Raw genomic sequence first — 113,087 nt, 5'->3', positions numbered from 1 at the left:
TCCCCAGACTGTATTGATAGTGGGCACAGGTGCAACCCAAGCACTGCACAGATTGGTGGTATTGGCAAACTTACTGAGTGTGCATCTGATCCCACCCCATGTCTCCAGCAAAGATGTTAACGCCGGTCCCAATACTGACCCTGCAGGAATGCCACTTGTTAATGGTCTCCACTTGGACATTGAGCTGTTGCCTACAACTGTTTGAATGTAACCACCCAGCCAATTTCTTATTCATTAAGTCCATGTCTCTGAAATTTAAAGACAAGGATGTTGTGTGGAACAACGTTGAATGCTTTGCACAAGTTCAGGCAGATGACATCTGTTGCTTATGAAGGAGTGGACTTTATGGCTCAGAAAGTAGCAAAGTGGTTTGTGACATAAAACTTCCAGTGTCTTTCAAAACACTTTATCTGAAGTTACACATAAAGAAGCTCTCAAAGCAGAGAGAAGGGGGAAATCCTGGCTTTCATCCGGGTGCATGGGGCATGATTCTGCACCTTAAATCCTGTTAGATAACTCATTTAAGCAGGAATTGTGTGTGAAACTTCAAATACCCATTTTAATGTCCAGAACTCCCTGCAGACTACGCAACCGGTCTCGGAAAAGCTGGCTCGAACCCATTCTTCATGATTGTAGGGTGGTATCCTGATTTCTTCAAACTTTTTAGATGGTACAGCTCAGAAAGAAAAAGGCATAGACTGTAAGAGTGCAGTATTTATTTATTTTATTAAAACCTACTTCAACTATGGTAAGTGCTGGCTTACACACTTTGCTCAAATACCTTTTCAAAGTTTTCTTTAAAGCTTTGCTGATAAGTGGTTGGCAATTCTTTGCACCAGCACCTGATAGCCTGCAGTATTTACGCTGGTGTGATACCATTTTGCCTATTCTCTTACAAATAGAAAAGCTTAAGGCTGTCAAGAGTTACAGCACTTTTAGACTGTCTTGATACATTCCCTAGTTTAGGCTTGTTTTATACTTCAGTCTGTTACTGTGTTACCTTTCATGCCTTGCTGTGCAGTGAATTTATAACAAAAGGTCTATGGTCCCTTTCTAAGGAGCCCACAAGATTGAAATGTTCGTCAAGGATTAATCATAGGTACTCTGCCTTAATGGCTTGTCATATACTTGGAGATAAGAGGAGGGGGAACCAAACCCCCACACACTATTCTGTCTTCCATTGGCCTTAATCCATATTGTTTTAATTAAAATACTCCCACTTTATATGTGGCCTTTTGACCCTATTTTGCTTGGCTTAACGATATGTGAAAATGGCACGTGATAATTGGCATTGTTCATTTGGAAGCTGGAATGAAGAAGTATGAGGAAGCTGTATATTTTTTTGAGCGATGCAAGTACCTTTTTTTTTTTCAGCAAGCAAGAAACAAAATGTGTAATTTTGTAATTCTCAGTAATGTAGAACTGCCAGGAAGGGTCCAGTGCTTCCACAGGCCTGCAGTTACCGTTGAATCCTTTCGATGCTATGGTATCCTTGTAGTTACAAAGATGTTCTGTTTAAGAAACCAACGGGGTAGTTTCTTTCTGTCATTTGCACAACTTCATTAGTTCATCACCAGGGACAATGAAATTTAACCAAGGATATTAAATGAATCTCTGTAGTAGCCTTTTAAATTTGTGGTCTCTCCTGAGGACTTCTGTTCTACAAGAAATAAATTTCAGGCAGTAGTGGTGAACAACTGGAATGAAAGGAAAACTCCAGTCAATCAAGCAAAGTGCTAACTGCTTAAGGAACTAAATACCTTAGATTATTTTATGCTCAGAATGGCTATTTTCTGAATAGTGATCTGATTATTTGGCCTTTAGTTTTGAGACCTGGAAACAAAGTCTAGGTATTTAACAGTACTGCACTAAACTACTACTACTACTACTACTGTTCTTTTCATTTCCTGGCTATTGCAAGGATAGCAACATGAACAAAATATTCTACATTTATTCAGAAGAAAATTAAATGGAATTATTCATTGTTTTGGTACAGTCAGTGAAGACATACGTGATGATAATCTGTTTCATTATTAGTCATTTTAGTGCTCATCAAGGCAGTGATCAACTTCTGTGGTTGCAGGCTGTTTATTTTTCACGGAAATTAAAGTTTAACCTAGCTTTCTGATACATACGGATTCCGCAAATGCAAGGTGAAGGTATGCTGGAAAGTAAGTACAGAGGGAAGCAATAGGGAGATGTAAGCAGAGAGGCAGTTCTGGAATAAGAAGTATTCTTCTGCAAGATGCATCCATTTTTCATTAGGTTTAAGGATGAATCTAATAATTCATCTAGATCCATTGTTTAATTGCATTTTGCAGCATTATTTATTGGGGATTAGCAACTTTTAAAAGCAAATGTGGATTCTGTTTCACATTCCATAAGCCCTGTTTAAGGTAAAAGATATGAAAACTTATACTGTGTGTTTTGTGTTTATACATAAAAGCAGTCTGGGAATTGCAGTGTCAAAGCAACATTACCTAAAATAAATGAGTGAGCAGATTCACCTGATCTAGGTAGCAGCAGGGGTATGAACCTTTTAAGAGAGGTATGAAGAGCTTGGAACTGAAGAGATGCAGTGCAGGTATACAGGAAGCTGAGAACACAAACCTGCAAAACGGAAGAGGAATAGGGAAGAATTCCAAACTTGTCTGTTAAGGTAAGCTTTTGGAAGGGACAACAGAAAGCCTGTCTGTAGTACTGAGAGAAAAGCTGGAGCTACTGTCCGTTAAGGTTGGAAGAGAGTTCAGTTAGGTAAATCTGAACTGTACTGTAATAACAGTTTGCAGTCAGCATGCTATGGATGTCAACTGGGCACCTCTTGTTCTCCAACCTCTTTGGAAGCTCTTCAGAAGAGCAATGTAGTCTTCCAAGAAGCTTGATGCACTGTCCAACTTGCTGTTGGCTTTAGCGTTAGCCAGCTGCCCTCCTACCTCTTGTGATCCTTCATCCTCTCCTGAACAAGGTGAACGGTGCTCTTAGGCTCTTACAGTTAGAGGTCTCTGCCTGGGGGTCTGTTTGGCCATCAGTAAATGAGGCAAAATGGAGTTCCAACACTGTGACTTAAAACTGTTCTTTCAGTGTTTCTAGAAATAACTTGTTTTCATTGAATTATATGAATTTCACTTTCATCATGCTTCTTGTGTTTGAGGGCCTTTGTGCCTACTGTTTTTCAAAGTGTAAAAGTGAGAAAAACCTTGAACTGTTCTTCCTGCCTGGGATTGCAAGGCAAAGCCCTTCTATGTCCATTTACCTTTACTTACATAATTCTCCAATTCATCTGCAAGTTTCTTATATTTTTGTGAGGGAAAAGGAGGAAGGGAGCAGTGAGTAAGTAAAATTAAAAAAAAAAAACAAAACCAAAGGAAGAAAGAGCCCGCTAGGAGTTACCTTCTTGTAAAGAATATAGAGAGCATCTACTCCTTAGCTATATCTAACATGTAAGATACGCAACTTCTATCTCTGTTCTGTAATGACAGTGTGATTGTAGATGTGGGGATGCTCCTAACTAGCTTGGATAAGGTACAGACAAAGATCTAGCAGCACTGACTTTCATCTTTCTAATCCTTTAGAAATTCCAAGTAGGTTACTGAGGTTGTTACAGTCAGGAATAGATGGAGCTGTCTGTTACCCCAGTATCTAGATTAAAACAGGCAGACGTCCTTACATGTCCTGCCATTTCACCTGAGACTGAGGGTCATCCTACCACTGGTTTTAGGGAGTGGTCAGGAGTGAGATGAGGACGGAAAAGGGCTGTTTCCCAGTGTCTGCCAGTATTTCGTGCCAGAGGGTATCTGTTGTTCTGAAGAACAGAGCAGGGGTGTTAGCTTATCCTTATCTATAAGGTGACTTAATGTTTGCAAGGAACCCAAGATCAAAATTCGGCTTAAAAGAGGATATAGACGTTAACTGCTACTTTTATTTTTTATAGCGTACTACTATTTGTTGTTTTCCTATCTGAGTAGCAGATCATAAAGCAGAGTATGGCTTGTAACTGAAACTTAGCCTTGTAAAATTGTTGGCAATGAATTATCTATATGTCTGTTTGCTCTCTGTTAATGGGAGCATAAAATCCAGCCATAAAGTTTGCGGTGCTGCACCTGTGGTACTGGCAGAATTGACCGTATCGTGGCTCAGTAAAACGTTGATAAAGAGTAGATGAGAGAAAACCTTTTATTGTGGAGAGCAGGGCCTGATCTAGCAGAAAATAGCATAGAAAATACAGTGATGGTCTCAGATATGTGACTTGCTTCAAAGAGTCTGAGCTTAGGAACACTCTGTGTCTTTGAAAAGGGAATTATTTTCAATTAATTTCTCACTGCTATCACAGCACGTGATGGCCACAGGTGGTCTGTAAGGAATGTTTTCTCTTCGAGATTATAATCCTCATTGATTTCTATACCTGCTTTTTATTTTTGTGACAACTGTCAGTCTGGCTCTCGTTTGTGACCCTTCTTGTTAGGTCAGTCCCCTTCCTGCTCAGTTTAAGAAAACTGTGGGTCTGAGGAAGTGTGGTTGGGAACTTCTCAGTATGGATCTTTCTATTGTATTGACCAGAGCTAATAGAGCTCAAGCAGGGAGGCAGAACTGCTCCTACAAGCTTGCATGAGGAAATTTTAGTTGCGATGATGTGATGCAGGAATAGCCCATATTTTTCAGCCCCTGTCGCCATCATCTGCCTTTCCCATTATCTTTCACCTTTACCTCCTGAAAGAGGGAAAACAACTCTGAGTAAAGCAGGTTTGACTCAGTAAGCAGGAAGTCCTGCTTCTATGTGTTTTCTGGTTGCAAAGCCCCAGTATCTTCTGATGGATTGTCTGGAGAATAGTGTGGAAAGCAAAAGATATCGCACTATATATAATGTAAGTGGATTTATAATTGCATGATGAGAGGGAGAAAAATGACCAGTGGGATTCGTCTGTGAGGCAAAAAGTCAACGTTTTTTTGCCTGAAATTAGCACGTAAGTGGGTCAGTGTCTCTGAAGTGCCAATGAACACAAAGCCTGTGCTTTTGTCACTTGTTCAGTGTAATCCTTCCAGAGTGCTATGTTAAATTGTTTTTGAAGGCCCTGTGCCAGGGCTTTATCAGATCAACCTAGATCAAAGGTTGTGCTTGATTATTGTATTTGTATATCTTTCTGCCTTTCTTTTTTTCTGTCCAGCTCTACTAGGCAGTCCAGAGGCTTTAAGTTATGAAAAGCCTTTGTTCCAATGGAGCTGTGAAAACAGTTTCAGCCTTCTCTCACCCACCATGTGGATGGGTGGATGGAGGTACAATGCTGGGACCTGAATTCACTCCCTGTACTGCACACGTTCTGATTTCTGATGTAGTGGAAGTCCTTAATTGGGACAAATGGCTTCATAGAGAATCATCCATAGAAACTTGGTGTCAAGAAGCCTTGATCCAGTCAGAAAGCACTCGCTGATGGACTACTGGACCTTATCCAAAGCTGGATTTTGTGTTTGCTACATCGCAGGCAATTGGACAATAGAGTGGACTGGAAAGTCTCTAAGTAAAGTCAGAAATTGACTCCATTGCCTGTGATATAGTGCTTCCAGGTGTACTGAACACACTGATAGAATACTAAGCCCTAATTTTGGACCCTATCCCTCTGAACCATCTGATTTATGCCAGAAACTCCAGAAACATCGGTTGCGTTAGTGTGATTGGGCAAGATATGGACTCAAGCACAGTCTAGCAGTTCAGTATGCTATTAGCAGGCACGGTTTTAGCCTGTGCAGCATCTGTCACAGGTATAGTTTGGTGAATTAAAGTGGACCTGACACTGTTCATAATATGGTTTATGGATAAGATCATTCTATTTTGAGGAAAAAAGAGATTGGAAGGAGTGTGTGTAGACCTGGGTTATGCTCTGAGGGCAGAGAATAGCCCTGGACTGTTTAATTCACAGTACAGACACAGCCACTGCATCTAGAGGCACGAGTCAGGTTGTGTGGTGGTGCTCTAGAGTCATTGGAGCTCACAGAGCCAATCACACCAACTGGAGCCTCCTGACTTTTTTCCTGACTTTATCCTAGAAGTCCTGAGTGCCTAAACTTCCAAAACCAGGATTTTAATGCCTTTTCCTGGAGGCAGCAAGAGGTAGCCTGAGTGCTCTTCCAGCTGAGGCCCTCCAGTATAGCTCACATCTCTTTTCCTTCAGCATCCCTGAGCCAGCAGGAAATGTCAAACTTCTCAGGGCTGCAGTGATTAAAGAAATATGTAAATGGTTATGCAGGGTGAAAGAGAGGATGCTTTCCTAATAAAGTGATTATTTTTCTGTATGGCTTATGGAAACTGTGGTGGTGATGGCAATGAAGATCCTAGTCTGAGCAGTGAAACATGTGTGGACTGTTCACTTTTGAGGATTGTAAGTCTCTTGTCATACATCCCTGCTGTAATTTGCCCATCTGTAGACTTGCTGGATGTAGTATTTAGGTTGTGCATATAGGCTGGGAGACTCCTGTCAAAGTGGGCTGCAGTGCTGGCCATTTTCTTGACTTCTCCAGCACACTTTCCAATGTCCCACCTGCCTTAACATTTTGGAATTGGGATCTGTAACGCTTCAACAGGTTCAGGACATCCCTGCCCCATCTCCAGCATTCCAAATACTTTATGTTGAAAGCTTATCCTTTCAGATAGCTGAAGCAAACAGGAACATGTTCCTTTTATAGAATAAGAAATGCATATATATGAAGACAATTAAGTCCCATACACTTAGTTTCCTTGATTTCCTGACCACTCTTCTGTACAGACGTGAGAGTCCTCTGTGCATGATTTCCTAGTCCCTGTTTTCCCACATCTGCTTTGTTAGGGTCTGTTTTCTCTGCCTTTGGCTTTCCTGCCATCGCTTTCCTCAGCATGACTGATTTTCTTTTATAGTGTTGGAGCACTTTGTTCAGTTTTATCAGTTAATCTCTTCATCGATTATTTACTTGCTGCAGTTCAGAGTGTTTTGTCATGACTGGCAACCATCTTCCTGATCGAGGATGCCGTGTTTCAGATTGAATCATAAGGGCTTTCATTGCCAGCTTCGTGCCCATTTCACCACCATCAAAGTCGGGGAGCCTGGGAGAACCCCTTCTGCCAGAATTCCCAAAATTTGCTCAAGGAGTTTTCTTAAATTGTCCTTATGAGCTTTCCAGAAGAGGGATGGCTCACTGAACCAGAAACAGAAAAGGGAAATAAATATATGTTTCACGATACCAGCCAGGCACACGTGGGCACGTGGTGGCACTAGGAAAGAAGACTGACTTTCTCCAACTGGCCTTAACTGCCTGTGACCTAAGATCTACATCTCTGATGGAAGAGGCAAAAGCCTGAGTGTTGAATGGCAAGATAAAGTAAGACATTTAGGTTTCCGATAGGATGTCTGGGAATACTCTCTTAAGAAGTGTCTTCCTCCATCTGTCATCTGTTGTACAAATTCTGCTTTTAGTCATATTACACCCACAAATCCCTTGGGGTAAGCTTTTCCTGTAACACTTTCTCGTGGCTTCCTTGCAAATAAATCCAGGGCACATTACTGCAACCTCATTACAAGATCTATGATATAGTTATCTAAAATCTCGCTCGCATTAAATAAGAAAATATTAGTTTTTGAAAAGGTAAAGGCTTAATTTCCAGTCTGGGTCCTACTTCAGAATCTTTTAATGGCTGGTTAACATCAGACTGGCAGCCTAAACTTCTGAGCCATAGATGTGAAACTTAAATTTTTTCCTTATGACAGAGGTATTTGGGGTAAAAAATCTGAATGACACAAAAAGAGAAATTCGTCAGGGAGCTCTAAGGGGGGAAGTGGAGCTGAACAATCTTTTTCTAATTATCCTAATAGAGTGCCATTATCAGGAATGCTCTGTTCTCCATTGCAAAAGAAAGTTATGTTAATAGGAAACAAAGATATTTGATCCTTCGTAGATCAAAGCAGTTTTATGATGCTGCTGTCATTATGAAAGGTGCTTGGTGTAAGAATGGTACTTAGTGGACAATGGCTGTATTGTTTGGAATTTATTTACCTTCTAAAAAAAAAAAAATCAGTCCTAGTGTATCATTTATGAGGTCCCAGATTTGATGAGAAATACTTCGTTCTACCATAAAGCAACAGTTTTTAGGACTATGCAATAGTTCACTGCCTACAAATGTGAGACGTTCCACTGTCCAAAAAGGAATATTTGGTATAGCAATAAAAACTTGCTGAAATCTTACCGAAGTGCAGAAGATCCTTGTAAAGCCTCTGAATTCCATCCTGGAAAAGCCTGTGAGCTTCACCCTACTTTCCCCTTCCTCTTTGTACTTACTCACGTTCAAAGTTTAGCTCTGAGAGCTTCCAAGCAGCCTTTTTCCTTTTGTATTTAGGCAGCATTTAGAGTGCTAGGATGCTGGTCCATAACCAAAGCTCCAAAGTGCTCTCTTAACACAGATAATATTGAGTGTAGAGAGAGATTGATACTGAGAACAGTTCACCTATGGCTCACAAAATGGTTTACTTACTACTGTAAAAACCTCTGAGGAGAGAAAAAGGGCTTAAAGATCTGGAAAGACTTATGCACACCAGCAGTGTTGCGTAAAGAATAGAAAATGAAGTGTGTGGGAAAAGGCGAGAGAATGTTTTTCAGGAGAAAGCCTATCAATTCTTGTAGGCATGAAAGTAGTGTCCAGGGGTAGAGCTAAATAATTAATGCTGGTAATTTACTTTGACCTGTATTTATGTTCCATACAAGCTAATATCACTGGTTCCTATTGAAGTGGAGTGAATAGAAGAAAAAAATTATTTGAATTTTGAATACTTGTCATGCTTGATCAACCAAATAAAACTCAATGATTTATTGGTTTATTTGTCTTCTGCTAGCCTTGGCATAAAGGTGTTTTCTAAATTATTTTTTTTCCTACAGAAATGCTTTTTACCTGTGTGAGTAGCTTCACCATCTTTCTGCGACTGATGCTCCACGAATATTCTCATACTGTGGGTGCACATACATCACTTTTTAAAGATGTTACTACTTATCTTCTTTATAGTTTATTCTTCAAGAACAGGGTGGCAGAGAGATGTAGTTAAATAGACGTCACACTGCGGATAGGCAAAATTAAAAATTCTTAAAATGAATACTTATTGAGAAAGGTCTTCATTTTCTTGGAGTACAAAGATCCCAGAAATGGCTTTAGACTGGCTTTGCAGTCTAAGTATTTCTTGAGAGAAAGCCTATCAATTCTTGTAAGTATAAAAGCATCAAAACAATGCAAACTTGCCCACAAAAGCAGGTGAAAAAATTTCAATTGACTGGCCTGTGACTGCAGTTGTTGTGTACAAGTGCAATGTGTGATTGGGTAATTCCTGTCACTGCATCTGGCGGCTGTCTATTCTGATTTGATGGTACCGCTTCCATGTGTGCAGGTCATCAAGACTCATAGCCTGTACTATCAACAGCTCTAGTAATTAATCTCATTATTCCGTAGCTGAGGAAGAAAGTTACTTGAAACTAGGAGGTGATACAGAGTCCTTTCACTGGGATAAATGCAAGCAAAAGTGCATGTCCCCAAAACTGCAAAGTTTTCTAAACTGATCAGCTGGAGGCACACCTTGGGTATTACTCAGCCAGAAACATGAAAGGACAGAGAAGCAGTTAGAGGTGGCAGTGAGGATGCACCAGATCACCCAGAGAAGCAGGTTTTGTACAAACAAGAAGATAACAGAGCGTTTCGGTGAGTTGGGTCAGAATAAAAATTTCTACATTAAAGACTGTTCCTGAAGTTGTGAACAGAGATGCTTTCTTGCAGGGTAGGTCTTGCAAACTTTGACTTGCTATATTGTCTTGTATTTTGGGATAGGACATAGTATGGTGGACTTCAGATCTTCAAGTGTGAATACAAGTGATGACAATTCTGGCAGCTGGAGGATCTCAAGCCTCTCTATATTCCACAGACTGGAGATAGATGTGGGCTGGTGTTAAATTTGTTTGCAAAATGGAGAGAAGTCCAGTGAACAATTTGATGGTTTTATTGTTTTCTTCAAGCTTCCTACAATTTTCAAGCAGCTATAAGTGAAACTTGAGGTAAGTATATAAACTCCATTTTTAAGTAAATATCTTTCTGTCTCATTCAGTTTTACACATTGGCCTTCCACCTCATCTATCACAGTGAATTTAACAAGTATCAAATATACCATGTCATCACCAAACAAAAGAGCAAATGTGTAGAACTATGGCTACCCTAGTAGCAAGCAATGGCCAATTTCATTGAGGAACAGTCAGATCAGAGATATCTGTGTATAAAAGTTGTACGCAGTTACACCTCAGTATTGAGGAATATGCTGAAATCTCACGAATTTCAGAATGCCACCAGTTGCACAAACCTGTGAAAAAAACCCCCACAAACTCATGGGAAAATCCATCAAAATAAGATTGTCTGTACACCAGGACAAGTACGCATCAAATAAAGCAAAATTCTTCATACTTTTCATTCACAGTAGGGCATTCAGTTAAGCCAGGGAACTATTCTTCTACTTAATGAATTAGCATGCTTATGGCTGTCTCTTCCACTTGGCTAGTTCACCATGGTTTACACATTCTCAACAACCAACTCTTCTATGAACTTCCCTGGAATCTTGGATCCTCTTTTGTTTGTTGACTGACAACGATGTTCAGGGAGAGAAGTGCCGAGGTGTTTGCTTACATTGCAGACTTATGACTGATTTCATATCCTCAAAGGCATTCCCTGGCCACATAAACCACTCTGGAGTTCATTTTCATAGTTAACCAGGAAAGAGGCATAGCAGCATTTCACAGAAGGCTGTGGTACTTCCTACAGGACATGAAACCTCTGTTTCTAGTAGAACAATCTCCCCAAGTACTTTTTTTCTTAGAAGGCCAGAAGAGGTCCTTCCTCCAGGAAAAGGTCAGTTCATAAACTGGAAATGCTGATAATATCTGCAGTGACATCTATAGTCCTGAGAAGCTGTTATTATGCATAGAACCAAATTAATAACTGCAGACACCTGTTAAAACAGTGATTACATATAAAGAATGACACCAGATGAAAAAGGAGATGTTTGAAACTTTCTTCAAGCATCAGTTTTGGAGTCCTGAGACTTTCAAGGCCAGTTGGAGAAGACTCTTGGTATGTGCATGCATAATACTTAGTGGAAGTCCTTAGATTCACAGATGGACAGTTTTTTTCCCTTGTTAACGAAGCATATTTTTTGCTTGACAAATGGAAACTGTTGCCACCTGTGAAAAGATTAAATAGGGATTTTGAGCTGACTCTTTGTCTGTGACTGAGCTTTTCAGAAATCTTGGCTGTGGGCCAGCTCTCAAGAGGAATATTCTTAATGTTTGTTTTTTCCTATGACTGAGATTGGATCCTTAGAAAATTTTGACAATGCCACAACAAATTGTTTTATGGAGGGAACATACTCGTATTTCCTATGTCTCCAGAGTCACTGGAGCACAAGCCTGTGGTTCTCTTTATGTGAACAAGATGTTCTTAATGTTGAAACTACCCTTTTTTTTTTCCAGTACACTTGCAATTGTTAGGTGTACACATAAAATTCCTTCTTCTTAATTTATGAGCATGAGTAAATTCACATTTTTCTTAAAAATTTCTAATGTCATGTAGCTGGGACCCTGTTCAAGCAAAGACTGATAAAGAATTCAATCAATTTCCTAGGCTTATTTTAGATAATATGTAATACCCATGTTGTTTTTTACAATAATACTATTGGAGAATGATGGATTTTTCCCTTGACTGGCACAAGTTCTTGAAAGAGAACATGAGGTGCTTATTGTAGTTGATGGAGAAGCTGGCTCATCCTTTGCGGGTGGAAGGACTGCAGCTCTGCTGGAGTTTGAGAACTCTTCTGCTGTTTGAGTTTGAGTTCCTCTTCTGCAGCACCTGAGCATCTGCACAATCACTGTGCCTCATGGATCTGGAAAGGATTTTCTAACACTGTTGTAATTGCTGCTGGGATCCTAGTTCTGGTCTTTTACCATTAGCTTTCCCATATTCATGTTTTTACTCTTCCATATTCACTTCCTTGTCTTCCAGTGCTTTCCTGAAGGAAGAACATTAATGTTGCTAAAAATTTTTTTAGTTTTCTTAAGCGGTTGAATAAGGAAGTTTCCAGCAAGACCTTAACTTTCATACAGCAATCTAAACTGATGACAGAGAAATGTCTGATTATGAGATTATTGTTCCAGTGTTTCATAAAACAGAGGAAATAAGTGGTGTAAAGGTGAAATTCCTATTATAAATTATATGGATAGGAGATAGTTGATGCACTTTCTCTGGCATCAGCTTTCTTGCTGTCTAGTATATGTAGACCACTAAAGCAGAAAGCAAACATCGAGCAGCAGCAACAGCAAGGACTTTGCGAAGTGGTTGGTCTCAATTTGAGATAAGTATGACTATTAGTTTACCTGGGGATGTTCTCCCCCATTTTGCAATGAGGTCTGAAGCTCCATGCCCAACTGATGCAGTGTTTCTCCTGCAGCATCATTCTCTGTGTTTCTTTGGTAGTATCTGGTAAGGCTTGGCCTTTATCCCCATACATTTTTCTTACAGGTGATCCCATCTTCTTTATGGCTCTAACTTTTGTTTCTGGCTAGCTCTTTCTCCTTGGCCATTCGCATATGTGCAACTTCCTTGAGGACCAAGTCTTCAGATACAACTCAGTAATGTTTCTACTATGCCAGAGTAGTGAGCCGGTGGTGTTCTTTGTCTGCTCTACCTAATTAACCTACTGCATGAGCCTGCAGGAAACTCTCCTTCGGCTATTATTGCAGATAACACTCCACATCTGTGGCCTGAGTGCTTCAAGAGAGACGTCAACTGTATTTACACGTAGTAGTATATTGTGCAGAACATTGAAGTTGTAACCAGAGGCATTACTGCTCGCTATGTGGTACATAAATGAATAAAAACTTTTCTTCTACATACCAAGATGTATAACCTTGGCTTCCATTTACCAGGCTATTATTCCTTTGTAGCTATTATCTTTCCTTTTTATGTACAAGCTGTAGTTTTTCACTCCTTAAATAACACTATTTCATTCTTCTCCCTTATGGACCCCCCACTCTAACATTGCTTGTGCTGTCTGGTGCAAGTGCATATGAAAGCATCTTCACTGCCTGTTTTCTTACCATTTCAATCTCCTCTGCCATCACACTGCTTCCATCCTTTTGAGCTATTCAAATTTCACAAAATTCCACATCCTTCCTAATATCCCCTAAAACTCTGCCTGTTTGCATCCTGTCTCTCGAAGCCCTCTCTCCTCTCTGGCTCATGCTCTCCCCTATGCTTTCACATGCTTCTTGTTTATTTCCTCCTACAGATAATTAATGCCTTTCTCATCTCCACTAACTGCTGGTTCTGTCCCATCTCAGTAAGACCATTCTTAAACTCACCTACAAAATTACTTCCTCTCTACTGGCCTTTCTGGCTGAAATGACCCCATCCACTCTAGCTTCCTTATCTACACTGAAAACTGCACACACTCTGCAGGAATCAGTTTGCATCTAGGATAATTTTACTGTTTCCCCCTCCGTAGTTTTTGTAATTTGTTATTTACCATATAGAATGAATTCTTGACTAAACAATTCCTTTCTCAGAGTTTTTACTTCATTGGTATCCTACCTCTTTCTTTCAGGTACTTCACAGAAATGACCTACACATCTCAGTCTCTGAAAAACCAGTTGTACCAAACCAAATCATATGCTGCAGTCCATCCTAGCAGGAATGCATCCACTGTTGCCTTTCCCCGATTCAACTGAGCTGCAGCTTCTAGCACAACCAGAGCAACCTGACTCTTGTAGACTCCCATGTTTCGGGCCCCACCTTTCATTCGCCCTTCGCATCTGCATCCTATGCATTTCATATGTGATGGCGCTACTGCCTCTCTGCTGTGTATCAGATGTATTTTGTCAGCTGTCTGGTAATCCCCTGACCTGCTTCATCTGCCACTTAAGGGATTGGAAAGAAAATAAGGAAGTATGTGAGAGAATTTGCTGTCTCACCAGATGCAGAAGCTAAGTGCAGCAAAACTTCATCTCTTATGTGGTCCAATAGGGTCTGAAGCCCGCTGCTAACTCATGCACGTTCATCACCTGACTTGATGCATGCCCTTGTCACAAGGTCGGAGGTGCCAGTCTGGCATGTGGCAATCACGAGAGGTTGTCACTGAGATATGGACAGTGTGCACAGGGAGCAGGATCTGTTCATAAGTGTCTGTGAGTGAAGTTTTGGTAAACCTCTTTGTCTACGTTGAAATGAAATACTATTATTCATTTTTTTTTCTCCCTGGGCACCTAATGAGAGCATGCAACCTGTAATTCATACTTTGCCAGGAACTTTAGACATCTGGGGGGGTTAATGTAAGTCTTACATTAACTTTGGAAGGATTAATTGAGGATGCACGTGATTTTGTGAGGTGTTATGTCCTGATTAAATGCTCTTTACTGTTCAGTCACATTTTATTACAACTTACATAGGTTTGGAACACTGATAGAAAAGAAAGCATGTCAGCTATTTACAATCACTACACATTTACATTATATTATTTACAGATAATGAATTTAGTAATATATATGAGCAGAAAATATAGCAAATATCAATATGAAACTGTACAGCGCTTAATCTCACATACTTTACTGCGGTTGCATTTCACTGTAATAATAAATACAGTTCTATATTTACACATTTTACTTTAAAAATCTATTAGATGAATTTTAACAATTTCAAGTTTAAAATATCTGATCAAAATATTTCAAACATGCTTATAAAAATAAGACAAAGCCTTTAGGACTTTCTGCAAGCTAAAAAAGTTGTGATAAAAGAAGCTTTTTTAACTAGTCTTTAGAATTATAACATTATTTTGCTTCTCAAATCACTTTACAAACCTCTTAAATATAGTGAGCTGAAAGGAATTTCACTGACATTAAGCAGTGCAGCACAGATGGACTCCAGTTAAATTAAAGCTAAGTAAACATGGTAATAGGTATTGTGCAATGGTTGACTGATCCTCTGTTTAATCCAAAGTGGATCCAGGCATCATTCTCCAGCTGTATGCTGCACTGCTTCAAAAGCCACAAGAGATAAAGGATTAAGATAAGTACTCAGCTGACTTTATCGTACATAATTTCGGCATTGGTTCATTTTCTTTTCTGAAGGATGAACATGTCAGCCCAAGTCAACTGATGCCATCTGTAACTACCAAACTAAAAATACGCCAGTGTGAATGGACAAGAAAATTGAGGCATATCCATTGTTGGCAACAAATTTTTCATTGTGAAAACGTGTCCTTTGAGTCCCAGTAAGTTTTATATACAGTAATAGATGAACAAAAGAGTAACTGATTACCTTAATTACTGGGCTAACCTAACCTTGGTAACATTAAAAAATCAGGAGATTGAGTGGCCATTAACTGAGCAGTGAGTACTGGGCTATTAAATGTTACTCCTCAGGGAGCTATTTTTAACAAACCACAAAAAGTAAATTTGTGCACTTCCGTGCCTTAAATAATCAGCTCACTTGAGCAAAAGGTGTCAGCTCTGAGAGAAAAACCCTGGAATATCCCCTGATGGCTTGGCAAGGTCAAAGACAGATATTCCAGGGAAGTGAATGTGGCTGTGTTTGGGGTTTTTTTTTCCGAGATATTTTGACAGTAAACTTAGCAAAGACTTGAAATCTTTTCTCTCTAACTGGGTTGCTTCTGATATGTAAACAGGCATGCCTTGATTCATCAAACTATTAACAGATTTTAAAACCAGAGAGGAACTCTGTGTTAATCAAAGTAACCTTTTCCTAACCTAAAGCTGCTAGAATTCCAGCCTCTGGATTCCAGTAGTTGCTCCAATACCTTTTCTGGTAATGTAGCCAATTTGAATTTAGACATTTTTAGTAACAGGCAGTTCCACCAGCTAATGACCATCACTGACAATAATTTGCACCTTTATTTCTATGCTGCATATCCCTAATGTCAATATTACCAGATTCTACTCTTGACTGAGTGGTCTTCCGCGCTCAAACTTCTGCTTCCCTGAAGTTGCTACTCATGAACTGGGATCAAATCACTCCTTTCCTAAGCTGCTTTAAGTTTATCATATTTATATACTCTTCAATTTCATAATGTTCTTTATGCATTATGAATGCAAGAACTGTTCGAAATATCTCAGTAGTGCTTAAGCACCAGTGCTAAGAACACAGATAATACAACCTCTTCGCTCCTACTTGGTATTGCCTTGGCTGGATAGGGACATTGGCTCTCCTTATTTAAAAGGACACAGTGTCCTCTAAATCTACAGCTGACTAGTGACCATTAAGCAGAGGATTTCTAGAATCACTGTTTCACAGGACAGAGACTATGCCACGAGCAGGACCACAGTTTTTGTTCCTAGGCAACTGACCTTAAATGAATGTCTCTTTGTGAGTGTCTTTGGTGTCCTTTAATTGGCCTCAGCACACCACTCTTTTTGTATTGATGACTTTGTAGTATTTTCCACTCTGAAATTCTATGAATTATCTGCCATTTTCATCAGCAGTAATTCTGGGTGTAATTCTACTGGCATGGTAGCAATTCAGGACCAAACCATGCAGAACCTCACTAGAAAAATATCCATGTGACAATAGCTGCCATTTACAATTACATTTTAAGTGCTTAACAGGTTCCTGATTAACTTCTTTCACACCTTGTTAATTTTGTTTGTTTAGCTGGCAATTATTCTTTGTCAAGTCAAATGACTTCTAAAACTCACACTCAATGCCAGCTAAAATAGTAAATCAGTTTTCTCAAACGTGGAACTTCATCAAAGTCTATTCTGCAGAACCTTTAAAAATTCAAGAGGACTACAATTCCACTTAGATACCTTGCTGAATGAGGGCCATACAAAGATGCTTATATATAAAAAAAAAATCATGGCACTGAAAAACTATTATTGAAACCAAATAACAATAAACAGGAAAAAAGGAAACCCAATCCCTGAAAACAAACTGTAACAGGTGATGCTTCAGAAAAAAAAGCCTACCAATTTAACATGATATTTTTGCTCTTGACTACCCAATGCCTTTTCAGAGTAGTGCTACTTTAAAAGAGAGCAGCTGATACAGCTGCATAAACTGCAGCAGCTTTCAGTTTCTCTCTTCATCCAAGCTTTTGGAAGCAAGCTGAGAAATTGGTTTTTTTCAGCCTGCTGCATGTTTCGTCATTGTCTGTTTTCTGATGTGTGTAATGACAATTCAGAGGCGCTCTACCTTGTGTACACACACCCTTACTTACTTTCCGGATTAAGAAATCTGTAAACATTGATCTTTTTTCTTTACTGCCACTGAAACTAGCGACATGGAACAAATGCAACTGATGAAAGATTGCAACTTTCTGTCATTTGATAAGATGATGGCACTAGTGAATTGCTGGTAGGCATGTCGTACGATATGCTGGCACTTGTGAAGGTCACCAACGCTTGTGTTGAGTCACAAGATTGTTTTTCTATGTCTTCTGAATTCACAGAGATCAGACTAGCATGTTTTGACCTTCTCCACAACAAAGTTTGCTTTCGTAGACTGCCCAAATCCTCCTTAAAGTGTGGATTGAAAAGTATATAAAGGAGTGGGTTTAGACATGCAGGCAGTGGGACAATCACTAGCAGTATTGACTTAATAACTTCTGGACTGATAAAAGTGAGGTTTAGTAAGGAGGAAAATGATAAGAAGGCCACAGGGCAATAAAGAATGCAATTAGTAAAAAGCAGCAAGGCTATATGTTTGACCATAGAGCAATCCCAAATGTTGTCTAGTTCTCCCTTTTCTAAAGTACAGTAGAGCTTTGTATAAGCAATTGTCATTACCAGAAAACAAAGGGAGTTCAGCAATACCAGTGCTACCATGTAGCCCATAGCAGTAGGTTCTCCAAATGGTAGTGGTAAACAAAGTGGAGAAATTCCGTACTCACTCCCAGTGAGGAGTGGTGTCACTGCAATGAGGAGTGCCAACATAAAGCAAAAGAAAATGGCAATTTTTACACTAGCAATGGAGGATTTTGTTTCAAACTTTGTAGTGTGCTTTACAGAGAATGCACGTTCAAGTGCAGCTAAGGTAAGGAGGAAAATGGAAGCCTCTGAAGCAAAAATGGAGAGAAGGCCAGTTATTTGGCAACCAATTCCACTTTCCCACTGTGCTCCATACTGAGCGAAGCTGCCAAAAGTCGATGCATCCACACTAGCCAGTACTCCACTGGCCAGACCCATCAAGGCATTTACAATAGCTATTAAACCAATCAAAAGTTTTATGGAGGACATGTACAATGGAGATCTGAAAACCGTAGCAGACACCAGTGCATTGCAAATAAACGTTAAACCCACTATGGTCCACACTCCAATTCTTATCAGCCAGCTACCAAACAGATGGTCACATGGTTTGAAGGGACCTGAAATGACAAAACAAAAAGTGTAAGGGAAGCTCATATAAATTAAAAAATAATTTTGTGCTCTTCAAGACATGAAATGTTATGCTTCTTCTGGGTTCTCAGCACAGCCAAATAATGAATTTCAGTCCAAAAGGGGAGCTGGAAATACACTCTGCTTTTGTAGCATTCTGAGACCTTGGTAACATGTTGCTGATATGCATGTGGTGTTACTGGTGCACATGGGTTTTTGTTCCTCAAGCCAGAAGGGTCTGCAAGTGTCTTTTTCCAAGTACAAGTGGAATGTTCACGTCCAGCCTGTAGTTTCAAGAAGTGTGTGAAAAAGGCTGAAAAAGATACTTCTTTCTAAACCAGGGCAGGTTGCTAATGAATCCTGGTGATGTGTGACATAAAGGATATGGACAGATTCACTTTGTCTATCTGTAATGTGTCATTACAGAGTCCAAAAAAACTGAAGCTGTCTTTGCATTTGGAACTGCTGCCTTTTTGGAGGGGCTTCTGATGACCTGTGGCTGCAATCAGGCCTGCTGTATATTTTCATAGAACTGAGGTACATACACCGTGTGGTTGAAGCTGAATGCTCTGCCACCTGAGAAACGTTATTTATCTTGGTCTGAGCCAGTGATGGTCTCTCGAGGCAAGTCTTTCACAGTGGTCTGTGCTTCTCCAAGAAGACACAAACCCTGCAGCTGGGATGTGTTCCATGTGACCACAACTATTGCCATCAAGTAGGCAATAAGCATCTATGTGTCAGCTTGCAAGTTATTCTAAGGTACCATTTGAAAGATCAGCATGGAAGCTAAATTTTCTCTTGCGTCTGGTCTTAACTTACCTTGAACACAGCAACACTTCTGTGAACTCCGTAGTTATATTTAGGTCATAGGAGAGTATGTGATGGTCAAATGGTTCTAAATGCCCTAAATATAACTACGGAGTTCACAAAAACCATAAATGGTTCACTGCCTTTTCCTTTCCTCATTACATAACTCTAAAAAATGTATTGTTATTTGCTGTTATTAACAAGAATCTTGGCTTGGAATGAATGCTGAAGTACTAGTCGTCACTTGGGTTTTTTGTTCACGTTTCACAATGAAAGAATGGGTAGGGAAAATGTTTGCTGAATCAAGCAAAGTGAAACTTATGACCATGGCTGCTGAAGTTAGAAGTGAGCTTCCAAGGACATCTTCCTTTCCTTGCCTTACAGGACACTTTTGGCAGAACTGGTGGCCTGTAGCTTTGCAGTACAATCAATGCATTTCTTTTTCCTTTCTGCCACAATGCAAAGCCAGGGATATACTACTGAATACAGAAAATGAAAGCACAGTGCTGAGTGTCCTTTGTAATGGACTGTGTACATCAGCACTGCAGTGTTTGGTATTTCCTAGATATTGAACTAGACCATGTGTTGCTCAAGAATCTCAAGTGTACAACAACTCTGTGAAGCTCAGAAGAATGACTTTAACTTTGCAAAAGACTGAGCGATCAAAGATTCAGCTCCCTTTTATCATTTGTGCCTTGGTAGAACAGAGTCTTTGCTCTCTCATTGCCTTGATAAGGGGAACAATTCCTATGAAAAAGGGCCTGGAGGGAGGATGTGCCTGAGAACCAGGGAAAACTCATCATACTCATAGATGAATTTAGCAGCTGAATAGTCTTCTGGACTTCCATGCAAAATTTTATATTATTGTGCAATATATTTGTGTTAATCTCATCAAACTATTGCAAAACATCAATATGCCCTAGTTTCTGCCCTAGTATGAGATTCAGAGTTTGTTCTGCATCTAGAGAATCCACTGCTACTGTGGTTAGATTCCTATCTGTCTGCCAGTTTCATACCTGGGGAAGGTGAACATTGCACTGAATGATGAGCTTTCAAATCTTCTTCAAAGTCAAGGAAAAAATCTTCAAAGTCACGCTCATCTGTGGGGGAGAAAACACCCAGCTTTGATACTGCAGTTTTCACGAAAACTTCTTCTGGTAAAAATCACAAAAAAGTCTGTTGTTTTAGGCCTACTTTTGTCCCTTTGCCTGCCAAACCATGAGTAGAAGCAGACGTATGCCTGCTTGGTTTTGAATTACTCTATTCAGGATTATTTAAGAAGTTGGCACCGTCACTTATCCAAAGATAATAGCTTACAGGTACATTTTCCATTACCTAATTTGCAGTATGACAACTGCCCAGAGGGGTTTAAAATATGAATTCTACTGTTGTACCAGGGTAGTAAGAATTAATCCAAGTCTTCCTGTATTTCTTAAGTTGTCACTTTACCATGTAGTCTTGGTTCTGTTCTTGCTAGAGGTAGCCCTGAACTCTGACACCTACTGGTCTACAGGAGTGGAGATAGAACAGAGAGCAACAGGTTGGTTGCATGTACACAACAGGTAGCAGGTAAAGTAACAGACCTTGTGCTGAAGAGGAAGAAATTGCAGCGGTCTGCTGCCCCGAAGAGCAGATGAACTCTCTGGTATCAAGGAAGTGCCAGAAAAAATATCAGCAGCTAAGCCCCATGGCTCATCCTGAAGCACGAGAGCAGGAGTGGACAGCAGGAGAGCCAAGGATGCGTTGCTACTTCCAAGGCTGGCAAGACACTGGATCTTTGCTGGCCTGCTCTTCTTCTATACCTCTTAAATAAAAGGAAGATTTCACCTCCCACATTATTTTAGTTATTTTTTGGACAGAAAAATGAGCGAGTGAGATTTTTGAAAAGCAGACCTGAAAAAAAAGAGTTTGCTAAGAATTGCAATGCTTGGATAACATATTATTGGGCAAGACAGAGGGAGAGATTGCCTCTGTGACTCTAAAAGACTACTGAATCTGTTTAACATCATAGGCTGCTCACAGCCTTCAGGTAGGCTCAAAAGCCAAACACAAAGATTACCTGGAATTTGTAACAACCCAGCATCCTTCCTGTGAAAATCATCTATGCTGTTATTCTCATCTCTGTTCCACTGGCTGGAGATTTTGTAGTGGCTCTCGGAAGCTCCAAAGGCACAGCACTGATAAGCATAAGGCATTTCTATGACTCTGTAGAAAAATATGGAAGTATGCAATGGTACTTGTTTAGCACCAGAGTTACTGGACTGGACTGCTCCTCTGATAGCACAAAGGAACTTGTTTAAATAACCATGACTGAAAGTAAAAGTACCTATGAGTAAAAATCAGTTATGATAATAGGAAACAGGGAGTCACAAATAAAATTCTACACCAGAAACGCAGATGATTTCTAGGCTAATTTTAGAAAAGACACAACAAGGGAGATATTAAAGTGGAAGGTAAGTGCCTTGCAGCTGAGTGAATGTTACTCTTAGAGTTGTATTTCTATTTTATGATTTGGAATGATGTTAGTGTAACTCAGCAGCTACTTCATGTTTTTCTTAGTGGTTTCCTTTTAAAAAGCAGATCCAAAGATCAAAATTGCATCTACCCATCTAACAGGCAAACCCAAAACATCACTTTCCAAAAGGAATTTTCCTAGTTTTGGGAGAATGAGACTTTTTGGAATTCAGACTTTATCCACCTCTTTCCATTTCAAACTCTTTTCACAGCAAGATGGCAAAAAGGGGATTGTCTTTTGTACACAGATCAAGAAAGCAGTGCTCTACACAAAAAAGGTGAATGAATCAGAAAGTGAGTGTGTGAAAACAGATGTCACTGAGGAAAAGGTTTTACAGTTGTCTTAGAAATGAGCATGGTCATTGCAGGACACTGGATGCTCATTCTTAACTCAAAATGTTAAGATCATTGATATTCCCAACACATAACTTTCAAATAATTCAGTTTCAATTATTCTGAGGGTTTCTTTTGTCAGAAAATTGTTCATTTCTGGTGTGTTTTCAATTTAATTCCTTTCAGGATGTGCAGATTCTGGGGTAGCATGGAAGAACTACATCTATTCAAGTTCTGTAGACTATTTCTTCCACTCCTTAGATATATTTTATGCTTTAGAAGCAGAGCTATTTAATTTGCACAGTTCAACAGTAGTACATACTAAACCCTAAAAACTCATCTTAATTCCAAAAGTTCGATAAAACAAAAGTTTCAAAGATAAAGAGGTGATCAAAAGTTATTCTGTCTTAATTTAAAAGGAATAAAGTAGAAATATATCCTCCTATCAAATTACTTTCAACATGTAAATTAACTTAATGAGTGTTCCAAGTAACCTCTAACCTCCCGGGAAATCTGCAAAGAAATCAGTCTGAATCAGGCCCAGTGCCAACAGAACTTAAACTTGTGCACCAGCCAAAAGCTTGGTACAAAGGGGAACAAATGGAACCCTGAGCTCTAAAGTGATTTTTTAAATTAGTGCATTTTGGGGCATTTAGATTCTATTTGCTTAGATTTTTGTTGGGAATTAGCAATAATAACCTGTACCCTCATTCTTGATGCAAATAGCTGCATAAGATATTTTTAAGGTACTCCAATAAAAATTCAAGGCAACCAATATCTAGCTATCAAGCAATCTCATACCAGCAGGTTTAAATATTTAATTTCTGACTCATTTATATGCGTCCCATCTTTTAAAATAAGGAGATCATCTCGATAAACATTTTTGAACACATTTCCCAGAAGCCCTTCTTAAATAAACTCCTATTACATCTACAGATTACTGGACTAACTCATAGTTAGTCACCTGGACTACAACCAATCCCAATACCCAACTAGAAATGCCCCTTTCTCACAGGAATCCCCACAAATGACAGAAAAAAAACTTATCAAAAGAAACATTGACAGTTCTGCTGGAAGACATTGATACAGCTAAGGAAAGGAACAGCTAACAGATATTTTAGACTCAAGGAACTAATGGAAATGTATTCTCTGGTTATTCAAATGGCATTTTGTGCTTCATAATGACAGATATCCAGATGCTGTTATGCCTCTCCCAGCCTGCTGGCCTGTCATATACTGGAAATGTGAACCTCTCACATTGTACTGGTCTGCTGCTTTGATGAAGTAGCAAAAAACCCTCACCACTTTAAAATTATCTTTAAAGAGCAAGAGTCTCATTTCATCCTCTCTGTATGTCTTTCTAACATCCTTTCTTAGACCTGAACAGATTTTTTTTGTCCCCTGGGTTACCAAGATATACATATAGGCCTCCTATGGGTGGATGCTTCCAAATCTGTATACAAAGCATAACTGCACAGAATGCCTGGGACCCAGAACACAGAGGACAAAACATACTTTGTAAAGAAGAAAAGTCACTATCAACTCTTCTTGGTGACAGAAGAATTTATTTCTTGTCAAAGGTACATTTGAAAAAACCAAAAAGTAGCAACTCTCAGTTGTACAGTTCTGCCATCTGTCCTTTGTATGGCTAGTGCTTATTTGATGTGGGCGATTAGATCTGGAATTTGTCAAATTAATCTGTTTTAGAAAAGCTGGCTGAATTTATTTTTATACTGCTTATCTTACTGATGATATCTGTACCTTTGATATTTTTTTCTCCTGCAGCAAGGAATGACTCTTTTTTCTGCTTTTAGACTAAGCAGCAGAGAACACAAGGTCATTTTTCACCTCACAAAAGTGTGGAGTTGATGGTGAATGGGAAAGCAGAGTGATGACGGATTGAGAAAATCACTGAGTTCTTTACAGAGCTGAATCAAAGCATCAGATAAAGAAGGAAGGAGTGGCTGTCTGTCTGACTTGACTTCCTCATAGCTTGCCATAGCAGATTGGGCTTGGCTCTGTAGAATGTTCTCGTGCCATTGCTGAAAGTGGGGCAGAGAGGATGCTCAGCTATTTGATGTGTCTGTGTGTTGAACAGCAATGACCCATTTAGATGAGTGGGAAGCTTTTACACAGGAATTTGTCTTTAATGTTGTAACCAATGTCTAGTTCCAACAATTACAAAGGGTGAAATTTCATTTTGTTTCAGATCTCTGTTCAAGTTTGGTGCTTCATGCATTGTCTGTGCACTGATCCTGTGTGAAGTTCTGGCCTCATCGTGATTTGTAGTAAAAGACCTGCAGACTCTAGGTCAGGTTTTTACATTCTCTCCTGAGTGGATATTACTTGTTCTTACAGACGTTTATCAATTTTAGATGTATTAATCACACTTTTCATACCTTGTTTTAAGACTAAATCTACTACCTGACACATCCTTGTTAACTACTTACCCTGACGAAATACACTGTAGTTGCTTGATTGTACTGGTGTAATAAACATATAAAGTATAATTTTGATAAAAGAATTAAAAAATCTTAGTTGTACATAATTGAGTTGATTAGTGGATTATTCCATTGCAGCAGTAATCCATTTTCTTGAGTTTACATTCTTTTAAAGAACCTTCAGGTATTTTAGAATTGTCATCTACCTCAACATGTGGACAGTCAAAGAGAAGAAAAATTACAGTAGAAGCTCAGCCTCAATCATTCACTATTTCTTATGCTACTTGCTTCTTGACCTCCATGACCCTTGAAGGTCTCTAGTGCAAGAGAGGAGTAAGGCCTCTAGTGCTTTGAATATTTATGTTGAGTATTTTCATACACTGAAGTCACTGCCCAGTCTCCCCTGTGACAAACTACAACTACTGAGTCTATTAAGCAATTTTTTTCCTAACCTTGGAATGAATTTCTGCAGCTTTTCTCTGTTTATACTAACATGCCATCATACATGTGTTCTAGTGTGGATCCCTCCAGTGCTGGATGCAGAGGTTTAATCATATCTGCACTTCTACTCATGGCTCCCTTATTGATAACTCCAAATACTCCAGTCCTTTTCATCAGTAGTAACATCTTGAACTGTTTGTCTCCTATGACCCATGAGACTTTTCCCAGTGCAAAAGGCAAATATAGTGAGGACAGTAAGGATGTAATCTCCATCCCTGGAGATATTTAAAAGCCATCTGGACATGGTCCAGAGCAACTGGCTCCAGGTGACCCTGCTTGAACAGACAAGATGACCTCTAGAGGTTCCTTTCAATCTCAACCATTCAGTGATTCTGTAACCAGGTGCACACTGTTTAATTGTTTCAAATTTTATGATATCAAATTTTTACAGTAAAACATGAAAAAAATGCATGTTGCACTTGGCATTCTCTAATTAAAATATTAAAAAAACAAGGGAGAGTTAGGGACACTCAGATACTCAGAAGTCAGAAGCAAAACTCATTACTGTGATTTCTCTATGGTCATTCAGTGACTGTCAAAGCTACAAGTGAGCTCTAGAGAACATTTCCTTCCTGTATCGCAAGGCATACAGCATAAAATTACTAGAATCACAATTTTTTAGTAATAATGGCAAAGCATTATCTGAATCTTAATCAAAAGATTACAGAAAAACCACATCCCAAAAAAATGAGGCCAAATATTTTTGAACTTCAGGAATATATTCTTCCCTTGGTACTTGCTATGTTCTCATTAAATATAATGGAAGTTCTGTAAGCATAGTCTGGTAGAAGAAGCACATATCACTGAGCTGCTAGCAATATTGTTTTAACAGCTTTTGAAGCATATCGCCAGGAAGCAGATGTGGCTTGTATTAAGCAAGTACTGGAGTTAATATTTCAAAACCCTTCATGGTTTCTTCAGTTAAAAGTGAGCATGATAAAATAAGTCTATCATTTTTATCATATTTGATTTAGTTTTAATAGCACAGATCAAAGACTGACAATACGAAGTAACATGCATTACACACTGACACACCTTCCATTGCACATGAACACAAATGTGGCTTATTAGTTTTAACAATATACTCACTTGAGTTCTGGAAAATTTTCAGATGATATCAAACTTTGTAGAGCATGATTTCCTGTTAATTTTAAATGAGTTAAACCATGTAGCCCCGTCACAGGAAAAGAGGACAAAAGGTTGGATGACACATCCCTGCATAACAGCAAATAAAAATCAGCTTACAGGTTTTAATTTTTTTTTTCTTCAGCGCTAGAAGATTTACATTGGAAAAACTGGTTTGATTTTTCTAACTTAATCAAAAATGACTGCATTAAACACAGGCCCCAGTCAGCAGAGCAAAGCTGCAGCACCACACAGGACTAGGCACCTACATGTCTAGCAGAAAGCTAACAGTAATATCTAGCAGCAGGATAAGCCTCTGTTGCCCAATTTAGACTCCAAACATTCACAGTGCCAGTTCTGAGACTAGCATATGAATTTAAAATCTGATCATTAGATTGTTTGAATTAAAGTCAGTGAGTACCAGAAGAATTTCCCACAGTTTAAACGATTTAGTGGGATGCTAGAGGGCATAGCTGCCCTGCAAGCTCCACAGGGAGCATGTTACGTGTATGGGGAAGATGTGTGTTTCGGCGGTGGGACAGGTCCTGGCTGAAACAGATGAAAGTGATAGTTTTAAGCTGAAGTTTGTCTGAGGGGCTGAGGGAGGGCAGTGCAGATGATCATGGATACATAAATTGGAGAAAGTAAAACAGGTGACTGAAAAGCAGAAGTCATCAAGGAGATAAAGTAACCAAAGACTGGGAAGTTCAGAGGTATTCTGTTCTCTATTTCTACTTATCTCTTCCATTTATCCAATGAACCTTTCCAGTTCTCTTCACAATTATGTGCACTGCAATACTTCAGATGGTCAACAGTTAAGAAGGTGGAAGAATGGGAGTCTAATGCAGCTGGAATGCTTTTATGCCAAAGGCTGAAGAGCAAAGTTCCTGTTTCTCGGACTATCTACCCAAATCTACGGGTTAGACATAAAATAAGGTATGTTGATGGACTGGTCTTCTACCTGTCTGGTTTAGTGCATGTTCTCTTTCCCACAACATGGATAAATAACCAAAGGTGAAATTCCGGTCTTACTGCAAATGACCACTCACCTCAGTTAGAGCAGGGTTAGAGATTCGCATTTCAGGAAACACCGGTACACTACGTCAGTGTATGCATGTTAGAGAGGTTTTTTTCTTTAACCTGCTTTGACTTCTACACTATTGACAAAAGCTACAATTTATTGCTTGCCTCACAAAGTAGGAAAGCTCTGCAGAGGGGCCCAAAAGGGATGTGATGGACAATATTGTCTTTACAGGCTTTTTTTCCAGTGCGCATTCAGAAGGGAGGCTGTGCACGTTGACAGAAACAGCCCTTTCCAAATAAAGGTTTTGCAGCAGCTACTGGATTATTGGAGAGTAAATGCCCAGCAGTGTATCTTTGTGACAACCACACAGCAGGATGACTCCAGAGGAGTTTTTTTAACGTCTTCCCCATACACCCAGTACCTCAGGGATTCACCTTCAAGAGGCATCATAGTGACAGTGGGAACTAGGAAAATGTTAGTAAGGACTGAGAAGTGCTTAGGAACAAAGCTTGCAAAATTGGCTGCTGATGTTTTGACCTCTAACTACTCTGGCTGAATTTACTAGAGAAGAAAAATTATTCCATCAAATGAGGAACAATGAAATAAAGATGCGTACTGGAAAATGTTTCTTATTTCATTTTTAATCCAGTTCCTTAATCCTGAAACAGAACGAACAGGAAATATTTTCCGCTGCTACAAGATACTAAACTGTTAAGAAATTGAATGATGAAAGGTAGATACATTGATATTCTTCATGGACCCCAAATTACTCTGTTTGCACAAGTGCTTTATGCACCTTTGTCATAATACCCATGGGAATCAGTGAAGCAGAAGAAAACAGGCTTTCAGATATGGATTCAGCAGACCAGAAGATAAGAATAGAGACAGCCTCAAACCCTGCTGCACCAAGTTATTGAATTTTTGTATGCTTTTGCAAGAAAAATATGAAAATTTGAATGTAAAAGATATACAAATACTTACAGTTTGATCAGAGATGGTAAAGAGGAGAAGGCACTTGGATGAATAATTTTAATTTTATTCCAAGCTAAATCCCTACAAGAAAAGTGAGTAGAAGATTACATACCCACTGAGTGAATATGGAAGTTTTCATATACTTGATTAGGAGGCCTAAATATAAAAAAGGTATTAATTGCATGCAATTTTCAGTAGGCTTCTGCATATCTCCTAGTGCAAAATCTTTTTTACATTTTTAAATTATATTAGTTAATGGTGTTAAGCTGACAACTTAATAGCTCTTAAAGCCTTCTACACTCTAGGGCAGTTATTTTCAGCCTGGTTCCTCAGGCAGCAGGGAAAAGGGTGGGGTATACGGACTACTCCTACAGATCCTCATGATGTGACTAAGAACAGCAAATTCATTGTCAATAGGCTTAATTTCCTAATCTCAATCTCCACTGAGCCTGAAAAATCAAAAAGATTGAAATTAACTCTTAAAAAATGTACAGGTTTGATACTGCAAAAACTTAATGAGTAATTTCTGGACAAAATTACTCTGCTAGCACGTGCATCTCTGTGAAAACTAGAATCTTGCACATGGATGGATTCTATTGTTTTAGACACTGATGTCTGTAGAAAGATTTCATGATGTCTAAGGGTGATTATTACATGAAACTACTAACAGATACCATCTCTGGCTCAGTATCTCTCTCTACCTCCACCAGAAACATTCAGAAGTAACAGCTTTTATAGTTGTAAGTCTACATGTTCGAATTCATTTCTGCAGATGCTAAACTTCACAATGTTTGTTCTCCTTTCATAGTTATGACCTAATGCGTAAAAGATCAAAGTGAGGAAAAAGAGAAACAAGGGTGTTTGGGCGCATATAGTGAGCAGACGGTATATACCCCATGTTTTTTGAGAACTTGGGTGAATGGCTGTTAGGGCTGTACTCACAGGGATCGAAGAGCAACCAGCTGTCGAAATGTGTCTGCTTTGATTTCACCAATTTCATTGTGATGCAAGTCACTGAAATAGCAATAAGAATCTCCTCAATTTCAAAGGCACTTGGAGGACATTTTGTGGTGTTTCAGATTGTGTTTATGATCCACTTCAACATATTGCAAGAGTACGTATTTGGGATATGTCAAACTGGTGAGTAATAACCAAACACATTTGTATACAGATGCTTCTTTTTAGGCTTTTTATGGTAGTTTGATGCTTACATTTTTTGGAGTTTTTTACATGCAGTAAAACAGGGTAAACCTTCCAGCAGGTTATAAGACAGATCTCTGTAATACACAAGAAAAGAAAAGATTAACATCAAAGTAAGGTTAAAAGAAAAAGATCTTTCATTGTCTACCTTCACGCTCAATTTAAAATAACCTGCTTTTATCCACACCCACAGAACAGAAATGTGCAAACTCACTTATCATCTCTCATCTGTTAGATTTTGATTTCTAACTCAAGAGGAGAGAGGAAGGGAAAGGTAAGAGGTATTAACTCCACATCCTACGTTTGCAAATTCCTTGCATTGTCTGAAGATTTCCTCCCTGAAGAGCAGGCTTCTGCTGAGTGTTCTACAGCAGCAATACTGTCCATCTGCTCATAGGGACTATTGGATTTACACCACAGGCTTCATATTTGTCACATTTCAATTCTGACAAATATTTAAACTTTTAATAGAATCTACTAAATATAAATACCCATATTTTTTCAGAGAAGATCCTGTATTTGTCTGCTAAACCCACAATGCACCGTAGTCAGCTTTTCATTCTACACTTCTGCTAAAGCACTATTGCCTCTGATCCTTAGATTGTTATAACTGAGGGAAATGGTTAAAAAAGTACCGGAACTAACTTTGAAATCAATCACTACATGGGGGGAAAAAAACTTAAAAAAGACTTGAGCCAAAACTCAACAAATTACAGAATAACTGCAACATCTGGACTGATTTATAGTATAATATAGCTAATCAAAACCAAGCCCAGGCAATTTGCAGAAATTGGAGGGGAACAAAATGGAACCAAATACCCACCTTCACCACCCAGCAGACTCATCCTATATATATATATACATGTTGCTTAGGGAAAACTGAATGGGAAATCTGCTAGTGAAAAGTATATAGTAAAAACTCTTTAGTAAAGATGTCCTTTTCCACAGTTATCAGATATTATCGCAGAAAAGAGTAATCTATCTTCACTCCTGCTTCCAATTCTTTAAAACAGGTCCATCTCTAGCTATTTACCTCCTTGGTAAAATTTAATTTCTACTGTTACTGTTCCAATAGGGGCATTTAGACTTTTCTATATTTGATTTGTGGAAGTGGTGCAAGTAATGACTGTGTGTGTTTTTAAGGTGTTCTGCTCTGTTTTTCTATGCACAAAGGCTACCATCAATATATGTGCATTTTTAGACGCAGCAGGGGACATTATGGCCTCCATTTTTTGTATTTTTCAGAGGTACTCTGTGGTCCAAATCAGACACGGCAGAGGAAAATTCAAGTGAGCTGGAGGCTTTTAGGCAAAGGTAAAAGATGTTTGGTATGTCTGACGGATGGTGGCTATTCTGTCATGCACAGATTTGTGATCTAGGTCTTCTTAACATATGTTACCAGCTTGAATTTAATACATATTGACACTCCTTCTTTGCACACAGAAAAAAATAAACCAAACACAGAAATATTCTCCCCTCAATTTTTGTTACAGCTTCAGGAAATATTTTACTTGTTTATTTTTAAGGATTTTTTCCCACTTTGTTAATACTTCGTTATACTTCATGGCACAGGAAAAACTAATGCTGAAACCTAAAGGTGCACTTGCAGGATCATCCTGATTTGATGTGAATGGGGAAAGAATAACTCTGAGTACATGAAATTGCTGTCAAATTGGTCCCCCACCCTTCTAAATATCATCTCTAATAATACAGCTTGATGCTCAAAAGTAAAACCCATGAATTTCCAATGGGAAGTCCTATTCTACAATGAGTTGTACGAGTTACTAATTGCCATAGTATTTATTTGCCTTCCGTTATGAGATTATTTATTGTTTTAAATAATACAGGACATATTTAAACTTAAGATTGTGTGCGGACTTTCTTCTGGCAACAGACTCTGTTTCTGTCTGTTATCATTCTGGAAACTATTATATTAAGTCCATCAACTAAAACTTTTTTTTTTTTTTTTCTGGATATGTTCATGACATCCATGCTGGAATTCAAATAATGTGTTATAATTAGTGCTATTTCAATGTTGGCCAGAGAACTAATACCAAATACATTCCCAGTGATGTAATACACAGAAGAAAGTGCTGTTGGCTCATTCTCAAAGAAGTGTACACAATGATTACTTTCGTTAGTGATTAAGCAAACTCCAAGAAAATTTTCAAGCTAAAATAATATTGGATATTAAGTATAAAAAACCTGTGCACCAACTATGCCAAAGAATAGTCTGTTACAATTTCAGTCAACTATTTATGTCTGGTTGGAGAAGAAACTAAAGCAGAGGCAAAACAATGACTCAAAACTACACTTTTTACTCAGTTATATTTTCCATGCACTTCACTGACTTATCTGTCTCGGTGAGAAAAAAACCCTCATACTACTGTAGGAAAGACAGAAACAATGAAAATAAGGTAGTTCTGCTGGTTTTTAACAAAATTAAGAACTGTCTTTACCCTTTCCTAAAAATATGCAAAGTAATTACTTTGCATCATTTAGCAACATATGGGAAATCCTGACTGATAACTGGGTTGTGAACTTTGGGAGTAACACGGATGCCTGCTCCATGAGCTGAATTCTTAAGAAGCAACGTGATACACGCAGATACCAGTAATTGGGTAATTTTGAAATCATAATGTTTTCATTTGACCATTAATCTGTTGCGTTAATGTAATATTAACAATCTTACTGAAACGTACAGCACTTGGAGATTAGGTAACTGGTCACAAGCTGATTTGGGAAGAGAGGTAATCTGTGCTCCTGTGAGTGTCCTGTTCAAAGTATTTATAAAAGAAAAAGGAAAAAAAAATTGCTTTTTAAAGATTGCATAACAAACGTATATTTTAACACATTCTTTAGAATATATCAGTATCCAGAAAAATAAAACAAAGCCAAAAATACTTCTTTAGCACTTACAAACTCTCCAGACTTGTAGTCCCCGTCAGATCAGGAAACTCTGTTATCTGCGAAGCACCATTTAAAGTCCTAGAATTTAAAAACATCATTACAATAACGTTGTGATGAGGGAATTGTGGGGAACCTCTAATATAGACAATTAAAATAAAGAAAATAAACACATACAGAGTTCTGAGTTCTGGTAAGTGTTGAAAAGCAGATTTTCCCACAAGCTGGATGGGGTTATCAAAAAAATGTCTGAAAAAAAGAGGATAAAAGAGACATTTTAATGAATAATATCTTAGAAGATTTAAATGTATTACATGACTATACTATAAGCAAATGAGTAAACTCTATAATGAATCACAGACTGTGCATCTCTGGTTGTAACAGATGTGCACCTCTGGGCTTTTCTTGCCCACTAATCTATATCCATCAACCACATTTCACCTTTTGAATATTCGAGGAATCATTGTTTTCTTGGTTTTAAAGTAAGAACCCGGTCAACAAACTACTCCCTCTTCCTACCATGTTTTCAAAGACAGAAATCCAAACATGAACAACTTCGTTATGACCTGAGACAAATTTAAAGTTAGCTGGGGAAGAAGCCAGAACTTCACATACTCAGAAGAGGTTCCCTGGCACTTTTGTAGCCATGCTGCTTTTGCTTACAGAATAACATTGCTAAAGATAAGTCACTGTTTCTCTTACTTTCTTATTTTGAGGTGTGTCCATTAAATGCATTCTCATGGAAGATAATGGGAACTCAGACTGGAATCTGTCAAGAGTTATTTTTGCTAGCTTCTACACTGCCAGTAATGCTAAGAGACTTAGAAGAAATAGTTCAAATAAAAGGTCAAAGGCCAGGGATCACTACTTGCTTCCCTTAAACAGGGCATGCAAACTGCCAATTCTTCCCACAAAATTGGAAAGACGCGAGCTTGTTTGCTTGTATAATGATGTGCTACACAGTATGCTCATAAGAAGACCTATTTGACAATTAGCTGCAAATACAACACTCAGTTCCACATTCTGTAACAAGAAGAGTAATTGATAAAACCATTATCACTTACATTGTAATAAGCGATGGGTTACCCACAAATGCACGTTCAGGTATTGACTTGATATTATTGCTATGAAATCCCCTACAAGACAAAAAATGGTTTACACAGTAAGAAAAGAAACCTATGAAGGCACAATCTGTATTGACAATGCACGACAATCTTTTTTTGTTAGTAATAAGAAAAGTGTCTGTATATAAAAGTATGACCTTGTTTTTTCGACTAAGACAGAACTAAAAAAAGCAACAAAATAGATGCAATTCTGCACTTTCCTAATGATTAAAACCATTCAGTTGAAGTAAACTGCAAAATAGCATTTTAAAATTCAGCAGTCCTCAGTAGGAAACTGCTATGACTGTATGTCATGTATCTACAACTTTATGCGTGTATCTATATATATCTAATGTAAATATGCACATACACACAAACCTATAACATTAATAGTTAAATAATAATAATAATAAAATAAATAACAATAAATATATATATATTTCTCCCTGCACTTGTTAAACGTCCACTATTTCTTTTCTTTTGATGATAATGGATTGCAGAAATTTATCGAGTAAATTATTTCATACATTATACTGTAATACATTGAGCTTCCCATCATCACTTTTTAAAATATTTTAAATGTGGACATAAACCAACTGACCAGTGTAGCCGTGCCCACTGGACAGAGGGCCAAATCTTTGTCTCATCATTAATTACTGGGTTTTATTCATATGAGTAATTCTCCATTGTGAAAAACAAAAGAAACAACTAAGATTTCAAAAGAACAATAATGATTTGTGTGGGAAACTCCCATTAGTTCAGTCGGGTATGAAAAAGGCTTCTCAGCTTAAATTTATGCATTTAGAAAGCCTCAGATTGTTCACTGATGCAAGCACACTTGGCCTTTACTTGAGTGGGTCCCACGTTATTGGTTTTAGTTGTTTAGGCATTGTGCTACTGCTGATGAGCAAGGCTCTGAATCCCTAGTTCTTTCGCATGAAATAAAAACTGCATCCATGCAGATGTAGACTAAGCAATGTGAGGATCCCATTTAATCTAGAACCAGTAAACAGACTGGTTTTGTGGCTGCATTGAGTGGGTTTTCTTGCATGGAAAAAAAATGGCATGACCGCTTCCTAGGGCAGGATCTGGCCCCTCATCACCACTCCGACTTGAGTTAGAGGGAGGGAGCGGTGCCATCATCAGCCAAGAGCAGATTTCAGTGTATTTCTGTACAGAAGAGCCTGAAGCTGGCTGGAAGACAGCGTGCTCATGTCTTCAGCCTGTGTCCTGGGGCATGTACCCATGTGATTCACCGTCTGAAATGAAAGCACTTTACAGCCTGCCAGTTCACATACTGAAAAAAAGAACACTGAAATCTATCTGCACCATGGGTGAAAAAACAATATGAAGGTCACACAGGGAAAAATGCTTCTACGAGTATCTTCAAAACCCAGTCTGGAAAACATTACCTATGCGTTAACTTTGGGTAACAGCTATACCCACTGATTTTTGAGAGGTAATTACTCCTGCAACTGACTTTGAAGTGCAGGGCATCTGGGACAGTAGTCCCTGTAGCATCAAACAGATAAGATCCTGACATGCTGGCCACCTGGCAGCAGATCTCCAGCTCTGACTGGCTGCCTTGGATGCCTCCAACCTGCAGACAAAAAATTCATAGTCTGTATTTTCAGCCCATGCGCAAATTCTGAGAGAAATGAGGTCCTACCCATAAACACCCTTTCTAAGATGGCCCTGCAATGAGCTCAACGTCTGTGGGCCTGGAGTCCCCCTTGGGTGAGAACGGCAGGGCATGCATAGGCTCAATCCTCATGCTCATAGTATTGGCTTCCAGGGCCCAAATAATGCACTGGAGTACCTCGTGCCATGGTCTGTACTGGGTTCAGGATGTCAGGTTGCAATTTCACACGCCAAAGACTTCCTACGCTCTAGGAGCTTATCTGAAACTACAAGTTTGATACTTACAGGTGAAGTTCTACAGGGCCACTAAGTAATCTCAAGCACATGAGGCAGTTTGCTGGACTGTGCAAGGTGCATTTACTGCAAAAGTTATCCATGTTTGGCTACTGACTCCAGAGGTCACCAAAACAAGGTGATACTTCTACGCTGCTGGATTTCATACGAATTATTTTAGCTGACAGATGATACAACAGCAGCTGAGAATAGTTGTACTGAGAAACTCACTGCCCCGCTCCCTCCTCCAGAGCAGCATTCTTTGCCAGCACTGGAGGTGCTGAGCTATAATCAACTTCCCTGTCTTGGAAAAAATCCTAGGTAGCTACCTAAAGTGGTTTTAATCGCAGTTTGTGATGTGGAAGGGGTACAACCATGTCCGACTACTATGTGATTACCTAGTTTTTTCAAAATTCTGTGCTGATGGTACCAGTAACATATCAAGTAATTAAAACAGAATGAATTCTGAACATATACATCGATGTGCACATTGTGTGAATAATGCATGAATACAATTTAATTCTTGTTTTTATAATTTAGGGGTTCCTACACTAAATTTGGCTGGATTCTTTTAATTGTTAATTTTTCAAAATGCAAACTATGCCTGTGCATCCAGAAGTGTTTTATTTGCAGCATTAAACAGGATTCCTTATTTTGAAAAGAAACTGCTTTAATTTAATAGGGGGAAGGGAGGGAAGAAAGTAAAGACATTTAGACCTGACGGACTTATAAGGGTGTCACATTCTTCTTTTAGACTAGAACACCGTGATACATAGGGATTGCTGGTGATATCCAACTGTTGCGTTTAGGACTCAAACTGTGTTTATCATTTACAGCATTCCAAGGATGAAGTTGCTGGAAAAACCTACTGCATAATGCAGTATAAAAATAAAAGTTATCAGCACTTGACTGGTCTAAACTGAGTACTGAAAATAATATTTTATGCATGTTGACATGTTCATTAGTTTTTCCTAGGATATCAGTTTTTAAGGATTACTGATAAAATTACCAGCATTAAAAAAAATAAACACACACTAGACAAAACATCCTCCTTCCTAATATGGGCTTCGTACTTACAATTCTTTTAGGTTTGTTAGTGTCCTGATAGCAGTAGGGAACTCGTCCAGACTGTTGTAATTTAAATCTCTGTGTGAAAATAGATATTATTATTTACGTTATGCACTGCAAAATGGATAACATAGAATTGTTGGCATTTGAAATGAAATATCATCTCTCATGCACTGAATAAATACATACAGCCAAAAGCCAAGAAATCCTCAAAAGGATGTTTTCCAACAAACTCTACCTAGGGCACATTATCGTTCCTATTTTTTATCGGCATCCTAGTTTTAGTTATATCTTAGCTATTCTGCAATAAAGAAAACATAAGTGGATTCAGATACTACTAAGGGATTTGCTGTTTTGTAAATTGCTCATCGTTTGTTTTGGCTTGAAAGTATTACTAGGACAAAAATTACTTTCAAGCAGAATATTCAACAATTTAGTATGGTAAGTTGCATCTTACATAGCTATTACGTCTAACTAGAAAGGTTTCATTTGCCTCTGACTCACTGACTTGTTGTATTAGGGTTTTTTTTTTCTGATGAAAATATCTCATAAGAACTATTTCAAATGGTTCAAAGTGGTAAAAATAAGAGCTACTGGATTCGGGAGGGTAAAAATGATTTGGGCAAATCTTCCTCTGGCTAAAACAAGTGGGAAAACACACAGTAAGTTCAGTGTTACTATTATTTGTGTTGTTAAGTTTAAGATTCGTCAGTATTCATACGGCAAATGTTAGGTTAGCTAGAGTAGTGACCTCTGCTTAAAGAACTGCTGCGGCAAATAGACTTTATTCTGATACGCTGAACAGACTGTAAGCCTACTTCTGCCCTCAGCAAGACATGTGCATCCTTTGACATTCAGAAGACACCTGAAACTAAAATGCTAGTTTACTGTGATGCTCTCTGGCACTGTTTTGTGAAGAATACAGTCTGAAAAAACTTGAGCCTTACTGAAGAGGCAAACCACAGATTACAGTTCACAATAGATTGAAATAGAAATAGTATCAGGCTGAAGTAATGCAGGCAGGAAGCTGCTGTCTGAACTCAACAAGGCTTTCCTTCCTGCTTGTAAATCTCTCTCTCCTGCTTATTGACAAAAAGAGATTACAGGCATGTGTGGTTTGGTTTTGCCCTCCAGTGATATGTGATTTCCAGATCTATGTGTTGATGCAAACGAATGACATTAAAGCTGGTGTCCACTCTTTAGATTATCTTGAAATGTTCTGGAAACCAGTCTACACAGTATGCAGTTACTGTGCTTGAGGCAAGTGCTACATTCTCCTATTGCGGTGAAGTGGCTCCCGGGTTCATGACTGTCCTCTCTGTTTTCACCTCTCTCATGCCATGTGGCTGGGCCTGGGTATGCAATTACTTATTCCATTGTTCTGTTTTTCCTCATTTTTGACCAAGTGCCATGTGAATCTCACTTAAAAAAACAAAACACATGATTACATTTTCCTTCTCCCTTTCCCGTCCCCCTTTCCGGTGCTACACTAAGGGACTTCCTTGCAACTCACAGCCGGCTAAATGTCAAAATTACAAAACTGCATTTCAGTGCCAAGGGATAAATGTAATCAAAACTAGTGATAGAAAAAAAAAAAGCCCCAAACTTCTTGCTTTCTGAGCTTAATGAAACATGAAAGTGGGTAGTACATAGTTCTGTGGATGAGAAAGCAAATAGTCACCTTTACACTAACATTATTCACATTTGAAACTCTGTCCATTTGTTTCTCATAACAGGCCTTTTAGCCTCTGTCCTGGTTGAGTGAAATATCTAAAATCTCTGAAAATGATGAAGCTGATTCTGGCAGGTGCCAGGGGGAAGGATATGCAAGAGTCTACTGTCCCTGTAGCACTTTGGGGGTCTGCGGTCTACTCTTGCAGACAACATCTTTATTTGATTAACTCTGTAGTGAAATACTTTGTGTTAACCATCAGCGCTGTGTTCCTGTTTTCCTTTCTTCAGAGAACTATTTTTTTGTTAGAAAACTCAAGAAAATTTGATTTGGTCTTAACAGAACTACTGTGAAAGCTTGAGGAAATTCCAATCTTTACTAGTGCTATTCTTTATCAGAGTGCTTTAGAGATAAAAACTTGGATATAAATGAAACATTCCTCTTCTCCCTTGTAAAACACATGCACAATTTGGCTACCTTACACTTTTGCTTTTCCCAGGGATGAAAATATAAAACCATCTAATTTTATGATCTTCTATGGCAAGACAGTTTCTTAATATTAAAGGTTTTCATTGCGACAATTTCCCAATCTAGCTGTTAGCTTTATTGTTTAAACAAGACAAACAAATAGTACTAAGCTAGGCAAACACAACTGCTCATGAATAGCCACTTCTTTTTCAAAGCTTAGTACAGTTTCCAACTGTCCATCAAACTATTTATCAATTGACAATACTTATTAAAAAGGCAAACTAATTTTATAGTAAAAAATAGGATTTGCTACATGGAGTCATTGTAAACTGTCACTTAGATCCTGTAGTGATTAGGCAAGCCAAACCCCACATTTAGCTTTTAGTCTATTTTTATTCTTACAGAATATTAATGAAAACACTGAAAAAAAGGAAACAAATAAGAGGTCAACTCACAAAGTCTCTAGGCTGTGGAGCCCATCAAAGCATTTCTTTCCCAGGGAGTAGATTCTATTGTTATGGAGATGTCTGCAGGGGGACATTAAGCACAGAGTCAGGAAAGCACACTGCACACAGTGGACTTAAGCAAAACATTTTGATGGTTAAATCAAAAGAAACTTATTTTCAGGCATGCACTAATTATATGCAAGTCATGCTTTTGCCAGAGCATCTATAAGAGGCACCTCCACCACCCTCCTCCCTTTTCCCCCTATACCTCCCCACTCACACAGTCTTCCATTTGGTTTCAGAGAAGAGATATGCTTTAAAATCACCTAGATTGCTAACAAAGGGTATACCCTGGAGTTCCAGGTTGGGATTTGCATTATTGAATACTGGGAAATCGTATTGTCAGTGACATATTCTCAGTGATGGTTAATTATAAGAGTGCCTTAAAAAAACTGTGTGTGGCGTCTGAGGTACATATTGAGAAGACGTAAATTCAGAAGGTGTTAAAGCGTATGGCACAGAACAGGAGCAGGTGAGGAGATGGATAGTATGTCAGACAGGAAAGGGACACTAGCCTTGTAGAATGAAAGAACACACAAAGTCATAGGACTAAAAAGTCATAGCTTCACTGAGATGAACAAACTCACCAATCTTAAAAGTGCTGTAATTTACCCTTCCTTGAAACTACAAAAATAAACAACTACTTTCTGAAATGTTTATTAATTGAAAGTAACCTTTTAATGTATTTCAATCAACTGTTCTGCATGAAGGCTGAGTCCGGCTCATTTCTGAGTCTTTTAGACTGACATGGAAGACCCCCTCTCTCTGTGTGAAGCTCATTAACGTGAGTAGATAACCACTTCAGGTTGTTTTCTTAAAAAGGATGCCTTTTTTCCTTTTATTTTATTTTCCTTTTATTTTATCCTCAAAACTCTACCCTTACAGTGGAGGGAAACTACAGAAGATTTTAAAAGATAAGGAGGGCTGTGCATGAGGGGCTGCCAGGCACTTCCCCTTCAATGCTTTGTTCTGCTCTGAAAATAGTGTTTACGATCAGAGGTGCTCCAAATTTTCTGCAGAACCTACAGAAATCGAGTCTACCTGTCCATAAAAGGCAGGGATTCTGATGGCAAAATGCAAACGTTCTGAAGGCTTTTCCTTTCCTAGGAAGAAACATAATCAACTTTTTATTAAAGACTACACTGACCTTTAATGCTTTAGTTGGCATGGAGAGTCCATCCAAATTTTAATTATGTTTAATCTTTAAAGATAGAACTTCAAGCCTGCTCCAGCTGACCATCTATTTTTGCAATAAGTTGAAAATTTGACAGGCTGAATAGAGTAGCAAAGAGAAGAAAACCAAAACAGACACAAAGATTTTGATGAACCAAAAATATCAGATGTTGTGGATCATGAGGAATGATTCAATTATTAATCAATAAGAAGCCTAGATTAGAGATAAGCAAGGTGGATATAAAACAAGGAAACCTAAGAGAGGAGGAGCAATAAGGCCATGAAAAGAAATAATTTTCTCTTGCATTTCTTAACTGCCCTGTTATAACTATATTTCTGGTGGGGATCTAGTGAATGACATTCAAGATAGTCTTTTGTCTTTAGCATTACTGAGATAAGCCTAGAAGCTCAGTCAAATGACAAGTTCATCCACTCTTTAACTTGCATGGGACTGATACTTAATGTAAACAGAAGGCAAAGATTCTGAGCCATAAGGTAGCTGTTACCTTCCATTTTTGGTGCCCTATATGCTTATATGAATATATTAAGTGCTAGACAGAGATGGTGATTATAGCTGTCCACAGAGAACCCTGACCTGTGCTAGGTTCAGTGCTTACACTGGGCCTAGAAAATGCTAAAATATCCCAAGTGTTGTTTCAGACTGCTTATAAAGCTTGAGTATATTACTTTTTCTTTAATAATGCTAACATTTTGCAAAGTATCCTGAAATAACTTCTCCATCTCAGTTCTCCTTCTTAGTTACTTCATCCAGTCTAGAATTTTTTCCACTTGGTACATTACCAGAAGATAAAGAGATGAAACCATTCTCCACTGTATTCCTTTCAGATTTTGGTGTGAGCTATGCATGATTTGTTTAGTTGAACTGGTATGAAAAAATAACAAAATGCAAAACTACATACACTTTCTATGAAAGGAAATGCATACTTTTTCTATCGGACAGCATTCTTTCCAAGTCGCCTAGAAAGCTTTCAGTTCATTTCCTTTTTTTAAAGCTTTCAGTTCATTTCCTTTTTTTAATCTTCCCTCATTCAGTACACACTGCCTTAGAGGCTTAGAGGGTATACAATTCACCTCTTCCTGTTTGTTTTGCTAAACAGGGTGATTTTAAAAATTTCCTTACACAGTTCTTTAATGGAGATGGAAACTTTTAAGGTTAGCTCAAAACAAGTGATTTAGCAAATGTAGTTTAACTGTAGGAAGATGTAAAAAAATCTGTTTATCCAAGATAATTTTTAATTTTTTTTTTTTGTATATGCAATCCAGAACATATATTTTTCAATAAGAACTTTTTCTACAACAAATCGAACTGGCCTCTTGGTAAAGGAATATTGCTAAACCTAGTGCAAATGTAGAAGGGAAGCCACAGATCTGTAGTCCAAGATACCAATTTAATACTAAGAATGTAAGACAAACCAGACATTTAATTAACCAATGTATATGTCTACATATCATTTACCAACTGAGGAGGCGACAGGGGAATACTTAATTATTAAAGTTTATCTCAGACAATGTCTAAATTCAAAGTTGTATTTTCAAGTAATTTATCACAAAATGGTCAAAGTCCTGCAAAGAAACAGAGATTATGGCTAAACAATAATCAGTAAAACTTACAGAACTACCAAACTAGAGAGGTTTCCAAAAGCATAGTCTGGTATGTAATGAATTTTATTCAGTGCCAATGTCATTGCCTGAAGTGCCGGTAAACTTCTAAAAGCTTGGACAGGAATTTCTGTCAAAGAATTATCGTCTAGCCACAGGTGTCTAAGGGAGACCAAGCCATTGAAACAGTTGGGGGGCACATAGTTGATGTGGTTGGCATCCAGACGCCTAGGAGAAAAAGAAAAGAAAATTGACTCTGAGAAAAGAACAGCGGACTTATGCAATGCATATCAGAAGTTATCATCAAAAAGACAACCCCAGAGGATGGACATAGGGTGCCATATCCATTTTTTCATTTCCAGGAGAGTCTACGTTTCCAGTTTGTTTGCAGCCACACCTCTGAGACCTCACATTGTGCTTACAAGTCTCCTTGTCAGCTAGCTCTCTGTACACAGCTCTCCTTTTGGAGCCATCAACTCACTGAGAGCACGCGCGGATCAGTTTTGAGCAGTGCCTCTCTACAGACTGGGTATGAACGTGTTTTCTTTCCCTATTATTTGAAAGTACGGAATAAAAAATTGTAAGAAACTCAGCCAGAGATTCTCTTTCAGAGCCTATAAATCACCAAGCTGCCAGCTGTTTGGGGTTTCCAAACACTAGACACCCACTCTAAGAGCCAAAAATAAAACTCACTTCTGAGTCTCTGTTCCTGTTTCATCTTTTCTTACATATTGTTTATTCCAATGATTCCAGTGAGCACTGAAGTTCACATTTTTTAGTAGTGGCGCAAAATGTTTTTTAAATAGAGATTACCGTTGCTAATGCATTGTATTTATTTTGAAAAAGAAGTTATTAAATACACTTCAGTTGCTGCAGAGCCAACAGAGGGAGCTCAGCTGCACATGGTACCTCTTCAGAGCCTGCAGGTGATATCTCGCGTTCACACTTGTGTAAATAAGGATTAAATCTACTAAACCTTTTGCAGATGTGGTGCTAGAAATATTATGTCATATATTCATTGGCTTTTGCTTTTGCTCTGTTTTTCTTTCTCATTGTGACGCTTTCAGGGAAATATTTAAAAAGGTGCTGCAGATTTCTGAAATGCTGTGAAACATCCAGACAGTGATCTGTACTCTGATATACTTTTTCTGCTTTTAATGTGTTTTAGTGACTTGTGTGTTGTTTGGAACATGAAAGCTCTAAAACTTTTCCTGAAGACGGCACTACAGGGGAGTACTTAAGTCAATGGTGAAACAGAAATAAACTTAAGTAGATGTTTGAAAACATTACAACAAACAGACGCACCCAGGGTACAAATAAGTAATCCAGTACAACCTAAATTTGGTCTACTTGAGACAAATGCAATATTCCTTGTGACAGGCATATTAATCTTTTTATTTAAAGCTGCTTCTTCATTTACAGTCATGTAAAGTGTCAAGTCTGTTCTATCTCCTGCTCCATGCTGCTCCTACCTACTGCATGAGAACACATAATGATTGCTAAGGCTCCGTGCCAGGCTGGCAAATAACTGAGACAAGGTCAGTTGGAACAAATTTATAAAGTTCAGTGTCAAAGCCCTTGTACAATTAAATTTTCAATATAATAACTGACATGGCAGGCAGCAGAGACAGAGCTTCCAAAATAACTCAAGGGTCTGTCAACAAATGGTTGAGGCTGGAAATGTTTAGAAATACCCATGCTGTACCTCTCCCGTTCCCCAGGCAACAACCATGCTATGCCTTTGTTTTCAAATAAGGTACAATTTGAATGAGTAGATGAGATTTCTTTGCATTCAGTCAGAAGTAAATTTCTTCCCTGGGTGATGCTGGTATGTAAACTCAGAAATTACAGTTGCCTTAGCTTGACAGTTATACACTGATTAAAGAATGGAGGCTTTATTCAAACTAAAGGGGTTACTGTATTACCGTTAACATCTTGTTCAATAGGAAGCCTGCCTGTGCACCTCTGACATCCCTGTTGACTCCGCAGGAGTTACTCACGGGATACCTGGATGTGTGGCTAAGCCAACAGTCAGTTGTTTGTATGTGATCCTGTGGCTCAAATGGCAGTACTGCTTCAGTCGTCATTGAGACCAGGATTTTTATCTTAGCACTATTTGGTAGCAAATTAAGGAATTGATTCTTTTTATAGCTGAAGTTTCCAAATATAAACCCACCACTGGCTATGTAAACAAAACACAAAATGTAGAAAGAAAAATACGACTGCTACCATATATATGAAATTCTAGGTGGTTGAATTGTTGTTTAAATAAAGCATAACCTGCAAGTGCTCGTAAGAAGTCTGCCTCAAGTGCTCTTTTGTTATCTAATCTTTTTTAAATTTCCAAGCACCATTTTTCCTCTTGTAGATACTAAAAGATTTCAGCAGTGACTATGTTTCCTGTCGTATCGTAGGTAATACACACTGATGTGTAAAGCATTGATCAAAATTGCTGTTCCCAGCCAATTGTTTTACATGTGTTGATCAAAGTTTTGGCACTTCCAGAACTAAACCCATTAACTCACAAAAGTGACCCTATAACTGAAAATATATAGATAACATGTGGTGAGTTTGAAAGCTGCTATTATATTCCAGAGAGAGCCAATTTAGCAAAACAGAAGTGCTTGATCTCTTCTGATAGGCAACATGTAAATAAAGCAGCCAGTATAAAATTCACCATAAGCTCACCTGAAATGTCCAAACCTTTCCAAGCAAATGCTTGAGCTATGTGGATTGCACCCCACTGGTGTTTCCTGTGACATACCGTGAATGCTACGACCATGTGTATAAATTATGAAAAGATATTATTCATATAGAATTGCAAATGACACTCATTTATCGGTTCTCTAAAATGAGTCAAGGTAGGTATTTGAAAAAGATTTTATTTGAATTTTTTGATCAATTCAATATGGCTGGATACTTAGCTTTACACTACTGGTATGTTTCTATGTATTTTTTTTCCTTTTCCTTGGTCTTCTCCCAAGAGCAAGCCCAGCTAGAACCTGGATGTACCTCGTGATCAAGAAATTCCTTGATGTCTTGTTGGAGTATCTTGATCATTTATTCAGGATTAAATCAAATGCTAGATGGGGAATTATAAGGAGATTTGTCCCAGGCCATTCTCTCCTCTGAGTTAAACAGCTATTACATGGATTGCCTCTTCTTGCAATGGGTGAGGGTGGGCCTGAACACAATGAGTGGACTGGAGGAGAGCCACAAAGACAGATAAAGTAGTCAAGGACAAACAACTTTCTCTGATATTTAAGTTTAAAATAGGAGATGAAAAAAATAAATGAAAAGGGACTATATGTAACAGACAGGGGAGGTAGAGAAGTGAGAACACACGAGGACTGATTTTGGGTCTGGTGGATTAAAGAAAGGGTGTGCTCCTCCCTCTCCTACCACCTTCCTTTGCTCCTGACTTGGCTCTTTTATGCAAAGAGCTGCAGCCAAGTCTTGCCACTAGACGTTTTTAAACATGGCCCTTTAGGCAGGATATCCCTTTCAATCCATAGGGGAAAATGCTAGGACTACTGCAAAAGCTTAATTACAACACACCAGCACAACAGTACACACAACTCACTTTCAGCTTTGACCTTGTATGCGCTTCTACAGGCCTGACACAGAGAACCCTGTGTGGTGACAGCAAGACCGAAAAACAGAAGTCACAAGCTACAGTTTAGGAGCATTTGTTTCTGTCTCTCTGCTCAGTTTACAAGGGAGGTCTCTGCAGCTCTGGGAGCTTCAATACTTAGTGTTCCTCAACAGCCAAACATGCTGCTCAGGTGTTTTGGTAAACCTCCATTCAAGTTGGTGGCCCTTTGCATACAGCACAAACAGCCAGCTGCAATGCTGCTTTTATGTGAAGATACCAGTTACCCTCAATTATCACAGGTGGGAAAAAGTGAGGGCCAGCAGGAGCTGTTGCGTTATCCTAGGAATCTGGCTGCAGACTCAGATCTGGCGTATTTGATGTGGCTGGGAATGGTCCCAGGTCCTGCAGCCAACTGGCTTGGAGTGGCTTGTGCTACGCTAGTGACCTCTCCCAGCCTTCCAAACAAGGTGGCTGTATGCAGAGTGCCTACCGGGGATGATCCCAGTGCTGCGCAAACTGCCTGATGACCCTGGCGACCAGTTCAGGCATATGTTAATTGGCATGGGTCAAAAGTGTGCCAAGGACCCTGTCAAAGGTGCAGCAGGACAGTCCATGGGAGCGTCTGGGAGCACTCTGAAGCACTGTTTGCTTTGCTAGGCTGGCTGTAGCAACAGTGTGGCTGTATGGTGCCCCGGAGGATCTCCTCAGACATCTAGTGTGTGCCTCCACACCGCTAACCATTCCAACAGTGGCTTCTTGTCTTCCTCTTGCACATGGTGAATGTCCTGATGGTCTTCAGTCATGCAAGATAATTTCTGGCTTGCAGTTCTGAGGCCGAGAAATTTGTCTGTCCCTTACAAATGTGATTAAAACCTCTCTTCTGAGATTACTCAGAAGACAGAAAAGAGTCAGATCCTTGGTAGCTCCTACCAGATGAAATGAAACATCACTCAGTGGCCTGGAAATGCTGAACCAGTTCAGCCTATTTGTACTCCACTTTGAAAGCAACAAGCCCTACAGCTGGTTGAGTCAGGGACTGCAGACAAATAAAGTAGCATATGTATTTTAGAGAACCTTGGACCTCTATCTTCCTTACGCTGCGAAAGTGTCTATGACTGAGAAGCGTGGTCTGATATTGTACTAATTCTCCGTATTTCAGTCACTCTTTTGTTACCTAGTGCGCCCCAGGGCTCTAGTGGCTCGGATGGTTAAGATGTGCGATAAAATAAGGGGATTGCAATGGTGAGTTTTGAGACACCTTTGCCTATGTGTACAGACACCTGCATGAGTACATACAACTTTGATTTAAACTGTGGGAAATTTGTCCTTAGGGAGTTGGTGCGTACCTGTTAAGGTATGGGTTTCCTGAGAAGCATAATGCCTTCTGTGGGCTTCATTATCATGGAGGGTGACGTGGGAAACCACAAGTAAAAACCCCTGTCTTTTCGTAAAAACAATGTGACTTCATCAAAGTTGTTTTTTTCTTTTAACTAAAAATCAGGATTATTAACACAAGCATCAAACAAGAAAAAAATTGATTAAAGCTGACATTTCTGGAAAAAAAAAAAAGAGCTTTTTAATTTCAAGCCTGAACTGGAAGCATCTAAGAACTCTGTGCTTTCAAAGTATGCAAGTCTTTGTTTGGATTAAGAAGAGAAATTTCCCTTGAAATGTCAAATACTTGGAGGTATACAGGGAACATAAAAAAATCCATTTGCTGACCTGTTCCAGACAGGCAATTAAGAACATCCAAGATGTTTTCTAGATAATCTTTTATGCAAAACTCGGTGTCACCATCAGGCACTCCACAAATACTGAAAAACCTTAAAATAAAATTTAAGTGATTTACAAATTCTGTTGGGAAATTTAAAACAAATTGCATCGATTTTATTTTCTTATCTTGTTACTTGTAAATTCAAACTAATTTGCCTCACTAAATTCCAACTTTGTAGCTTGTCAAGGGAAAAAAAGATGTTTTCTTTCCTCTCTATCAACTCTTTCTAGTGCTTTGGAAGATGGGATATGTTGGATTCTACCCTATTTTCTACTATTCAAGTAAAAGTTCTCTTAAATTTTACAGGAGTGAAAACAGGTGATACAGTCAAAAATGCTCGCTTTCAAACATCCTTCATGACTAGTTTGGCATGGGTGGTGGGGTACCACCTGAGCTGTTCTTGTGTATGACAACATAGTAGAAAAGAACTGCTCATAATAATGATATCTAAACAAGAAAATAAATAAGGAATGAAGTTTCATCTGTAGTGTTCACTGCAAAGGGTTGTATTACAATAGTCCCAATAAAAGAACAAGCAGGAGCTTTGCTTTCCTGTCAGCGATGCTAATTCCACTTTCCTCCTTTATTTAGCAACATTTGCAAATGGAGATCTGCAACTTATAGGTTGCTACTAATATAAAATTTGTGTTAATGTGTTCAGGGGAAAAAAAAAGCCTGCTTTACTAATCCCTTCTTGTTCAAAAATATTTAAATCATATGCCCATTCTGGTACATAAGGGATGTCAAGAGAAATGACAATACGATTACACTAGAGGAAAAAATATATCTATTTAAACAAATATATACATTAATGGGAAAAAAGCTCGACATAAACCAAGCTGCTAATTAATAATGATATTTGAAAAACAAATCAATATGCATGTGTAAAAGGTTTTTGGACTACACAAGTATATTCAAAATCACTACAAGGCTCGTTGATTTAAAAGCAGAATGAAAATATTGATGCTGTGGGAAACAAAATCCAGAGGCTATCTGCGTATAGTCAGTTTGAAAGAAATACGTTTGCTCAAGGTGAGTAACAGGGAAGACAGCACTGCACATCCTGCTGCCAAGTTGTAACATAACAGTGACTTTATTTTCCCCTTTCAAATATGGTACCTGTGAACACATTTTGCTCTTTTTGTCTTAACAGAAATAAATGCCATTTGAATTGATAGGACTAGTGATTCAGATAATTTGTACTCAAACTAGATTTCAGAGGAAAATTATAGCCTGTATAATAAGTTGAAGTTATCCTTCTGCTAAACTTGGAGGTCAAAATCACACCTCAAAATCAGTGTGTTCTGGTTACTTCCATAAATCCTCCTTCCACAAAGGGAAAAGGTGTCTTACACAATGATTGTCCACACTCTGGTAGCTGAACTCATTTATTAATCAAAGTAGCACATTGCTGTTGTTGACTATTGAACTACAAGGACTATTATAAAATTTGAGAAATTTTAATATCGTTTATATTATTTTTTGATTCAGTGACAGAGAAAAACAGGCTGTTTGCTTTGAGGCAACACTATAAATGTTTTCTCACAAATTTTTCCCGTTGAAGATGAAATTCATAAATGTTAGGGGTTTTGGTGAATTTTTGTTCCCATTTTACAGTATTTATTGAATAATCTCTGCTGTCTGAAGAAGACTGATCTGTTCTAGAGGTAGTTCAAGCCCTAAGAAATTTATGAATATTTATCCTGGCATTCCATGTGCCAGCAATATTACAAATTGAGCAAGAAACTAAAAGAAATTGTTGCTCATTCCTACATCAGTTCCTGTTCTGTGTCCTACAGGCCACTTAACATCAATTAATTTATCTATCAAAATTGATACCTACACTGTCATTTTTGAATATGAAACTAGATAGCAAGACCATATCATCCAGAAATACCTTTTTGTGACGAATTTGCATTATGAGTAACACGGAAAACTTGCGTGTGCACATATAACCCATGTATTGTGCATGTGCACACATGATTATACATGTAAACTTATATAAAAATGATTCTAACATAATCCACTTCACACTGATTGAGGTAGCAAAGCCGTTAGTGTGGTTTGCCCCTGTGCATGACTGCTTTTCTTGAGCAAAACTACCAAAGGCAGAGATGCGAGTCTTGTCACCAGTTTTCAGGTTTCTGCATCTGTACTAACCTAAAGCAAAGGGTTAATGAGGGTTCAAGAAATCTCACCACCTGCATAGTAAAACAATAAATACAAGAAGTTGCTATCTTATAAGAACTGCCTCCGTGAAAGCTTTTAACCTCTTAATTACACCCTTGAAAAGGCTCCTGCTATTTCAAAGGTTAAATAATTCTTATTGTAAATTGGAAAGCAATACAAGAATCACCTTGCGAACAGAAAACTCCTAGATTGTATGAAACAAGAAACTGAATCTGTGCACACCTTTATCTGGCAGGCACAACCTCGTTTAAGCAAACAAAAGAATAATAGTTTTCTTTTCCTCAAAGAGTCTCTTTTGCTGGTGATCGTCTTTCAGGCGTTAGTAGCTTTTCAGTACAAACTCGTATAATTCCATCTTGGGTCTGCTACACAGCTGTCTAAAGGTTTCCACTGACCTCTCCTATTCTCCTTCTGTTTTAATTCTGCCACAAAATATTGGTCTTTTACATAGACTATACAAACTATGTTTGGTTTACTTCTTCAACTTCTTCACCCAAGGAAAAAAAATATTTGCAACAAAGCCTGAGTGAGACTGTCATTTTGTTTAGAAACTGTGCTGAAAATTCAGCAGTCTCTTTCAGAGAAACAAAGGAACTCTTGTTTGCTTGGCTTATCGTATTTTGGTCCAGAATGCGTATAGAGTGATGTGATCTCAGCAAGACTTTTTTTGTTTGTTTAGCAGAAAGAAAATCTAATATAGTCACCAGACCAGCATTTTCTCATGACTTTTTCAAAGATCAAAGGAAAGAACTGTAACCTCAAAAATATATGGCTGAGATATTTCAGTCTGTCTGGTCAATAAAGAAAAAAGGCAAATTGACCAAATAGCAATTATAAGATAATTAATTCTTTGGGCTGTTTCACCTTTAGAAAGCTTAACGAATTCTTTGTATATTAAGGAGGTAAATGTTTAAGATGGACGTAAGAAACTGGGAGCTAATACAGTATAATGCGTGTCTGTGTAGTGGTAAGTTACACACAGTTGACATAATTTTGCTGAAAATCTATTAATTTCATGAATTCTGTTCTTCAGATTTTGGCTGAATTGAATATATGCAAAAGATGTTAACCTTCTGGTGGAACTTTATACAGGAAAAAAAGAATAGCATGTTCAACACAGTACATTTCTCAAGCAATACATTTTAACTCTGTCCAGAGTGGATGGCTTGGTAGAGATGCTCACTCTATCCTTGTCATTGTTAGGCTTTTACGAGTGATGCTGGTCATCAGTGCACACTGTAGCAACATTTTTTGTGATAGTCACTTGAACTTACAGATTGACTTCCACATTTGGATCTTGGAACTTTTTAGGAAAATAAATAATTTTATTTCAAAGTAATTTTAAGGAAATATAAGGTGGTCAAGTAAAGCACAGTGAAGACTCAGTTGACATTTTCCTCTGTCCAAAGAACCTGCCTGCCTATCTTTAATCATCTACCTATTTTATGCTGCACATTCAAAATCAGTGGATACTTTTGAAAATGTAGTCATCTTTTTGTATGAAGTGACAGTGGAATTTGGAAACATACTGTCTTTACTGTGTCCTGCACTGAGTCAGCAAGAGTGGCCTTGTCATTGCAAAATGTGAACTGCAAGTGCAGCAGAAGGAACTCATGATACTCAATTGAGTGAACAAGAGCACAGCAGACGAATTTTGGTACAGACAGGTGTCAAGTGAGGCACTTAAAGAAAAAGGTAATCCAAATGTTACACAACAAACTCTTGAGTAGTTACTGACATGCTCAAAAGAAATCCTGCAGTTGTAATAGTCATGAAAATAACAGCTCAATGTTCAGTAAAACTCAAAAAAATTAAGCAAAACAAAGTTTGGGGAGTTAGTAGGAAAGTGAACAAAGAAGCATCCATAATTCCTCTCTAGAAATCTGTGGTGTGCAAACACTTTAAACAGGCTGTTCAGACCTGATCCCTCCTTCACTTGTCTCAAATCAAATACATGAGAACTGAAAAATGTTCCGTAAAAGTGACAAGGATGGCCAAAAGAAGGGAATAGCTCCCACATGAGAAAAAATCCTAACAGCCTACATCTGAAAAACATGACTAATGGAAATACAACAGAGGTCTATAAAATCTGGCATACATCAATGGCGAACTGCTGTTTCCATTTTCTCCTGATTCTGCACTTGGGGGTCATCAAATGTGGTAGGAAGTTCCAAGAAAATAACAGGAGGTACTTTGCCATGCTACGCAGAGCTAGTTGTTCAGCAGATACGTTGCCACAAAAAATCAGGAATTTTACATCAGCTCCAAAAGCAATCGTACAAACTCAAAGAAGAAAATTCTTTAACAGCTATTAGATTCAAAGAAGCCACAACAGGCTCAACGAGTGCCTGAGTGCAAACCTCCAGCAGCTGAGACAGTTTACCAAAGGAGTGTCATTATGTTCTTTCCCCGACCTTCTAGTTTTCCTTTGGCATCTGCTGTTGAAGACTGGATACCGGGATAGGTCAGCTTTTAGCCTGGCCTGGTACAACCATCCTTATGTTATAAGGTACATCAAAATAATTTCATTCATACCACGAAGCAGCCAATCCTCCATCCTGGTCTAGCAGTCTGGCAGGAGTTCTGTTAAAACTGAAGTTTGTGGACTGAGTCAACATGGCACAGTCAAGAACTATAAATATGGAGATCTGCCTGAAGCACAAAACATAATTAAGCGTCCCCTCACACGCTTAGTTTCATGAGTTAATAGTGTTTTCCATACTACTTAAAAAGAAAAAACATTACAGCAAATGAAAAAAATCAAGGGCATCATTTGGAATTCTTTCTTTTCACCTGTAAAGCACCTTAACAAGAAACCATGGGAAAGACCAGTGTTCAAGAGACCATATTCTTCTTGAGAAAAAGCATTACAGGGCAATGAGTGTCTTCTCAGACGGCAATCCAGCTTATAATGCTGCAAAGAAGGTGCAGGTGACATGAAATTACTGGAATGAAATCATCCACTTTTGATGTTCAATTGAGAGTATAATACTCTTGAACAGTACCTCAAAGAGAGTCAAAAGAAAAAGCTGATTCAGCACATTATTAAGTGATATTAACAGGTAAACATACATTAATAGGTATTCATACATTACTCTTCATGCAAGGTTACAAGCTGATTTATCAAGTATACTCACAGAGACTGCAGGCTGCGCAAGTTCTGGAGTGCTTCAGTAGGAACCTGGCGTAGTTGGTTATTCTGCAGCATCCTACATTTTGAGTAGCACAAAACCCAGAATCAATACAGTAAAGACAATTTCTTTCTATTATTAATTTTCTTCCAAGTTTACCTTCTTTATACTGGTTCTACTTCAAGATTGCAAACAAAGGAGAAGTACATAAATATTCTGTTCCCTCGTCCCTGTAAAAATGCCGGTTCTCTTCAAAGCAAATACCTGTAGCGTATTAGCTTTGTTAACAGCTACATATCAGCTTTAAGCAGGATTTTCAAAGCAGCTGAGGAAGCTAAAAGAATAAATCCAATTTGCTTTCAATAGGGCTTGAAATCCTAATTGCCTTCAATGATTCTGAAATGGTCATCCTCATGTACTGATTTTGTTTGTCTTCTGAAGTGCTTCAATCTCTTAATCTGTTGAAGCTGTGAAGGACTGACTCTTGAAATTCTTGCTCAGAAAAATGCTACTAGTGGGAAACAATTTTTAACTGTACAAGTAGTTCATGATCTGGTTTGAACAAAATTTTATTTCTGTAAAAACTGCAGATTTTTTCCCCGTGAAATCAATCTTCTTAAATGGAAGCTATCTAGCAATGACCCGCTAAATCTCTTTTCTGAAATAACACATTATTTAGCTTGAAAAGATTGAAAAATCACTTTTCATTCCAAAAGAACAGTTTCTTCCCTTTGAATACAGCCTAATATCCTTGTTTGGACCAACTCCTACATATATAAATGGATTCTATGTGGGCACAACTGAAGCAGTACATGCTGCCTTCAAAATGAAGCATACTCAGTGGGACATTGAAAATGAAATCATTTTTGGCAGGCCTAAATCTCCTTAGGCCAACATGAGCTACAGCTGGCCAACAAGAGTAGATGGAGTGGGAAATTCTTTATATTTTTTTCGTGCTTATGTATCCTTTCAGTAGAGCTTTGTATGCTTTTACAGTAGCATATGGCTTGGCTTGAAGCTGCCTAGGAGGATGGCATTCTTGCTAATAATACAGTTTCTGTGAACTTTACATAGGCATGTGAGTTGTGGCCTGCTACAAATTTTAGTAACTATATGTACTGTCTTATTACTCCAAATAATACAGGGGCTTGTCCTATTTTTTATAATTTTTCTTATGGTAATCACATTGCAAAGAACAAGATATGAAATACAAACTGCATTTTAAATTACATAGCGTTCTACAATAATGGATTTCCCTCCCGGCTCTCAAGAAAAGGAAAAGGCAATTTACCCTCAGTTTTGTGTGATCATGAGAAGTCCACTAGAAGTTTTAGACTTGAAATCAGAACTTTTCAGGCAATTAAAGAAATTATTAACTGAACCAATTCTGACCTTTGATATTCTACAGAGACATCTACTTGATGAGCAAATTATTTTTAGAATGGCATTCCTGCTTTTCATCCTTTGTGTTTAGGATATTTTCTTTACGAAAAAAATATTTAATGATGTTCATATGTATCTTCACTTCAGCTGAATTGTTCAAAATGGGCTGATCAAAATATATAATTTACTTCACTGGTTAATTAGTTCCCTGGAGCATTTAGGAAATCAGAAATATATCAAACAACACACAGTTTACTTACAGCACTTTAAGACTGAAAAGGCCAGCAAATGCTCCCTTAGGAATGTATGTCAAGCCATTTCCTGCAAGACGTCTGCAAAGTTTGAAAAAGGAAAAGAAAGAGAGTGAATACTTTTCTCTTCATGTGGAATTAATTTGATTGTTAAAAAGTGCAATACAGCTCTGTTTGAGCGACTGATGCCAGAGGCAGTAGTTTAAGAGCCTTATTTTGTCCTTAATAGACTTTTAAAAGAAAAACAGAAAAAAGAGAAGCCCTTAACTGTACAGTTGATTTACTGACAGCTGGACTGCAGAGACAAAAATGTGATTTCAGTGCAAACTGAGCTTTTGGTTTCAAATACATATGTAATTCTTCACATTGCACTTTCAAAGGATTAGAGCAATTTCAACAACTAAAATACAGATACATTGACAAAATTTAGAATAATTGGATTTACAGGCATGCACTTTTGGAATTATGCATACATGATGTCTGTGCACATTAGCTCATTTGCATTAATATCAAAATATATCTACATAGTAATGACCATGATTACTTTTAAAATAAATAGACATGAAACTGCTATCCTGGCTAAATCAGAGTTTTCCCTGTGAGCAGATGTGCAATAGGTTGAGATAAAGCATATTTCCTAAAAATTGTAGGGCTTTTTTCTCTAATTCTATAGCATCTTGCTTCTCAGGATGCCTGAAATTATTTTACAGACCTAGGTAAGTACAGCAAAAAAGAATGCATTCTGTAAGGTTTGTGCCCAGGAAAGAGATCATGTATTTGATGTGAAATAATGGAATTTTTATGTTCCCCATCGGTGAAACTCCAGAGCATCTTGCTTTAAGCCTCCTGACATCTCAGTTCAACATGAAAGTGCTATGATACCTATCTGGAAAACTGACTGGTAGGGGTCAGATTCCCAGCCAAGTTACTCTGTGCCAGTAGAGCCATAATGTCTGCTCTTAACCGGCAACAAATGAGGACTGATATGATGTAACCCCCTTCTATTTGCAGATCAAGTTAAGCAAATTGGAATTGATATTTCCCATCAGCTACGATATTGCACATCAAAATTGCAGACAGTTACCACAGACCAGCTGATTTGACAACAGATTTGACATTTGATTTGGCCTCTGGCCCTTTAGTAAAGATCACAGGACTGGATCCAGAAAATGCCTTAGGTACCAAGCTGCCAGAGAGAGGAAGCTATAGCACTGAAGTAGGCACCAGAGTAAGCATACTATTCATGGAAAAGGCCAGGTGCTTATGACCGTAGCACCAAAGATCCAGCACTGACTGGCCCTTAAACATCATCTTCCTTTGGAGTTGGCTGCCTCAAGCTAACTACAGGATCCTCAGCACACCCTCTCTTTAGACAACTCTTTCACACAGAAAATAAAAATAAAAATTGGGCCATGAAAAAAGAAAACACGATTCTAGATCCCAGCTTCAAATACTTCTCAGGCATTTTCCATTTGTGGAAAAGGCTCTTCCCTGTACATACACACCTGCTGAGCAATGTGACCTGTGTATGACTCCAAGCACGTCTCTCTCTCTCTCTCCGATGAATTTAATTGTGCTCTGCTGCCACTCTTAACTTCAGACAGAGATGCTGAGCTTGTTTCTCACTTTGGAGCACGCTAGAGTCTAAGGTTCGGACATCTGGAAATTGGGTGCATGCACCTGAGTTCCTGCAGGTAGACGAGCGAACCAAACCTGGCTCACTCATGCTCCAAGGTGAGGCACTCATAGGTTGACCTTATTTTTTTTTTCAGAGGTGTGAGGGGCTTCTCCAGCTTCAGCTTTTATTCTGAATGAAAATGGCAATGATTTTGGGGTTGTTGCTGGATCAAGCAGGTTACACACACCAGACTGGGTCCCAGAAAATAAATGCCATTTGTGGATCCTTGTGGCTCAGGACATATCTAATGCTAATCTCAGTTTACATAATTTTTTGGAGAGACTAAAGACAGCTTCACCCCCACAGTACTCTTTTGGGCTGCTACTTCAATGACAAGACTGGATGTGACCCTGGACACGAAACTTTAACTGAAAAAAAAGTAGGCATGGGTACTTAGGTTTTCACTTACACCTATAAGTTACTGCTTTGAGTAGCATATGGAAAGCCTGATAAAGAGAAGAGAACTAAACCCACATGTCTAAAGATTCCAGCCGGTGCTCTTTCAGGCCACCATCCCTTCTTAAGAATGTCTGTGTTGTGGAAATTTTCGTAACTGTCGCAATGCAAACTGCCAAACATACTACATGTTCACATTGCTTGTTTGAACTGGAATACTCTTCATAAAATGGGTGAGCTGAGAAAATCATACCTATTTAAGAGCTCCTGAGAAGGGCTCTGGCAATTACCAAGCATGCTCCTCCCTGCTACAAATGCAGTACTGCGGCAGTTTAATTGGGACACCATGCAGCTTTAAAGTTTTGTGTCAATGTGTAATAATCCCTTTTCCCAGCTTCAGAGCGTCATCATGGCTTTCTGTGGTAAGCTTTAATGCTTCGCATTTTTTGGAATACAGACTGTCATAATTTTAAGACATTTTATAGTACTTGTAATGTATATCTAATATATTTAGAAAGAAATACCTGAGCACAGAAACGCACCTACACATGCACATGCTGCATGGCTCACTGACAGTTCAGAATGATTTTAGTGAGATCGTACTGCATTGTGCCGTCTTTGAGCCAGTCTCTAATAGCTAAAACTTTTCCATGTAACTTTTTCCTCTGTTTCCTTCTGCGGCCAGGTTTTCCGTCAAACTGTCTTCAGGAGAAGATCTGCCAAATTAAACTGTTGTCATTCTGTCTCCAATGTCCATTTGGATCATCTGACCATCCACAGTATACCTCCCTAAGAGCCTGCTCCCTCCACGTGGGCCCAACTCCAACAGCTTTTAGAAGAATATCTGAAACCACAAGTTAGTTGTAAGCAAAAAATGCTGAGCCATGTTCCTGAGCTCTTCTGAGTGACAGCTAGCTGCAGTGTTAAACTATGATGTAATTTTTTCCACGGGTTTTTTTTTTTCAGATGCCAATCCTTGATTTATATTCTCCTTCTTTTGCTTTGATATCACAACTTCTCAATTATTAAATATGTCTTGTAACAAACCCTTTAGACAGATGAAACCACACGTTAATCTTCATTTTGGTAGAAACAGCTTCTGCATTTACTCCTCATGAGTTTTTCAAACCTCAAGTCATTCTTAAGTTCTGCTTTGAATGTGTATTCAGTTTGGAAAGAGTTCTCACTAATTTTGCAGACAATGATTAATTCTATCTTATATGATACTCCTCTGCTAATGCAGCAGAATGGTCATGCTTATCACTTATAGCCCTACACATTTCAGTAGAGGGCTACATCAAATGTATCATGAATGCCAACTTACATGTAGTCCATGTAGTCCTGCCACCAAGCAAACTGACAATGTCAGAAAAGGTAGAAATCTGGCAACAATGATTTTCTATGTAAACGTGTTGTCTGACCTTCAGCTCCCATATTTAATTCTTTTTCATTATGCCCTTTTCATTGTTTTCTGTGGAACTGACATCAGGGAAACCACCTATCTATTCCCAACATGCTCCATGAGACCACTTCTGAACATTGGCACAACAGTAGAATCTTCTCAGCCCTGTGGAATTCCCCAGCATTGTGGTATTCGGTAAAAATCAGCAAAAACGATGCTTTGAGATTGTTGTCTAATTCTTTCAATGTTCTTGGATGAAACACATCAGTTCTTTAAGGCATGCTGCAAAGCTCATTAAGTAAGGCTTATTTGTTCCTGATCATTTTTAATGCCTTCCTTGTGGGTTTTTCTTGCTATTACCATGTTTCTATCCTCAGTCTAGGCATCAGGGAAAAATTAATCCCTTGTTGACGTTACAGTGACTATCAAGTATCTATCAGGGTTCAGGGATTTTGTTTTCCATTACCGTAAATTATTTGAGAGAAGCTGCCCTGTATTTTGCTGAACTTTAGAGGGACTTTGGCTAGTGAATTTAGTCTGTCTGGCTGGGTAAATACTGCTTTTCCTGAACAGATGAAGATAGATATCCTATCTATAGTTCAGCATTTAGTTAACGATTTCTGAGAGCAGGAATGAACTAGCTTGTTTATAGCACTTACATAACCAAATGACTGGCTTCATTTGTTTGAACAACTTCAAGTTTAATTTTATGAATGATATTTTTTCTATTTCCAGCGTTTTTGACATTGTTTTAGAAATATCTCATTAAGTACATTCAGGCTCAAATGTATCACATCTCTTTTATGAAAAGTAACCAAATATACACAGCCTTACTGCTTTTGCATCATATTTTTGAAGATTTATTATTTTAGAACTAGATTTTACCTATGCTGCTTCATATAATCTTGCAAATAAATGGAGGCTGGAAAAGTTTACGAGAAAGTGTTACCACATTGCTTTCCTCAGTACATGCTACTTGCCACTGCTGGAATTAAGATACCAGGACATTTTTGGCTTCCGAATAGGCCAAGTTTTTACACATGCATGTTTCTTTCTAAAAGATGTAAAATAAAGGAGTGGAGAGAAAAGCATGTTGCCTCCATCATTTCAAATGGCAGCATTTTATGAAAGAAATACCTTTCAAGGCAGTTCAGCCCAGCTGGCAACCTCTGCTCATTGCTGGAACAGCTCAGTGCTGCAAGTCAGGTTCATGGCCTATGGTCAGATCTAAGTAAAGGCGTCTGGGCTCTCCTTTGAGTGTTCCCCATCTGTTTACCCCTTTGGTGTATTCTGACCTCTCCTGCAGTGTCACAGTTCCAACAAATGGCAGTCACCAAGTCAGGAGAACATTCCCAAAGACAACACTGCTAATGGGACACCACAGAAAGTTCTGAAAACCGTCAGAAACGGGTTTTTTTTTCCACTTTCCTTCGATTGTTGCTCCTGCCTGAAAAGAAAAACTTCATTCCTCAGAAAGAAGCAAATAAACATGAAGTTGTGACTGAGCACAGTTAATTATTTCGCAACATCATTCTCTCTAAATTCGAGAGATATGGATTTGTTGGGTGGACTGCTCAGTGGACAAGAAACTGCTTGTATGGTCATATTCAAAGAGTAGTGGCCAATGGCTCAAAGTCCAGATGGAGATCTGTAATGAGTGGTGTCCCTCAGGGGTCCATATTGGCACCGGTGCTGCTTAATATCTTTTACCAATGATATTTACAGCGAGATTGAGTGCACCCTCAGTAAGTTTGCAGACGACACCAAGCCGAGTGGTGTAGGTGCCACACTGGAAGGATGGGATGTCATCCAGAGAGACCTGGACAGACTGGAGAAGTGGGCCTGTGAGAACCTCATGAGGTTCAACAAGGCCAAGTGTAAGGTCCTACACCTGCGTCGGGGCAACCCCCATTTTCAATACATGATGGGAGATGACATGATTGAGAGCAGCCCTGCAGAGAAGGACTTGGGGGTGCTGATCAACGAGAAGCTTGACATTAGCCGGCAGCGTGCACTCGCAGGCCAGAAGGCCAACTGTATCCTGGGCTGCATCAAAAGAAGTGTGTCCAGCAGGTTGAGGGAGGCGATTCCACCTCTCTACTTCTCTCTTGTGAGACCTCATCTGGAATACTGTGTCCAGTTCTGGAATCCTCAACGTAAGAAGGATATGGAGCTTTTGGAACGGGTACAGAGGAGGGCTACAAAGACGATTAGAGGGCTGGAGCACCTTCCCTACGAGGACAGGCTGAGAGAGTTGGGGTTGTTCAGCCTGGAGAAGAGAAGGCTCAGAGGAGATCTTATAGTGACGTTCCAGTACCTGAAGGGGGCCTACAGGAAAGCTGGAGAGGGACTGTTCATAAAGGCTTGTGGTGATAGGATGATGGGAACGGGTATAAAATGGAGAGGGGCAGACTCAGAGTAGACATTAGAAAGAATTTCTTCACCATGAGAGTGGTGAGGCAATGGCACAGGTTTCCCAGGGAGGCTGTGGATGCCCCATCCCTGGAGGTGTTCAAGGCCAGGTTGGATGGGACCTTGGGCAGCCTGATCTAGTAGGAGGCGTCCCTGCCCATGGCAGGGGGATTGTAACTTGATGATCTTTAAGGTCCCTTCTAACCCAAACTATTCTATGATTCTGCGATTTCCTTTACTTTTCTAGAACAATATTTTTTCTTTACTGACTCAAAACTGCTTTCTGCATGGGTGTTTTCTGCATCAGGACAAGTCTTGCCTGGCACCAAGTGTCTCATTACCTGCTGGGAAGGAAGGTAAACTGGAAACACTAAAAAGTCTACTCTCTACAGCTAACAAATTATGGCATTTAATAAGGAAAGCACCTCTCCACTAACTGTGGAAAGAAGCTGCAGCAAATATAGCCCAGCTACTCCTCCTGATTGCAGCAGACACTGGCAGTACAATACAGGTAGTGGCTGCTTTTCTTCTTTGCTTGAGTAAGATCTAGACCAGCAAATGTGGTAAGATTTAGTCCAGCAAATGCTGAACAAGCACCTGTAAAGTTTATCTCAAAATGTAGTAGTATCAAACCTACAGCAAGGATACGAAAGGAAGACAATAGTATCCTTACGTTTACATTTATTACTATTCATGCCATGTTCTAACAGGATTAGCACAATGGGATTTTCTGTAACAAGTTACTGATCAAATCTTGCAAGGTACTGAAATACAGGAGAACAGATGGCATGCTGGATCTTGGTATGGCTCAAGATACGACAGGAATAAGCAGTGTGAAAGGAGTAAAGCACCACTATTAAGTAAAAATCCAGTTAAATCTGTTGTAATTCTATTTCAGAACAGATACAGTCAAGTAGAACTTCACTACGCTCTAATTTATGATAAATATATTGGATTCTTTCTATTAGGCCAGTAAACTATAATAGCAATACCAACTGAGTCATTGTCTCTAGATGAATGCCAATGCGTATCTTTTAATACGGATCAGGTTATATATCACTGCACCACATGTGTTGCATTATATCTAATCAGACTCCTTGTACTGCAATATCCTATACAGTATGTAACTGTGAGAGCAATACGAAATCATCTTTCAACTATGCAAAGATACTGAGCTAGTTCTACAAAAGTCATTCTGTGAACTGCTGTCTTGCCTTGATGCCCTTTGAGTCTGCATTTTACTTCTGTTCACTAATTGATTTGCTGATTTCATTTAAGTAATGAGAGACTACTATCATGAATTTGGTTATACATATGTGCGTGTGCATATGTTTAAAGATGAGTAGGTTAACATTAATAATGTCACAATTTAGTCAGTTTTATATTTGCTTGTTTTCTTGGAACAATTAACAAATTCTCCAGACAGAAAAGTGAAGAGGAATTTCATAGAAAAACCTAGAGAATGGTGAAAAAAGTCTTCACTTTTGTGAATAGAAATTGAAAGCACAGAAGGCTGGAGACAGTGAAAACGTCCAACAGTGGGGACAATTTTGCTATGCGATACTAACCTTCCTGGATTTGGTGCTTTATCACTAGTATGCCATGTACAAAATCCCATTAAAATACATATAATCATGGATTGTGTCTTTTATACCTTGGGTACAGATAAGAAATTCTCTTTTGTAATATGAAACATCTTTCTTAAATGCCTGATCTGCCTCTCCAACTGCCATAATTGTTCTGAATAACTGATAAAGATCCATGGTGAAATCTCATTGATGTCTGTGGATAAATTTGTGCTGACACAAGTAGAAATAGCACTCTCATTTGCATCCTACCTCAGCATCATATTTGCCAGTAATTTAATCCTCTCTGAGTTGTACCAACAGCAATAGGAATACTCATCATAAAACTACCATCAATTTCTAATAAAGTAAATGGTGTTTGTGGAGGAACAACATGGAACAACAACAGGAAAACATAAATTTTCAATTTTTTTTTCTAAGACAACTTGTTCTGGATTTAAAAAATTGCCTCTTCAAGGAAGAATTACCTTTCTTCAACCTTTTGCTTCATTTTGTTTTTCCTATCAAACTTAATCAAAGACTACACGTATATTTAGTCCAATTATGTAAATATACAGCCAATATAGAATTTTATATATTTCTATGGACATAAATTTCTTGCTACTTGCATCAAAAAGGTTTTGACAATATTGTATGCTGATCAAGCAATCACCCAAAGTCAATTAAAATTTCTACATAAGATTTTAATTTTATATTTATTAGTGACTATTTTTGGGCCAATGCAGTAGAAATGTATGAATTAATGGGTGATTAATTACTGTGTTAATGATTAGTTAAGTAATAGATGACATCGACATAAATATTTCACAATGTTTTGAGAAATTACTTTGTTAGACTAGGAATTTAAATGCTACTCTGTATTTTAATTATCTTTTTATATTTCAATCTGTCATGTTAATTAAAAATTGTAATCATTATAGTATTATAAAAAAAGTGCGTCAACGGATATATTAAGAAAACTTGATGCTTAGAGAGATCAAAGCATAAAATGTGAAGATATTCTCCTTTCTTTACAAAGAGAAAGGGAGTCTGTAAGTCGTAATCATGCTGTATATTATATTTATTGCCACTTACAGTTTAGTTGGAAAGTCAAATATAACACAGACTACTCTTGCTTTAGGGCCTAATTGCCTTTTAAAATGCATGTGCCAAATTCTCATAGGGTGTAAACTGGAATAACTCCATCTGACCTCAAGCAGTTGGAATGAAATCAGTGTGTATTTGATCTTGAGCTGGCTTTGATAAAACAGATCACAGATTTTTGTCAGTTAAGGATATGGTCTAAAACGTACTATTTATTTCTCCACTTATAAAAGGCAGAGACTCTTTCTGCACCTGGCATGAGTATCACGCAATAATTACTAGAGACAATTGATCTCTCCTTTTGTGAAGCTGTCCACAGCCAGTGCTGAGAACAAGCCGTTTTGCTCTCAGCTCTGCAGAAGGCAGTGCCCTTCATAAGGCTCCAACAGGGCCCTTCTGCTAAACAAGCAGCCACGTAACCCGCCTTCTTCCTGCAGCAAGGCCAGTTGTTGGAGAGTACTCATACTTCAGTCAGGAAATCCCACATCGATTCCCAGCAGTGGATACCAAGAATACAAGCAAGATGGTGGATGTACATCACATTTTTCCTCATCTGGGTCTCCCAAGTGCCCTTTACGCTTCTGATACTGGTTTTGATTTTATCCTAGTACTGCCAGTATCACCAGAAAAGGTACGAACTAATAATAATGACCATTAATAACAGGAATTGGATGAAGTGTACTGCAGTACAACACACCATGATCAATCTATCAGTAACGAAAAACATGTTAGTTGTTTTGTCATTCCTGTGTAATAGGCAAAGGACATAAATTGTGTAGATCCAAGTTTCAAGGTTACTACCATTCTCCAAGTGGTACAATGAAACAACAGCAAAGAATTACTGGAGACATTACTGCTACTCCTGCTTGGAAACGAAGAAAAGCAACTTAGAGAGAAGAAGTTGTCTTTATTGTGCTTGTGAATCTATTGGACATAAATGTGATATTTGCTGATTTCATTACCCATAATCCTCAGCAAGTGGAAAAATCGACCAATGTAGGTAACAGAAGCATTCACTGTGTTGAAATCAAGTAGCCTAAAAATGGGCGGAACTTCCACTGACTAAAAAGAAAATTATTTCTGCCTACTTGCTGCTGCAGTACAGACAGTATATGTAAGACTTAAATTAAAATCCTGCCTCGGGATCTATAGATATATAGCACATTTAATAAATCATCATTTCAGCGTAGTCTAATTAAGTATAATTTCACTATCTGTATTGATCACAAAGAAAAAAAGCTCTCCCTATGATTCTAAAGTAGTTCCTAATCAATATTGCTGGATAATAAACTACAAGTTCCAGAAAGCATTTACAAGATATAAGCCAAAAATAAACTTGAGCATGCACTCAGTAAAAGCAGCACAGCAGCACTGACAAGGTTCCTTGGCTATCAGTCTAAAACAGTCTTTGTTTCTGCATGCACGCGTATCTCAGTATTTTCGCTTCCCTTTTACCTTCTTCCTTCCCCTGTCTTCTCCCCTTCTGTCCTTTTACACCACAGATGCACAGCAGTTCCAGCGTCAAGGTTGCTCCACGCAATTTGCATTAACATTTCCCGAATAACTGTCTGACAGCACAAGCTATTCAACAAGCAATGCAAGCAGTTCTAATTTAGGAAGGCATTTGCACTGTTGTTTCTCTTTTCTTTTTGTTCCTCATCTTGTCATTCTTGATAAGAAAGTGAAAAGGGCAGTTTGGAGGGTGCCAGGCTAACACAGTTACATAGGAGACTTCTTTGTTATTCGCTTTGGTGGCCTCAAAGGAACAGCAACATAACATCAGGGCCCTTGTCATGTGAATGTAAAGGTTACAAGTTGGTATCTTGTATAGTAGAAATCTTTTGTGTTTGTTCTTTTCTTGCAAATCAAACTAACTGTGTATGCAAAAACTAGGGGAGAAAACTACCAAATTGCTTCCAAATGATTAACTAGACAAACATCTTCTCACTGTTTTCACAGACGTATGATTAATTTCAAGATCACCAGTGCACCTCCCTCTGTCAGGACTCTCAGCGCCTTCCTGGCTGTATTAAAGAAAAGCTGGAGAGTCACAGCCTTGAGTTATCAACAAAGTCCGTCTTAGAGCAACAGAATCTATGATATGCCATAGGCCACTTGTCTTGTTGGTGACAGGCACCTCTCACTGACAAACACTACATATTGAACACAGTGGCACAGTCTGAACACATCGCCTCTACACGCATGCATGAAGTGAAGAAAGCAAATTCAGAATTTATGTAACGAAATCAAATTCACAACATATGTGTTACGTTGTGCACAGCTCTTGAAATTACCTATGGGACCATAAGTCATGTAGCGGTGGAAGTTCCTGAAACTTTAGCCGACAGAGGTGTACAAGGCAATTTCCACCAGGAACAGCTCCACTAAAAGCTGCTGTGTAAGAACTGTAAAGCTGGTATTTAAGTGACATCGGAAGGAAGTATGTGTGGACAGTTTGAGACCACTAGATGATAGCCTATTTTCACTTTTCTTGTGCATACAGATATTTTTACTTTTTTGCCTTGGGGTTTTTTAAATCAATGCAGAATAACCTTCGGGAAATATTATAGCATTTAAGCGTCCTGTCTGAAGATTGTTGAAGTAAATTGCAAGATTCCTTCACTTTCTCCAAAAAGTGCTGGACTATGGCTGCAGAAGTTTCATGTTTTCTACTGGCTTACACAATTGTAAAAAGTACAGAATCAGTTTTCAGTGCTTGCCACAATGTGCCTGCACCAGCACAAAAGTTGACTCTACAAGACCCCAGGAACTAATGCTCTCAGTTTTCAAAGACATAAATAACCAGAGAGCTCAGTCCCACTGCTCTAAGACAGTGGGGAAAAGAACACCTAATACCAATTAACAGCTTTGAAAACCTTTTTGCAGGAAAAAAGAGCAAACACAGAGAGAAATAAGGGGAAAACAATAAATAGGAACAGATGCTAATGGATCGTTCGTGGTAATTAAGAACTTCGTTTTCACACATACAGTGGCCTCTTTACCACTTCTGCAGTGTAAAGGGATTTGCACACAAATCACGAGATTCAGATAAGTCATCTCTTCTGTATTGTATGTGTAATTCTGTACTTCAGTATTGTAGCAAAATGTGGTTTTAAAGGCACTTCTACCCAAGTAGCGAGTGTACTAACTCTGTGATCAATCTGAAAAACTTTGTACATATATTTAATTCCCTTCAAGGGTCTTCAAGAAAGAACATTAATGTCAGTTAACCTTCTTGCATCTGTATTTAGATTGCAATTAACTTAAGGTGGCTTTGTTACATGGTTCTGTGAAACAGAAACTATTTGGAATTGTCTTAGGCTGTAGATAAAATAATTGTAATAAAATAGTCCTTTGTTGGTGTTCTACTAAGTGACCTGTTTTAAGTCGCTGAAAAAGAGCAATATGCTAACAATCACTTGAAATTTTGCTTTTCTGTGGAATGTTCCTGTGATTAAAAACACAATAAAAGCTTTATATATGTGCACGTGTGGGGGGGTGTGCATATATTTATACATATGCATATGTATGTATGCATATATATATGGAGAGATATCTAGTTGGAGATATTTGTAGATAGATCTGATTCAAATAGTTTTAAATTATTATTGGCTTTCTTCCTCACTCTTCAGGAGACATTAATTTATAAAATAAAACAGTTCCAGGCAGTGCTTTGAAGTAATCACAAAATGATATGTCTACACTCAGATGTAGTTGCCTCTTAAACTTTTAAAGAGTCACACCCTAGATGATACTTTACACTTTTCAAAGAAAACTTGTTTTCATGCATTACTCTAACTCACTGCTTTATTAATATGGACATTTAATACATATTGTAGAATGACATGTCTAGAAACACTCCACATGAGATCAAGCCTTGGACTCAGCCATACTGATAAATATCTGCAGTTATTTTGATTTTATAATGAAGAATTTGACTTAATGGTGTTATACAAGTTCATGCAGAGCAACTTGCTGATAATCAAGCAGCTGAAGAATATTTCTTTCTAGGTGGGAGTTTCATCATGTGCACTTTAAGAGAAAGTTAGGCCTGAAAGGCCCATCATTTTAAAAAATAAAAGATCTTGCTTGAAACAAAACTTTGTAGATGCTAGAAGAGTTAAATTTTCAAAGTAACACAACATTTTCCAAAATTTTTACAGGACCATGCACCTCAAAAATACAGCACAGTTTCGGTATGTTGTTTTTCAGTGATCAAAGTATTTGGTTAAGGATAAATACCAGGCATGATCATCAGGATTGGAAGAATGCTGCTTGTAGAGGTCTCTAACCTTGGCTGGAAGAGTGCATCAGATTCAGCCTAGAAGGTCAGAACTGGCTGAACAGACTTGGCTTATACATCCTTCCTTTGGAGTCAGAACAATTGATTTAACTGCCTTAATACAGTCTCTGTTCTTCTGGGGTAATGACTTATCAATATTGCCAAACCACACACCTAGGACATAACATCTAAGCTTAAACTCAGTGGATCGATTGTTAGCTTTTATCAGATTTTGAAGCAGCCATCTAATAAAGGGATTAGTAACACTTTATTCAACACTACAAAACCTGAAAAAATGCATTTTAACTCCTGCTGTTGTTGTATTTCAGTAAGCAGACAGACATTTCTAAGATGCATTTTAATTTCATGGAAACATTACTTTGGTCTAAAGAGCTCATAAAAGTTTATTTTTACAGCGTCTGCATTATGGACCAACTCATATTTTGCAGCAGTCACCACATAACCAAAACACAGAATTTCCAGGTAAGCTGGGAATATAAATCATGTGGCAATGCCTGGATGGGCAAAATACTTTTCACATGTACAATCAGTGCTTAAAAATGAGCATGAGGGGAGCATGGGAACTATAATGGCTGCTACCTCTACTTCCAAATTGAATAGTCAGTTCCTTTTCTGTTGTCTAGACCTTTTTCTACATAGTACTAGACTGAATTGTATCACATGCCTCTGAACATCGAAAAGTCTCTCAGCACAATGGGTTTGAATTTGCATGAAGAAGAGGCAATCAGTTGCCTCAACTCTTCACAGGCTTCTGTTTTCTGTTTATTTGAACAGCGAATACAAACTGGAAGGGTTTCACAAAACCATTAATTCATCAGAATTCAAGAGAAATGGAAATGATTGGCTTGAAACAAATGGAAGACTTGACTGTGTATATGTAAGCAAAACACAATAAAGAAATAAATATTTTTCTACCAGCAATGAAGGATTTGAATAACTTAACTTGGAACAGAGCATTATAAGGATAATGCTTTAATATTTCTGGTGGGGAAAAAAAGTAGGCCAAACCAAGAATAATGCAAGAACACTTTCAAGGTTCTTGATCAGGAAGATGAAGCAGATTGCTGAAGAGTTGCTCAAGCAGCGACATAAGTTTCACTATTTGGGTCATCTAAATTTGGACCGTAACATATATTACCACAATAGCAAGTAACAGTAACTTGGCTTAATTTATTAGAACTTCCTTCCACATAAAGCCTAAACTTCTGTTTTTCTTCTTTTCTTCAGTGGCTGAAAAGAAATTGTGTTGGAAGCTTTAATTAAGGTTATTACAGCTGACAGGAGATCGGACAGGCAAACATGAACATGATGCAAAAATACACAAATGGGGTCTTCGTGGCATCATTAACTTCATACACACTTCATATTGTTAACACGTGGTGTGTTACATGTCTCCTTGTTTGGCTCACGGTTTAGTAGGCATGGTGGTGTCGGGCTGATGGTTGGACTTGATCTTACAGGTCTTTTCCAGCCTTAATGATTCTATGATTGTTATGTCCATGCATGTATGCTATTTGAAAGTTGCATCAACAGCAACACAGATAATGATAACCAAAGAAAAGAAGTAAGTAAAGGAAAAGAGAGAACTAAAAGAAGCAGTGCGTTCTAAAGGCAAATGCTGCCAGTAATAAGACAGGAAAGAAAAATGTGCTTGCAAATAGCGTATTGTTCAAAGTTAGCATTACCAAAATTGTTTTAAATTCTTTTTTTTTGTAGATGCCAGCTGGAAATACCATGCGACAAAACTGAAATGAGCATTAGCAAGGACACCAAAAGTTGTCGATGCAATACCCACCTCAACTGCAAGAAACTATACAATTTCATAGCTTAAAGTAGACTGTGCCTTTGCAAGAAGGGCAGCACCGTGACTTTGCATATCTTACATGGGTTTTATGGTGTGTTAGCAGCTAAACTTGCAATAAAAAAAGGAAGCTTTCACTTTTAAAAGCTTATAAACTGTGTTTCATAAGAGGCTGGATGCCTAGACAATTCTTTTAATCAACTTTTAGAGGTACTCATGCAAATGCAGATGCCAGCTTTTTCCCACAAGACCTACAGTGCATCAGTTACAGAGCCTCCATCACTCCTTAGGAACCTAAATTTTCTTTTAAGCCTAGGCCATTATAACTAGGGTGACTGCCAAATCCAGGTCTCACGAATGCACAATACTTTTCACTTTTGGTTAGTCACCATCACTTCAAACCGACATTCCTCTTTTGATGTTGTGCGTGATTAGCTAGTTTTTGCATTATACTTTTTTCCCTTCAGTGAACACACTAGATAGCTTAACTAAGGTTTTCACAGGATTCTACATTTTACAGTCAGCCTTCAGGGATGCCAAATTTAAGAGTAGGGAAACAGCAATTAAAAGTTATTTGGACAAGAAGTCTTAATGCTACGAAATGTGGACTCAATTGTCCTGGACACAGGCAGAACGAGGCAGCAGGTTTTGGTTTTGATTATAGCTTTACTTGCAATTTTAATAAACATGAGCCAGTATTCAAACTTCTAATATCCTGCTGCTTAACTATTTCCAAAGAGCAATCCAGCTCTTTTAAACAGCACTTGTTTAAAAATTTTAATTTGTTTGGCTCTGTCTCTGTTTAGAGAAGTTGTAGCCTCATGATAACTCTTTTATAAGTTCATTTCCAGAATCACAAGCAATTGGGTTTTTTTCAACTAAGTGTTTCCGCATGTGCCAAAAGTGTCAGGCTGACAGCTTTCCTGCACCGTTTTATCTGGTTCCCACAGTAAGTATGAGAGACAAACACAGGAATGTGTCCAGTGCTGACTATGCTCGTCAAGGATACAATGATACTTACAGCTCTTCCAGGAAGCGGAGATTGTGCACGGGGTTTGAGGGCAGCTTAGTAATGTTGTTCATACTGAGATCACTGTAGGGGAAAACAGACAGAGACTTAGTATACCATGCCACAACTGTGGTATCCAGCTGTTCATTCCACACATTTTTAAGTAGTACATTAATAAAAATTAGTTCCTCTGCCAGAATTGATGAATCATTATCTAGTTAACACATTAAACATTCTTCTTTCATATGAACACAGCTTTGTCAAACCAAATGCAGGCTGTAGCATGTTCCTGGTTTCCAAAAATTTTGGAATGTTTTATCATGCTCTATAAATCAACTGGAACACTACACAACTCTTTCAGCCTGCATAATTTTAATAAACCACTGTACTGTATTAAAATTTACTTGGAGTAGTAAAGGAAAACTACTACGATTTTCGTTGTTGCACTGCTGCAGCACACTTGGTTTACTAAAGTAAACAGGCAAAATTGTACAGATATAAACTGTCTGCATCATTCATGACAATTCATGAATACGAAAACATCTTGGTTTTGCTGTACAACCGGTTGCATGGTCGTAGCGATTTGGCTTGCCTTACATTAGGCACATCAGGTGTCCCCCAAACCCGACTTATTTGAGTCAAAGAAATTATATATTTTCAAATAATGAACATCCCCTTTTTGGAGTGGTCTCTTTTTGCAGGTTCTTAAATTGCATTAAATAAGTGAAATGAACCATAAAACAAGGGTGTAATGTGATCCTGCTCTGTAGCACACTTCCTGGTGGGGTTCCACAGTAGTTCCTGGCACAGGAAACAACCAGCCATATCAGCTCTGCCTGAGCTCATTCAAGCTATGTTTTAGACTAAATTTCATATAATACCTTTATATTCTTAACAAGCTTTCTCATTGTTTTCCATCGTCTTCACCATGCCCCCTATTATCACTATAATTACTTTGCATTGCATATAAAAACTGCAGACTGCATAGTAAAATTCCATGTGGAAGAAATGACTTGAACAACCACAGCAAAATTTCTGTAAACTATTAAAATAAAAATATCAGATACCTGCATATTTTATTCAAAAGTTATGTGATAATTTAAAACTTCTACCTATCTAAATACATATATATTTGTAGCAGAGCTCAAAGTTTCCACCTACTTTGTCTAGTATTGCGATAACTTTATTTCTTCCAGCTGTTGAGACCTTACAAGGTAAATAAGTTATCTGTACTTTGGTTAGTAGACACACTGTTCCTATTCCATCTAGTTCTTATTACTCATAGTCTGTTTCACATTACAGAATATATGTTCTTAGTCAGCAGAGTTAATTTTGATGTTTGATCTTTTGCTGAATTTAAAAATGTATAATTTAAAAACATACTTCACGTAGAGATTTTGAAATAAAGGAAATGTGTTAATACTTTACAACAATTATCAAATCACTGTTGGGTAAGGTTTCTCTGCATTCACTTCAAATTCAAGGTATAATTTGAGAACTGTGTTCTTATTAAATTCATTCTTTACTGTAATGCTTTATCACCTAATTCTTTCGTACAATTTTGCAGGTTATTACCCTTTCACTTTGATAAAGGCTCAAAGGATTTACTCTGGCAAAGGAGCAAAAACGTGGATTTATTTGGCAAAAGAAAAACTCATCCAGGTAGTGATTCATATATTACTGAATATTAAGATAAACCCAATATTTTAACAATGTAATTTTGATCATGAGATTTTCAACACATGTCTTAATAGGTTTTCTCAGATGTACAAGATCACATTTTAGACTTTAAAAGCCAGCTTTGGTGGAAGATGAGAGTGATTCATCTTCAGACAGAAACATATTTAGGGCATTCTACAAAACTAGCATTAACCAGTGCTGTGGCTGACCAGGGAAACCTGAAGCCTGTTTTTCTAGCATATTAATTTCTGTGAGTAGTAGACAGTACTTGTCTGCTTTTATCACCCACAGAGCCCCCTGATGAAACCAGTCATAATCAATCTCCTGACCAGACCATAATATCTTAAGATGATCAAAATAAGAGAAGGTGGCTTTCATTAAGTGTTTTGGCGCATAATGAAAAAAATCAACAATGCATGCACTTTTCTTAAAAACATCTTTAGACCCCAGGAGTGGATTTACCAACAGTGAACTCCAATGTCCTAGTCTCCTTTTTGGACTCCACTCATGTGGTAAACTGTGTGCTCCAGATCATATGAGAAAAGAACCTCTTCTTTTTCCCAGTCTACACTGCAGCAATTGGTAGCTCTTTTTAAGCCTTCCAGTTAAATGATATCATTATTTAGATAAGTTCCTTGTTCCCAAGATTATTCTTCTCTTGGAACACAAAGTACAAAGATGGTTTTGTGCAATAGAACTACTAAACTTTACCTATACATGTTTCATGGAAAAGACCCTTAAGACAATTAAGTCCAACCATTAACCTAACAGTACAAAGTCCACCACTAAACCATGTCCATAAAAGCCTTGTCTACACATCTTTTAAACATGTCCAGGTATGGTGAAGGTAACAGAAATTATTTCCAAATTTGCTCAGTAACACCTTTCCAAACTAATTTTTAACATACTAGTAACATACACAGGTCATTCCAGCCTGTGTTGGCAATTTGCTTTTGCTGTAGGTATAAGCGCTTAAGAACATAAGGGAAACTACTGTAGAGAGAGGTAGTATCTTTGATTATGATAACTGATACAGTTGGAAAAAATAAGAAACTGTCAGGCACAAAGATAAAGAAAAACTCTACTTCTTCCAGCTGTAACTGTTGGCTAATAGGTAACATTTCTCCCTACAACCCTCACATCCCTTACACTGGCTAAGCAGTTAGTTTGTGCTTACAGTTTTTAGGTTCAGAACACTCTTTTGGGTCAGAATCGCCATGGATGCATTTCAGCCAATTTTAGTTCACTGAAGTAACTCAGCGACTTATGAGAGTAGTCACAAGACCCACAGCTACTTCTGGGGGGATGTTCAGAGAAGTGAGACAAACATAAAGAGTTAATGCAATGCAATCAGTCACTGGGTCTCATGTGAGCAACACTGCAAAGTTTGAGCTGCTGAGTAGAAATTCCTCACAGTGCTCAAGAGACAAATACGGAGATTCTCAGCAAACCTGCCAGCCTCTAGATCATATTGCCAAGAAGACACAGGTAAGATGAGATTTATGGCCATTAATCAAGCACAGCTAATAGCCCCAAAGAGCCAGTTGGTAAATTGTAGACTTAGATATTATTACTATGTAAACCAGTAACAATCATAAAGGGCATGTCTTATGTCCCACACCTGCAATTATTTTTTTCCACACAGTGCATCAAATGGGTTTTCTGATTTCTCCTTTCAGTGCTAGCCTGTCAAAATCAGCAATTTGCTTTCTCTAGAAAAGAGAAGGTGATGAAAGATGGCTTACACATGAGGATTTGTTTTGATTTTATAACCCAAATTTCCTTTGTGTGCCTGTGCAGGTATGCTCAGAACCAAATGAGCTGAAACTGCAAACATTTCTTGTCAGACTTGGTAAACTCTTACAAGCTACAGTGATGAAAACCTTACTATTATTACAATACTGAAAATCTTTAAAGTACTCCTGTATCCCACCACCAAAACACATACAAACCTCACTGACGTCAGTAGGACCTGCATTGTAACAGTATACTTTGAGTTTTAAAAGACTTCTAATGCAAACAGGTCTACCTTTATGAAAACTACCTGCACCATGAGATGACACACTGTACCGGAAAGGAATAGGTTATTTTGAACAGTAAGATGAACACTTCGTCTGTTCTCCCATCAACATTCCTGCAGCCTGTTTCCAACTCCTGACTACAAAAGCAACATACCAGCAAACTAAACTTTTATGTTTTCAAAAGATAAAAAGATTTGCTTCAATGACTGCACTGGCAACATGTCTCACTCTAATGTCATCTTAATTATACATTGTGCCAATCAATCACCATGCTGTGTCTCTGGTGACTTGCAAAAGGAATCCTATGTGTGATGAAATCTTAGAAGAATGGAAAATACTGCACACGGCACCATGCAGCTATCTGTTTTTTCTTGGTGACTCTATGGGCAAATCCTGAGCATTTGCAAAACAGAGCCCAGGAAGGTAAGCATAAGCGGTCTTTTTTTCCCTCTAGTTTTGTTGTCCACGCACATATATGCTGAAAAAATATCCATTTACAGTCTTAAAAGTGAGTAGTTCACAATGAACTCCCAAAAGCCAGTAAAACAAGTTAAGCAAACTAGTTTTTAACTTACAATAGATGAGTCTGGAGGCCAAGTTACTAACGTGTAATTAGCTGTTATTACAAGAGCCGTTTCAGTGTCTGTTCAACTTGGAAGATCAGTCTTCCACATTACATTTATGTCTTTTAAAGGAGAACAAAAATTTGTCTTGGGATATATATACAGGGCTTCTATTGGCTTTCACCAACCTATTCATCTACTACTAGGCTAAACTTGTATTATACTGAATGGTACAAACTTGTCTACCTGGTACAGGACTAATACAATAATCCAATATTAAAGACAATGAATTTTGTAGCCTTTCTTTTAACAGTTGCAACGTGGTTGTTTTTTAGAAAATTATCAGGACTTACTATTATGATTATTAATAATGTTTCCTCTAGGCGTGCCTTAGCCAAATAACATGTATATATGAACATTTTTGGGGAAGCCTTTGAATGATAAAGCATTCATATAAAAATACTGACAACAGACTTAATGCACTCCCTGAGTTCTTACCACTTCTGAAATAAGACAACCTCCTTAATCCATTTACAGCAAAATTAGACACTATCTTATATGTAGTAACATAAAATAATGAAACGGGGTAAGAATTACCACTTTCCTTGTTACGCCTACGCTTTTTAACACAGCTCTCTTGTTTCTACTCTTGGCAGAATACTTTACTAGCTCCACTGTATGATGGAACAATATGTTAGCTTTTAGGTGCACTTCATCTATTAATGCAAATGCTTCACTATGGATATTAAAAATAACTTCATCTGCTACAGCTACTTAAAGTAGATACACCAATTTGTCAACACTGTAGTGGTACTAGTTCCTATTTCTTACAAATAAATTCCTATAGCGTATTTTAATTCAAGGGTCTCAATAAACAAATAGAATAGTACTTGCCATCATTTTACAGAAGGGAAGCTAAGACACTTAAAAGTGTCTTAAGTGACACTCTCACAGTCACACAGCAGGTTATATGCCACAGAGGAAGCAAACAGTTATGATGACTTGTCCAGAGTTCTTTTCATTGGATCACTCTGTTCATGCCATGACATTCACAGGCTTTTTCAAAATAGTGATGAAAAAGCTGTGAATAGCCTCAGAAAACAATGACCATATTTTAATGGTCCTTGATTCTATTACCTTCCAAAATAAACATGAAAATTGGTAGTCATGTACTGCATGTTTAATACATCCATGCAGAGCAGCACAGGGCAGAGTATGAACATGCATAAATAAGCATTGTAAGCAGTTCCTGACAATTAAATGAGCATTTCTTCTCACAACTAGCTTCAAACTTCTGTGGTTCTTTGAAAGACTGTGTAGTAAACTATGATTAAGATGTGCATTTCCAATAAGTGATTCACATTTGAAGCATTACATCTTTGTTTTAGAAAAAATCTTCAAGAGCAAAAAAAGTGGTGGATTTGCATGAAGAAGAGGTAAAGAGAGAGAGTTACAACAGACAATACACAGAGCAGGCAATCTCTGTATCAGGGTATTCACAGTAAATAACAAGTGGCAACAGCACGGATATTTCTGCCCTTCTGCACATTGATACTAACAAATGATAAAATTAAATATATAAAAATTAATTATCCTGCATATACTATTTGTAATAGCAAATTATCAGCAACTGATCCCATTCTACACTTCCAAAAATTAACGTAGAAGTGATGCAAGGCTAAACCAGGATTTTTTGTTACTCATTTTTTACAGAAAATTTCTGTTACTTGACATTGAAGTTCATTGTTCCCAGAGACACAATACCTTTATAATAAAACATACCCTGCAAAAAGCAAATGACGTTGTGTGGTCATATGAGAACAGACCCTGCAGTGAGAGTATGTGTGCCTATGCACCACACAGAGCGCTTTATGTCAGTAAATGGAAAATACTCCCATGGTTTCTCTTGCACTGTCCTTCCCTTCCTTGGCGCACCAGGGGTGCTTGTTCCAGCAGTGCATTTTGCTTACAGAAGACACGCCCCACTCCAGTACAAGAAGGATGTTGAGGTGCTGGAGAGTGTCCAGAGAAGGGTAACAAAGCCGTTGAAGGGTCTAGAGCACAAGTCATGAGAAGCGTCTGAGAGAACTGAGGTTGTTTAGTTTGGAGAAAACGAGGCTGAGGGGAGACCTTATTGCCCCCTACAACCACTTTAAAAGGATGTTATAGTGAGTTGAGAGCTGGTGTCTTCTCCCAAGTAACAAGTGATAGGACGAGAGGAAATGGCCTCAAGTTTCAACAGGGGAGGTTTAGATTGTATATAATGAAAAAATTCTTTACTGAAAGAGTGGTGAAGTACTGGAACAGACTGTCCAGAGAAGTGGTGAATTCTCCATCTCTGGAAGTGTTAAAAAAACGTGTGGATGTGGCACTTAAGGACATGGTTTAGCAGGCATGGTTGTGTTAGGCTAACAGTTGGATTTGATCTTGGAGATCTTTTCCAACCTTAATGATCCAACTATTCTATATAACCACTGCAATTGTACATAGGTATCTATAGCAAAGATCAGGCACCTCGAAATCAGACAAGCCTCAAAGGTGATCCATCACGTTCAGGAGGGCTCTGTCTACACCTCTTCTCTGCTGTTGTGTAACGGCCCATAACCCATTGGGTGAATATTAGACATTAGATCCCAGCAAACCAGGCTGATAGGCCACATCTGGATACAACACAAAATGTTTTGGTTGAAATCTTTTGCTCCCAGCATCTATCAGTGTGTTCTTCTAATGTCACAGACAGCTAAATTTGGCTTATTACTGCAGAAGCTCTGCAACACAGTTGTTCTAAACAGCATGTATTATTCCTGAACATAGTAGGCAATTCTGTCACATAAACTGCCATCAAAGACTTACTTAAATCTCAACTGCAAAACATTTGTAAAGCAAACAGTACGTGCATGATTAATCTTTTCAGGAAACAATTTTGCCATTCAGTTTATCCAAAACTCCAGCAGAGGGAGCAGAGCAGAGCAAACAACTAGGGTCAAAAAGAAAGTAAAGATCAAAGATCAGATCAAACACACACTGCTGAATTAATCTGACAAGTATCTGACATTTCATTTTACGTACAAAGCTTCTGGCTCTCTGCTTTTTTTGTATATCAAATCCATGATGCTCCTTAGATGGAATTATCCGTTTACTTTCGAAGCTGACTCATTGCTGTTCATTTGGCACTGAAGACTCAGTTTACCAAGTAATAATTAGCAGGGTAAGTTACAAAAACGTTCCAACATGTCAATCATTTACCGTACTTAACTCATATATTTTAAGGCTTAAATAACTAAAGGAATATTTTATAACAGCAAAGCCAGCAAGAACAATTAAAAGATGACTGAATGGAATTCCTCTTTCTCCAATGCCCACATATTGTGTTAGTATTATTTTACTTTGTGAGTTATTACTTGTTTCTGCGGCACTAATTCAAGTGGATTATACTAGTACTGCACACATGACTCATCTTGTTTAAATACTGAAACAATATACAGCAGGAAAATATATCAGTTTTTACTGTAATTTATGAAGACAACTACTGGAATGTTTGTTCTGTTTTTCATACAAGCTATTGTTTATTTTATTTATGATAAAGAACAGTGAAGTTAAATTGAGAAAAGATATTTATTAGAAAGGACAATGTCTGGGGAAAAAAAACCCTTGGTTTTTCTTGGTTTCAGAATATTTTCTGTAACTCTAGAAGTTGCTTATTTTTACAACTATTCATTACAAAAAAATGACAAAAATATAGGAAAACAGCCTTTTTTTTTTTTTTTTTTCCCTGAATGAAAACTGGGGGGCCAATTTCCTTCTAATTCCAGGTATATAATTTCATGCCTCTGAATTCACTGAAGCTGTTTCTACATTATGGTCATTTATAAGAGAGGAGAGCATCTACAAAAAGCACAGAATAATTTGCTCATTAGTGTACTACTACACCTTGACTACAGCAGAAACTAAGTTGAAATATATCTGAGTGTAAACAAAGACTCAAAAGCCTAAAGTACAAATTTGCTAGATCAGTATTATGGGCCACACAGCCAAAGGGGCTGAACATCCAACTGGAAATCATGCACAAGATAAACTCTTCAGTGAGGCTGCTGAGGGTGGAGATGAATCGGGATTAGCCTGATTTCATTCATAACACATTTTAAGTTATTTATTTTGCTGGTCCTACTTTGCTCAACTCAATTCCATAGCATCTGCTACAAACACACAGTAGCAGTGATGGTGTAAGCCTGAGTACATGGAATCCTGTGCACAACACACCTGCATTTAGAGCAGGAAATTTATATCCTACATTACATAGTACAAAGTTCCCCCAGATGAGTGAGCTGGGTCCAGAACTGGAAGTTACATTCCCATGCTAGGTACCTTCAGAAAGGCTATTTATCCCAGGTACAGCAGGATGCTGCTATGACTGTACTAATTTCACAATGCAACATCTCTGCACAATGCTACTTTGTGTGATATAATGCAGCAGTTGTCATATATATAAACTCGGTATTCCCAGACTGTTTCACTAGAAAACACACACACTCTAGATTAGATGAAATTCTGGCTTGGTAAAGGAAATGACAAAAAAGTCCACCTCCTTGATCCCAATTTATCTTTTCATATCAGAAGAGTTTCCAGTAAAATTCTGGTTAGCTTCTTCACTATTCATATACTGTACATTCTCATTTTCTGATGCATTGGTGCTGAACGATTGGACCTGTTTTAACACAGCACTGTCACTTCTGCTTTTATTATAGTTTAGTTGCACCTTGCATTGTTGAAGAGTAATTGAAGAGTTTCAGAAGTAAAAAGAGTTGTGATGCTACGCTGCATCACAACTACTAGAGTTCTACTCTACATTATTCATTTAATCATTTTTGTATTGCTGCTTAGCTGAAGTAATTCTTTACAGAATCTTCTCTTTATTGCGTGGACAACCCAACTGATGTCATATTACCAGCAGACCCAGTTTAATCCAATGTTGCTACCAAAAACTTACTCCTGATGTCCCTCTCTTTTCCCCTCCTCCCATCCAGCACTGCCCATTCCTTCTGAGGATGCTGTTCAACCAGAGCTGGCAATTGACCTGAATTAAAACAAGTCCAGCAGGAAAACAAAAAAAAAAGTTTTTAATCCACGTCAGTTCCCTGAGCTGGTTCATCCATTACTGTTTGTGCCACCACAAGCTAAAGCATAAAAGAGAAACAAATAAGGAAGGTGAAGCAGAAGTGGTTTTTTCAGGTGGCAGTGCTGGCAGGGTGATCCTACACCTAGGACATAAATATTTTAAATCTTCCCCAGAGATACAAAGTTGTGGAATTTTTGGACATCTTTCCTATGTGTCTAATGGAGCTTGTTCTCAGAAACACAATGGGCCTCCAGATCTGCCAGCCTCTGGCTGGCTGACAGCCTCTTCCAACATCTTCTATGGAGCACAGAGGAAGGACAGAGCTGTCAGATTTTTCACTAACAGTGAACACACGAACTTCTGTAATAGTAAGTGCCAGGAAATATGTATAGATTGATTTTTTCAAAGATAATGCCCTTAAAACCACTGTATTTCTCCACGAGGTAAAAATTGTTTTGCTTAAGTGTTCAAAATTCACTTTCACCATGAGATCTCTTCACATGGGCTGGTATAAAATAGTTTGAATATACATAAACACCAGGTCCTTAATCTTATACTGACATCACATATATCTGGTCTCCACATAATTTGTTTGCTTTTAACTGCCTTTCAGCTAGGCAGAGTACTGAAACACCTGAGCTAGCTTTAAACAATTCAAGTCAAGGAGTAGGGCTGAGATGCACTAACACCCTACCAAGGAGAAATCCCTGGTAGAGACCTCACGTGTTGGATGAGTCTGCTGTGCATTTTTCATGTGGTTACACTAGCACAGTCTTCAAGAAAATAGGCTGCGTTCTTCCAAGTCTAAAAGTGTCTTCTCTTTGGATAAAATATTTCCCTTTCCAATGACTTAATTTACTGGGATCAGAGCTGTGCAATTAATATGTGGAGACAAAATACTTCAGGAATATTTCTACTGATATCTGCCAGGTTATTCAGAGGATAGCAAGTATTTAGTCTCAGTAGAGCCTGTAGACTCTGATCCAGAATAAATGGTCCCTGTTTCCTTCCTTTTATTCACACTGTTTACATAGTCCACTGTTTGGTAACCTCATTTTGAGACCAGTGACCCACCACTTCTTGTGATTGTTACAATGATCAACAGCCAATCTCTTCAGGGAAAGCAATTAACCAGTTCTATTCAGTCAAACCCACTGCTGTGTCTCAGTTTCAGGTCTCAAATATCAGTTTTAGGTCTTCCTGGATACAATATTGAAAATTATTAGAAAACATCAGTAGCCAAAACAAACCTTTAACAAATGTGAACTGTTGCTGCCAACTCTATTGCACCTGTGTGCATAAGTGAAATAAATGTGTCCCCTATACTGCACCTGCCTGCTCTGTTTTTTGCGCACAGAATGAACTTTCCAAGATCTCCTTACTTTAGCTATTCCAAATGCTATAAAAATGCTGGAAAGAGTCAGTCACCCTATTATTTACATGTCTTAAAACTTGTAACACAGCAAGTCAATGTCAGCACTAGAAAAGTGCCTGAGGGCAAACACCTGGCTCCTCCAATGCTGGTAGCAAAACTTCCATTGACTTTCACGGGAGGAGGATGTCATCCCAGGCCTCTAAGTGCTTAACGCCAGATTGTACCCAATAGGCAGTATTTCACAGTTGTGGAAATCACGTAGCAGCACATCACTTTGCCTGCAGTAGTGAATGTAGTACCACTGCATTCACTGGGAAGATTTCTACCTATTTTTCCAGTCCTTTTATCATTTCTAAAGTCTGCTGAGTTAAAGGCAGGATGCCATTGGTTTGTGTCACTAAGGAGCAGAAAGTGTGACATTTTCTGCTGACGAAATCATCCTTATGTCTTTTTGCAAGTGGGTAGGTGCAACAATCTAAGGAAATGGTTTATTTCAATTTCTCTTACTTCTGTATTGTTCACTGTTAAAGACCTATTTTTTCTTCTGTTTGGCTGCTCCACTTATTTCTGTACTTTACTTTCCATTCCTGGTGTTCTGCTTCCAAAGTGATGTGCTGATTCTGCTCATTCTTCTTTCCTCACCCTCTCTTTTCCATAGCCTTTGCTCAATTCTTCTTTCACGTGAAGTTCAGCTTTCCAGTCAGCTCCATCAGGAAACAAGAAGAATTACTCAGAATAATTTGCATTGTGATGGTTCTTTCTGGGCAGAGATGAATCTACATTTTAGGACAGGAAGGATTGGAAACTCTGAGAGAGCTCTCATAGCCTTAACTTGACTTGTGATGAACAAGTAACACAAATGAATACAGCAACACCCACCTCCCACATGACAGCAACTGCTGATGACCACTGATCTCACCTTGCACAAGAGTGCATGAGATATTACCACCTGCCACATGCTGCTATAGCTGCTCTCCTCCCTCAAATGGTGACAGAACAGATGACGGCTTGAAAATTGTACAGGTAGAAATGAAATACAGAACAGAAATAAAGTCAAGGCAGAAGCAGGTCCTCTGATGTGAGGTGTTATGCTATTTTCCACACTCTGCAGAATCCCATCAGCCTAATAAAGCCTTCATGAGGGCATTGGGTTTGGCGGGATGCAGACTCTTCACACCACACACAGGTTATAAAAGGACTACCTCAGCCCACAGGTTAGCTTCATTCTCCCAGCCCATGTGGAGAGTGGTGTGAAGAGTAGAGAGGTGAAGGATGCCTTTCTCAGTCATGGTCATGGCACATGGATCTGAACTTTCACATACTTGTGGCAGACTGAAGACGATGGCACTGCATGGCTCTGCATGAATATCCTTGCTATGAAAAGAACCACAAAGAGGGTTTTGTGGGCATCAGTTCTGACTGAAAAACACAAACTCATTGGGAATTCCCTAAATAAAGCCCGAATACAGCCTTACATGATCCACCAGAGATTCCAGAGAGATCTTTGCTCCAGAACTGTCCAGCAAGTTCTGCCACTTTTTTGGTTGTACAGTTTTATTAAGCTCTACAGAATTTTCATCTTGAATCCTGCAGATTCAGCACAGCACAGGAAAAAACAAGGACTTCAAGCCATCCTGCTCCCAAATTAAAACCCCTTTAACAAAAACATGATCACCTAAGGTGTCTTTTTTCCTAACCTAATCCCATAACAGACATTTTTTAATAAAGGCATGTGGTTTGAAAATGAGCTTTTAAATAACCAGAGAAAAGAAAGAACATAGAAACAGGTTTTAAAATGTCTGAGGAAAAAAGACAGGCCATTACTTTAAATAATTAAAGTCAAAGCTCAGGTGATTTGTCTTGTCACATGTATAATGTATGAGGTTACTTTTCTTTAAAAGCCTGTGTTAAAGAAGGAAATAGTAGCATCATTAACAAATGCCATAGGGCAGAGAGCCTTTCTGGGCAATTTTTCAATTCAATAAAATTTTCAAACTTGGATTTCACCATTTCCAGCTCCCATATTAAAAATCTATTAGCAGAAAGCCTATTGAAAAGCTGACCATGAGCACAAGAGACTTTTTCTGGAAACACTTCTTTTCAGTTCTCATGCCTGAACAAAAGCAGATTGGCACATTCAGTTATATACAAATGCCTTTGAAAAGGACTCCCCCCCCTTTCCCATAGCCACGCGTTTCAGGGCTCTATATGCTGAAGGAAGCCAGTGAAAGGTTTGAAGGGGTGGGGAGACCAAGGGCTTCCACTGAGGTCCTTCAAAGTCCTCATCTTCTATAGTGGGAGGATTTCCCTCTCAATCCCTTTCAATAGCATATTGATGGCTTTGAAAGCTTAAATGGCATTTGTCAACCATCAGTAAATCTTGAAAACTGTTTCTGCAAATAGCCCAACTCGGAGTCTCAGCTTTTCCCATTAATCTGTACGTAAGGCCACTGAAGACTTTTTCAGAGCCTAGATAATGCCTGGATTAAAAGGTCCATTCAGAAGGGAAAACTTTAGCATTCACCTTGTGTACATAGCCATTTCACCAGTGGTATTCATGGCTTGTTATTTCAACTCTGCATTTGTCCTGCAAACAAGACATTTTGCCACAAAGACTTGGTAGAGACATTCTTCAGTGAATTACTGAAACCTAGCCCCACCATTTGTCATGGCTTGTTATTTTTATCAAGTGTAATCAGTTCAAATAGGAATCCTAGACTGACAACTTTACATTTACATTACTATTTTAAGAGTGGAAGGTATGTTTCTTCTAATTCAACAATGAAACTGATTAAAGCACAACCTGATTGTTTTATCTAATGAAACAGTCTAAAATTTTCCTTAATCAGATGACAGAAGACTTTTTGTTGCATATTTCAAGTAAAGACAAGAACTTTATAAAAATTATTCAACATTTTTTCTTCATCGTATTTATAAGAACTTTATATATTTACAAAGTGTAATAATTTAGAATACACTACATATTGCCTTCTGTTTACATTTTCTAGCAAAGATATATTAATTTACCTTTTGCCAAATAAAAAAATGGATAGACTCCAAACCTTCAGAACCTCTGCCCCTTACTCAAACATACTCTTATTTTAGGGTGTTTTTACATCCTAATGATATCCGTGTTCTCTCCTTTCTGACTTTTTTTTTCCTTGCAGTTTGTGTCCAGTAAGTTATATCAAAGTAAATGTTTGAGGTACATTGGAGGAGACAGGGCATTTCACTACTACTACTACTATTATTATTATTATTATTATTATTATTATTGAAAAAATCAGGTCACAATGTTTATGAAGGAAAGGAAAGGAAAGGAAAGGAAAGGAAAGGAAAGGAAAGGAAAGGAAAGGAAAGGAAAGGAAAGGAAAGGAAAGGAAAGGAAAGGAAAGGAAAGGAAAAAGGAAAGGAAAGGAAAAAGGAAAAGGGAAAAAAAAATCACACACTGGAGACTCCAGGCAAAATTTGAGGTGGCAGTGACACAATGCTAGGACAAATTTTTTAATATACAAAAAAGAATCAGATCCTTGTCAAATTTCCCTCAATCCAGACAGATCTAATTGTTTACTTTTTGAACAAACCGACCTTAACCATACTGGACAAGTTACTGTGAATGTCAAAATCACCCAGCCTGGGGATCAGTGAGTTCATCCTCACAAGGATACACAAAGATTATCTTTCCCTATAGTACTGCTGAAAGGGAGAAGCTTAGTCAATGTTTTATATATGTGAAATTACATGAACTATGACTGAAGGCTACATTGTGCACTTGCTTCCTTAATTTGCCTTGTTGTCCACCTATGTGGACATGTCCCACGCATTTTTTTGCTATGACTGGAAGAGATCTCATAATTTAAATGTGAAAACTCTCTGCAGCTTGGATATGGCATAACAGATCATCCATGTTCAGCCCAACTCACTGTAGAACTAATATGAAGCCTACCATGCAAGTTTAAACAGAAGGGTTTTTCTGCTACAAACCTGCCCTGTCCCTCATCCCAAGTTACTGTGCTAATAATACTGAAATTCTCCATGTGTCTTGAAGAAACGTAGGGGCACGATGCCATAGGTCTCTTGGCTGATTAAAAATAAACTAGGCCAGTGGGTCACTTCTTGAGATGACTGAGGGTGTCCTGCCTGGCATCCAACCAACACTCTCCATACAGCAGGGGATGCACTTCCCATAGAGGCCATATCTTATGTACCCCATGGAGACACCTCTGATAACCTGAAGTATCTTAAATAATGTAAGACAGGTATGTGTGAGCGTCTAAATGATGCTCCAACTGCATTAAAGCATGGAGACTCAATTTAGCTTGCTAAATATAGACATCTAGAGTTATTCAAACATCCTTGTTACCTGAGACATCCACATAGCCCTTGCAAATATAACATTATGAGCCACAACATGACCCATTGCCTTCAGAAGTGACAACTGAAGGCCAGCTGAGATACCCTAAGGCAAATCAAATGCACTAGATAGATACCTATGTTTAGCAAACCGCATTGACCTCTGAGACTGGGATTTAGCTCCTAATACCACTCAGTTAGCTTCTGGGTTCCTAGATTTATCTCATCTTCAGATAAATGACTTTTTGGGTCAATGCTCTCCAGTCACAAAGACTACACTGAGAGTGAGACACTGGTTACTTCAGACAGCTGCATTTTAGATCAGCACCTGAATCTGGAGATGAATAACAGTTCCGTTGACTTCAGGAGCAAATAAATCACAAGATAAAATGTATGCACAAAATTTATATTAGTGGTGATGCAAGGAAATTAGATAAATAAATCTTCCTTGATTCTACAAGTAGGTGGAAAGCTTACAGATACGGATCAGAGTCCGAGACAACAAAGGGAACCTTGTGGCTAGTGTCTACTACACGCCATCTGATCAACAGAAGTTTGTTGATGAAGCCTCCTCACTCCAGTTACAGAGGGCATTGTTCTCGCAGGCTCTTGTCCTGCTGGGGAACTTCAACATCTGCTGGAAAAGTAGCACAGTGAGCTGTATACAGTCCAGGAGACTCTGGGAGTGCATTGAGCATAACTTCTAAATACAAGTAATAGACAGCCCCAACAGGAGAACGTGATACTGGACCTGATGGTCATCAATGCAAGTGAGATAATCGGTGCCATCAAAACTGGAGGCAGACTGGGCTGCAGCAATCATGTACTGGTGGAGTTCACAGTCCTAAGGGATACGGGTCAGGCAAACAGTAAAGTCAGGACCCTGAATTTTAGGTAAGCAAACTTCCAGCTGTTCAAGGAGTTAGTCAATAGGATCTCCTGGGAAACTGCCTTCAGGGGCGTGGGAGCAGAACAGAGCTGGCAGAACTTTAAGGACACTTTCCATAGTGTGTAAAAGCTCTTGATTCCCAAGTGTAAGGAATCAGGAAAGGTAGGCAAGAGACTGGCATGGCTGACTCAAGATCTGTTGGTCAGACTAAAGGGTAAGAATGAAATGCATGGGCAGTGGAAACAGGGACAGGTATCCTGGGAAGAGTATAAGGACACTGACAGGTTGTGTAGAGATGGGGTCCAGAAGGCCAAGGCACAGCTGCAGCTGAACTTGGCAAGGGATGCAAAGAATAAGAAGGGCTTCTACAGGTATGTCAGCCAGAAAAGGAAGGTAAAAGAAAGAGTAGTACACGTAGCACCCCCTGATGAGCAAAGGCTGGCAAACTGGTAACAACAGATGAGAAGAAGGTTAAGGTACTCAATAAATTTTTTATCTCAGTCTTCACTGGCAATTTCTCTTCCCACACCTCTCAATTGGATGTAGAGCAAGACAGGGAGTAGGGGAGCAAACTATCTCTCAGTGCAAGAGATCAGGTTCAGAACCGTATGAGGAGGGAACTGGTTGATGTAGCTGCCAAGCTACTCTCCGTGATATCTGAAAAGTCACAGCAGTCAGGTGACTGGAAAAAAGGGAAACACCACACCAATTTTTAAAAAGGGTAGAAAGGAGGACCCTAGGAACTACTGACAAGTCAACCTCACCTCTGTGCCTGGGAAGTTCATGTAACAGATCTTCCTAGAAGCTATGCTCAAGGCAATGGAGGACAGGCAGGTGATTTGAGACAGCCAGCATGGCTTCATGAAGGGCAAGTCCTGCCTGATGAACCTAGCAGCCTTCTTTGATGGAGTGACTACATCAGTAGACAAGGGAAGAGCTATGGATGTCTTTTATATGTAAGACCTTTGACACTCCTGCCCACCCCGCCCCCTCCCTTCTTCTCTCTGAATAGGAGAGATATGAATTTGATGGGTGGACTGTTTGGTGGATCAGGAATTGGCTGCATGGTCGCATCGAGAGGGTAGTGGTCAATACCTCAATGTCCAAATGGAAACTGGTGATGAGTGGTGTCCCTCAGGTGTCTATACTGGGACCAGTAGTGTGTAATATCTTCATCAACGACAGAGACAGTGGGATCTTGTGCACCTTAGCAGGTTATCAGACAACACCAAGCTGAGAGGTCAGTTGATATGCCTGAAGAATGGAATACCACCCAGCGGGACCTGGCCAAGCTTGAGAAATGAGTCCACTCAAACTTCTTTAGACTCATCAAGGCCAAGTGCAATGTCCTGCACCTGGCTCAGGTCAACCTTAAATATCATTACAAGCTGGGGGATGAAGGGCTTGAGGGCAGCCCTGCCGAGAAGGACTTGGGGATACTGGTGGATGAAAAGCTAGACATAAGCCAAAAACGTGTGCTTGCACTCCAGAAAGCCAATCATGTCCCAGACTGCATCAAAAGAAGCATGGCCAGCAAATCAAGGGAGGTGATTCTGCCCCTCTACTCCAGTCTGGTGAGACCCCACCTGGAGTTCTGTGTCCAGCTCTGGACCCCTCAGCACAGGAAAGACATGGACCTGTTGGAGTGGATCCAGAGGAGGGCCACAAAAACAATCAGAAAGTTGGAGCACCTCTCTTACGAAGATAGGCTGATAGAGTTGGAGTTGCTCAGCATGGAGAAGAGAAGTCTCTATGGAGGTTCAACTGAGGCTTTTCAATACTTAAAAGGGGCTTATAAGAAAAATTGGGATAAACTTTTTAGTAAGACTTGTTGTGATAAGACAAGGGTTTTAAACTAAAAGAGGGTATATTTAGACTAGATATAACGAAGAAATTTTTTATGATGATGACACTGAAACACTGGAACAGATTGCCCAGAAACAGAGAGGGAGTCATTGCCCCATCCCTGGCAAAATTCAAGATCAGGTTGGACAGGGGTCTGAGCAACCCAATCTAGTTGAAGATGCCCCGGCTCATTGCAGGGGTTGGACTAGATAACCTTTTAAGTGTTCCTTCCAACCCAAAACATTCTCTGATTCCATGATTCCTTCTCTGCATCAATGCAACTTAAGTTTTCTGACATCAGAAGCATCATGCAATGCCTGACTGCTTACTCAAGCTTTTCTTTCAGTGAAAGAAACTAGTTTTCTTTATGTGGGAAAGTGAGAAGTTGTCTTTACATTCGTCATTTTATGTTACGACTTGTGTCTTGATTGTTGGGCATTCTTCTATAAAAATATAAACAGGTAGGTCTTCCTAGAAATACAAAATACTTAGTAAGGATGATTTAATAAAAATTAGGAAAACCGTAACAAAAGTGAAGGCAAGTTAGGCTGTAAGAACACTTAAATACTTTTGAAACCTTTCTTCTCTAAACCAGGATGTATTTCATGAAAGTGGAGCTTAGGGAGCACAGCTTCACGAGTTTCTATGTTGCAGTCAGACACCTCTAGGTTCAATGAGATAGAGTAGATTTCTCTCCCATGCAGATTTTTAGGTGTCTCTAGATAAAAACCATCCCTTTTGGTAAGGTTTGAGCTCAGGTAAGGTCAGGCTCAGTGCTTTGCTGATGGTTTCCAGATGGCTCAGAACATGGATAGAACTCACACACATCTTCCTAAAAATTCCACTTAGATGTGACTTCTTATGTGTGTTGAATCCTTTGGGAATAGAAAAGAGTGATATCACAAAAGCGTAAAGTAATCCTTGCAAAACTTCTTCTGCATCATTTTGAGAATTGTGTATTTCCATATTACCACAAGATTGTTATTTTAAAGACCCTTAGCCTTGTAATGAACAGAACACAATGGAAGAAAGACTACTTTCAGTGTTTTCCTCCTGTAAGAATCAAAAAATCCTCCGATTTCCTCAGTGCTTATTCTGAAAAACTCCAAGGATTTAGGAAACTAATTTCTCTGCAACTTGAAAAGAGGATCAAAAGCAATCTTTTGTCCTTCCTCAGGTTGTGAATAACAGCTGTATAAACCTGTACTCTAGCTCACATCCTACAGAAAATGTGATGTAATTGAGAGATCTGGGTCAAAATTGTTACCTCTTCTCTTGTAGGTAACTTCTGTCCAACTATACCCAAGAAGTTGTGTATTGGCAATAGTTGTGGGGAGAATTGTTTGGGCTGAAGTAATTATGTGCTTGCTGGATTTTCCTTCCATTCTTTTTTTTTGTACAGCAATATTCAATTATGTAATGTTTTTCAAAGAACAACATAAAGAAAGAGTTAACTAGGAGTTGAGGAGAATGTAGAGTGGGAAAGGAACTTATTTTGCTGTGGCGCTAAGCAATGCAATAAGGAAATGGAAGAAAATATAGGTCTGCATCTCAGATCAATGCTTTATCTATGAGGTGGTGCCGCCTCCTTAAGCAAAACCAATAAATATTCCCGGGCTAACCGCAACTCTCAGAGGTATTTCAATGAATGCTTCTACTTTTCTTTATAATTCTTCCATCAATTTTGAGTTTTGTGGCCATGTTCTCACATTCAAACTAACATAGCTTTTGCAGCTGACATCACATGGGCTGGATTACAAATACTGCAGATGTTCACAATGCCAACATATTTCAGGACATAGAAAGACAACTGAAAAATCTGTTATCTACTTCAGTTTAAGAGTGCTATCATGCAGGAACACAGGTTCCTCCCCCCCCCAAATACTATTGAATGCATCTTGCTGGCAGGGGAAATTAATTTTCCAAACTCAGTCTTTAAAGGATATTATTTTTTTAATAGGAGTGTCTTTGAGATAGAACATATGCCCCTGTTTCTCTATCCACACCATAAAATGTTTTTCTCATTCATTGCAAATAGCTGGGTTTTTTTTCCTACGAAAGTTTTTATAGAGCCTGCCTCTGTATTTTAACTGTTCCTGACACAGGGGATGCACAATCCCAATTATGTCTGTAGACCACAATATAACCATAATACAAATGATAAATAGAATCCTTATGCTCATCTGACTTTTAAAATATAACTTTCAAAACACAAAGATTTAGGTGGACAGAATTTAAGAAGGTTGACTTCAACTGTCTCCTGAACTACCCAGTTCATATAAAAGATGGCGAAACATGGGGGAAGATGTAATCCTTAACCTCCATCTAGTACAGGCTAAGGTTACGTGATTCTTCTTGACATTATTATTGCATAGCACAAAAGTATGTACAAATGGGAGGCCCCAATGCTTATGAAAAGTCTTTCTGGCCTTTACAAGGAATGGGTGTTCTAGGCCCTTCATGCCCCTGAAAAACACCTCCTATACCCTTAACAAGTCAAGTTTGTGAAAGTGAGACAGCTAAAAGCTGAATGATGCAGTTCAGTAATTTCTTCTAAGGCATGCTTAAGAGAAAATGTAGAGACCTTTCTGTTTATGACAATAGGCATGTTACTGACAGAGCGCCAAACTGCTGATCAGCAGCAGTCAAACATAAAAAAGGAGGAATACACACTCTTTGAAAGCTTCTTAGTTCAATACTTGTTAAGATGGCTAATAAACCTTTCCAAAGCAAACTTCATTTCAATGACAGGGATTAAGAAGAGGATTTTGCAGCCTATGGACTTCAGTAATACTACCTGAATGGATACCTTTTGCCTGGGTAAAGATGTCAATTCTGTGTCCTGGCATTTCATTATGTCTGCATATTAAGGGGTTTATAGTGAAACGTAGCATCTTTCAAGGCATCTTGATTTATACTTAAATGGAACGGCCAACGACAAACAGGAGTAACAGCTCCCAGAAAACTTAGCTGAGGTTTACCATGAGTATATCATAGTGCGTGTGTCAGGCTAACAGTCACAGCTCAGCCCCACAGACTGGCACAGTTGTCACCTAACAGCATCAAGAGACAGGCATATCTAGTAATTGTCTTTGGTTATGGTGTTTTTGTTTTCACTATGTAGCCTTAGAAACCCTCATCTTAAGTCTTACAGTAGCAGCAGATCCAGACTTTAATTAACCACTGAATTATTCTAATGCGATTGTGAAGAAAGGTATCAAAATACCTCGCAAAATCAAACAACATCCTCAGACAACGGCAGACATGCTGTTTACATGGGGCATGTTTTTTCTGTACAAGAGAACAGAACCTAAATATACTAAAACTCATGTGAAACTAAGCTTCAGAAACGTTTAGCTGTGTATCATTATAGATCACGGTGTACAATGACATCCCAGTCCATAAAGCCACCTTAATCAGGGCCTCTCTCCAGTGGCACCATCCTATTTTCCTCTAACAATGCTTTCAGATGAGCCGAAAAGGGGTACTTTGCTCCCACCATTACAATTTCTGCTCTTCTTTTCTTTACCCTTTTCAAAAACATGAAAGCATTGGATTGCTAATTACTTTTATCCAGCCTATAGGAAAATTAGTTTATCTTCCTGATCAAAGCAAATTAGGCAGATCATGGCTGATTAGAATGCAACAGTAAAATCTCCATACTTTCTATTCCACCCCCTTTTCTCTCAGAAACGGAGCCTGTGTCAAATATGTAGGTATTTCCCACGGCCAGTCTGGACTCTGTTTCCAACAGGCTCTGGGGCTGGGACAATGGTTCTTACACAGACAGTGAAGTTCTTTAGTTCAGTCATTGTGCAAGGAAAGAACTGGTAACCCCTTAGCTAGCATTTGATGAAACATCTAGATTTACATATTTCCCTAATTGCATTTTTTGAATGTGAGTGAGATTTATCTAACCAGAGTTAAATGCCTCCTTTATTCTACTACTCCAAATACAAACCTATGTTCTCCAGGCAGAGTTGCATTTGGTTCTGATCCCAGCATTAAAATTTTCACTCTAGTGGGACAAAGCAATGTCTACCTTTACTCCTCAAAGCACGATCTAAAGAAAGGCTTGGCTAGTTGCTTCCAAGGTGGCTGCTGCATTACACTGCAAAACTGAATACCATTACTCCTTTTAAGTAACTGCTTCAAGCAGCATTTTCTTGCACTCTAGTATCTCACTATTCACTTTTTACCCTTCATAACTCATTTCCCTTCAATTTGTGTTCTATGGCTTTCATAGATGAAAGTTGAGCTACACTGCTACTTTATTTATAACCAATTACTATAAATTAACAGTAAATCTCACATTTAGCTCCATTTAAACATCACTATGCAGCTGCCCATTTGAAAATAAAATGGTTGCCTTCTTTCACTTCAGTGGGCACAATACAAAACATCCATTGAGCTTTTCCTTTATTGCAGCTGCCAATGCCCAGCCGACTTTTAACAAACCAACCAAGCGGAATAACAATGCAGCTGCAACATTTTATGGTATTTCTGTTAGTTCTCTTTTGAGACTGAAGGTGTTAATTAGGAATCAAAGAATACAACCCTGCCAGCTTTCTTTCACAAACTATACACTGGCCACTGCAGTTTTCAGAAGAAAAATAAATCTAATAAAGGGACAAAAATGTTGTTTGTCACACCAGTAACGTGTATTTAAGACCCTTTGATCAAGAGCTTTTCATGTAGTCTTGTCAGACAGGCTGAAAATATTTTTTCCTCTCTTTTCTCCTTTCTTTAGGCTTTTCTGAATACTGATTCTAGTTTTGTCTGGAAAGATGAAAAACCTGATAGTAACTGGAATGCTTTACCGGTTAAAAGGGCTTTCGTAAACAAGTCAGCTTCAAATCAAATCAAATACAATCAAATCAAATCATAATTGTTTACTTTTCTGATTTGAGCCTAAGTTGTTTTGAAATACAAATGATCTGTTGCTGTTATGTAGTTTACCAATTCTGAGTATCATTTAATATTTCAAGTATTTAAACATATACAGGCATTTTAATATTAATACATCAACAGTTTTGTGGGATCTTATTTTTAAATCACAAAAGTGACAGTTTACAGGATGTTGTAAAATACCCATGCATTTAAATTTTCACGTGTACCATACAATATATATTAGATATTTTATATCTTTTCACTTTACACTTATCAACCATAATCGTATTAGAGTATCACATATTCAAGGTAGCAGCGTGAAGTCATTACCTTTAATCTTTAGTCAAAGTTAAAACCTTAAAATAGGTTTATGAAGTTAGCACAACTGAGAATTAGTCAAGCTTGCTAGCTCACCCAGCAAGAGCTTTCACTGTTAAATGCACAAATCATGCCAAAATCCATTAATCCTGCCAGAGAATGGTAGAAAGAAGCTCTGCTTGTTGATTTAATGATAATGAATTGAACAGACTCTTAAGGCTACCTGCAGAGTTTTCTAAACTGCAAAACTAATTCTGAAAACCATTTTTTACAGAAGTATATATAAAAGTTTTCTTTGCCTTCAGCACTGTACAGAAGCAAGGTTTTAAAATACAATTCTACTTATCTTGCTACACGTTTAATATAATTCCTTATAATGTTATTCAAATAGAATGTGGTTACAAAACATATTTGCTATATGGTAATCAAGAAATACAGAATTGGCTTGAAAACATTAAAACACAAATCTTAGTAACAAAAAAAAGTTCTGACCAACGTTGTCATATTGTATGTCTTACGTTAAGTGCAGTTTCTGCCTTCTGTAACAGACACACAGTGAGATGATTCATAGATATAAAGACACGTTTTCTCTAGTGTCCCAAGTGTACTGTTTCTTACATTCCTGGATTTTCAAAAAGTGAAACATAAAATCAGAGGATAGTTTAAGTTTCTTAGAAACACAAACATGCCTACCTTTTGGGGTTTTTTTTTTTGTAAAGTGATATGCGAGATGATAACCTATTTTCACTTCAGTGAAGTTTGCTGTTAAGCAGACAAAATCTTTTATCTGAGGGTACTTCCATATAGAATAGAGGGGATTTTTTTTTCCAATGTTGGAAGAGTTTGTTACCCAATCATTACTTTAAAATTATTTGAACTTCATATTTATTTGACTCATATATTCAGGAGCTGTTCTTTGTGATTATTTTTATGGATCTATGTCTATGAGAAAAAATTTCTCAGTTGAGTACTAAATTGAACAACTATAAATAAGCTCAAGTTCTCTGCGAATGTTTACCTGCTCAGTTTTCTGAATTCTAGACTTATCTGGAATAGGCTGAAGAATTTGTATTGCACCTATTCGAAGCACCTCCAATGGAATTTGTACAAAATGCTGTGTTTATCAACTATGCACAATTAATCAAGGCAAAAGACTTTTGCTAATGAGCACATGACTACAACTAAATCAAAGATAAGAAAATCCATTCACTATACTTTTCTGTATGTTCAATTTTGCATTTGAAAATGCAGTGGTACAAGGGTACTTGAAAAGTTTTCGTCTCCCCTTCAGCTGCTCACTGTGTTCCTAATCAATTGTCCCTGTCCCTTCAGCTGCGCTGATTTGGCTGTTTCCGTGGCTACATTCTAAAACAAATCAGTGAAATGAGTTATATATTTTTCAAAGACCAGAAATGTGTTTCCTTTTAAACTGGATTATTTCACAGACCTACTTAAGAGCACAGCCCAACAAACAGCTGAGTCAGCACAGCCAAAAGAGATTAAACTAGAGCATGAGGGTGGGAACAACTGGCTTTCAAAGAGGGAAAGCCAACATGAACATCTTAAACTGTCTCTTCTTGCAAAGGGACTCCTAGCATGGAACCCCATATTTCCCTGAGTTTCCTGTTCCAAATCCAATCTTCCAGAAAATTCTGAGCACTATCTTCTTAGAATTCCGTGATTTCTGAAACATAACTAGCAAAGATGAGCAGCTCCCACTCAGGGCATACAGCAGCAGAAAGCAAGTTCTTTTCCCAGTGCCCTGCCCTGCTCAGTGAAATCAGCAACTGTGCTTGAGCCTAGAGTGTCAGGAGTCAGCATACGTGCTGGCACCTTGGAAGTTCGCTCCTGATAGTCTACCTCTCCTAAGCTGTTTTTCCTCATAGATCTAGCAAGTCCTAAATCTTAGCTTTCACAGCCCAAAGAAAAAGTCCGTTTTGGTTTCCTGTGCTCTTGTATGAAGAGATTCTGTGCTGACAGAACCAGAAGAGAAAGTGTATAGGTAAATCTTGATTTATATGCTTTATTTTCGGATATGCTTGTCCTGTCCTCTTTCTCATCTTTTTTACTAAACCATCAATGTTATAAGATTTCATTACTTGTTTTCCAGTGTAAGCTCTCTCTTTCCTACTTTAATAAAGGTGGTAAGGATACCGTCTTAAAAGCTGTATAGGCACTTAGAGGCACAGCTAGCAAACACAAGACTTACTAGGAAGGGATCAGGGACTGAGCAGATGATATGGATGTCACAGTCCCCATAGTTGGATTGTCTGATGTCACACCAATCACACCATGATCTGTCTTTCTTTCCAAACACAAACCAGCTAGGTCTGCAGCTGTACCCAGAAGTATGTAACTGCCAAACTCCCATGAATATAGTATACCTTGGTATCCTAAGAAAAATGTAGCGTATAACAGAACTACAGAAGTATTTCCACTTCGACAGAATGAGAGATTCAGATACAAAAAAAAAAATACACTGTTTTTGTAAATCTTCATATATTTTACACTTCAAGGGTAAGACTTAATGAGTGTATGGAGATTCTGCATTATATAGAAGCACAGCAGCCAAAATCATTAGCCTGAAAATACACACATCTGCATTAGCCTGCGTTTGGTTATGTCTCAATAAAATGTAAAATATATAAATCAAATAATTTTACCAGAGACTTTGACCGAGAACTAGCAAAGCTTGTAGTTATATTGTCAGGTCTTCTAAATGTGAAGGTTTAAAAACACAGATATACGTTTTTTAAGATAAAAAAAACCCCAATGATTTCCACATCTGAACTACACTGGTAGTTCTTGCAGACCATCATAATTTTTCATGGAAATAGGGAACGATGCTCCAATGACCCAGCTGTGGGTCAGTTTGAATGGGGCTCACTTGCCTCTACGTAGCCATCTAAGCACAAGGTAGACGATCGTATATGGCAAATCTTCTCAGAAGCCGGAGAAGGACACTTAACATTCTTTGCTTGACAGTTCTGACTAGTGGAACAGTTCCCAGGATATTTGTGAGCTGGCTGCTTTTCTAAAAATTTGCCTTAGGACTTTTCTACTTTATAAGCTGTGCTGCTGTCCTATGTAACCTACAAAGGAAAACATTTTAAAATGGCAAAATGTACCTTTAGCCACCCTCCCAGGCTTGGATTTTAGAAGCAGCATTAACTCTGCTCCAATATCCCTCAGTGAATTCTTCTTCATCAGTGTCTTTCAAAGGCACCTGCATCATGCATTTTGTAAAATACTAGAAGAGTAGCATGAGGTACAGAACTGGTATTAAAATCAACCTTTTATTCATTCTGGTATCACTCAGCCTTACGTATATGCTTACATGGTGACATCTCAAACTTGTTTATCTACAGTGGGTAGCTAAAGTGTTATTTATTTATTTAGAGTAAATTGCAGGTCTATTCCACTTTATATGTTTGAAGACATTATTTCATGGTCTAATGCATATTTTCATTTGTACAGTTTGAATTTTTATCCATCAATATTGCATCTTATGTTAATATGTTAATGGTCAATATCTTACATTCACAATCTGTGCACTGAGTGCTTTACAACTATCTTAGAGTTAGCTTATGATCTCATGCCAGCAGTAAACCTAACAGTCAGCTTGCCTTTTAGAATATTTAATTATGTATTTTTACTAAATCTGGCAATCAGAGACAACCCTGTCAACAAGATTATCATGACTATGGAAGAAATAAAAAATATATTCATATATTCCTCTCTTGTGAGACCTCATCTGGATTACTCTGTCCAGTTCTGGAATCCTCAACATAAGAAGGATATGGAGCTGTTGGAACAGGTCCAGAGGAGGGCTACAAAGATGATCAGAGGGCTGGAGCACCTTCCACATGTGGACAGGCTGAAAGAGTTGGGCTTGTTCAGCCTGGAAAAGAGAAGGCTCTGAGGAGATTTTATAGCATCTTTCCAGCACCTGAAGGGGGCTACAAGAAACCTGGGAAGGGTCTATTTACAAAGGCTTGTAGTGATAGGACTAGGGGCAATGGGTATAAACTAGGCAGATTTAGACTAGACACAAGGAAGAAATTCTTCACCATGAGATCGGTGAGGCACTGGAACAGGTTTCCCAGGGAACCTGTGGATGCCCCATCCCTGCAGGTGTTCAAGGCCAGGTTGGATGGGGCCTTGGGCAGCCTGATCCAGTGGGAAGTGTCCTTGCCCATGGCAGGGGGGTTGGAACTTGATGATCTTTAAGGTCTCTTCCAACCCAAACTATTCTATGATTCTATGATGCTATGAAATAAAACTTGATTTTACACGAGCTGCATTATCTGTTCTGATGGATGATGACATAAAAGGAAAGACGTATCTAGATGCTGTTGGGGTTTCTTTCTCTGCATTTAAATCACTGTGCACTGCAATCAGTCTCTGTGTGCAGTTCTTTCTTTATACTTGCCCTGACACATGACAAAATATCTTTTTTAACTCTAAATGAAAAACATACACATACCACATCATTAAAATTGTTACTCGAGAATTATATGCTCTGAAACAGCACTGTAGAATCATCTTAGTACATAACTTCAAAGCCTCTTACACTATGACTACCGAGAAATTCTACCTCATATGTCATCTTCATCAATAATGGTGCCAGACTGCATAAATAAAAAAATTGAGCTCCCTTTGTTCTGTGTCATCCTTCCCACCTGCTGCAGCCCTGGGCTGTTTCTTTCAGGTCTGCTTACATAGTCTTAAGCCATGCGTTCCCAAAGTGCACCCAAGGTCACTTCAGAAGCAACAGGCCTGCTATAATTTTACCCAAGTGCTTGAGGTTTTTTTTTGCCTGTAACACTGAAGACCTCAGTTTGCCTAATAAGCCAGGAGTTGCTCCATGAGTTAAACGGCGTACAAATGCAATAGCTGCTTTGTCAGTTTTTTAGACCTGTCTTCCAAAGATTCACATTGGCTACTACTGGTCCAAGGCATTTCATTGTGAGTGGATCTGATGGCACAGATTAGTCTCTAAACCAGCTAATAAATGTTAGATTACCAAATGTTTTAATTGCTGGAATTGTTTCTGATAAACAACACCTTTTTACAGATAGAGAACAAATAAAAGGCTTATTTCACGTCTGATTTTGTTTCACACTGTTATAAGTAGACACATATTTATTTACCTCTAATGGTAGTTGTGATATTACTGACTGAAAGAATATAGATATAATGCTTTGCTCCTAAAGTGTATTTTTTTTCCTTTATGTCTTTCTATTGTTATTCTGCTGTGGTTAGGACATCCCTCCATTTATCAAATTCATACTGTTAGATGATGATACGCATAGTTCTTATTTTTATTTGATCTAATCTTGATCAGTACATATTTATTGAACAACCACCTTAATGCAACTTTATAAAAGCTGTGAACACTTCAGTGTAAGCCCTCCATGATGAGATAATCAAAACCACTAAGGAATATCCTTTATAATTAATTACTGTCAGTATATACTTAAGTAATTATTCATTCACCAAATATGAAAAACAAATGTTTCTGTAGTAATCATAGGATGATACTTGGATAAAGAATAAGTAATTTGCCTTAAATTAGACTCTCCATGATCCAACAGAACCCTCTACAATAAAACTGTGACATACCAGGAGCTCAATCCATAACATCAAAAGGAGTCTCAGTTCTATCTTAACTGGGAACCAAACTGGCTCATAATTAATTTTGACAAACCTTTATCAGAACAGATTAAACTAGCAGCACATCGCGAACATGCAGCATTTCCCCATATACTTCCCACACAGAGGTACAACACTATAAATAATACCATCCAATGAACCTGGATATTACAAATTCCTTGTGAAATCTGATGCTATTACAACACTGCTCTATAGTCAGACAGGCAGGAACAGAGAGCTACATGACTGCAAGATGCTGTATCCATGATTGATGATAATTGTAGAAAACAGACCACATCTGGCTTCAGGTTTACAAGATTCTTCACAGATATTGACTCAAGACAGACACTAAAAGCAGAACAGCCTAGGCACCAATGTGTACAGAAATGTGATTTCGATAACTCTATTTGGTGTGACGGTTCTGTCTTTGATAAATGGAATGAATGTATCACAGCACTGTGTAAGCATCCTCAAAAAAATTCTGTTACCCTTTTCACTGAATGCTATCAACAATGACAAGAAGAAGACTGAAAAACAAAAGGAAACCCTGCTTCCTCAAACTGCTGGAAAGTCTGTAGAGTTGACCACAACTCTGTGACACAACACAACACAATTCTCCTGCCTGAGTCTACATACTGACATAAACAAGGCAATAATGATCACTTGGCTATATACTTAAAATCTTTATTTCTAAAAAAAATATTTTGACTTCTAATTATTTCAGAAAGATAGACACCATGCACAGTAATGGTACATTAGAAGATTTTCTGTCAAGAGCTGGTACATAAATATGGAAGTGAATGCTTCATTTTAATTAGATTAACTAATGCTTTTCCAAAATCTCCAAATTTTTCAAATTAGATTTATTTCATCAGTACCAATTCCACAGAGTTAGTTAGTTCCATTAGTATAAGCAGAGCAAAAACTACCTGAAGTCTTTCTTGGCATGTCCATTAAATTATACACATGGAATAACATGTAGAGATAAATCTGGCACTGGGTCATTTTCTCAGTTGCCTATAATGATTCATTTTAAATACTCCATCCAAATAACCTAAGAAATACTCCTGCTACAATATTCTTCCCCATATATCCGTTTATAGACAATGGCTTTTTCTATTCCAGATGAAAGGTTTTCACCTTTTCAGTATTCATTTGTTTTATTCTGAAAACACGTACTTCAAGATTTCAAGAATGCGTTCAGCTGTGTCCTATGCTCTCTCTGGCCTTCAGGCAGATAAGATGTTCCAAGATGCTTGTCCTGCCCTTCCTTTTCACATCTTCTGTCTTGGCCAGAAAGAAGGAATGTTCCAGCCCTCAGCAGTTCACACTACTCTATGCAACAGGTAAAATGCAACATGAAGCCTCCATATGCTGAGGAATTTAACAGCTTTCCCAGATGCTATCTTCAGATTATGAGCTTTCAACATCATTGTTTTTCAGTTCTAGGCCTTATTAATACCATGGGAACCCCTTACTCTGCTACTAATTACTCCTCCACAGTGCCCCACACTCAATTTTTAAAAACACCCAGCAGTCCTGCACGCTCTTAACTCTTCAACCCACCACTTAAGTGCTATCTCCACCAGGCCCAGTTAGGCAAAAATGTTTCTGATAATAACTATGCCAAAGTAACTTTACCCTACAAAGTCTTATTGCAGACACATGGCACAAATATAAACTGCGATTTGCATTACTGCCACTTCTCCTGACAGTTTAAAATTGGTTAAGCTGCTTAATGAGAGTCAATTTCACTACTCTATAGCACCCAAACCAGGCTGATTCCCAGGCTACCTGCTGTCTCTTTCGTCACAATGCACTTTTTGCTCCTCTGTTAAATCTTCCTGTTGCAGGTTAAAGTCAATATAGTGAGTCTTTATGCAGAGACACTGCAGGACTGCAATTTACTCCCTGAGACCCTTGTCAGGTCACAAGGTTGAACCTGCACTTCTTTTGGCCTTCTTCCAAATCCTTGTCTTGGCGTAACTTCAGGATGAGTGCAGGCAATGCTTTCATATTGCACCAAGCATATGGATCTGGTACTTTCTTGTCAGTAGGTCAAATATTGCTTTCAGACGCCTGCATAGACTTCACTTGTTCCAATAAGAGTCTTTGCGTATCACAGAGTTCAGCCCATACAGACAGCCACGAGCAAAACTGAAAGGCAGACAAACATCCTTTACTGTGAGAAGAAAATCCTTTGGGATTTTACCTTATTTTACCATGTCATATTCATAATTAACACCTCATTAATTGTTTTTAATCTACAGATCTCCAGTATTTATCAGCCACTAACAACTTAGTCAAATTCATGTAGGTAGTTGTCCCAGCCATCACATGCATAGAGTAAGAGTCAGAAAAGTTGTATGATTTGTAAGATACTTCATTACTGTATCCAGGAGCAGAACTCAACAGTTTCATTAACTAGATCCCACCTATAGCTATCTGATCACACTCCCTGCTCACAGAGGAAGTTCCTTCCTCATGCTTAAAAAATGTCAAATCTCAGTGAACCAGAGTGTTAAAGAAACTTAGTTTTTATACCTTCATAAGGATGAATCTCATTAATGGACACTGGACAACTTGGTCTCCTCCCCACCACAAACATTATTGCAACCTCATCATGTGTGAAACCAACAGGAGAAAGATTTAATTTCTGAGGCAGCCTCTGCGCCAAACTGATCAGGGATAAAAGACCCAAAGCCAAGTTACTCATCAAGGTGGTTCAGAACAGGTAACTTTCAATGATGGATGAGAGAGAGCTTTGTCTTATCTTACTTGTTTCCTTTGCCAGCTATGACCTACTTCTCCCCCCCGGGGTACAGAGAGACTCATTTACAAACTCAGTGAATGCCAAATCAGTGCAGTTACACTTCACTTAATGCTGACATCATCTCACATCTGCTCTCTCATTCACTTAGACTAGCATTTATATTATCACAGGATCCAGAAGACATGGTATAACTAGCATCATAAGATGCCTACTGCTGCACAAACAAGGGCTAAGAAAGTTTTATTTCCATGTAATACCAGTGCTGTAACTCTTCCATGCACAAGCAAAGCAGACTGAAGCGTTTGGTAAAGGAACTAACAGCAAACAATTGGAAGAAAATAGCAAAGTAGTAGGACTGAACACCAGCTTTACTTTTCTACCTTCTACCCCCCCTTCATAAATACCAACATCAAGTTCTTGTACGCTTCCCATGGGAAAAGTTGTATGACACAAGCACAAAAAAAAAATCATAACACTTAAAGGATTACGTTTAGACACAATCATTGTACAAATTAAGTCCCGATACAGCAAATACTTCTGCGTTACTTAAGTACTTAATGCTGAAGTTTGGTAACATTAGTAAGCATGGTTACTCTCAACAAAAAAAAAAAAAAGAAAGCATTTATTCAAGTGTCTGCAAAAGAGGGGAGAGATTTTAGATGGTGGGAGCTATAGTTGTTTCTACTGCTTTAGGCTGATAGACACCTTGTTTAATTTGCCCAAAGCCTATCTATACACACACATCTCCACACACTCAATATCACATCTCCTCTATAAAAAGACTATATTTTTATACGATAATTAAAAGAGCTTTACCAATTTTTTATCAAAACCGTATACTAAAAATTACTTAATTGCAATTACACAACTTAATACTGTTGGAAGTGTATTCCAGATTAAAATAAATACTAATTTTACATAAGATTTTGAAATTTTTTTAAAGGCTTTCAAATGATTTATGACATATATGAAGCTTTAGGCTGCATAATGAGACAGTGTACCAGAACACCTTAGTCAAACTATTCTACACAAATTAGTTGATAATTGGGGAAGGGTATAATTATTTCAGAATTATTCAAGGCCTTGATCCAACAAACATTTGCACATGTGATTTCAGTGGAACCATTCCTGACACTAAAATTAAGTATCTGGATAAGTATTTGCAGGACTAGAGCCAAATCATACAATTGGGCCCAAACTAAGAGCCCGTTTGTTACCAATAAAATCTTAATTTGGGAGTGGCTGATTATTATAATTATCACTGTTGGATAACACTACACTTCAGAATAATTGTTTTTTGCAGCAGCGTCCAGCCATGGAAATGCAACTTGTCCTTTCTGAGAAGAACCTTAGTGCTGTGGCCACTGCCCCTCAAACCCAAATCTCATAGCTAAAACTTAGTAAAACATAGCAAAATAGTAAAACTTGAAGGTGATACAGAATGCGCTGTCTTAGCAAAGGTCTTATCAAGCTGGGGGCATACTGTATCAGTTCCTGGCGATTTGCACTGCTATTCAAATTTTATTCCTGCTTGGAGTTCCAGGTATTGCTGGTGCCTAGTATAATACCAGCTGGCTTGTGGTCACAGCTTGAGTCATCCCACCTCTCTGAGGCGCTTATGGAGGTCTTTTTGGAAATGGAATAGATACCTCAGGATGTTCTACTTGGTTCTACTTGGGTGCTGCTGCTTTCATAATCATTCCAAGGTCTCTAATTAAAATATTCCAAGCTGTTGCCACTTAGCTTTTAGAAAAAAAGAGCATTATTCTTGAGACTAAAACCAGGCAAACCATGAGGTTGTGTCACATATAGTCAAAGCTGCTCATTGTCTTAATTTTGTCCATTTTTCATTTAAACCTCAATTCCAAGAGACAGAAGAGGGTAGTACTCCCTCTACAAGTAACAGTAACATCATTTCAGGCTCTACTGCTCCCCAACTACATTTATTTATTTTATAATTCTCCAGACATTAAATTTCTCCCATCTGATGAGGAAAATTGTACAGAAGTTTCTCGGGTCTTCTCAGTAAACAGTACAGAGCATGTAGCATAAGGATTTGCCACACGAATTGCTAAATCGCTGAGAAGTAAGCATCCTTTGATCACATCTCATTATTTTTAAAGATGTGAGGCTATTTTCTTCTAACTGACATCTAAAGCTGTTTTGGTATGTCAAAACCACCACATTGTGTTCTGCCTTCAGTCAATTTACTTGGAGCCAAAGCAACCACACCTTATTTACCATGATTTTTACTGGGAAAAGAATCAGATCTGCTGGACAGTTCAAGGAAGGAAATCAGGGAAAGTATCATAAATTGTATTTAAATAACCAATGTGGAATTAAGAAAGCAGTACATGCAAATCAAATATTATCTTGGCCAACAAAAAGAATAAAAGAAAGTGATCTGCTGAAAAATTCCTAGCAATTTTAAGCATTTGAAAGACAAATGACATTGGAGAAAAGACTGGGTTAACAAGGGAGCACTTGAGGAAAGTCTAATCTCCACTGGCATGCCGACTGGGAAGGTCAGCCCAGTGCACGCGTTCTCAGCTGGAGTCAGACTCCCTCTGCCCAGCCAATTGTCCTATGCACTTCAGATACCAAACCAAATTGAAGGTGCCTTCACCCTGCCAGTTCTTTATATTCTACTAGCCTAAAGACAGCTTCCTTTTCCCTGACAACTTATGCAGCATTTCCACAGAGCAAATGCTACACAGGAGAGGTAGTGTGTGAGTGCCTTTTTCCCCCCTTCTAGGCAGCACAAGGCTCTTCAGGAAGCAGTGTAAAGAGTTATTTTTAGCACTGTATTCTCAAGTGGAAAGACTGACATTCTATTCTAAAATATGCTTTTAATCCAAATTTTTCCCAAATAAAATACCATTGAGTTAACACATTATTTTGAAATTTAAAGCAAATCACTTGAAAAATGGCAAACACAAACTTTAGCTTGTTAGCTCCTCAGTTTTTATGTACCTCTAATTTATCAATGGGTACATTTTACCTCTGCATACCTATTATTGCCATAAGTAGAGAGGAAGTGCTCTATATTCTTTTTCAAAAGGGTGAGTAACACTAAATTCTAAATCCAGAACCTGGATTCTCCTTCATCCTCAACTGGGACAAGACTCAGATTATTAACTGAAACCACATGGCAATTGTTTAATTTATTTCAACTAGAAAGGCGCAAAACTGGTTTATAAAGTCTGCAGCTATGTAAAGAAGTAATTTCTCAGAAAAGGCAGACATTTTACTAACTACCTAACACCTAAATCTTGTTGAGGGATTTGGAAGTCATAAGAGACATTTTAAAGCTCTATTCTTCATAAGAAAATACCTCGTTGTTTGAGCTCTCTGAGAAACTATAGTCATTCCCAAGATACCTTATGTGAAGATGCAGACAAGACTGGAGTTTATACTGTGAGATCAGAATCAGTAAAACAATGCAAATTTTACCTCAAAGGGCTGACCTTAATGTTTTCGGGTATTCTTGACACAGAAACAACTCTTTCTTATTTCAGAAGTGTAGCTGATTTCTGCGAATATACTTTCTAACATTCAAAAAAAAGAAAAATTTTTTTTCTTCCAAATTATTTGTAATTTTATTTTTCTGTTTAGTAGTCTTAAACACTTCCAGATACCCTATAGAGTTTTGACTATGCTTTACAGGAATATTTATCATCAAATACAATATTATGGCGATGAAAAAAGCAGAAGGCCAAGATTTATTTGAATATGTTAGGAACTTTATAATATGCATTGATCTCTTCTTCATAGATTTCACTGTGATGCTATTAACGTTATCATAGTTTTTAAAACCAATTTTTTCTTAAAAGATTTTTCCATGAAGAATTGAAACTTACGCAAATCATATTTCCCCAAAAGTTACTATATGTATTTACAACATAATATTTTAATACAAATAGTGTGTATCCATCCCAAAATAACTCATTAACTAAACTACAATGGAAAAGGATGCTGCAATGTTTGTACATTTATGCATGCATGTCTTTGCCAGTCTAAGATGGTAACATTATGAAAATACTCCACTTAATATTAACTTAGAATATTGACTTAGCATATTCCAAGTTTATAATTGAAAGTCTTTGATGACAAAGAACACAGCATCTAAACTGTTAGACAGCCCTAACATTTATAATCAATTTACTTTTCTGTGCTATCAAGGCACATAACAGAGACTCTTGAAATCTCCAAAGGCTATCTTCCACACTGTCATCACACGAGACATGAAAACAGAATTTTTTTTTTTTATACTCATCATACTAAATATTCTTGAACAGGAGTTGCCAAATTTTACACTGTTTTTAGTGAGTAATTATTTAGGAGAAGTAGGGTGAGCCTGTGGTTTGAAGAATGCAGTTAGGATAAGGCATTCTGGCTTTAATTACTGGATTTGTCATAAACTTTACCTTTGAGCAAGCACTTCTTTGCCTCAGTTTTCCACATCACAGTAAATGGTAACAATATTTCACTAAGTCACAGGCTTGGTTTGAGAATTAATGAGGGTCCCATGTGCAAAAGACCTGTAGATCCTGGCTTCTTCTTTTCACCATACTGATAGGAAAGTGACATGTTCTTAATTTGAAACAGACTCAGTGCTACCCTTCATCAGCACATGGAATTCACATTTACGTCAACAAGAATTGCATTAAATACACTGAGTACCTTACTTAGTCTAAAAGTAAATGAATAAAAAGGAATGGAAAGAAACTCCTGGATTCTCCTCGTCTGCTCTTATAAAGTCTAAGTGCATGGCAGCGGACTCATAATTATAAATAAAAAAGTTTTTGATGGGAGGCAAGAGTTGCCTGGAAATATAAATGAGAATACAGAAATGTGCAGGAGGTCCATCTGTAGACTACATTTAGCTCTGCTGTAAGAGCACCATCATAAAAACCATGTGAAATTAAGTCCACAGAATAAACCATGCTCTGCACACATTTGTCCCAATATAAAATAAACGTTAATGGCCTCGGCATGTCAACTTCTCGTACAATTTCCAGTGCACACCAAGAAAACCTTTATGTTTTTTTTTTTTTAGGCAAGTGTCCAGATAAGTTAAAAATGACAGAAATTTAGAAAAAAAACTTTAAAAGCCCAAACTTAACACAAGATAGTACCATAGCCCACTTTTGGCCAGATATGTCTACGGTGCAAGAACAGAATCAACCAAAGATGATGACCTTTTTTGCAGAAAAGAGAGCCGAGTGGTACATAGTTTTAATCTCCCACTTTGATCTAAAGAAAAATTTGTCACAGTGCAATAAGACACTTCTGTTTTTCTGGGGAAAAAAAAAAATAAAATTCAAGGAGCATCTGGCTGGCCGCTACCAAGCTCTGGGAGGCAAACATCTCTATAACAAGTAGGCATGCTTTAAAATTTGCCATTGCTTAGCCATCTGCAGAAAATGAGACTTGACAGTTCTTTTCGGAAGGCAAGAGGAGCTACAACTCTGCATAATTAGGAAATAATTAATCAATTCAAGGATAACAGCCTGGTAAATTTGGAAAAGGGTAAGTGTAGCTACTGATGTGTATGACCCACTCTTTTACAGTTATACTGCCTGTGTGCAGCCTTGGTCATTTAAAGTCTGCCTGTCCCACAGTGTTGTTTTTTTTTACTTCAGGGTATACGCTGCTGAGCAGCAAAGAATTCTTGACTGCAGAAAGAAATTCCCCTGCCAAAGGACAAGAGGATTTAAAAACAAAAGTGCGAACTAGACCACAATCCTATTGAGAAGCAGGTTGCTGGAGGTATGTACCTTTTCAACAGCAGAAGACCACAGCAGTGGTATTTTGACATCATCGCGCATATTTATGTTCTCTTTTTCTTCATAAAACAGTCAAACAGCGGGTTCTCTAAAGTTTTTCCAGTTGTAGCATTCCTCCAAGCAACCACGAGTTTAGGGCACCTATTTCTTGTCACAGGGTATGTACAGCTTGACTATGCCTTTACACCATCAGTATCTGTCTTTCTGCGTATAACTTTCCAAAGCACCAGAAAACATTCGGTCTTGAGTATACGCCAAATCCTAATCTGCTGCTTTTGAAACCAGTGGCAGACTTTGTATGTAGTGTAAAGGCTGTATCTTTACCATGTACAGATAAAGTTCTGCTTTACTGTAAAAGGTCATTCAGTAATGCTGACTCTTGCCTCAACGTTACTACTAGCTTTGAATTTGAAATGTTTATGATAAAATAAGCTAAAACTGATCTTATTAAGATAAATTTCGGAACAGTACTTACACATGTAATATTTAGAAAAGTCTTTCAGCTGCACATCTTCCTGCTAAACCAATGCTATTTTCACTAAATCAAGCTATCTCCTAACATACACTTAGCACTTAGGTTTTATTGCTTGGGCTTCATTTCTACCTTGCCTATGCTGTCATATTTATGCTTCTCTTAGAAAGGCTGTTTCTAGTTTAGTTTCATCTACTTTCTCAGATGCAACATATGTTTTATGTCCTTTGAAGTACGGTATGAACAGAGAAGTGAGTTCAGAATTATTGCTTCAGTGCCCCAGACACACAATACTGTGAAAGTGTCTTTCCAGTAACCACAACAGCCAACATGTCAACAGCACGTCAAAATATACAGATGGACAAACACATCCAGAAATCAACATGGTGTGTGCTGGATATGGAGGATAAGGATCACGTTAACAAGCTACTGGACTTGCAACCACAAAGAATTGTACGAAATCAGTAAGGAGGGCACTAAAATAAGAATTCCAGAGCACCAATACTTCCAATACACAAATCCAAGAGAGGCCAAACATGCCCCTTCTACCAAAAAAAGAAGGAAACGAAGTTTGCCCTCAGTTTGGGGTGTTCTTTTGTTAACATGAAGCTTCTCCGCTCTCGCCATCCCTGGAATCCAGCGCTCCCGAGATGCGGAGGAGTTTACCCGCACGGGATGCCCCGTGCGGCGGGAGCTTTGGGGCAGATAAGGGCGGCTCCGGGGTGGGTCGGGGGCTCCGGCACCGGCTCCAGCCCCGGTCCCGGCACCTGCCCACCGCCAAAGCGAGCGCGGGGCCGCCCGGACCCCGCACCGAGCGCTGCCCGGAGAACTCGCTTGCGTTTATTGCTTTTCCTCAAGCCGAGGGGAGATCTGTTAAAGATTAAATCGGCAGCAACCGCGCAGTTCAAAGCCCCGTCCCGGGAAATAAAAGTGAAGATAACGTCCCCGCGGATCTAATCGGGTTTCTGTTGTTGCAATCGCGTTTAATAACCCTCCAACACGGCACATCACACGGCCATCCTCCCGCCGCCGGACAGGGCACCGAGATAGCCAGATACCTACAAACGCTTTTACAATCCGCCCGCTGATTAAAAAGCGATTAACAAAACTTATTTGAAGTCGGCTGGTTCGCCTCCACAGGCAGCGGCGTGAAAACGCACCGATTCCTCCAGCACCTCCTTCTCACCACCGGTGCCAGCCCGGGCTCTCCCTCTCTCCCGCGATGCCCCCTCCCCGGTCCGGGCTCTCCCTCCCGCGAAGCCCTCTCCCTGCTCCAGCCTCTCCCTTCCGCAATGCCCCCTCCATGATCCAGTCTCTCCCTCCCGCGATGCCCTCTCCCTGCTCCAGCCTCTCCCTCCCGCAATGCCTCTCCCCAGTCCATTCTCTCCCTCCCGCGATGCCTTCTCCCTGCTCCACTCTCTCCATCCCGCGATGTCCTCTCCCTAGTCCAGTCTCTCCCTCCCTCGATGCCCCCTCCCCGGTCGGGTCTGTCTCCCCCGCACTTACAGGTAGGAGGTGAAGATGCTGAGGTTGGCGGGCACTGCCGTGAGCCCCAGGTCGGAGCAGTCCGCACGGAGGAGCGCGCCCTCCTGCTCGCAGCGGCAGGGAGCGGGGCAGCCCCGCGGTCGCTGCCCGCCGCCCCGCGCCCCCCGCCGCGGGCAGAGCAGCAGCAGCAGGAGCAGAAGAAGGAGAGCTCGGGACATCGCCATGGGACCCCGGGGGTGCCGCTCTCTCGCCCCGCGGCGCCCGGCTGGGCTCGGGGAGCTGCTGCGGCCGCCGCTGCGCCGCTGTCTGTGGTAGCATCTCAGCTTACACGCTGCTTTAAAGCCCCGCAGCCGGCACTGCGCGCCCGCTGACGCCGCCCCAGCCTTGCCCGCCGCAGAGCGAACAGCCCTGCCCGCGCCGCCGTGCGAGCGGGCGGGGAGGCGACGACGAGGAGGAGGAGGAGGAGGAGGAAGAGGGGCTCCCCCGCCCCCCCGCCGGGCTCTGGGCAGCAGCGCCTCGGGGCTCGCCTGAGTCATCTCCGCCAGGAATCATCGAATCGCTAGGTTGGAAAAGACCTTGTCCTGCACTTAGGGCACAACAACCGTGTGCAGCGCTACAGAGTAGGGGAAGAGTGGCTGGAAAGCTGCACGGAGGAGAAGGACCTGGGGGTGTTGGTTGACAGCGACTGAACATGAGCCAGCAGTGTGCCCAGGGGGCCAAGAAGGCAAATGGCATCTTGGCTTGGATCAGGTCCAGGGAGGTTATTCTGCCCCTGTACTCAGCACTGGTGAGACCACACCTTGAATCCTGTGTTCAGTTCTGGGTCCCTCACTACAAGGAGGATGTTGAGGCTCTGGAGTGTGTCCAGAGAAGAGCAACGAAGCTGGTGAGGGGGCTGAAGAACAAGTCTTTCAAGGAGCAGAACTAGGAGAGAACTGGAGTTGTTTAGCTTGGAGAAGAGGAGGCTGAGGGGAGACCTTATTGCTCTCCACAACTCCTTGAAAGGAGGTTGTAGAGAGGAGGGTGCTGGCCTCTTCTCTCAAGTGACAACAGGGGACAGGACGAGGGGGAATGGCCTCAAGCTGTGCCAGGGGAGGTTCAGGCTGGATATCAGGAAAAAAATTTTCATGGAAAGGGTCATTGGGCACTGGCAGAGGCTGCCCAGGGAGGGGGTGGAGTCCCCATCCCTGGAGGTATTTAAAAGACAGGTAGACAAGGTGCTCAGCAACATGGGTTAGTGGCAGACGGGAATGGTTAGACTCTATGATCCTGGAGGTCTTTTCCAACCTGGTGATTGTATGATTCTATGATTTTGAGATCATCAAGTCTAACAGTACCTGTCCACTACTAAATCACATCCCTAAGCGCTTCATCTGCTTGTCTTTTAAACACCTCCAGGGATGGTGGCTCAGCCACCTCCTTGGGTGGCCTCTGGCGGTTGGGTTTGGTCCTGAGGCAGACTGTCTGTGGGTCTTTGAGGTGGCGGGACAAAGGCTGCCATGTTCTGAAAGGGAAGTCTAAGCCAGGTCATAGTCAGGAAACTCGCTTTCTATGGTCAGGAAACTGGCTTTCCTTGTTCAGGAAACCCACTACAGGCTGATCGATGGTCCTGTTCAGAGATGGGGATCTGCTGACATCCCTGGCTCCCACTCTCTTAAATCATAGGATTTTCAACAGGCAGCAGTTTTCTAAAGGAGAGTGGCTGCTGAGGGAAAATGACTTTGCAGCGAGGCTGCAGTTGAAAGTTCTTGAGCAGTCCCTCATCCAGCTTCTTGACAGTGGTTTCCATTCCTCAGGTTGTGTGGAAAGCAGCCTTCATGCCACTCTTCTGTGAACTGAGTGTGCCAAAGCCACTGGGGAGGGAAAGTGAGAACAGCAAATTTTTTTAAAACTTTTTTTCCTCCAAATCATTTCTCAGTGTGAACAAAGTTGACCACAAGCTCCAGATTTGAGACTAGCTACCAGTTTAGTAACTCAGTCTCAGTCTAATTCCTGTTTAAACCAGTGACTGAATTGTTGGTCAGGCGACTCAGTTTGCCTTGGAGATTATTAGTTAAAGGTTTTCTGCTGTGCTGCCTTTGAATCTACAATTAAGTCTGAAATGAGAGTCTAATGAAAAGGCCAGCAAAATACATGCTTTTGTATTCTATCCTATTTACAATCCCTATTCCCACCTGTGGACCATCATTTGGTGTAATATGAGGTGCAGAAACATCTTGTACCGGAGTATGCTTTATTTAAAATAATGAAAAAGGAATCTGCTGTCTGGCTGGTTAAGCAGGCCAGAATGTTTTGTAAATCTAGGGCTATGGGGCTGCTGTGAAGCTTTCCCCCAAGCATCACCTTATCCTAAGATAATAAATCCAATGTTTGAAAGCATAGATTGCCTGGAAGAAATGACTGTGGAGAAAAATTCCGCAGGAAGAAGGGTTTTCATTATGTATCACGATATCTGTCCAGGAGACCTGTTGCCCCCCAAACCTCTGCTTGTTTCTTACCCATGTCTAATATCACTGCGATACTGCAGATACTGCATTACTTTAATCACTGAATTTCATGAGTTCTAAGAAGTTTCACACTGTGCTGAATGCATACATGCTGATGGTTTGATAAACTGTGAATACTTTACTTTCTTCTAGGGTGAAATACTTTCTATTAGGCATCAGTACTGCATCATATTAGAGTCCTTAATGTGTGCTGCCAAAAGACATCAGAATAACTGTAGTTAATAAGTAAGTAAATATTTTTCATAACTGTCGTGAAATAGTATTTATATAACCTGAGGCTATTGCACACATATTTTGTTTGTTCTAGAAAGCAAAGTGTATACTATTTGTTCATTTTCTGTTGAGGATTTATCGGCTTGCACAAGATATCTGAGGTTAGACAGACATAGATTAATTAGTAGTGAGGGTTTAACTGTAAAAATCCTCTTTTGAAGGTTGTTTATTTTACATTAATACATTTGTTCAGCTAGTGACTTTCTTTGAAATGTTTAATGTACTTCTGTTCAACTTTACTTATAGATTTTTTGAAAGAAGAGTATCTTGAAGATTAAAAGAAGGATTAAAAGATAGGAATGAATATGGATAATGCCAACCTTTGTACATTTAAATTAAGCTATACAGTTATTTCCATTACATGTTTTTCATAGGTCTCTGACTCTTCACAAAGAGAACAGGAAAAACATCTGTCTGTCTGGTAACATCTATGAGAGGTGCTGTTACTGTTCCAAAAGGCCATTGGGACTGTAACATTTCCTGCAGGTTTGGACATCTCAGTGTAATGTTCCGGTCATTTGAAGGGACATCTATTGTACAGCCATTGATGGTCTTTGACTTTCATCAAGGTAGTAAACAAGCCGTGTCGAGATCTCAGTAGAGTGCTGTTTTGAATCTCTTCCTGTCTTCCTGATAATCAGGTAAAAATACCTGTCTTCTGAATGTGATATATAATGTGATGACACTGCAGCCTAAGGTTTAGCAATATAGAAATACCTTTGTGGAATGTTACGTATGAATAAACAAAATGATATGTTGTGTTATATATTGTTAGTACAAAAAAAGCATACCAGTTCATATGTCAAGAATGCACAGGAGAAATATATTTAATACACATCTTACAACCTTACTTACAGCCTGATAGATTTTAGACTTTATGTGAAATTCCATTTTAAAATACCGGACTGTAAAAAGAAAATCAGGTGTGCAAAATATTCATGGCTGTTTATGTTTTGCAAGCTTAAACTGGACTAATTAATTTTAAACCAGGGTGGCTGAAGAGTTTAACAATGAAAATTCATGCTAATTCCTTAAATGTTCAGTTGTCCCAGCCAAAATGGAGTTTAAAGCAGAGAAGTTAACAGATCATGCTCTAGCAAAGGTAGCAGCTAGTGCTTAAATATTAATGCAAGTCCAGTACGGCATCAAAGTGAAAAGCATAGCAGCAAAGGACAAGTTTACAGCAGAATGTAGCTTGTTTTTCCCTTTCCTGTCTATCAGTGAAGGGTAGGTCCCTGGAAGCAGTACAGCTGTGTGGTTAGGCTATGAAGAAAATAAAGCTCCTGTGCAGGGTGGGATTTCTTTTTCTGCCCATTGGGAG

The 113,087-nt window shown here is 38.8% G+C and overlaps 1 protein-coding gene across 1 annotated transcript; it reads right to left on the bottom strand.

The window, feature by feature from the left end:
• Positions 1 to 14,461: 14,461 nt before the first annotated feature.
• On the bottom strand, positions 14,462 to 109,359 carry LGR5 (leucine rich repeat containing G protein-coupled receptor 5). Its single transcript, XM_009566198.2, has 18 exons — positions 109,008 to 109,359; positions 69,775 to 69,846; positions 54,102 to 54,173; positions 52,465 to 52,536; positions 41,781 to 41,996; positions 38,925 to 38,996; positions 36,339 to 36,407; positions 33,309 to 33,380; positions 32,422 to 32,493; positions 32,257 to 32,325; positions 32,040 to 32,111; positions 29,349 to 29,414; positions 29,080 to 29,151; positions 28,147 to 28,218; positions 26,106 to 26,231; positions 21,287 to 21,432; positions 20,244 to 20,327; positions 14,462 to 18,410 (listed from the first exon to the last, which is right to left on the bottom strand). The coding sequence occupies exons 1-18, from the start codon at positions 109,208 to 109,210 to the stop codon at positions 17,320 to 17,322; spliced, it is 2,718 nt and encodes a 905-aa protein (XP_009564493.2). The 5' UTR covers positions 109,211 to 109,359; the 3' UTR covers positions 14,462 to 17,319.
• Positions 109,360 to 113,087: the final 3,728 nt, after the last annotated feature.

The sequence above is a fragment of the Cuculus canorus genome, chromosome 1, assembly GCF_017976375.1.
Source record: "Cuculus canorus isolate bCucCan1 chromosome 1, bCucCan1.pri, whole genome shotgun sequence".
In the NCBI taxonomy this organism is placed as follows: Eukaryota; Metazoa; Chordata; class Aves; order Cuculiformes; family Cuculidae; genus Cuculus; species Cuculus canorus.
Note: the sequence above shows the minus strand (reverse complement) of the source record. Positions and strands in the feature narration are given on the sequence as shown.

Excerpts from the sequence above, each read along its gene's own strand:
- LGR5 (XM_009566198.2), bottom strand. The coding sequence starts at position 109,210 with ATGGCGATGTCCCGAGCTCTCCTTCTTCTGCTCCTGCTGCTGCTGCTC. Across the intron at positions 54,174-69,774 it reads CTCCGCTTCCTGGAAGAGCT|ACGTCTTGCAGGAAATGGCT; the intron begins GTAAGTATCATT and ends CAAACTTTGCAG. Across the intron at positions 36,408-38,924 it reads CTCCACAGCCTAGAGACTTT|AGATTTAAATTACAACAGTC; the intron begins GTGAGTTGACCT and ends ATTTTCACACAG.